The sequence below is a fragment of the Anser anser genome, assembly GCF_964211835.1.
Source record: "Anser anser genome assembly, chromosome: Z".
Classification (NCBI taxonomy): Eukaryota; Metazoa; Chordata; class Aves; order Anseriformes; family Anatidae; genus Anser; species Anser anser.
This window is the reverse complement of record NC_139723.1, coordinates 22,673,853-22,818,031: the sequence shown is the minus strand read 5'-3', so window position 1 is coordinate 22,818,031 and position 144,179 is coordinate 22,673,853. Positions and strand designations below refer to the sequence as shown.

General features: G+C 40.1%; 3 protein-coding genes and 1 long non-coding RNA gene across 5 annotated transcripts; 1 reads left to right on the top strand and 3 right to left on the bottom strand.

Moving 5' to 3' along the window:
- Positions 1–2,530: 2,530 nt before the first annotated feature.
- FEM1C (fem-1 homolog C) lies at positions 2,531–19,086 on the bottom strand. Its single transcript, XM_083816881.1, has 3 exons — positions 18,956–19,086; positions 18,040–18,721; positions 2,531–7,323 (listed from the first exon to the last, which is right to left on the bottom strand). The coding sequence occupies exons 2-3, from the start codon at positions 18,581–18,583 to the stop codon at positions 6,014–6,016; spliced, it is 1,854 nt and encodes a 617-aa protein (XP_083673007.1). The 5' UTR covers positions 18,584–18,721; positions 18,956–19,086; the 3' UTR covers positions 2,531–6,013.
- Positions 19,087–26,469: 7,383 nt separating this feature from the next.
- LOC310889430 lies at positions 26,470–32,430 on the bottom strand. Its single transcript, XR_014576558.1, has 3 exons — positions 31,884–32,430; positions 31,218–31,745; positions 26,470–28,796 (listed from the first exon to the last, which is right to left on the bottom strand). It is a non-coding gene; the product is annotated as an uncharacterized lncRNA (long non-coding RNA).
- A 7,598-nt stretch (positions 32,431–40,028) lies between these two features.
- Positions 40,029–56,493, top strand: ALDH7A1 (aldehyde dehydrogenase 7 family member A1). Its single transcript, XM_083816882.1, has 18 exons — positions 40,029–40,231; positions 40,346–40,399; positions 41,223–41,288; positions 42,956–43,036; positions 45,263–45,386; positions 45,990–46,122; positions 46,695–46,739; positions 47,756–47,833; positions 48,459–48,556; positions 49,557–49,598; positions 51,009–51,103; positions 51,965–52,049; positions 52,347–52,453; positions 53,203–53,319; positions 53,765–53,862; positions 54,027–54,100; positions 55,051–55,126; positions 55,981–56,493. Exons 1-18 carry the CDS (start codon positions 40,061–40,063, stop codon positions 56,033–56,035), a joined length of 1,599 nt encoding a protein of 532 aa, XP_083673008.1. The 5' UTR covers positions 40,029–40,060; the 3' UTR covers positions 56,036–56,493.
- A 21,248-nt stretch (positions 56,494–77,741) lies between these two features.
- GRAMD2B (GRAM domain containing 2B) lies at positions 77,742–110,378 on the bottom strand. Of its 2 annotated transcripts, none has more exons than XM_083816887.1 (14): positions 110,036–110,378; positions 96,539–96,661; positions 94,661–94,748; positions 94,299–94,365; positions 93,224–93,327; positions 89,295–89,390; positions 88,229–88,300; positions 88,027–88,107; positions 87,266–87,377; positions 85,480–85,602; positions 85,254–85,341; positions 84,685–84,786; positions 82,646–82,739; positions 77,742–78,974 (listed from the first exon to the last, which is right to left on the bottom strand). In XM_083816887.1, exons 1-14 carry the CDS (start codon positions 110,125–110,127, stop codon positions 78,933–78,935), a joined length of 1,284 nt encoding a protein of 427 aa, XP_083673013.1. In that variant the 5' UTR covers positions 110,128–110,378; the 3' UTR covers positions 77,742–78,932. The 2 variants fall into 2 exon arrangements, with proteins under 2 accessions (XP_083673013.1, XP_083673014.1); XM_083816888.1 differs by having other exon boundaries at positions 85,254–85,344; positions 110,036–110,359.
- Positions 110,379–144,179: the final 33,801 nt, after the last annotated feature.

The window sequence follows — 144,179 nt, the reverse complement described above, 5'->3', positions numbered from 1 at the left end:
GTCAACTGAATTATTTCCTGTTCTTTGGTCATCCCTCATCCTTACAGTTAAGAAAGCTTGGTTCTGTGTATGTGACTTTTCTCTTTGCCTTATCACCTGAAGGTTAAGAGGATAATTGTATATGTATGAAGGATAAAGAAGTGCTGAAACTATTAAAGGATCAAGCATACAAAGCTGAAAATATTGAACGGGAATTAAGTTCATCAGTATTGGAAGACTGGAGTTCCAAATAGACTTCTAAAGAGAAATTTGGCAAGGAACTTACAACTTGATAAATCTTCAGGAGATGTGACGGAAGGAACCCTTTGAACTTCAGAGAGGAACCAGCATTTCTTACAGCCTCGTGAGAGACATGGTTTCCATTAACATCACAGCCTTACACTTCTGGCAGGCACTTGCAGGGGTCAGAAAGTAATTCTCTTTTCCTCCTGTGTGCATAACAACATCTTCGTCCATAACTATGTCCACTCCCATCAACTCTGTCTCCCATTTCTTTTCTGAGTGTCAGAGAGCAACAGCAAGGTAAGTTTTTTGGGGGTGGTAGTGGTGGTAAGGGATTCTTGTTTTCCACTGTGCATGGTGTATGGCCCTCTGAATATTATGTGGGGGGAAAAAAAAACACAAATACATTGCTTTTGGCAGAGTAATATCCCATATGCTTGGCCTTTTTTGCCCTCTTTCTGTGCTGCTTTGTACTATGAATCTTGGTCTTTCACTGACAGCCAGCATATATTACTGACAACAAGCATTTTGTATGGGTATAGAGCTAGGGTGGCCAGCACCACTCCTAGACGAAACATTTAGGATCATCTGCAACTGCAGAGGGATGAATAACAACATGAATGATCCTTTCTGGTTTTCCCCTTTCCTAATGAAGAGAATCTATATTCAACTCATTAAGCCATCTGTGAAACAAGCGTGTTATTGTGAAAGCTCTGGATCAGCTTTTCTCATCCAGATCATCATTTTTGTGATGTTTGTTACTGACCAGGCCTAAAACTAAAGTTTCGGCTCTCTGAAATGAAGTGTACAATGTCTTTAAGGATACGATTACGACAACTGTGCCTATACAGACCTTTTGAAATTATGATGGCAATGCTCTTCAAAGTCCTCCATTCTTTATTTCCTCTTAAGAAGGATCTTCTCATAGAGTACTCCACGGCTGAGAACACAATTTCTCTACTTTTTTTTTTTTTTCAAATGGTGCAAGCAATAGGGAAGACACTTCACAAGCCTGAATAAAATCAGTTTGTTCAACTTTCTTGAAAAAGTGTGTCTGTTGTTCATTTATAACAAAATCTGGCAAGTTACTAATATGCTATAAGCTAATACTACCATTTTCATGGAGTTAATAGCATGACTAACTGCATTTTCTAGCAACTGGCTTAGATAATTTCTACAGATATACAGAAATTGTGTCATTCAATTTAAACCTTTTCCTCACCACTACCAATTACCAGAACTTCAAGGTTTGGGTGGATCACCATTTCACAGTAAGAAAGAGAATTAAACATTGAATTTTGCTTTAGGTATAATTCCTAATGATGTGACAACTGAAGTCTAAAGCTGCAGCATTGACATTTAATTATTCATACTCAACGCAAAAAGACTTACCAACCAGTATTGAGTAACCCTAAAGAAAACAGATGTATAGACTCAGACAGGTGTTCTCCAAAACATTTTAATATAATCTGCATTTGGAGCCTAAAGGGAGTATGAGCAGAGAAATATGGTTGTTACTCCTTTTTAACATTACTGTTAAAGTTAAATTACTTAACGTAAAAAATTAACTGCAATATTTCCATACATGGAGCTAGCCCTGCACAGGAAATTTGTGGTAGAATGGAACACAAACAAAATTAGTTAAAACCAAACGAACAGTAACTTTTCATTCTGCCCTCACTGAGGGTTCAACAATAAGGACAGTCTAGTAGGTCTCCCATTAATTTCCTCAAAATTATTTTGAAACATTAAATACCACTTGACTTTATTGCAGTCACAAAAGATTGAAATTAGTGTTAATTCTATGTAGTCATACTTGTGAACATTTTAGACCATAGCATGCATTTCACTCCGTATATTTCAAAGCGTGAGGAAGCTCTTTCAACAGTAGTTATATCTTGCCACTGTCACCTTGCAGTTGATATAAAAGTGAGGAGAGGCACGTTTTTCCTAGAAAGGTTTTTATCATTTTTTAAATACATTTGTAAGGATTTTGCTATGGCATCCTATTCCTTTTTTTAAAGTGACTGGGTTTTTTGTTTAGTGTTTTGTAAAAATGGAAAGAGTTAAATTTTAACCAGTTGCAAAACATTTGTTAAAAGAGAACTTTTTGAGAACTACAGAAATGTACAAAATTACTTCATATCCAGGGACTGCTGTGAAGTATATATGGAAAAAGAGCCACACTGTTGCCTTGCATTTCAGAAAGTGCCATTACCTCACACTTAACAAACAGAACAGATACAGCAGGCAACTCGAACCTTGTTACCAGAGTAAGTGATAAAAAAACAGAAAGAGAACTCTAGGATTTGGTAGGAACAGCATTTATTTTTTATTAGAGTACTCTTCATCTACCTGGCTGAAGTATTTCAGTTGAAGTCCAAGATGATTGGACAAAAAATGAGTATTTTTATCCCCATACCCTCCTTCCAATCCCCAAATGCACCTTAAGAGGTCTCAACAAGCAAGGAGGTATCATTGTATTTAGGGAACCACACTTGTAAACTGTTTAATCAATTTTAAAACCTGTTTCACCTCTGCAGGCCATACAATTTTTTCCACAGTGTTCTCATTGTGTTTATGTGTTGGTAGCTCAGAAAAAGCGCGTTTCATCACAGAAAAGCCCAAACACAAAGAAAAGAAAGTTAAAAATATGACAAAGATTATTTGTGTTCTGAGTGCTTTTTAGTTCCTTGTCCTGACCACAGTGAGTTCAGCTAACAGTACCTCTGTATTTAACATCAGCATGTTTCACTGGAAACATCTTAACGGCCACCTCTGAACAAGTAACAAGAGTAAAAGTAAAACAAACAAAAAAATCTGGTCCATCAAACTTATCTACTACTGAACTGGAGACAACACCGGGCTGAAACAAGGCCTGTGGGGGCAAATCTGTTACTACCCATTAGCACTGGCCACAGTGGCACAGGCATCTCAGACAGGCGCTGCTGTCCTGACCCACCCTCCCAAACAGCAAATCCTGAACTAATCCCCCAGCATATTACCCAACACAGGCTCTGTCCTGGTTTCTATTAAAATGAAGTAAAAAGTTAGAGAGTAACATAAGCATACGGGGCTATGGAAATGGAATTAAATGCATGAACTCATCCACCTGGAGACCTAAGTCTGAGCATCTGACAAAACCGCCACTTTCAAGAGTTCAGCAAACAGCCTCAACACTGTGAAAAAATAACTTCTGAATGGATGTGATACACCTCAAGATTGATGCATGCTGGTAGATACTTAGACAGAACTACATACAATAAATCAGTACTTCTATTATGTGTTAGTTGTTAGAAGAAAAGCAAAAAGTTAACAGAATAGGCCCTCCCCGTAAGACTTAACAATTTTCACTAGATTTATGTATTTTTAATAGTGATATGCTTTCTCCTGAAAATGTTTTCCATTCAAAGATTTGCTAACAATTAACAATTTTTAGGTTATATTTCTGGACTCAATGTCCAAGTAACTAATTTTAAAGAGGATATTAGACAGTGATAATGACAGAAATTTAAACTAAAACCACTAAGGAGCAAACAGATTCCAGAGTATAAAGCTCTGAATATCTAAAAATTCCTTTTTCTTTGACCTATAGAAAGAAGTATTTTTGTGAACTGCTTTAATGTGGGCCATTTCTACTGTGGCATGATTTCTTAATTACCCCTGCTTACAAAGTAATAGAGAAGCATAGGAAATTAGAAAACAAGGAATATAAAAATCAAACTACTGTTCTTACAAATGACAACATAGGTGGCATGTTTTAATTCTAAGGAATCAGAAAAATCCAGCCAATTGAATAGAAATTTATGGCTGCGTATTTGCAAGAGAAACAAACAGGATTTCCTCGTTCTCAGAATTTCTTACGATGTACACATGGCATGGGACACACATGTGAAAGATGCTTCAAAATACAGTCTGAAAGTGGCAATACAGCAACAGCACTTTCAACATAGCTTTGTTTAAAACCATCCCAGTATGTTCCTCAAGAACGGCTAAACTAATAGGAACACTAATCGGAACCCTGAAACAGCCAAAAAACAAGGAACAGCAAGAAACAATTCTCAGATGCACTCAAGATATATTCCTCCTCAACCTAATTCACAGAAGACAAAAATGTTCCAACATCAAATTAGAAATAAAAATTGAAAATGGCCCTCCTATAACAGCTTCACCTTTATCTAATTAATTTGGCTTTTAAATATATAAAACTGACAAAAGCCTAAACAAACTTGCTGAATTTCTGGAGCACGAAACCCATAGATACGCTTACTACCTACCATTGAGATGACACCTCAAGTCAACAATATCCAATATGCTAGGCCACTAACCTTGCAAGTAAACTGTATTCTACTCAACAGAACTGAATTTGACTTTAAGACATTTGCAGGGCTAATGTGCCATTATATATTCTGCTATTAATCAACAGTAAAGTGCTGAATTGTATGAATTACCTGAATCGCACTCACATTTATGATCTTCAGTTATAGATTTCTTATCAAGTCAAAAGAGCCCTTTCTGTTGTAAAAGCTAAGCTGTTGTGCAAATATTATAAAAATAGGTACTTTAATCAGGAGCTATATACACAACAGAACTTCAGGTTTTCTTTAAGTACAGCTGACACAGTAGAGACGTAAAATCCATGCAAATATTTATAAAGATATTTAAAAATGAAGAAAAAGGGACACTTCTATAGAACTTCCAATACCCTGGCGTACAGCCACTTACTATGTTATAATTATATTAGATGATGTCTAGATCTGGACTGAAAAGCATCATGCCACCAACATGCTTTAGTTTCTTTTGTAGCTAAAGTTGATTTGTAAATTCAAAATACAGCATACGTTTGATCTACTTCTCATTAAAGTGTATCATTAAGTTTGAGGTTTAACTCTGAGCAAACTTCACATCTAGTCACATAACCAGCACAAGCAAGACATTAGTGCATAGGGGAAGGTGTCAGTTGTACATAGCGAGGACTCTTCCCCTAACTGCACGATGCAACAGAATGATTTTCAGATTTAAAATTCAAGTGGATTACCAAGAGAAAAAGGGATTTTCTTCTCCCAAATTTAGTACAAATTTCCAGAGGATCAAGAGGAAAGCAACCTCAGTAACAGCACTCAAAAAAGTCAAACCCAAGTTTGGAGAACTGGTAAGTAGCTCCAAAATTTGTCATGCTATGAAGACAGCATTCTCAAAAAGAGGTCCAAACAAACTGCAAAACGAAACTGACATTTAGGTCAAAATTGGCCAACTGCTGCATAGAAATATGCTCACACACAACAGTCATGATTAAGCCAGTGCATAGAGAAGATAAAAGCACTTATGGTAGTTGCAAATGTTAACAAGTCCATCCAACTTCAACAGTTTAGCAATGAGTCCATAGAAAAAGAATAGAGTAGAGTAGAAATGCTCAAGCAAAACCAAAAAAAAATGACCTTCCAACTGTATAAAATCCACATAACAGTTATAGTATAAAGACATCAGTGGAAAATACTCAACTCAGTCCCAAACACCCAACAGGCAAATAAGACCAGAATAGACAAGCCTTTGGCAGACAATTTTAAGAGTCTAAATATGGCATTACATTTCTAATTAACCCACAAAATATATTATATGGCATATATTAAATACTGGGTAACCAACTCTGCAGATCTGATGCTAACAACACTTTAGCCAATGAAAGCAAGATGGAGCAAGCTAAGGGAACGCTGGTGTACCACAACAGTGCTCAAGGAAAACACAGTCACCAAATCGTGCTTCAAAAACAGTACTCTAGGGCTCCGTGCTATCATCTGTGGAGCAAAACAAAGTCCTCTAGTTTTTCAGGGATGTGGCCTGTGTAGTATATGTTATGATTTGCTATAACACGAGCAGCCAGACACTGCAACGTAGTATGATTTATGGGCTGGATTAAATTTTTTGCTATCTCCTTCTCATCCAGTAAATCACTGGCAGTTTGTTTATGTGAGTTTGTGGCATCGAAGTGTGAACCTGACTTGATGAGAATATTCATGATGTCTGGATGGTTGTTCAGTGCAGCAATGTGTAACGGACTGTTGTTATCAGAGTCTCTGACATTTACATCAGCACCACATTCCACCAGGATAGCAGTAACTTGTAGAGAAGGGAATTTACAGACTGGGTAGCGACCCACACATGTAGTATTATTGTCAACAGCAAGGTGAAGCGGACTGAAGTTATTTTTCCCTCTAGGCTGAAGCTTAAGAAACTTGTAAATAGTCTGTTTCTTAAAATACTCCTGTTCTGAGCTGCAAGGTACTTTCTCCAACAAGCAGATTAAATGCAAAATAATGGACAGGGCTTTGTTCAACTGTATTGGATCAGGAGGACACTGGGTTTGTTTCATGGCCCGCTCTATTTCTAGAACGCTTTTGCACAGTATGCCCATCAGATCATCAAATGTAACAGTAGTGCCCAGTAGGCCTTTTGCCCTATCCTGCAGCATGAAGGAGAAAAGCTCAGCAAATGACAGCAAACTGCTGGCCGTCATAGGGCTCAGCGGATCTAAATTGTTCTGCTGCATGTCCAAAGCGTATTTCCATAAGTTGATGCAACGCTTAAAGTTTCCAGAGTCTGCATAGACAGCACCTCTGTATCTAATATAGTAGGATGTATCTGGGTGAGAAGGGCCAAGAATACGTTCTCTAATCAATAGTGCCTGCATTCTCATTTCGTCAGGGTCTGCAATAAGATTTTCTAGCTCTTCTGAGCTATTCACCTCTTTAGCATAATCATAGGCCATAATTAGTGTTTGTGGCACAGGTTTGCTCAGGATATTAGTCCTGTCACTGTATCTCATCTCCATAGCTCGCTTCCAGTATTTCAAAGCACCAAGCAGATCTCTCTTTTTGTCCACAAACGTTGCTCCTAGAAGTTCCAGAGCATTTATGCATTCAGCCTTACTGGTCTGTACGTGCTGGGTCAGAAAGTCCACAATATTCGTGTGGCCTGTCACACTAGCTGACAGCAAGGGAGTCATTCCATAACCATCCTTTTCCATTTTAGCACAATACTTGAGAAGCATCTTCATTATCTCCAAACTTCCAGATTCTGCACAATCGTGTAATGCGGTGTTTCCTAGCAAGAGAAAAAAAATCAATTACACAAACAATTAAATTATAGCCTAAATCCAGCCACGTTAAGAGTTAAAAAAAAGTGCTTTGACATCTACAGACTATGAAAGGCTTAAATGAAAAGTTAAGATATTTAAGATTGACTAAAATACCAAGGCTACAAGGCAGTTAAACAGACAAAAATGTTTGATATTATTGCCTGAAAGATTTAAACAGCTCTTAAGATCCTTTTTGTCTCATTATTCCAAAAAAAAATAAAAAAAGAGTAAAAACAGAGTAAAAACAGAATCCTCCCTTACATATGAGATTTTTTTAATCTGCTTTCAAATATGAAACAGAAACCTAAGCTTGTTAATCTCCATGTTGTTGTATTTTCCCTTCTCCCCTCATCAAATTTCCTTCCTCCATATCTCCAGACATAATTAAAAATATGATCTGCATGAAAATTAAAGCTGGGCTAACTCAACAAGAAGAAAAAAAATGTCTTCAGCACAACATGCAGCCATCTATCTTGTGTCTTATCATTTACATTCAGATTACTCTTCGTAAGCCTGTCATTGCATATTCTCTAATTTAAAGGCACTCCAGTACTAACACTGTGTTGAGATTTCTTGCAAGCACTAAAGCCACTTCATTGAAAATCACGTACACAGCAAATTAGAAAGAAAACATCGGGCACAACAGTTAAATATTTAGCTATTATGATTCAAATAGATGAAAATTTTGCTCCGTTTCAAATATGAGCACTTCACTGGAAGAGAAGAGAAGAAGATGGATGACAAGCTCTCCCAGTCCTCTCCCAACATAAAGCCTCACGCCACTGATTGTTCTTGAACCACACAATTGAAACCCACCTTGTTCTTTATACATATTATATGTACTACAGATTCAGGCTTACGAACTTTTCAACCTCCCACTAAATCAACAAGAAATAATTAACAGAAGGCTTGTGTAACTACCCACCACCCCCTCCATTAATTTTTCTTATATCATCAGCACTGCAAAATCCCAGTTAACCGGTTATCAGACCATCCATTTCTGTTGCACTGCCAGCAAGTTTCTATATTCTCAAATGAGACCTTACCCAAAGGCTGTCTGTCCATTTATAGTCATCAGCTTTTGCCTTTAAAAACTGAAAGAAAGGTTTGCTAAAACTTCTGTATTTGCATTTTTGGCAGGCTTTTTTATGCCGACAGTGATTTGCAGTGAGCTTTGCTGTTTCTAGATCTACAACAGAACTATAGCAAGTTAGGAAATAAATTCTTGAAATCTTCAGCCAATGTTTGGGAAAGTTTGTAGTTGTAGATACATAACTTACTAATCTGAACAGCTTAGTTTACCTTCATAGATATCTTTTTCTTTTCCTGGGATCTGATCTCTACAATGTGCAATTCATTCTTCTTATTACCCAGCCAATGAAACAAATTAAAAGCATGTCTGAAATCTGTCTGAAGAGCTGAACGCTGTATGTAGACAAACTAAATGGAGTATTACCTCCATTCTGCTTTCCACTGGCACATCTTTCTGCTGTCTTAAATACAATAAATTCAAATACAGAACATTTGAAGTTGGTACATGTATGTCTCTATATATAAGAAAAAAGATTCATAGTTATGAAATACATTTCAGAAGTAGTTATCTTCCTTTCCCATTTCAATTCTAGGAACCTCCTGTAGATCTATACAAATAATGTTAACATCTTCTAGTTTTCTAGTATGTGACTTCGGAGGCCCCCCCCCCTTTTTTTTTTTTCCTAACAGGACACAGTAAGAGGATATGAAGTTGAAGTATGAAGAAAAATCCCACAAAAGCAAAATTGAGAAGTATCTGCTCAAGCCATGATGATTGTCCTCTAAATTCACAAGCAGAACCAGATACTTTAGATTCACAATGTGAACTTGTATTCTGTCTTTTGAGTTACAGCTTACTGTGTAGTAGTCCGCTTTTATCTGTTGATATGCCCCCAAGACAAGAAAATATTTACTGAACACTTTTTTGACAAGTCATGGATGGGTAAAAAGCAGGAGGGTGTGACTGAGGTCCTAGTGGGGGAACCGAGGCCAAGGTCTGTGTACCCATTAGAACACTTTAATCTAAACATACTTCTGCTATCCACAAAAACTTTCTCAAAGCTTTACATGTAAATCAGTCTGCTGCTTTTTCCTCTGACTGGTTTGTGTACCATCTGAGGAAGGACTAACAGCACATTTTAAGACCTCTTTGTTGCTCCCATTCGCAGTAACTATAACAGTGAAAAGGAGGAACAGTAGCTATTCAAGACAATCTTGATTCAAACACACCAGATACTTTACCTGCCACACTAATCAAACCCATACAAAAGATGTGCAAATTGCTATTTTCAAAAGCTGAAATTTAATAGTTTTTTTGCAGTTATAGCAGAAAGACAACTACAGACATATTTTATCAATCAACCAGTATTAACTGCTAGTTCCAAACAAAACAAACAAAAAACTCAACAAACAAAAGAAAATATCGTATTTCATACAGTGAACGTAACTTGCAAAATACTATTTTCCTGATAAATTTTGCAATAGCTGCCAATTATTTTACTATCACTTCTTAAAAAGTAAACAGAGGATGACACCCAACACAAAGTGGCACCTGAAATTATCTATTAGATCAAGACTCATGAAACTAAATTCAGGTCATACAGCGGCAAGTGATTTTCAAATGTTAATACCTTAGGCAATTATTGTCAGTAATGGAGAGTGTTAAGTCAGCACTGGTTTGCTCACACTACAGCCTCTACCAAGACTAATAAAGATTTCAACCACAAGAACAGATTTTTTCCAAATTCAGATAGATTAAAAGTTTGGCATGTGTAGTTTATCAAATGTAATCCCCTCTCTCTGTACCTCTATACCCCAATATTGACAGGCATGAGACCTTTAAATTCCCAAGATGGAATGAAGTCACAAGCAGACAAACACACAAGAGGAACTTGCCAAAATACACACGTTATGCAATTCTTCTTGCTGTGCTGGGGAAATCCAGTTAAAACGCAACTACAGCACCCAAACTGCTGCTCCCTGGGCTGTCGGCACTTCTGAGCTTTGTGATGGCAGCAAAACCAGACGGGTCTGGGTGCCAGCTGCGCCGCCAGCTAATACGGCCGTTTCAAGGTGTGTTCAAGTCCACATCCCATCCTTCACAGCAGAGCTCCAAAACACTGGAATTGGCACCCGTTTTCTACCTTCAGGTTAACATTTTTAGGAAATTAAAAAAAGTCGTAACACAGAAGTATGTTAAAGACTAATCAGGCAAAATGCCAGAGCATCACTGGAGTTCTTACAATTGCTTCAACTATTAATACACTTTGCTGGCTTTGACAATTGAATCCATGGTAGCTATTCATACCACACATTGCAGATCCATCACCATATAATGCTGCTCTTGAAACTCTTATCAGTTGCCAGGCTTATATGCTATGACACATTAATACTGCAAAAACCCACACACATTAAGCTTAGCCATTGTCTGGGTAAATTCAGGCCCAAACCAACAACTTAGTATGTCACTAACTTACAGCGCAGCCTTGCAGGACATGTGGGAGTATGCCTAGAACCCCAAGAACTTCATTACTCTTTCCAATCAGACTGTCCTTCATTAAAAAGATAAATTAATTTCTTAGTATTACAACTGACTTAAACAGTAGTTACTGACAGCGTTATCAGAATTAGGGTAATTTTTTCTAGCTACTTACACTGCAGTAGCCCTTGGAGACCTACTAGAGCTACTTCTAACAATGTGCAGACTGAAAAAGGAAGACCATCACCACTAATTTTTAGCCGCTGCACCTCACTTACTTTGACTGGATGGTGTAAATACAGCAGTAGGAAGGAAACACTGCAGTACTTGAGAGATGCTGCAGTGGCCTTAAAGATATTACTTCTGTGTTCCAGATACTGCCCAGGAGTTGAACAGTTCAAATAAATTAACCATTATTATGAATTTAAAAATTTCATCCATTTCAGAAGCCAATCGGTCTAACTTTTGTAATGTATCTACTGCTGTATTAAAAAGGAAAAAGATTGAAAATAAGAAAGTTATTTGAAAGTCATTCTCTGATAAGCATTTTTCTAAGGGACAAATAACTTGAATTTGACCATCATCTTTGTTATGTGGCTTTGTTGTGGGTTTTCTTTATTGTTGTTTGTTGCTTTTTAATTGTGCATGAATAATTCAAAAAAGAATTACTTAAATTTTGTTAAACTATTTTCCATTCTGAAATAATCTGCAGGAATTTGATCACATATAGAAGACTGAGCCTTTCATGCTGCTTAATAATCAGCATCATTCTTGCACAGGAATGAAATTGGACTGGCAATGTTACAGTAGGCATGGTACTTCTCTGCTAGGAATTGAATGCCAGGATACTGCATTGCTAATACTGCTTACAAGCTGTTTCTATCTGTATTAAAAAAAACACTATTCACATTACCTAATAACTTCCTCTAATTAAGAGGAGCAACAAAATGAAAAGGAATAACCATCACCTTCAGCTCTCCCAAATCTTGCAAGAGCAGATAAGGAAAAAAGTTACGGTCAGTTGACACCATAGCTGCACATTTCATTCCTTCGTTATAGTCCTTCTTTAAAAGTATTATGAACATTACACAATCATTACTATGTATCCCAGATTTAATTACCTAATTTTCCAGTATTACAAAAAGCTAATTGGGGTGGGGACTCAAATTTACAACGAGGTTGTGTCTTTGTTTCAAAACAAATAATTCCCCAAACAGACTGGTAGCTTGTGACACAGCAATTACACAAAGTGATTTGACTTGATTTGCAAACAATATCAAGTACCTCCACTTCTTTATTATGTTTTTAATATATATAATATTACTTCCTTATTTAATAAATAAATAAATAATGCCTGATCAGATTTCTGGGTAGTAAAAATTTATTATCAGTCTGATTTCATATCTGGGATCTGTTCCTGAAAATAAACACTGAGCTGTTCAACATCAAATAGAAGAGAAAAAAGATTTGATTTGAGTGACTGACCAGTGTGTAAAGCTAGTCAGATACATCTATTTTAGCAGCCTTGCAGATAAAATTAATCACTCTTTTAAAAGTGTAGCTGTTCACGTAACACTGATTTTCAACACAGTACTGGAAGCAATTAAATCCTTCAGCAGCTGTACTTTTGTTTTTTTCATATGTATTGATACATACATACAAATATGGACAGTGCACAAGAAATCCCTTATACATCTTTACATTCAGTAAGCATAACAAAGAAAAGCTAAAGGTATGTCTTCCCTTTATGAAGAAATCAAGTAAAAATTGCAAAGCACTGCTAACCTCAGCAAGCTTTAATCTACTTTCCATGTTCTGTAAAAGAATAATTGCTCCCCTTGCTCACAAAATTATTTCAGGATAACTTGTATTATTAAGATTAACAACACAAAGCTCATTTTTAACCATTTAATTTCAACATAATCTCCTTTTTAGTTGAAATAAAAAAGACTTTTGTTTAAACCGTTTCCTTATTTAATCTTATTTACAGACATTTTTACTGAAGTTATTTCACATACCATCACACACAAAATATCCACAAAATGCAGTGCACTGTGTCATGCAATATTAACCAAAAAAGGAAAAAAAAAACAACCAAAATAATAACGAAAAAAAAAGCACAGGACACTTTTAGAGCAAGGCTTTTACTCACAGGGGAAAAAAAAAAAAAGAGATCTCCTTGCTTAGCTTTTGTTTCCCCAAAAAATGAATCTTGGCAAGTATACAAGACAAAAAAAAACAAAACTCAGAAGAGAACAAACCTGTCAGACTCCTTAATGTTTACTGCAAGGGAAAATTAATTATTTTTAAGGCGTACTAAACCACTCTGATCGTAGAGCAAAAAGTGGGAATCTACCTAATCCCTGTATTTCTTAGCCTAATTCTGTAAAAGATTTTCTCCTTCTCAAGAGGTTTGAGCATTATGCTTTCCAGTCTCCCACACGAACAATAACATGGAAACAGCAGTAGCCCTTGTCACAGCACCGCTGCGTGTATAACCTTGATAAACTACCTGCAGTGACTGAGGTCCGTACGCTTCTGTAGTTCCCAAACTGAACAAGCAAAGCGAACAAGCCTCATCCTTCATGCTATGTTATAAAGCTATTCTAATATACGCTATATATGCTAATATGTGCTATATGTAGTATAACTTAGCAAGATTTTGAATTGCAGTGTTATTTTGCATTTTCAGAAGGCATGCTTTCCTCCAACTGCTACAGTACGGTAGTATGGAGGACCATAAATGACAAAGAAACTGTGCTTTCGACTGAGCATTCCTGTGCAGATCTCAAGAGGATCCTAAAGGAATGCCTCGTCCAGCAGTTCTTACAGCATTTTCTAATACTTTGGAGGGTCAAAAACTAGTCTTTTGGCTAGCAGATGTGTCTGCTAACAACAGGAGGGGGACTGGGTTAGCGAAGACCATCAGTAAAATACAGGAATATGATGCTGAAGACAGAGACCACATTCCAAGCGGCTGAGCAATGGAAAGAGTTACAAGCCATGTTCAGAAAAAAAACCACCTCCCTCCCTTTCAAGTAGATACTCTGGGAAAAGAGTCCTTATTCCCTGTGCCATTAAGACCATCCAGGCTATCGGTGCTTGTGTACCTATCTATTATTCAACTTGTTAATTGCAGAAAAGAAAGGAACAAATCTACATTATTGCAGCAGGCCTGGAAGAGGAGGATAAAGAATAATGCAGATTATCAAAACATGCATAGCCAACGTTCATAATGCAAGACCTATGTACTTTTGACTCCAGACAAAAAACACAAGATCTCTTTAAAATGGTCTGCAAGCAAAATAATTTTTTGGGGCAATTACAAAATACTTTGATTTAAATATAAAATCCAGTTCTGACAAACACAACCCCATGTATATCATCAAGAAAGCCCAAATCTGTTGTCTGAAGACATGGCCAAGACTGCTACCACCTGAATTACAACAGTAAGCATTTTTCTCCCTGTGCTGACCTGCTGGCCTCAAGACGACTGTGCGCAGAAACATCAGTGAAGCTCTGTACTGAGCAAACCAGAGGACTTTTCCTAACACGGTAAGCCAGCACTGAACTTACAGATTGCTGGCAAGATTTGCCATGCAGGCGAACAGAAAACCGCACGCAGCCAAAACGCAGAAGGTTCCCTCCTCACCCACGAGGGTCACCTCTAGGGTTCCACCTCCTCAGGAGAAAAACTTCAGGTTTCTGCTACTGTAGTATTTATTAGTCGTGTTGTCCCTCCTTTTAAGAGCAACTTAAGAGCTTTAAGAACTTTAGGATGTACTAGTTTTTTTTTTATTTCTTAATAATAATTAGCTGTTTTAGACATTATTTTATACCATTAAAACTTGTTAAGATTTGTTATTTTTAGTTTATAGCTTCTCCAAACAGGAATAACATCTCTGAGAAGCCTCTGAATTAGGAAGATTAAGCTGAATTAACTCACTTGGGAAGTGTTGCTTTGGCTGTTTTTGCTTTTACAAAAAATAAGAAAAATAAAAGATACCTGCATATATATTTATTATTTCCCACAGTGCTAATAGGAAAAAACTACCCTTCTTAACCCACTTATGACTTTTCCCCCCCTTGCTTATGTGGTTTGTGTAACCTATTTTTTTTTCTTAATCTTTAGTTTTCATTTTTGTTGCCTACATTCTTCACAGAACTTTCGGGCAACTGTGAGAGTCAGATCTGCACAAAAGCAGATCAAAGCCAACAAAATGCTCATATTTTAAATACCAAACTACAGCCCATTTTTCCCAGTACTGCACTTACATACCCCAAACAACCTGCTACCACCTTCTTCAACACCATCTCCTGAAAGACTGTGCCAGACCTACACCTCACCTCACTGTAGCCTGTTATCTGACTCAGACTCAAGTCTTTACGAAAACCCTAATCATACCCTAGACGTACTTGTGCACTTCCCCAACTCTCCTTCAAGAGCCTTTGCGTTCTGAATTTCAGTAGTCCTAAACACTGTTGCAGGATTTTACCCGTATTTTAGAATTAGAATTTCACTACGTTTTTCAACTGACCTTTTACACCCTGCCTCAGCAGTCATCCAGATTTTTAGCAATCTTTGACCATACCCATTTTTTCATCTGAATGTATTTTGAAGTTTCCCTGGAACTACTAACATAAACATCTTTATATCTTTCCCAGCCCTAGCACTTCCCCGTTCTGAAAATGTGAATAAAATCCTATCTTAGAATATCAAATTCCAGTGTAAAAAACACAATGGGTGGCTCAAACTCTTTCCTGGTTTTGAGAATAACTGTAAAACAATCTGTAATTATCTCCCACAACAGCACTTTTCCAAACCTACCTCTATGAAAGCTGCATAGCTTTGTTCCTATGAAGAGCTTTGTAATTCTAATTGCTGAAAAATTTCTACTACGTAAAACTTTTACTTCTTTCACAGAAAAAGGCTTCCCCCCGTGAATGGCCCAGGAAAGAGCCTGTCTAAAGTTCAGATACAGGGACTGCAACAAGTTTTCCTACTCTAAAACAGACCACTCAAGTTCTCTTTACCTCCCTACTACACCACCCCTATGCTTTGTCTATTCTTTAACGAACAGCCGGAAGAAGCAAAAAATGAAAATAACACAGAGACTTAGAGGTGGAATATGATAACGTAGAATAAATCCTGATGGAAATACTCATTTTGAAACTAACAGCTACTGAGCATTTTTTGCAAACCAAAGTTCAGAAGGTGAGCTGTTGAGCCTCAGCCACCACAACACCCATACTGCTGTAAAATTTAAGGCTACCCAGTTTGGCTCAGTTCTTTGTCTTTCCGCAGCTGACATTCACTTTCAGGTTTTACACTAGTTACTTTCTCTCTTCCTCTACATTGTCACTGCTTATTAAATAAGTTCAGAGATCAGACAGGCTTAAGATGTTGAAAAGAAGTATGCTCCTGTCACGTGAGAGAGGATTTCCAAACACAAAAAGGCAGACCATACCTGACCAATAGGTATTATTTACACACAACCATATGTGCGCTCTGCAGTTCAAAATATAAAATGAATTTTAATTATCTAAAACATATCCAATCCAACTTCTTTATTTTTAATCAGTAAGGATCGATTATACCATGGGAATTTTTGGTTATGGGCTCAAAATGTGAGTCACACCAGAAACTAAAAGAACCATAGAGAGGAAGGAATTAAGATAACAAAGAAACTGAGAGCAATAAGAAAATCCTTAGGAAAGCACAGCTGCCTTTCAGTTTTTAAGCAAAGAAGCAAAAAAAATTAATGCAGTAGAAAAGTAAATAAGAAGGACAAGTAAATTAAAGCCTACTCTACTGACACAAAATGAAGGGAAAAAAGAGCCACAGATTTTTTTTCCTGTTACATCAGACACTTAACAGCTCTGTTCTACCCATACCTATCATATGAAGGAATATATTTTAAAAAAGATGCACATTTTATGCTTAGCTTGTTATTCCACGAACCCTGTCTAGAAAAATGACATTTTTGTCCTATCACAAGTCCATGATTCATAAGCAAACTTAAATCCTTACAAAGGAAGATTTATTTTGCTCTGCCCACCTCTATGACAAATTGGTAGTTTATCTTGATTTACATTAACCCCGCATATCTGATGATTTGCTGAAAGAAAGCAGCTTTTTCAAAGAGATCACCCTCACATTTGGCATTTAACAGTATCATATAATAATTTAGACACAAAGTAAATTTTGATATAAATTAACTGTATATTATCCTGTTACACATATAATTTAGCCTTAAACAGACAAAGTATTATACTACAGTAAGGTGTATTAACAGATTAGTAACATATATAAAAAAAAATAAACTGCTGAAACACAATCCTGCCTCAGCGAGTTAAAAATTAACTGTAACCTGAAATACTTGGCATGTTTTTTAGGCCAGTATCACATTCACATAAGAGTCCGAGATGTTAAAAAAAAAAAAAAAGTGGTTAAACCAAGGAGCCCACATACTTACAATCACAACAAAGTGAGAGAAATTGTCACTTTGACAGTATAATTGCAAAACAGGGGCAGAGACACGTCCTTCGTGATCTGTGCAACCCTGGAAGTCCTTCTGTTGTAGTCATAGTCACCTGAAGCCTCATTTCTTTAATCCTAATACATGTTTTTGTTTTGACATGGAAGAAGGGCCCAAAAGGATTCAAGAATTTGAAGGGAGAGGTGGGTGAAGAGCAAACTAGTTATTCATTTCCAAAGTAGAAAATATTTTTTCTTTTTTATGCGTCTTTCCCCATTATAGCCTTAGTGGCATAGGCCAGTTTTAAATACAGCTTGTTTGTTTTAAGAAACCGCAAGAAAACAAGAATATATGCTTGTATATTGGACTGTATTACAACATAAACATACAAATGCTTACACAGCAAAAGTTTATTAGCTTTTCCCATGTTCGCATGACTTTTTAAGAATTTGAAGCCTAAAATTAATCAATTTAGAAAGAAGTTACAGTCAGTGTTAACAAGGAAGTATGCTGAAAAAAACAGTAAAAACATGGCTAAATACACTTCATCTCTTACTCATCCACATGATGAGACTAGAAGAATATTTTTGGGTCCTCACAGCCTCCTAAAGGAGGAGGAGGAGTTCTACCCCTTTTTGCCACAAAATATAACAATTAACTTACCTTACCTGAAAATAAAGCAATTAACTTACCTTTAACACTTTTTCTGTTAACATCAGCGCCTTTTTCAAGCAGATACTGAGCAATTTCTTTGTGGCCTTTGTAGCACGAAATCATCAAGCATGTATGCCCGTGGCGGTTCGACACCTCCAGGTCTGCTTTGTGCTCCACCAGGTACTTCACTATCTCCAGGTGGCCGTCGAAGCAGGCAGCTCGGAGCGGGGTCGAGTTCGTCAGGGTCGTGTTGTTGACAGAAGCACCGTGGTCTAGCAGGCACTGAACCACCTTCAGGTGGCCGGCAGCCGACGCTGCCCACAGCGGCGGGGCTCCCTCGATGGTCTCGCCATCGAAGTTGACCGACCCGCCGACCTCTATGGACGCGGCGCAGTGCTCCAGCAGGTACTCCACCATCTCAAGGTGACCGTAGCGGGCCGCCATCAGCAGCGGCGTGGCCCCGTTGGTCTTCTCCGACACCAGCACGGCCACCTCCTCCCTCGTTTTGCTCGCCAGCAGCTTGGAGAGGAGCCGCAGCTTGCCATCGCGAGCTGCGTTGAACACGGCGGTCTTCAGATCCATCTAGCCTGCGCCCCTCGGCTCCGAGCCCGGCGACCAAGGAGCCTACTGGCGGCACGCCCGCCGCCCGCCGCCTCCTCTCGGACGGGACATGGGGGGGGGGGGGGGCTCCGCGCCGGCCCCCAGCGGCCTGCCGACGACCTGCGGAGCACACAGACGAGTCGCGACGGCCGAGTCGCGACCACCAACGCCTCCCTCTCCCCCCCCCACGGCGGGACCCCCGCGATGCGCCCCTAGATGGCGGCGGGGAGACGCGGGACCTGCAACCTCCGGCTCCCCCCGGCTCCCGGCTGCCGCCCGCGCCCAGGATCCCTCCCCGCCTGGCCCCACCGGGTCCCGCCGAGCCTCGTGAGGAGCCCCCAGGGCCGCCGTTACCTCCCCGCGGCGCCGCCGCCCGCCTCACAGCCCAGCGCCCACCGCCCCCCGCCGGCCCGCCATGACAGCCCGACCGCCAGCCGCGGGTCTGCCAGCGGGCGCGCCGCAGCCCGGGGGAGGGGGGGAGCTAGGCCGCTGCAGCCAATGAGAGAGAGGCGCGGGCGCCCGCCAGCCAATGGAGAAGGGGAGGGGGCGGGACTACGCCGCCGCTCCAGCGCGGCGGGCGGGCGGGCTGCCCCGAATGGCGGCGGGCGGGGCAGGGCCGTGAGGGGAGGGGAAGGGAGCGGCGTGGGGGGGGGGGGGAGGCGCGGCTGGGAGGGAAGGGGTATCGCGGCTTGCGGCTCCTCGGGGACCGAGCTGCGGGCATCGACACGCCGGGCCTGCAGAGGGTCTGCCAGACCCGTGGGTGGCGGGTGCTGCCGCATCCTTCCCCCAAAGACCGCCCGATTTCGAAAAGGCTGCGGGTGGAGGAGGACGGACCAAGCGGGGCCGCCATGGCGGGGCGCTCACCTCAGGGCAGCGTCCGGGTGGGAGGCAGCAGGAGGGGTCCTCACCTCATGGCCATGGCATTAGTGGGCTGCCTGCCTGGTGTACAGCTCGGCATGGCTCTGACCTCCTGCCCCACTAGCTCATGCCACTCTGGCAGACATTTTACTGTTTTATCCACAGCCCTGGCTCCAATACTGTGAGGAAAAACACAGGGCACCACACAACACCTGATGGAGTGATAGGTCTGGACATTTTTTTTTTTTTGTACAGAGTTTGCACAAACTCCCATTGAAACCATTTTGGGACTCACATTCAGTTTCCAGCCAGAGTGCCTGTTGCAAAGCCCTGTATTATTTCACGTTGTCCATTCAGTTCTTTATGTCCCAAAGGGCAGAGGAGGATGAGCGCAGAACTGTAGGTTCCCTTCTCACATCAGGCAGTGCAAAGGAATACACCTAAGAAAAACCTAACCCACACCTCAGCTCTTAGCTTAGGCACTAAAAGCAACACATCTGTTTTAACATGGAAATTTCTGCAAATTTTTGATCTTGCTTTTCATCACGGCCCAGGGGGCACCCCCAGTGTGGCTATACTTCTGCTAGGCCTTGAGCTAACACACATCTCCATTATGCATTTTTGCATTTTGCAATTACACCTCTGCATACAGTGTGTAGCTCATGTCCTGCCTCTGCTGGTGCCCAGTCCCTTACACCAGCCTGGCCGAGGGTTAGATCGGGAAGCAGGTACAGGACCCTCTCCGGTGGCAGAAGATGCCCATGCTGCGTGAGCTGGCCAGGGGGTGCAAACCTGTGTCCCCAGGCTGGAGCGAGGGCTGATGTGGGTGGACACAAGCTGAGAAGGAGAGGTCTGGTCCCCAAGTACCTCATTTCAACAGAGAAACGAGCATCTCTGCCTGTGTGCCCAGGAGAGTAAGGATATCACTTTGTTTCCAGAGAATTCATCTGAGCTGAGATTTTACTTCCAGCATCTCCTTGAAAACCATTCCAGTATTTGGCTCACTGATTTTCTGTGGTCGTATTGAGAAATCAGAGAGACAAATAAGAAAATGATAATCCGTTTAGTTCTAATTCATAAAAAAATTTGCATAGATCATACCAATTTTCTATGCTATTAAACTATATATATGCACATATGCATGTATGTGTATACAATGGAGATGGTTTATAGGTTAACTTCCCTAAAATATGCACAGTGGTTTAGTGATGGAAATATACTACAGGGGACAGGTGCTGTTCCACGTGATGTGGGTATTTCTGAAAGGTGCAAACAAGGCAAGCTTGCAGATGTCCTCATATACGTGCTTTTTAACAGCCTGCTGATGCTCTCTCCTCTCTCTCCATGGTCTCTGGTGCTAATTCAAGTGGCTGAAAGTACATTTACAGAAGTTGCAGTTTCCAGGGATTCAGACATCTCTGCTGTTAAAATTGGTGGCAGATGTGCACCTAGCTTTAGGTCAGTATTTGCCAAGCTTGTCAAAACAGAATTTCCCTCTAAGAAGGCAAACTCAGTTTTATTCCTCTGCTGGCAACCTGTGAGGAGAGGCTGAAGGAGCTGGGACTGTGCAGCCTGGAGAAAAGAAGACTTGGGAGGTGCAAAGGAGATGCGGTGCTCTCTTCAGTGGTGCCCAGTGGCAGGACAAGAGGCACTGGGCACCAACTGCCACAGGAGGCTCCCTCTGAACACCAGGAGCGCCACTTTGTTGTGCAGGTGACCAAGCACAGGCACAGGCTACCAAGCGGCTGTGGGGTCTCCCTGCTTAGGGACCTCCAAAAGCCCCCTGGACGTGGTGCTGGGCACCCTGCTCTGGGTGGCCCTGCCTGAGCAGGGACTGGAGCAGTGCCCCCAGAGGTCCCCGCCAGCCTCTACCATGCTGTGACCGTGTGATTCTGTGTCCTCCTAGCATGCATTGTGAATGACATGCACGTCTGAATTCGTGCATCCATTCATACACTCCAGCTAGCCTGTGCGTGACCATATGTTGCCTCTCCAATGACAGTATTCTGGCTTTTTGGGAGAGGCTGCGGTAGGCTGCATAATAGATCTGAAGCAGTAAAACCTGTAAATTTGACACAGCAGAAGTTAAATGTAACAAAAGCAACTGCCAAAAAGAAATTATCTCCCAAAGCAACATTTGCCACTTACAAAATATTCTCATATTCATCAATATGGTTGTTTCAAGTCATCAGTTGACTAAGCTGTAGATAGCAAATGGGTTAAAAATTAACCTGCTGTACTCTAACCATGCCATTTTTAGACAGAGCCTGTGATGTTCATGCTGCTAGGCCAGGAGCAGATTGTGCTCTGCTGTGGTGGGATCCTCCACCAGAGCAATACAGGGCATGCACAGTGGCTTCACATACAGGCGACTGGTGAGACTAAGCCTTTGCTCTGTTAAAATCTGGGTCGTGCCCTTGTGATACCAAAGGCCTCTCGTGTCCTGCAGGCTGTACCTGTTCTGGTATGCTACACAAGTGAAACCCCAGAGGAGGCTGCTCACCGTCTCTACGCTGCTCTCCTTTACCCCATCCGTATTGTCCTCCTGCTCTTTTCCCTCCTTTGCGCCCAGGCTAAAGCAAGGACAGGCCTGACAGTGCTGGTGAAGACACACAGAACTGTAGTTAATAAACTCATGAGATTTCTACAGTGGGTGGAATAGAAAATACATAACATCCTCTGCTTTCTAAATATAGAACAGACATTTCACCCACCATGAAACCTCCCAGGCTAGAGGTGGCATTTGGCAATACGCATACTCAGCTCCCATACATCAGAGCAGCCCCCTCCACTGATTCCCCAGAATACATCCAGAAAAAGAAGGGAGCTGAGGCAGGCTCTGGGGAGTCCCAAGCGTTGGAAGCAAGCATCTCTGCGGTAAAGCTACTTCCCCACAAGTAGATGTCAGCAGAGGGGGTAAGCCAGAGAAATGCTGCCTTTACTGAAAGCAATGAGGGACAACAAAACAGCATGAGCACCAGGCAACAGCCACAATTGCGACACAGGCATGTGGTGGTTTCTGCAGGAGCTGCGGGGTGGCCGGGAGCACCTTGAGCACGCTGCAGTAATGCCAGCCCTGGGCCTTGGCAGCAAGTGCCGGTGGTGCCCCTGCCTTTTAGCCATCCCCAGCTGCCACCAGCAGTCCACAGCAGCAGCTTGCAGCTTGGACGAGGATGGTGGCAAGGGCCACCAGCCCACAGCAGTCTCTGGCCCTGTGGGTGCATGCAGGAGTGGGTTTCTGCTCTCGTTTTCTGCCTTCGGGCAGTGTACGCCAGCAGCTGGTCAGATGCAAGCCTGCAGCCTCTCAGCCCTGTGAGTTGCTTCCTTATTAGACCACGAATAGTGACTTTTCTGTGCATCTGCCTCTAACTGTAGGCTCAAGCTTGCTGCAGGAGAAGCAGAGGGCATGGGACTGTCAGAAAGGGACAGTCGGAAAGCTGTTTCTGAGCCCAGCCTTGCTCTAGGTTAGGAGGCAGTGGGTTTTTTTGTGACTTCGGGTCACCCATTGACTTTCTCAGTTCTCTTGTGCAGGGGCGTCTCCTCCGCCTGTCAGTCTAGTGGTTTTCTGCTAGGAAAGACCAGTGACATTTCCAGGGTGGTTCTTCTCTCGGAGCTGCTGCTGGCCATGGCCAGCCCTGGACACCCAACCTGCCTGACCTAAACCCTCAGGACCCTCAGCAGCATGCCAGAATGGTTGAGGTTGGAAGGGACCTCTGAGGATCATCTAGTCCAATCCCTTAGCCAGGAGTTTTGCATTTCTGAGCCGGTCTGCCCTGTAACTCGTTCCCTGCACATCTAGGCTGCATGTTCTATTCCTCCAGCATATGAGCATCAAATCTTTTTTCTTTTTTTTTTTTTCTCCTGCAGATTAGGTTACTAAAACACATTTTACTAGGGCTTCTTGCAAACATGCCTCGGAAGACGCACTTGGAGCAGATTGGAGCTGCTTGCTTGCTTTTTAACACTAACAGCACTGAGCTTATTAAACATGTTCTCCACAGATGGCCTTGGTTCATTTAGGAGTTATAGATTTCTTGGATTTAAGCCACTAGTACCTTGAGTACACAGCCACAGTCCTTTCCTTAGGTACCCCAAACTCTGGCTGTCAGCCAGGGAGCTCAGGCAAACCATCCCCAGCACTGAAAAATGAGGAGAAGGTGTGGGAAGGGTGAGGAGCTCTATCTCAGTGAGATTTTTTTCCCATTCTAGTGGTTATGCCAAATCAGAATGACAATTTGCCGAGAAGAAGAGTTTCTAGTTTTACCCTGCCCTTTCTCTACGGGAAGAATGCAGGGCTGGGTGACGTGACAGTCAGGTTTCACGTTTGCCACATGCCAAGTAGATTGGGAAGCATCTGAGACGTGCCAGAAATTTTGCAACATGAATGTACTTTTAAGAGAGAAAAAGCAGCAAATGGCTTATTCCACTTGATAAATCTTGGCAAATAAAACACAGGTGGCAACATAAGGATCTCTGTCCCTGCTTAACAGGTGCAGATAGCAAGACACAGAGGTTGCTGCTGAGCTTTCAGAGCTCTTCAAGCACCTAACCCACTGGGGCAGAAGGGATGCAGCACAGCAACTTTCCAATGTGCTTCCTGTGCTTTTCAGCACCTGGGCACTAAGCAAGGTGCTCCTCATGTGAGCCACCCAGTAAGAGGTGGGTCAAACTGGGGGGGGTATCTGTAGCCCCCCTGTCCCACACTGCAGTGTCAGGAGCCCTTTGTGATGCTCAGGATCCCCAGGATCCGTCCCAGTCTCTCACTTTTGCCAGGTCAGGACATACAGAGGGGACAGGTGGTGGTGGGGTGACATCTGGGACCTCCAGAGGGAGGAGGTGGTGCAGAGGCTGCCGACTGCAGCGTGCTCTGATGCAGGCGGGAGTCTGCAAACGCTATAGTCATGGCAACAGCGCTCCAGATTCTCCCAGAGAGAGGTAATTCAGCTTGAGGCTTAATTCCATATATCTGTTGTGTTGTGCAGTGCTGTTCACCCAGCAGCATGCTCACAACTCTTTTACCATACCGGAGGTGGGGTGGGGTGACCCAGCTAGTTTCTCCATCAGTCGCATCCACAAGAGAGAGACATGGGCAGGTCACAGCTGGGTGACACACGCATTCCTTCATCATTTTTAGTGCAGGATACAAATTTCCTCCTTTTGCCACAGTACCCCTGCATACCCTTTTAACACAGGGAATTAAATGCTCTGGGAACTTTGCAGGTAGCAGGAATGCAAACACCTGCAAGAGGCACAGACAAGCAGCAGTCTGCAGAGGGTACAGCCCAAAATGAGTGACAGGAGCTTCATCTGGCTGGAGTCTGTAACACCCTGGCAGGTTCTCAATGGCCAGGCAGTTGTCCCCCGAGCTGGGCAGAACACCCAGAGTCCTGGTAAGTCCACCAGAAGGGTTGGCTACAGGCACCCATCGGGCTATGGGAAAGGTAAAGGTTTCAGAAATTGAGGTTGGGTACGGCACCAGTAACGCAGTATGCAGTGGCAGCATGCTGTAGTGTGAGCAGACAGTAACACTTTGCAGGAACAGTTTTCATTTGAAATAGCTGCTGAAGGAGAACAGCATCAAAACATGAATGACCTGGGGACTTCTGCCCTGAAACATTGCATGGGAGCAACATGGTAGGATATTGCCTGCAAGTTTGGGCTTCTTACCGGCAAAGCAACTGGTATCTCCTGGGAGCAGCCTGAAGAGATGGTCTTACAGAGGTGGAATGGTTTCACAGAGGTGGAAACAACAGCTAACAGCAATGTACTGACTTGGTAGCTCAGGAACAGGAGTCTTGGGGTTGCTGAGGTTTGCTCTGAGCCAAAGAATGAGCTTCCCTTTTTGGAAACGTTTGGCTGCATAACAGCCCAGGGCAGACCACTCCTCCTCCCATTTCTCTGAGACTTTTTCCAATTCTCCTTTCCTTCTGCCTTCTATGCATAATCCTCCCACTAGTATGGTTTATATGCTGTACAGTATAGATATGCAGTCCTACATTTACCATTTCAAACATCACAGGAAAAAGTCAATTTACACCAGGGAAAAAAAAAATACCGTAAGCAGCACTTAAATGAATCAGCACTGACAGAGGAACTCAGAAACCCTCCCGCAGCTGAAACCCTCCTTGTGGCTTTGCTCCAGAAGTTCTGGTGGCTCTGCCAGTGCTGCTGTGATAGAGAGGCTTGGGAGCGCAGCACATCACGCCCCTGACCATGGCTTCTGCTTGCAGGCAGCTGCCTGTTACCAGTGGGCATTGCACCCAGCACCAGGGGCAGTAGGGGTGACTGCCTGAAAGCCCCCTCCCTGCTCAGGGCTTGGTGGGGCCAGGGGACTGCAGGCACCCAGTATCCCCCTGGATCCATGCATTTGCTTCCCTGCGGCACTGGGGTACGACCCGCAGGTGGAAGGAGCACGCGGTGCATCTGTAACTGATTCTCACCCTGAAGTTTTGAGGCAGAGATTCGCAGATGTTATTCTGCTCGCTTGCAAAATAGGGAACAGAGGCAGAATGCAAGACACCATGTCCAGTCATGCTGCATGCAAGCAGCGGCATAGCTACCATGCCAGCTGCCTTCCCACTGGTACGGCATTGACGCCAATCCTGACACCAGAGCCCCTTTCATTGTCTTTTCTCTTCAGCAAAGCACAAATTGTTTTAGTCAGAGCTGACTGTCCTCACATTCAGAACAGGCGTTTTTCAGTCACTCAGAAAAAAAACAAACTGCCGTGTTCTAATTGCATTTCCACCAGAAAAAAAAAAAAAAGGCAAAGATTTCCAATGCTCTTTTAGTAATTACATTCCACATCCACAACACAAAACTATACTTAAATCTATTGTAAGGTGGCTTAGTAAATCACAAGTAGCAGTTTTATCAAACATAGCAGGAAAAAAGCACCTTTGAAGATCCATCTTAAATCTATTCATACTGGCTTAAAAGCTAGGATATTTGGAAAGCAATTCAAAATGGAATTGATTCAAAAAGATGCAGTTTCTGCGGCTCTCCTCCTTTTCCAACTTGAGCTTAGAACAGTTACCTTGAAGAAAAACACAGTCTCCCTCATTATCTCCAATGTAATTGTCTATTTTTTCTTCTAAAAATGTACCAAAAAAAAGTTCAGTCAAAATCAGCCAAGATGTTTTTTATTGAAATTACAACACACAAAAAATGTGTTTTTCTATATAAATAACCACAAATGTAGCAAAACCAAAATATCTACATGCCTGTTTCTCAAAACAGCAGCATTCTTCAGGGAGTGCCCTTCATAATGTATAGTTTTTCTTAAAGGACTAATATTTCTTCTTTATTTACATGTTCCAGTAACAAATACAGGAAGTGAAGAACTGTAGACTTTTAATAGAAAACTATGCATTTCTGGCAGAGCACACAAGACAAAGAAAAAAATAGCTAGGGATTGGGATTGTCAGCCCTGTAAGAAGGTCCAGTGACAGTCATGCCTTGATATACAGCATGTGTTCAGTGGTACTTTATTAACATGCTGTTGCAGAGAATTTTACCATTAATTTTGTCAAAAGAAGAGTTTCCTTTGTTAAACAAGACAATAGAACACCACTTCTGCTTTATTCTGAACATGGTCTGCCTTCACAGTTATTTCACCATAAATGCTTTAGTTTCTCTCTCATCCTTTCCTGCCACCATCTCTCTCTCACGGTTGCCTACCTGTAGGCTCTTAGAAAAATTTCCCCACTTCTTTTGCAAAGCCTGGACCATCTCTTTCAGTGTATCAGTAGTCTGCAAGGCAAAAGGAGTCTTCTCACAGGATAGGAGGTTATTCAGCTGCCTTGTATGTATCAGAGAGTTGTAATTGATCCTGTTTGCTAAGAGCATTGACAAAGGAGGTGTAAGACTGAAATGCATACAGATGTCCACTCAGATTTTCTGCCAGTAACATAATAGTTATGCTTAGCCATTCATAGCATCACTTCAGTTTTCCAAGATTTGTTTACTACAAGGCATCCCTGCAAAGTTTGTTCCAGGTTTAACACTAAGTTTGTTCTGCAGCAGGTTCTGGATTCAGGTGGATTCTTCTACATCACCTCAGAGTGCAGAATCACAACAGAAATCAGCCTCAATATTCTCATTACCCCCACAAACTGTTGGAGCTGTGCTTGCAGGCTCCCAGATTTTGGCAGATTGGCCATGCAGTTCATTAATTAGCTTGAGGTCTCTGAGTTGTATTCAGGTTGATAGGCTCTTGCTGCTGCTGTTTGGGGTTAGTACTGCCTGTCACAACAAGCACACACACCTGGGACTGATTTGCTGACATGACTAGCATCTGTTTTCTCCTTTCTAAAAAAGGAAAAAATGAAAAGAGAAAGAAAAATAAAATAATAAAAAAAAAAACATCCTACAAGGTATTAAGACAATGTGAAAGAAGAAAACTTTTTGAAACACCACAAATTAGTTTGAATGGAAGAAGCTGTCATGCTAATGAGGGAAGGCAGAAACACTAAGAGAGAAGCTGCTGCTTCCAGTTCAATAGTTTCCAGCCATTTTCCCTGATGAATGGGACACAGGGCTCTCCTGATATGGCATCTATCCTGTGAAGGGACATTGATGGGCTTGGTGTTGGGACCACAGGCTGGAAGCTTGCCCACTCTGGTGTGGTCCACGCTCTTGCTCCAGCCAAAGTCAGTGAGGGGGCAGAATGTGGAAGTGTCACAAAAAGCATTTCATTCCTGTTTCATCCTTTAATAGTTGTTTGCTCAGCTCAAGCTAAACATAGAAGAGCATCCTCCCTTTGTGCAAAGAAGCTGGAGAAGCTGAGGTTTTTAATACTGGTAATACCCTTTACAGACCTGAGTAAATCCACAGGTCTGAGTGGGGCAGGACCGTGGGTGGGACCACAGGCATTTGGTCCTCTCTTGGTGGAGAGGCTTCTGTGCCAAAGCATCCCGGTGCTGAGGAGGGCTGGACCAGCCCTTCCTTCCCCAAGCAGTCCACCAAGGGTGCCCCCAGCCATGCCTTGGGCTGACCCACAGCTCTCCCTTCTTTGTACGCGGGGTTAGGCCCGTATGAACCCACTCATGTCTCAGCGTGGGGCCTGTGGCAAGAGTCACCGACAGCTTCCTGCTGTCCCCACAGTGTTAACACCTTTCAGCGCTGCACAGACTGGATGGGCCTTGTTTCTTCTTCTTCCATCATCAAATGTTGGCTCCGGCTTACCCCTGGATCCTCGGGTGCTCTCCAGTGGTGGGTGAAGCGCCAGCTTCTCTATGTGGAGATCTGCTCAAATAGTGATTTCATCTTTCAATGCCAATGGTTTGAGCAGGAGGTCCTGCTGCCCCCTGGGGCAGGGCCTGAAACACCGTAGCTCCTGTTGAGGTAGAAATAAATTCTGTATTAAAACCAACCAGATTACCTTTGTTTCTAAAACACGTTCAGCCCAGGTCCTGTCAATGGTTATTGGGATAAGCATATCTTTAAGGATATGCGATGATCTGGCCATGGAGCCCTGCGCAGGAAGATGATAGCTCTGGAAATCACAGGAACAGTAGATTTGAGAGACAATACTGTCTGCTGCACAGCAGGGTAATGGTTTATCAGTCACACAGTCTGCAGTAAGAAGGTGACAGCCTGAACAATGAAGATATCTACCATTTTGAAATAAAGCCGTAGCACAGCTTTACACACCTCTTTTGTTCATTACATGCTGTTAGTCCCTGGCAAGCTGCAGGAGTGGGAGTGCAGACAGAAGGGATCTGTGCCTTCCACAGAGTCCCTGGAGCAGCCTCTGGTGTTTGTTTGATCATGCTTGCATAGCACAGAGCTGGTTTTCTAATGAGTCAGCAAAACTTTGGGCCGATTTCTTTTGTTTGAAAGCATACACAAAGAAAAGAGAACAAACTGAAGGCTTGATTTTGTAGTGAGAATGAATTAGCAATAAGCTAAGTGCTTTGAGCAGTAATTACAGTACAACACAAACACAGTTCCTCTACTAATGACCCCTTGAAAAAAATCCCGTGTGACCTAGCATGGGGCAGGCATACGGTTACTGTGCTCGTTTGCTGCCCTCTCTTGGAAGCAAAGACCAACCTCCAGGAAAAGAAAAGCGGAATAAAGGTTGTCAAGAGAAGGACAAGCAGCATATACACTCACTCCAAGAGGGTGGAATAAAATAAATAAATAAATAAATATATACACTCACACACCAATATACTAAGTAAGTAAATATACCAAATAATACCAAATATACCAATAATACAAAAACAACAACAACAACAACAAAAACTTTTCCCTGCATTGGAAAGAATAATGAAATGCTTCTAAGCATCTGCTTTTTTTTTTCTAAGGCAAGATGTGTGACAGAGTTGATCTCAGTGATGAGGCTGTATGTCACAGATAAACATCACCCTTTTCTACCCATTATTTTATACACCTAATAAAATATATATCTTACCTCTCCTTCCCCATAAAAGTGATTTTCTAAAAAAAGAGTGATTTTTGCTTTTCAAACCCTACAGAAATATTTGCGCAGACCTCCAAGGCATTGCCTCACTTGCCTTCTGCAAAGATTTCTGTCTGTAATGTCATAAAGGCTGAAAGAAAACTGGATCCTGTGAGTAATGGCAATCATTTGCAAGAAATAAGAGTTCCACTTTTCAGAATAAGTTTCCTTCAGCTTTAACTTCAGGCAAGGGAGTCTGTATCACTGAGGATCCTGTATGCACAATAAAGATCCAGCTGGTGGGCCCACTGGTGCTGCTGACTCTTTGCTCCTTTGCCAAGTATAAAGCTCTTTCCCTGGACAAAATGCCCTGGACACAGTGGTGGCAACAGAGGTCTGTGTGTCCCACAGCATTTTGCAATTGGACTAATTTTATTGGAAAAGTTTTTATCATGATTAAACTTACCTCAAAAAAGAAATCTTAATTATCAAAACTAAAACAGGACTTGTGTCATCTCAGCAAATTCCTGAGACAGTTTTCTCCCTTTTCTGACCTTCTCAGCCTACAGCTTTGGAGAAGGTCAGCAAAACCTCAGTAAATTCTGTTGATAAGCACACGACTTGGTCCTGGAATATTGTTCCCCAGTTAGAAATCAAGATACTTCATATCCTATGAGAAGAATTTATTTTTATTTTTATTTTTAATTTTTTAATCTTTAACGGTATATGAAGCAAAATTTGAAATATATCATGTGACAAAACAACAACAAAACAAAAAAATATCCAGCCCTCTTTAAAGACTGTACCACCTTCCCCAAGGACATAAACTTTTGTACCCCACATGAAGCACATCACTATTTAAATTGTTCCATAAACATAGCCAAGCAGCCTGAACTCCACCTGGGTCTCAGTCCTTAAAAGAAAATATATAAAATAGCTGATACCCCATTTTAATTCTGATTGGAGATCAACTGCCAGGGATCTTTAATGAAACTTCCATGGAGGGCCATGGAAGTCCTCCCATGGAGGATCCATTCCTCATCATCTTTACGTATAGTGGAGGCTTCAACCTTAAGAACCACCTGTACCTACTCCAAAGTCTGTCTTGTGTAAGCAGGAAGCTGTGGCTGCTTGTCACTTTTGAATGAAGGGTATTTCCTTCACTGCCTAAGTGTGGAAATCCAAAAGCCTCATTTCAATCCATTTTTTAAATTTCAATCTCATCCCTCACCCAAGAACAGTGTTATCACCTATGGTACATATTTCCCCTCCCCTTTCCAACTCTCCACTCACGTTTTGTTCATGTGCTTGCTCATGGTGTGGAGGAGCACATGCAAACCCTCAGCTTACCTTTGGCTGCTGCAGGAAGGGCCTGTCCCCAGTGCTCAGCGCCCAGCTGTGAGCAGCTAACTCTCTTCTCCTTGATTCCCAGGTGATTACTGTGCACACATGCGCGTACAAGCACATTCATTTATCTCAGGGAGATTTGCCTAATTCAGCCCTGCGTTTGAGACAGAAACAACTGCATACCCATTAACCTCAGGCTGATGTAAACTCGGAATCCTAAGGACAACAATTCCACTGTCAAACAACTCTGTAAGTGAAACAACAAAAGGACCAAAAACGAGTTTAGTCCACTTTTCCCTCTAGTGAATGCCACTTAGAGAGACTTGTGCTTTTCTTCCCAGCCGGATTCTTCATTTGTCTGTAAATTACATTTGCGAACAGGCAATTTTTGGTAGACCACTGATACACGTGCAGGAGTAGAGCTGTCTGTGTTGTGCTATGCAGTTGCTACGTCTCGAGCGACCTCTGTTGCCAGAGAGATGGGATGACAGAGGTGGATACCTGATTTCCCCTGGCAGTCTGTAAAAAATGCTAGAAAAAATGGTAGAAAACAGCTTTAGAGCCTGCCTGGAAGAAGAGAGCTCTTCACCCTGCCTGTGTGCCCTCTGCTTTAGACCGGATGGCTCAGCGTTGCTGCCCTCCTTTGGGAAGACTGTTCCATAGACTTACCCGGGATATAAAGTGACGCTCCAGTGTTACAATGTCTATGCTGCCCTGCTGTCAGATTCTGTTGAACCGGATGAATAGTTTTACATGGGTAAAAAAAAAAAAAAAAAAAAAGTGAAATCACCAGATATCAGCAATAAAACTCACTGGAGGTACAGGAAGCTCCCATATGAGATGCACTTGGACAAATCTGGACTAGGAAAGTAGTAATGAAAGAGAAGAAGGAGGGACACAGAATAAAGACCCATTAATAAAGCAGAGGAAGCAGCTGCAGTTTTACCCTAATGGCTGAAGAAGGAAACAAACATTTCACCACTGGTGGTGCCCACCAGGTTCTTGTTTTGGGCTGGATTGACTTCTCCTACCTCTAAAATTTTTTTCACTGATGGAATTAGAGTGAGCATGGTCAATGTTTTCCCACACACCTAGTGTACTCATTTACCCAGTATACTCTTCCTGCTGGGCTATAGCTGCCCCCACTTCTAGATAAAGCCATACCTCAGGACACTCTGGCTGCTGATTTCCATTTCCATTCCCTTAACATTTCCCAGTCTGCTGAAACTGTGATGAAAATTTCTTCCCTAATAATTGTGCTGATGAGTCACTGTAGTATTATGGTGTGTTGGTTTACATCATACACTGATCAGTGGAATTTTACTAGGGACTTTGGTGCTGTATGTGCTTAAGCAAGCAAACTAAAGAACATCAGCTTCATTGCAAGGTCAGCCCCAGAGATATGGGCTCAGCTACTCGGATGGTCAGAGAAGTAGCCTTGCAGGCAAAACAACCAGTGTAATGCTCGCATCCTAGCCACTTCTAACATATCCTTGAAATCCAGCCCCCTCACCCCACAGTGTCTGGTGTCATAGACAAGTAACTGTTACAAAACTGAATGCAGGGATGCCTGAAGTAATAGGTAAGTTGCCTTGTTAAGTTTTACTGTGATTGGTAGTCAGTAGTATGTGTTAATTAGTGATTGGACAATTCATATTGTACCTGTAAGCCTGAAAGGTATAAAACCCCATGTATGAACACACTCATGTGCATGAAGAAAAACTTACCCTTGTAATTCTATACTTTGCATCCTAGCCACTCTCCTCAGTCAGCTGTGAATTTTCATGACAAAATAACATTGCAGACAACTTTATCAGACATTTATACTTCCTTCAGCCTTTTATTATTAAACTATGTTTTGCAGCCACAGAATGATAGCCAAGCATTTTAAGAGTATTGCTTACAAAGCCACATCTAGAGAACTGATCATGATCAATAAAGCATGACTTTTGGTCATCATACACAGTACTCTCTTGGGACAACTTGCACACAGCAAGGAGAACACCTTTTTAGCTGTGCTGCCTGCCAAGATACTGCACAAGCCTGCATGTTTTCTCCCTGTGCTGTATGCCTGTGCACCTGTCCATGCATGTGTCTGTTGTAACTTCACAGCACTGTTCGTGTCTGGCATCTTCCAGGTGGTTGCAACCTGCTTCTGGGCTGGCTGCAAAAGATCAGTTATTGACTTCTGATTTAAGTAAGTTTGTAACACATTTTCAGTGAATATGAGTCTGGGCTTTTCAGTGCCTACTGGCTGTCTGACCTTGGATCTACACCTAAAGGGTAGCTAGTCTGAAACAGCCCACCTGAGCTTTAGTCTCACTCAGATCAGCTGATCAGCACCTGAAAAGAATCAACATCTGAAACGAAAAGTGGTGGAAAAGGAAGGATGTGTATCCAGCAGGGTCCTCATAGGTCTTCTCTCTAATTGCTGTGTGCACATGCCAGCTCTTGGGCAAGGTGTGATCCACCTGAGGAAGCCATCTCCACAACTCCCTGACTCAATGGAAAGGGAAGTGGGAAGGTGCCCCAGGCTCTTGTGTGACTCCCTCATGGTGAGGGCTGTCATCCAGCATGTCCATGCTCCTCAGTGCTCACTGGTGAGTGGCCTGGGTCAGCAAGAAGTGGATGCAAATCCCCTTCACAGGTGTGTGTGCATACATATATTGAGCTGAAAGGAAGCAATTCTGGAAATCAATGGGATTTTTTGGAGCATTGTTTTTCCACACAGTTGGGAAGAGCTCTCCCAGATCTGGGGAGAGCAGACTTCAAACTGCTCAGGGAACCAGCTAGTAATGTGCTGTAGGAAACTGCTTTTAAAGGCATTGAGGTTGATCAATCAGGCTGGTCGGTTTTTAAGCACTCAGTTTGTGGATTCCATCGCGGGACCTCTCTCTATTATTTTTCAACAGTCCTGGGAATCTGGAGAGGTCCCAGTTGGCTGGAAGCTGGCAAATGCGGTCCCAATTTTCAAGAAGGGCAAGAAAGAAGATCCTGGCAACTACAGGCCTGTCTCACTTCAGTGCATGGTAAAATTACGGAGATTATTCTGGGGCTTATTGACAAACACCTAAAGGACAACACAGTTATTGGTCAGAGCCAACATGGGTTCCCTAGGGGGAGGTCATGTCTAACAAACTTAATTTCCTTCTATGATAAGATTACCCATCTAGATGACCAAAGGAAGCCAGGTGATATAATCTTTCTATATTTCAGTAAAGCTTTTGATACTGTCTCTCACAGTATTCTTCTGGACAAAATTACCAGAATACAGTTAGATAAAAGCATAACAAGAGGGGTGAACAATTGGCTGATGGGTCAGGCCCAGAGGGTTCTTTTAAAAGCAGTTACATCAGGTTGGCAACCTGTCACTGCTCTGGTTCCCCAGAGCTCCATTTTAGGACCAGTCCTCTTCAACGTTTCATAAACAATTTGGATGAAGGACTTGAAGGTTTTTTAAGCAAGTTTGCAGATGATACCAAACTGGGTGGAGCTGTTGAGTCTGTCGAGGGTGGTGAGGCCTTGCAGAGAGATCTTGACAAGTTAGGAAGCTGGGAAACCACCAACATTATGAAATTAAACAAGAGCAAGTGTTGGATTCTGGAGCTGGGAGGGGGCAACCCTGGGTATATATACAGACTGGGGGAAAAAATGCTGGAGAGCAGCCCCACAGAAAGGGATATGGGGGTTTTGATCAACAGCAAGCTGAACATGACCCAGCAGTGTTCAGGAGGGCCAACCATTTCCTGGGGTGCATCAAGAACAGCATTGACAGTCGGTCAAGGGAAGGGATTGTCCTGCTCTACTCTTCACTGGTGCAGTCTCACCTTGAGCACTGTCTGCAGTTTTGGGTGCCACAGTGTAAGAAAGATATAAAACAATTAGAGAGTATTCAAAGGAGGGCTACAAAGATGGTGAGGGTCTGGAGGGCAAGACATATTAGGAGCAGCTGAAGTGCCTTGGTTTGTTCAGCCCAGAGCAGAGCAGGCTGAGGGGAGGCCTCATGGCGGCCTGCAGCTCCCTCACGAGGGGAGCGGAGGGGCAGGCGCTGAGCTCTGCTCTCTGGGGACAGCGACAGGACCCGAGGGAACGGCATGGAGCTGGGACAGGGGAGGGTCAGGCTGGGGGTTAGGGAAAGGTTCTGCACCCAGAGGTGGTTGGGCACTGGGATGGGATCCCCAGGGAAGTAGACATAGCACCAAGCCTGCAGGAGTTCAAGAAGTGTTTGGACAGTGCTCTCAGATGCATGGTCTGTTTTTTGGGTGGTACTATGTAGAGTCAGGAGTTGGACTCAGTGATATTTGTGGGTCCCTTCCAACTCAGGATATTTTATAATTCTATGATTACTAACAGTTTATGCTTTTAAAATAAGCTATATATGTGTTTTTAATGCAGTTACAGACTGTATGAAAGCTGCACAGCTGTAACATAAGGGTGCATTGATAGCGATAAAGCAGCAAAGCCCCAGGACTGAAGCACTAGACTAAAACCCAAATTCTAAATTCCCCCATTAGCTTGTGAAGCGACTTCTGTGAATTTCCATTTCCACAGTGGTATAACATTTCCAATGATGGTTGTGTTATAAAGTGTTTTCTGCAGGTGGAACAGGCTGTGTAAGAGGTAGGTGACCTTGTGCCATGAGTCCTTAAACTGCATCCAAAGAAGCTTTTGATTATTTGCGTAGTCCAAAGAGGACTGTATATTAGCAGCTTTAAATCAGGAAAACTGTGTTTCTTTTGGGACGTTGTTTACTTTATAAGGTACCTGTTACCTGTGAACCAGTTCAATTCCATGGTCATCATTGTACGTAGAACATGGAAAAGACACATTACAGGGCAGAGGTTGTTGCTGAACAAGCTTCCTTTCTGGGCTCAGACCTCAGTGATCTGCTGTTCATTTCTTGTACTGTACCATTATGATTGAAGACAGTGCTTGATGGTTGTCAGTAAAAGACTGTTGCCTGTTGCATTATCGCTTGGAGCTAAATCTGTGAAGTTTTGGGGTTTTTTTGTGCATGCTAAAGCCCATATTGTATTGTTCGCGTGACAAACTATTTTCAGTTTGTTTTTCAATATCTCAAAGAACTTCTTTATGGTCTACACTATGTGCCTATTGTTTATCATTCATGTGATTCATAAATAATATTACTTTCTGCGTAGAATAAATAGTAAACTTTAAAATATAACTGACAAAATACAAAAGTGAAAGTCACTGACTTGAAATATATCAGAAGAAAAACACTGTGGATCAGTTTTTCCCTTGTAGCTTTAGCTCAGTGCTTAGTAAACAAGAATTGCCATAAGTTCTTCCATTTCCTAATATATTACCACAAAGCAAAATACATAGTTTCTTCTGAGAAAGAACTGAGAAAACTGTCATGACCAAGTGGTCTGCAGTTTTGGGTGAGGCTGTGTCCTGTTGCAAACGTGTGAAAGGGAGGAAAGATTCTGGTGTGTTTTTGGAAGCTTTACCCCTTTCCATTTTCCTCCCCGCTCTGTCTGAACTCCTTGTACCAGGTTGAAGCAGCTCTAGCTTCACATAACTGTAAAAGCTCTGGTATCTCCTCATTTTAACATAGACACTCAACCTTCATTCTCATCTTATCCAAGCAGGTAACGCTCCGCAGGTAACGCTCCGCAGGTAACTCCTATAAAGTGGGAACGATCTTGTACCTGTTTCAACAGATGACAAAATGAAACAAAAAGCAAGGAAGGGCTACATCTGAAAAACACTGTAGTGAATCCAGAACCCAAGAGCATGTTTTCACAGAATCCCTAGTTTGACCTATGACTGAGGTAGTGCCTGCCAAACTGCCTCCCTTCCAGCCGTCTTCCACTACCATGCTGCTTTCCTTCAGCCAGAGCCAAGTACTTCTCTGAGTGTGCTCAGCTGATTCAACTCATGAATTGATCTGCAAATGAGGGAACTTTGATGGACAAGAGGAGGACACATTCTTACTGACTTTCCACAAGCATCCCTGAAATGGATCATTTCATATCCATTTGACAGCTTTGGCAGCAGTGATTATTTTATCAACCCTAATTACATCCTTACAGCAGAATAATGTTTCATGGCCACTTTTAAATGTCACATACTCTAAGTTAGGCCCTTATAAGTGGACACAACACATCCAAATCAAGGGGGCTGCAAGTTGTGTTAGCATGATCACACTACAAATTCGGCTTATCATAGACAGGTAATTCTGTACTGAAATTCACTTTAAAGATTTTAAGTATCAAGCTCAATATGATCATGTAGAACAAGTAGAAAAATATATACTGTGATCAGAGAGAGCCTTCTTCTGTCTCATACAGCTCCCTGCTGCAAAGTCTTTATATATCCTCTAAACACTCCTGCTATTCTTACTTTGCAGGTGTGGAACAGTAGCACATGGTGTGTCTGTGCTGTATTTCAGGTAATGGCCTGAATTCACACTTCTATTGCACTTGTAGCTTATAGAGGCATACCTGGCTTTAGATGTGGATTTCAGCATGATCAGAAAAAAATCTTGGGACCTACATTAAAATTTCATCCAGGTCTAATCACATCTTCAGTACATCAGATAGTTCAAAAACATGACTCACACAGCTAGCATTACATATCTCTTCACTGACCAATATGATACAGACAAGTTAGCTCTGTATCCCTCCTAGAAGGACTTTGGCACCAACTGTTACACTGACAGTTTGAACTGCTTGGACACCCTTTAGCAAGAAAGGTGAACAAAGCCAAGAGAGGCACAGTGCCAGGGTTTCAATTTTCTTTCTTGCTTGACCAATAGCTACTTTACCAACAGTCATGGCTTGGAGAAACCACTTACTTATGGTGACAGAGAAAGCAGAGGAGCTAGAAACTGAAACCATGTTGCTTGAAACCTCAGCGACTGAGGCTAGATACTTAAGTCCCATTTTTATTTTATTTTATTTTATTTTATTTTATTTTATTTTATTTTATTTTATTTTATTTTATTTTATTTTATTTTATTTTATTTTTTTCTAGAATCCAATCCATGGCCTAGAGACATCTCGCAGCTAGGTTGTTTTGAAATATCCCTTTAAGCACATGATATGCCAAAAAAAGGTGAAAGTCTGCAAAAGATTACAAAATGCATTAGAAATTTCCACCTCTCAGAGACCTTAGTACAAAACCAGTCCTCACTCAGCAAGGGCCCATGGCTCCCTTGTGGGCAGAGAGCCAGAGGCAACAGTGCAGCCAGCTGGACTGGGACTTACCACTCAAAGTCATGGTGAATACCATATTGCAGGGGCAATGCAGGTCTGAGGTCAAGCCAGCCTGCTGTTCAGGACCAAGCCAGCAGCTGACAGTCAGACCCACAATGATAGGCTGAGGTCAGCAGCCTCCAGGTCAGAGTCTGTCTCACCAAATCCATAGTGGGACCATGACTCCTCCAGTATAGCTCAGACAGGAAGGTACCAAAGGCTGATTGAAATAAGTGCCTGCTCCCATGGTCTGCGTGTGGTAGTGAGGGCTGGAGGCCTCAGATGGCACTGGTTATCAAGGCTTATTAATGCCTTTGGGACCCTGACTGTGGTGAGGTGGTGTGTTTGCAATGTTGTTATTTAATACTAAAAGAAAGTTTGTGTCCTTGTGGTAGTCTCTCTCTCCAGTCTCTTTATTGTTGTCCCTTTGGGAGGCATCAAAGCCAGAATTTGTGAGGGTCATCTCTGGGAAGTTTCAGTAGCAAAACCAGAATTTGTGGTTTCCACAAGGCTTCTTGCCAACTTCAAACACAAAGCTGAGGGCTTCTGTTCTGTTGGTGATTTATCGTGCTGGGTGAACAATATGCAAGGACAGTTATGGCCACAAAGGCCTCTCAATTAAAGGAATCAGGTACTCTTTCAAAAGCCTGTTCTTCCCTGTGGCACATGAGGCTGCTGAAGTTCTAGCTTCACCAGGTGCTTCATGCTGTTCAGACAGTTGGAACCCATTTCATCTATGTATTTGATCTATACTAAATCAACCTTCTGAGAAGAAGCTTTGCTCTATGACTAACAGCCATCAGGAGACAGAACAGCTCAAGGGATGCTTTACACCTCTGGGTCACTGGATCAAAATAAACTCACTCCAGGTCAGGTATGAAACTGAAACTTATCTGTCAGGTTTTGGTGGGCCATGTGAAAAGAGTGGATAGTGTTGTTGCAGCTCCAGCCAGAGCCTCTCAATAGGCTCTGCAGGCAAGACAATGAACAAACAGCTCTGGGGACTGATCTACTGTACCATCCATAGGATAGTTCCTGGAGGTCAAGTTTTTAAAAGAATGATGTCAAGGCAGCCGAAGAGAGCAGGTACTGCTGTTCTCTTGGCTGTGCTCCTTCTCCGGACAGATGTAAGAGAAGAGAAGAAGAAAACTCTACTGGAGAAGAGTTTTATCTTTCAGATATACCGATTTCCCTTTCAAGCTGCTTTGTTCAGGATTCTTTGTATATTCCCTTCAGAGGTGAACGGACTACTGACTGTTTGCTACAAGTTTTATAGTATCCAAATCCAGTTTCTGAGTGAAAATTTGATCTTGTATGCAGTGCAGACAATGACATGTACTGATTTTGAACTGTGCCAGACTACTTTATAGTAGTGTATATTTGTTTACATCATCCAAATATGCTTTTCACTTGAAAACAACTGAATCAAACAGCTCCCAGAAGAGCCCCGCGGGCCGGGCCGAGTGCTCCAGCTCCCCGGGCAGGCCGTGGCGGGCCGGGGGCAGGCCGGGGGCCGGCAGAGGGCGCGGGTGGTGCCGGGGGGCGCCGCCGGTCCCCGCCAATAGTCGTCGGGAGCCGGAGGGGCGGCCCGGAGGCGGGGCGGGCCGGGGCCCCATTGCAGCGGCGATGCTGGGCTTGCGCCACGCTGCGGTCTCCCTGCCGCTGCTCCCGCTGCGGGCGGCGGCCGCCATGTCTACCCTGCTGGTGAGCCAGCCGCGGTACGGCTGGCTGCGGGAGCTGGGCCTGCAGGAGGAGAACCCGGGCGTCTACAACGGGCGCTGGGGAGGCAGCGGGCAGGTGCGGCGGCGCTCGGGGCCGGGGGGAGCGGGCGTGGAGGGAGGAGAAGGGGGGAGGCGGCGGTGCCGTGCCCGCGGCCGTGCCGGTGACCGCCCGTCCTGCGCTCCGCTCTAGGTGGTGACGACCTACTGCCCCGCCAACAACGAGCCCATCGCCAGCGTCAGACAGGTAGGCCAGCCCCGCTCCTGGCCGGCTGCATGCTCGCAAACCTCCCCAGGGTCGTGGGCTGAGGGGCTCGCCCCCAGCCTGCCTGCCCGCCTGCCATGAACCGGCCCCTTCCTCTGCCGAGCTGCTGGCTGCTGGCCTTTTTGCGCTTCGCTGTCCTGCAAGCCCTGCTGGGAGGAGAGGGGGCTCTCCCCCCGCTTCCATTTGCCTTGGAGGGAGTTGCGGGATGGGGGTGGGTTGCATCCTCCCAGTGGAGCTGTGTGGCCGTGAGAGGTGTAGTCTTAAGCTGGGGGGTGGAGAACAGAAGGTGTGTGGCATTTGCATGGTAAACGTGTGAAAAATTGTGGTGTGAGAGTAGTGCGGTGGTGCTAACCTACTATTTTACATAGGAGGGTTCCTTTAGCTGTTGGTATCCCGTGAGGCTGGAGGAATAGGGCAGTTCCCATGGTCTTCAATTAATATCTTTCATAGAAGTAGTATCTAAGATAAAATATGGTACGTGAATGTATCATGAATGCTTCCATTATAAGTACTATTTGTGGAGCATCCTTTGCCATCTGAAAGAAAATTTCGGCTTAAGATCTTTTTGTTAGGCAGTACATGTTTTTATCTAGGTTGCTTTTCTTTGACAGCAACTTGAAACAGCTCAGTGTGCCATTTGGGAATCAAACTGTGACAGGATATAAATTTCCTGAGAAAGTGGTATTTTTTAGTGCAGCATTATCCACTAGAAATATCCAGTGCTTGAGTTGGGGGCTCAATCTTTTCTGTGCATTTTTGGGGGGATGTATCACTAACTTTTTCTTTGACATGCTTCTTCACGTAGGCTAGCTTGGAGGACTATGAAGAAACAGTAAAGAAGGCTAAAGAGGCATGGAAAGTCTGGGCTGATGTAAGTTAACAGAATTATCTTTTATAGTGTTTATCTTTTATAGTGTATCTCTGGCATTTAAAGACCATTAAGTTGCCCTGTTGGTTGGAGGTGTAAAAACACATTCATGTTCTATATGTTGCATTGAAGCAAAAATCTGTAGCGAGGACCAAGAAACAAAGCCAGACAACTTGCATTCATTACATTAAGGTACAAAGATGAGGACATTGAGTTTGCAAAATGTTTGTTCTGAAAAACCTGGCACCTTTACACAGGTTTGTGCCTGTAAGCCATCGCCAGCAGGTCTGCTGAAGTTCAGGAACCTTGTAAGCAAGCACATTATCACTCCGGGCATATTTAACTTCATGTTGCAGCATGCTTTCTCCTGTGAGAGTTTCGCAGAATATTTGGATATCTAACTCCTGGTGATAATCTTGCTTTCAAGGGGTAAGGAAGTCTAATAGTTTTGACTGTACTTTTTTGACCACCAGTCGAATCTTGATATTTCACAGAAGAGCTATGTTACTCCAAAGCTTTAGTGTTATGTTGCTGTATCAGACAACAGCTAAGCTCTTTCTCCTTAGGAAGCTGTAGTTCTCAATGTCCCTGTACAAGCTATTTCCAGGCATCATCCATTCTCTTGCTGGCCATACAAGGCTTGCTTCTACAGATACCTGGCATTTCTTTGATACAACTGAATTTCGTAAGATATCAGGCATTCATTCTGTACTTGATCCAGCAAAGTAGGCTGCCTGACCTGAAGAGAACAAAGTTTAAGGCAAATTCAACAGCTGTCTCAGGATATGTTAAAACATGTTCTTTTGTTACAGTTTGTGAATATGTTAGTGAGTGGATGCCTGCTCATAATGTCTTTGGAGATAATCTGAAAGAGGTCTAACACAAGAAAGAATCAACAGGTCTAATGCTTTAAAATCTCATCTTAAAGCTGTTTGTTTTTAGTTTGTGAATTTTGTTGGTTTTAATGAGCTCATCCAAAAGATTTTGACTGTGAAGATGTATGCTTGCTTCATTTATGAATTCTTCTCTTCTCTCTCCAGCTACCTGCTCTTTAGCAGATTTTAATCCTGTAAATGTTGTTTTAGGAAAATGGCTTATTATTGATCCTAGCCATTGATTATTATTTAACATACTGGTACCACATCTTAAAAATATATTAATATTTGTTATGTGGGTTTAATTTTTCTAGGATTGAAGCTTCTATCTGTCTCAGCATCTGCTAACAAAATAAGTGTCGATAGCCATTGTTATATTGAAAAGAAAGTTTGAAAATGTATTAAGTACACTGCAGAAGCTCAGAAACTTTTAAGAATGCTTTAAAAAAAATGCTTGTTTCTTGAGGTCCAGCTGATTCTTCTGGGGCCTTGTGAGTGGTGTAGCTGAACGCAAGTATTAGAACTAAGAACTAGAAATCTGCCTGCTTCTGTCAGTATTCAGTGGAATTGAAGTTTTGAACAGGCATAAATGTGTGCAGTGTTACTAGTCTCTGCAAGGTAGGAGTTTATTGTAAAGCAGATAAAAATGAATGCATAATTATGAGAAGATGAAGAAGAATTACAGCAACCAGTGATCTCTTGCTACTGGGGTAGCAAATGAGCATAATGTATGCAGCAGAAGTCACAGATGTTCTATCTCAAATGCATTCTTATGTTTTCTTTTGTTTTGACTAGATCCCTGCACCTAAGCGTGGAGAAATAGTACGACAGATCGGTGATGCCCTGAGACAAAAAATCAAAGTTCTAGGAAGCTTGGTAAGGTGTTTTAAGAAGCAGCTTGACTTTAGAGGGGGAAAAAAAAGGTCAAAACTGTTTTGCTCTTGTTTTAATGTACTACTCTGCAATACTAACCTTAATAACCGTTAAAGTGCTGTTGGTTCTGTTAACTTGCGTAAAGAACTTTAGATTTAAAAAAAAAAAAAGTATTATAGCGTTATGACATCCTACACTGAAAATGGTATTTCTTGTGGGAGAAGCAAGTGTAATTTGTTCTGATCCTGTAAGCTGGCTAGGAAGAGTTACAACTGCTGCCATGCTGTTTTCCCACTTGACCTGCCAGATAGAGCACCATCATATACTCAAGATATCCTGAAAAAGATCTTTCTCTAACACAGAGCTTTTAACCTTGAGCCCTTTTCTGGTGTTCTGCAGGGTTTTGAGAATTGACATGTGGAGGTATAAGGCTTCAGAAGGTGAGATGATCTTAATGAGATCTTCTTGCAGTGCTGTGTAGGATGTAAAGGTTGAAGGACCATTCCTTTAAAACACTCACTAGTTGCTAGGGAAGAAAAGGGGACAAGTGGGGAGCTTGCCACTTTCCTTTTACAAGGCTTGCCAGTATGTGCTGCTATTCAGAAACAGCTATCCTTGAATAACTCCACATGTAGTCAAGCCCATACTGTTAACCTACAAAACTTTGCTCTGCTAGTTCCGTAGATGCTGGCTCCCTGTGATAGTTTCTGTGGTACAGACGCACATTTGTATTCAAAAACATTATAGCTTCCCAGTGTGCGGACAGACAGCAGTTTGTATGTACCTCAGAGAAACCTTGTTGTCTGTTTGTAGTTTTCCTGAACAGATAATGAGCCCATTCAGCTCTTCCAGGATAGGGGATGAAGCTTGGGGTGAAAGCTGTGTGGTAGGTGTTCAGGTATTCAGACTTCTCTTGGCTGTAGATTATGAAACTGGCATACGTAAAAGGGAACAGTATGGCAACTCACCTTTACATATTCAATTGAAACTTTCCAGCCTACCCTCAGAATGTACTTGCCAATTGTTCAGATGTATTTCTAATACTTTCACATGCTCACCAATTTGTTTCTTAGTGAATACATCTGGTGCCTCTCAATAGCAGTCTACAGGGTTTTTTCCTTCTGTCTTGAGGTGGCCAGGCATCCTGTTTGCTGAGTATGATGCTCAGATTCTAAATGGTTTGTGCCCAATAAATAATGTGTTACATAAAATCTTGTGGTCTCTCCCTTGTCAAATGTCTCCCCTTTCTTTAGGATGAAGCAGAAATCAGGTACGCGGTTTTCCTGTGAGCAGAGTAGCCTAGCAAGGCTTTGGAACCACAGGCATCATAGCTGTACCTAGAAATGTGCTTAGTCAGTTTTATTTTAATCTTTGCATGGAGGATAAAATCATTGAACCTGACTTCTTGCTTAACAGCTTTTTAAAAGTACAATCCTCAGCCTAAAGTGGTGGGTGATATTTGCATAAAGTTACCTGTAGATATCATAGCATCACTGCAAAATTAAGTAGGAGTAAATGGGTAACTTTCCAGTTCCTAGGTAAGTGAATTTCCTTACTTATGGAGGAAAATATCTTCAAATATCAACTTACTCTCATTGGCAAACAATATGTCTGCTGTGTATGCATACATGCTTTTAATAGAATAGAAGGCTGTAGCTTAGGACTGACTTCTGAAGAAAAGGGAAAAAAAACCTTGATACTAAACACCTCACCTGGGTCACTAAAAGACTAAAAATGAGCAGTTATTTTCAGCAATGTTTGAAAATTGGATCTCTCAAACTCAATTTGAGATGCTATGAGTAGTTTTCTTAAGAAAAAATCTAAATGACTATTTTTTTTTTCTGGAGCAGAGAAGTCCCTCCTTTCCGATTTATTTCACACCTGATCCAGAGTGTATGCAAATGACCTGAAAAAATGTTCTTTGATCCAAAGCTATGATTCTCATTGCTGTTGGATACTTCTTTAAATATATTCATTTCTTCTGCTGATTAATCTCCTCTATTAATTTCCTCCTATTGTATGGGAATGTGACTCTTAATCTGGTTGTCTGTTGTGTTTTTTCTTTAAGCCGTGAATATCTTAGGAATATGTGAATCTCTTCTAGTGAAAAAATCTGCATTGAATCTTACTTGGTGTACAGATAAACCTGATAATAGTAGGAGACAAAATGTATTGGAAATGAATATGAATAAAAAAAAAAAAGAATTGTCTTGTACTTAATGTTTTCAGGTCTCATTGGAAATGGGAAAGATTTATGTTGAGGGTGTTGGGGAAGTACAGGAGTATGTTGATGTCTGTGATTATGCTGTTGGTTTGTCCCGAATGATTGGTGGACCTATTTTGCCTTCAGAAAGTAAGTATGTGTGCAATTTTCTTCCTTTTTTTTTTTTTTTTTGGTATTACTGAAGGGGTGGTGTTGTAATATCCTAAATATATAGTGACATACGTCAACAAAATCTCTGTGCTGTGAGTTATTTATGGAGCACATTGTCTAGGAACAGATGTGCTGTTAGGCAGTAACACCACTGCCAGAAGTATCTGTCCTATGGCTTGTATCAAGTGAGGCAAGAGATTTTTCCTCTGCTCTGTGAAGCATTAGATTCTCTTAGCCATCTCTGTAGTGAAGGTGCTAGAGGAAGGTATGTAAAAAGTTTGTCAGTGTACTTAGATCTAAGAGGCCTTTTGTTAGTTACTAATTAATAAGCAATCAGCATTCTGTTACACTGAAGAGTTAAAATAGCAAAAGTTCATGCTGCCACGTTACTAGTTTTTTTTCACAGTCTAGTTAATCTTGTTCCAGTAAGCTGATTCAAGCTTGTAATACAGCTATCCACAAGTTAACGCTCTGGTGAACAGAGGAGTGCTGCAAAGTCCCTTGTTCACAGGGCTTTGTGATTTCCTTTCTGAAAAACATTCAGCGGTTGCAAATTGCGGTATGTTATGTCTTTGCCTTCAGGACCTGGCCATGCTCTTATAGAGCAGTGGAATCCTGTTGGCTTAGTGGGAATCATCACGGCCTTCAATTTCCCCGTTGCAGTTTATGGGTGGAACAGTGCAATTGCAATGATCTGTGGAAACGCTTGCCTCTGGTAAGATACAGCTCTCCAATGTACTAACAGTATTTTCAAACTGCAGAGCTATTATCTCAGGCATGTGCTTGTTATCGGATGTCACTTGTATCTGTGTATTTGATTCCAATTTATGTAGGCTTAATTTATTTTTATTTTTAAGGTTCACTTGTAGTCAAAAAAAAATTCTTTGCTGATAACCTTGGTAACTTCTTTATGAAATGTTGAGATCCAGACCTGCACAGGGCTCAGCCAGGTGGCAAGTTAGTGAAGAAACAAGGTTTAGGTCTTGCAACACTGATACTAACAAAAAAATATATATATATTTTCAGAATTGATACAGCTCAAATTAAGAATTTAGATAAGTGACTTTACTTTCTTTCTCCACTCCAGCTTCACTTCTATTTAACTGCTTCACTCTAATATCTGACGTAGCTCTTGTTCACGCTGAGCTTAGCAGAAGGTCTGAATGCTCAGCTGTGGACGGAAACACATTAATTGTCTTAACATATATCTGATAACCAGTCTAAGTTTGCTGTATTTGACATACCATGAAACTGCATATTTAAATAATTATTTTTTTCCCCTTTCAGGAAAGGTGCTCCTACAACATCCCTCATTAGCGTTGCTGTTACAAAGTGAGTTCTGGTTTCTTTGCTTTCTGTCTAACTTTTTAAATAACTTTTTTTTTTTTTTTGTCTGAGACAGTGCTCAGTGGTGAGAAATGCTTTCCCCTTGTTACATAAAATGTAACAGTATACAGTATATATAGCATGTTACCTGTACCATTGCCAGTTTTTTCCTGGGACCAGTTCTGTGCTTCAGCTGAAAAAGGAAGCTCTGTGGCTTGCTTCTCTGTAAAAGATGAATTGCTCATGAAATTCACCTACCCATAATCACACACTCATGTTTCAGAATAGTCTGTTTATTTGGGAGTCTCAGCCCCACATCAGCAGTATTTTTGTTTTTCGTTTGTTTTTGGCAAATTCTGTCTGGCTGAGAAGACGTATCTCTGGATGTGTTCACACAGTCCTTATTATCCAAAACTACTAACATCACAACATACCTTTCCAGGGTTCAAAACTCGTTCCTGATGAGGAGAATTCTGAAATGTAATGTCATAGTGGTACTTACTCTAGGTTTATTGCTACATTGTTTTACTGTATTAGCATTTTAATTACGTATCTATTGCAAGCTACAAGTAAGATTTATTTTTATATGCTAAATATCAAAGGTTCCCTTTAAAATAACTAACTAGGATGTCTTGTAGCTTTAAAATGGGCCTCAGAACACTGCCGCAAGCTACCTGTAAGTATTTTAAGTAACTTCATTAAGTTATATAAATGTCTCTTTCTAATGGTGAAAGACTATATGGCCAAAGTTTTTACACATGATCTAATGTTTCTCTGTGCCAGTTGTGTGGATACATATGGAATATAATTTTGAGTCTTACTTCTGCCTGAGCAGTGACTGTAACACCAAGGTCCTTGAATGGAGAAGTGTGTGGGTTTTTTAAAAACTTATTAACGGCAAGACTTTTTTTTTCAAAATCTGATATTCTTCTTCATGTGCATGGTCAGATAGTTTTAATGGCTCTTTGCCTTTTATATGCACCTGTCAGAAATCTCTGAAATTTTTGCATCTTTGATTCTAGAATAATTGCCAAAGTCTTGGAGGATAACAAAATACCTGGAGCAATTTGTTCTCTGGTCTGTGGTGGAGCAGACATTGGGTAGGTAACATTTCTTGTGTTTTGCGAATATGGATAGAGGACAAAGAATATTATTTGGAGGGATTCCTGGTTTTAAAATTAATCTGATCTCCAGGAGTTGCCTGTACAGGCAAGTACAATATAAAATTCCACTAATCATATACTTTTTTCACTTTTTAGCCCATTAGCCTTTCAGATCACTTGTAGAGGAGAATACTTCCCCATTTGCCATGCTCACGTAGGGACTGTGCACTTGCATATAAATGCAAAATGGATAAAAGTGTTCCATGTGATTATTACAATGTGGAAATTCCTAATACAAATACATACTTGAGAGTTTCAGGAGGATAGGTGAAAACAAAATATATGGTAACCATGAAAAATCATGGGTGTGCTTATCTTCTTAGGTAACACAACAATGGGAACTGGTCTCACTGTGTAGCTTGGACTGAATTGCGAAATGAATACAGGCAATGAACGTATGGTTTGGCGTGAAACGGGGGACGGAAGCAGTTGTTCCTCTTTCCTGAATGAGAAGCTTGCCTGATGTCTGCTCAGTCACTTAATTATGTTTGGTGTACATGAAAGGTGTGAGCATCTTTTCTAGCTGTTTGCTCTTCGAATAAATGTATGTCTTGTTGTGCAGGACAGCAATGGCAAGAGACGAGAGAATGGACCTGTTGTCCTTCACTGGCAGCACAAAAGTGGGCAAACAAGTAGCGCTTATGGTTCAGGAGAGATTTGGTGAGTGTCAGGGGTCTTTTCTTCTTTTGTTTCCATAGTTGCAAAAGATAGGGCAGCCCCATAGTATTTTAAAATTACAACTTACTTCACTTACCTCCTTTGTTACCTTTTTTTCAGCTTGATGGAAGTAGGATGAGGAAATGGCTCAGAACTAGCTACTACATCTTTCATTTAGTTCAGTCACAGTTCAGGATTTTTTCCCCAAGATGTTCACAAATCTATGGTCCTGCAGTTAATTTGGAGGTTTCTATAGCTGTATTGTATGGAGATTTATAAATGAACAGATGGGGCCTATGGTCTTCTGGCAACTCCATTCATGGAAAAATACACCTTTGCCTTCTACTCCTTATAAATATGGAAGAAAAATTAGGACCTTTGAGGTACCAGATTTGTTTTAGATATTCAGAGATGCATAGCTGTGAGTCCATGAACAGCTGCGGGATTCTAACTTTTTAGTTATAAACAGAAAGCATTGTGAACAGGACTTTCTTATTTTGCATATTTGAAGTTTGTTAGTGTCAAAAAAATTCAGAACATGTTGCAAAGGTTCACCCAGAAGTAGACTGTGATTCTTTCTCTCAGGTTTGAGATAAAACAGTTGCCAGAGAAATAAACAAGTCTGCTTAAGTGTTATTTTCTTCGTTTATACATTTTGGTCTGAATAGTAACTCCTCCTCTTCTTCATCTGCCTCATACTATTTATCCTGCAGTTTGTTTTGCTTTCTTCTTTTCCTTTCCAGTGCTATTTTTACCTATTTTTTTAAAAACCTTTTCTTTTTTTTCTGCTCTAGCTGTTCTCCAGGTATCTTTCTTCACATTATGTGATAGATGTATATTTTTCTACAGTATATTTTTCTACTTTAACTAGTGCAATTAGTTGACTACACTGTCTATCCAGAAAAATACATGTAATGAAACGTAGCTTTAATTAGAGATGATTTTGCTGAAATGCGCAATAAACACATGTGCAATTGATGTAATTTTTGTGTGTTTTTATTAGGCCGAAGTCTGCTGGAACTGGGAGGAAACAATGCCATTATTGGTAATATGCAATGTAGAAATATAGTCCCATAGATGTTATTTGAAAGTTAGTATATAAATGTTCATAATTTTTTTTTTTTTTTTTAAACACTGGGGGTTTAAAAAGTCCGTAGTGGAATGTGTTGTTTTTTTTTTTCTTTCTGTCTTCTGTGTTGTTGAGGGGTAGTGCTTTCAGATAAAAATGAGAATTCAAATTAACGTTATTACTTTTGAATTGAAGAATGGAATAGGTGAAGCAGTAGGCATTAGTAATGGGATGTGGACAATGCTGCTAATGAAATTTAGATCTACTCTGAACGTGACATTTTTAGCATTTTAGAATATAGGTACATCTACGTATATATGTAGACATATATATGACACCTAAGATAGTATTTTACTTGAAAGTAACGCATGTAGGTATTCATTTCAATAGCCTGTTTTACAGGTTTATGTAGTTAAGGGCATGTTCTAATTCCCAGATAAATATGACATAAAGTTCTATAAAACTGAGCGATGTGACAGAAAGAAAATATAAACAAACTAAATACCTAAGCTGCTATTCTAAGAAGGCTGTGTTACAACCTTCTTTTTCACCTTTGCTGTGAATTGAACAAATGTTGCCTATCTAGAATATTAAGTGCTTTTGAAAATCTGGTATAATCAGTGTCTTTTTTTTTTTCTTGCCTCTGCTGTTTGGCACAGAGTAGCATAAACTTGCTTTGTAGTTAGAGAAATGTTTTCTTTTTCATATAAAAGTCCTGCTTTTTCTGAAGTTGACTTTGAATGATTACATGAAAATTGCTTGCTTGGACTTTGTTCCAGATTTAATAATAGTTTTGGACACTTAGAGAATTCTGTGGGACTGGTTAAGCTGAATGATATTTTGGGGGTCTTCTGAGGCTTATACATACAGGCTTTGATATAACATTCTCATGTCTTCTAGCCACACAAATTTGTTCAGCTCATTTGTATTTTACACTCATGTGTACCTGTGCCTTTCAGCTACTTTTTTTTTTTTCATGCTATCAAGATATACTTTACCATTGTTTTTTTATGCAACTAGACTTCTTCTCATGAAGAAGTGGCAAGAAATTGCTTGTAATTTTTTGGATTAAAATGAAGCTGAGCTTCTTTGCAAACTTTATCGTGATAGGCTCTTTAGTTCAAACTCTTAGGTTCGAAGCTGTGTTTATGTCCAATTCCATGTGTCTAATTCCAGGTGCAATGGGAGTTTTGAGGTGTTTTTGCCTATCTTAGTGTACTATGCTAGTGCTGCTATTCCTAATGCTTCCTGAGCAGCCTATCAGAGTTTATTATGTTCTGTTTAGTGTTTTAGGTTTTGTGAGTTTAGAGAACCTTCAGCACATAAACACCAGTTTGCAACTTGTCTGTTTATTTAAGTAACACAGTGATGTTTTTAACTTTTAAGTGTTTGAAGATGCAGATCTGAACCTTGTCATCCCGTCTGCTCTGTTTGCTGCTGTGGGAACAGCGGGTCAGAGGTGCACAACTGCCAGAAGACTGGTAAGTAACAGTGTATGAACTTGTTTGGGTAGCTATGACTTTAAAATTAATTCCAAATTAGTTCAGAAAATGCCTATCAATTACTAATATTGTGGAGAACAACAAACAGTATTTGTTAGACATTTTTATTCTGACTAAAATCAATATGATAGGAAAATATGATGGCAGTTTGTCTGGCAGATGAATTATAGTTTGTTACTACAATTCTAGTTCCAGAGAGTTTTTTGCATTTATTTCTTACATGGTCCTAAAACTTTCAAAAATAAAACTCATAATAATTCCTGTATTTCTCTTCTGTTGCATTGCAAGAACTCATTTGTGCGTGCCTGCTTCAAATTATGGTTTGTGGAGTTTAAATTTCAGCAGTGCAAGGGTGCATGTGTTGCTTGCATGTTTTTTCCTTCTTTGATTTTTTTACCAATCACTTTGAGCAAATGTAAATGTATCACATGTGTTTGTGTAATTTTTTCCAGAATTGGGTTGATTCGGTAAATTTTTGTAAAGAAAGATGTGGTTTAACCTTGTGCAGATAGGAGGGGTGGTGATTCCTCAAATTACAACAATAAAAATCACTTGAGTGTTTGTACTAAAATGCTTAGCTGAAGAGTTTACAAAATATGTGGTTATTATTTATCTGTAATGGGGTTAAATTAAAATGTATTTTTTTCTTTGATTCTTTTAAATCTTCATGATTTGCTTTCATGGTGATGCTGCTGCTCTCAGGCTTTGCTCTTGTGTTTAGTTTTAAATATGGTATTTGCTGAATGTGAGCAATACTTTTGCACTTCCTTCATCATTACATCAGGCTTAGTGGCATAGCCTTCATTGTCTTTCAGCCTTCTTACCATGTTTTGTTTTTAGTTCCTCCATGAAAGCATCCATGATGTGGTCGTGGAAAAGCTTGCGAAGGCCTATGCCCAGGTCCGCATTGGTGATCCATGGGATTGTAAGTAGCTGTTTCCAACTCATGGCTTTAGGAGACACATTTCTGATACATTTTTTCATTTAAATTCCAAGGTGATTATAGATCAAAGATACCTAATTTTAGCAGTTTACCAGGGAATGGATATAGCTAGTTTTATTTGGAATACGAACCCTGAAAGGGAGATGGAGAATCCAGCTACTACTGTTACTGTTCATCTTGGACAGGTTAAATAGTTACTTTCAAAATGTTGTGATAAAGGATGTTATAAAAAGTTGTCCTGAAAGAATCTTGTGTGTCTGTCCTTTTTTTTTTTTTTAGCTGACACTCTGTATGGGCCTCTTCATACCAAAGAAGCAGTGAAAATGTTTCTTGATGCAGTAGAACAAGCAAAACAACAAGGTGGCTCTGTGGTCTGTGGTGGAAAGGTGACTTACTTTTATTTTCCCTGTTACAGTTAGTTTTCTAGGAAAAAAATACAGTAACATGGTAGCTTAGGCCAAGATTGCATTTCGGTTTGTCATGTCATCCATTACAGAATGTTATGTTAATCAGTCAAAGAATGTCCAAATTGCAATCCTGTGCTTAGGGTAAAGATAGCTCTACTTAGAACTTCTCCAAGAAATGGCAATGAGCCTTTGTCCATTCCTTGCTTTACTCTTCAGTCACGTAATGAAAATACAGACAGCAATGTAAATAGTGCCTAACAAACACATAATAAAGAAAAACTACTGTTCTGTGCCTGGATTCACAATATCAAACTTCAAGAAATGTTAGAGATTTAAAAAGTCACTTCCTCGTCTTCATCATATGTGATGTTTAATTCTCCTGGACGTAATGATCTGAGAAATCTTGTTTTTACAGGCATCTTTATTCCCAGTGCCTTTAAAATTCTCATCAGCTTACAAGTAGGAGAAAGGAACTTTTTTTTTGTCAGCTGGTAGACTTTGAGATTTGGTTACCTGTTTAGTAGACTAAGTAATGCCTCTATATATTAAACATGTAAGCAAGAGTAAAATTCAAGTTATCTGCTCAGATGATCTGACCTTCAATTTCTGATTGATAGGTACAGCTGTAGTAACCAAACTATGAACGATTCCCTTCCTGCAATGGTACTAAGCAGGATACTGGTTTGGCTGAAGTTAGTCAATTGTTTCTTCTTTTATACATTTTGAAGGTTATAAATCGCCCTGGAAACTACGTTGAACCAACCATTGTGACTGGCCTTCCACATAATGCACCCATTGTGCACACTGAGACATTTGCTCCCATACTGTATGTGCTGAAATTTAAGGTAAAATAGCAATGTGAAAATAGTCTGGTGTCAGGGGTCAGGGATTTCAGGAGAGCAATTTCTGATATGTGTCATGTTCATGCAATTGTGCTGACAGTTCAAGAAGCACTAACCATAGTTCTGTACTGTGGGACATGGACTGTAATAGCTTACCTCACTGTGTAGCTGTATTTATATATTTTCTGTGAAGAACACTGCTGTTAAGATGAGAGTCTGTACAGGAGTAGATCTTTGTTGCTCATGTCTGCCTGCTCTAGAATAGGTTGTTTTTCTGTGCAGTCAGGGGGAATATTCTCTCTCTGACTTGCTGCATGTGTATTTGCCAAGTGGTACTTAGTGTATTTGCATTCTGGTTGTAGCATATTGGAGTTTTCCTGACAGAGCTTCTTTTTAACTGCTTTCCTTTTAAAAGGTGTGGTTTAACTACTGACATGCTTCTTTCCAGGAGGAAGAGGAGGCTTTTGCATGGAATAATGAAGTAAAACAAGGTCTCTCCAGCAGCATCTTTACCAAGGATTTGGGAAGGATTTTCCGATGGCTTGGGTATAATTAAAATTATTTTTCTACATTCTTAAGATATAAGATTGCCATATTTTGTGTCTTTTCATATCTATACATACTGCTAGTTGAACATTTTACAGCCCTCATTTTAGGGAAGGAGCCTTTCCTGATCCTGAGCAGTAATTGTGTCCTATCTCTTTTCATAGGCCAAAGGGATCTGACTGTGGCATTGTGAATGTCAATATCCCAACCAGTGGGGCAGAGATTGGTGGTGCTTTTGGTATGTTACTTGCACAGTATGTTTTTTTTTTTCCCTTTAAACAATGAAATTCTCTGGGACCATTTCTGCAGAGTTGGTATTATTCTTAAGGTTTCTTTTTTAATGCTGAGTGGATTTTTTAACTAATGACTGCATTAGCTTTTCATGCAAAGAAAAGCTTCAGGTGGAAGTAAAAATAAAGCATCGTTACTGTGAAGTTAGTGTATCTTAGATCTCATCTTATTTTTCGAGACTTTAATCAGTCCATTTAAATGACTAAATCTGAAGAAATGAACAAAGTTAATTTTGAATTACACTGCTGTAGCAGAAAACAGAAAAATGACTAGTGGTAGTTGGGTTTCATCTTTTAAAAATATATGGAATACTTAAAAATCAAAGACTGGTATCATTTTGGTTCCTCCATCAAGGTAATATAACTCAGAACTATGTTCTGAACTTGTTTAGAAATATGTCTGAGTGGAAAGCTGTTTAAAATGGAATTTTAGTTAAAGCAATCTTGAACATGTTTGTTGTATATGTTTTCATGTGTTTACAAAAACTACAGCATAAAGTACTTTTGTGAGAGTCTCACAAGATTTTTGCCTTTTTTATATGCAAAAGAAAATGGGATAGGAAAGAAGAAATATTTATCTGATCATTTAAACAGTATAAGAACTAGCACATTCTTGTACAGTTGTCTCATGTTAAAATATGTTTAAAACAGCATTCTCTGGTGCCAGCATGGTGAGACTTTCAACTTTGGACAGATGGTTTTTGGATTGAGAACAGGGAGAGAGCTAGCTGTGGGAGCTGTACGTAGTGGTGTTCTGGTAATTATTTCAGGTTTAGAACAAGGGAGAGGGAATAGTTTACCCCAAGAGTTTTTACAAATGTCTCACCTCCTGGAGTTAGTCCAGATTTCCATGCTCCAGAAAATTTTCCCATTTTTATTTATAACCTTTCTCCTACAGGTGGTGAAAAGCACACTGGTGGGGGAAGAGAATCTGGAAGTGATTCATGGAAACTTTATATGAGACGGTCAACGTGGTAAGACAGATATTTTTAATTCCATATAAATGTAAATTACAGATAGAATTGCTAAAGTCCAAAACATATAAATCTGTGACTACAGGAGGTTATTACACTAAATGTGAGATAAACATGTAAAAGTGTAGTTTTTCTTTTTCATCATGTAAGAATTTACATCTGTGTTCCTAACAGAAGATGATTTCTTTGAAGACCTACCTTTACTCACTGTTCCTCAAAAGGAAAACCTCTTTTTACAGAATAGGGCAGTTTGTAAGAGCTGGAAAAAGAGTTCATTCTTTAAGCATGGTTTATCTGTTTCATAATTTATTTATTTTTTGTTTCCCCTCTTGCCTGATCTTAAACCAAGCTAAAAATTAGATTACTGAAAATTTTCGGGAAATATTTGAAGTGGCACCCACGGAGAGGGGGCCATTATTGCCAATGAGTGAGTAATTTATTGAAGTGTTGGGTATCTTTCAATGAGTCTGATGATGGTTAGCCTCTAGCAGTTATCTTTCCCATTCCCTCCCTGGCATTTTCCTTTGCTAACTTGGTTACCATGTGAAGACACATGAATGTGAGAAATCACACTTTGATTTTCCTATATGGACATTTTGTTCTTAAGAGATGAAATACGGGATTATACTTTGATCTACCAAGGAAGAGAGCACAGGGAACGTGGTCTTTCCCTGTACATGGTTACTATTCTGAAAACTGAACTAAAGACAGCTCATGTCTTTGAACAGACAAACCACTCCCAGAAGTCTTTCTTATCCATGTAACAGTGGTCAGAAGCAATGTACCTGGGAAGTGGGCTGCATAATCTGTCTCAGTGATCAAGTCTGGTCTCTAAATACTTGTTTCTCTTCCAGTACGATCAACTACAGCAAGGATTTACCTTTGGCTCAAGGAATCAAGTTTCAGTAACAACATTTTGAATGGTCATGCCATGAACTCCTAACATTTCAGAACCATGCACCTTCTAAGCCCCATGGCGAAGAAAATTAATTGCCTAAAACTTGGCTGCATCAATGGTAATTCTGTCAGAAATCAGATACTCTAAAATTGCTTAACTTTTAATGTATGAAATTACTACTTCTATCTTCAACTGAGAAATCCATGGTCTTTGGAAAGAAGGGAAGGTGACTGAAATTAACAAACTTGGACTGAGGTGGCCTGGATGGTCTTCTGTTGCCTTATCACTGTACTTCAATATCATCACTGTCTGTATCTCTTGCCTCCTTACAATTTGCTAGTTATTTCCATCTAGTGGGTCTATGCTTCAAACTACATGTTGAGTTTCCTACGGTTACCTGGTGCTATGGGGGGTGAGCAGTGCAGGACTATTTTTCAATGCATAAATAAACGTACATTTTGTGAAATTCGTTGGGCTTGTAGGCTTTCTTTCCTCGCTGTTTTGGAGCAGGATGAGCAGTCTGTCCGTTTCCTCTTGCTGGGCTGACAGCTGGGAGGAATGTCATTCGTCTAAATGAACCACTTTAGTTTTCCGCATCTTCTTTGGAAAGGAGACTTTTGCTCCATGTGTTGGGAGATAATGGGAAAGATCAAGGGATAGTGCAGACTTGCATAACAATCTCTTAGGCTAGAAGGATCGAGAGTTGATTGAGGTTACCATGATCCTTTTGACATCCTTCAGCAAATGAGCTGAAGAACCAGATGCGCAGCCAGGAGGGAATACTTTTCTAGCAGGGATTTGCTGTGGAAAGGCAAGTTGTTTATGTGCAGTTTCAAATTAGGTGGCATTTTCTCATGGAGGCTGAAGACTACAGACACTGGGAGGTCATTTGGGAGTCTTGCTTAGAATGCAAGACAAGAAAAGGCACAGTGCTCTTATGCTGATTCTTTCCACTGAGTAACTTCAGAGACTTTTTTTTTATGCATTACTTTTGGTAAAAATTTCTTTCCACTAGGTCTTACATACATGCCATGTTTTCACAATCTCTGAACATGGCAGAACCATTCATTTTGAGCTCAGATTATAGGACTCAGATCTAGCTTTATCTTGATTCTAAGATTTGACGTACAACAATGTTGTCCAAACTGTGTTAGAGGTCCAGCATACTGCAACGCTAGCTGGTCTTTCATCATAAATTCTAGTTTTAAAAGAGTGTTTCAAATTTGCATCTGTATTATAGAAAGTATTTTGAGTGGCACTTCCCAAAGAGCAAACAGTAGGCAGTTAAGTTTTTTTTGTACTGGAGATCATGAGTCTTACATTCAGATGAACTCTCCTGAAGTTCTTTGTGCTTGGCCATTTAACTAGGAAACAGATTTCTTGAAAGAAATTTGCACATAGAAATATATTTGCACATAGGAAGAACTGAAATTCCTGAAGCAGACAAATAAATCATTAGCAGATAGACCACAAAGAAACAATCTAATTTCCATTTTTTTTCTTTTCTGAAAATAGCACCAGTTATAGAAGTTCTATTCTTTAACACCATTCTGTGTCATGGAGTGTCTTCATAAAACGGTCTTAACAATGAAAAATAAGCAAAACTTTTCCTTTTCCTATTTTTACTGCTTATTAATAGTTTTTGGGTAACCTCATTATGTCACATCTGTTTTTCTAGAACATAAAAGGCATCTTTACTTTTTTGGATAAAATGATTTCACAAATCCAGTGGTTTCTGTGTGCAGGAATAAAGTTAGCTCTGCAATCTGGCTTAAAATACATGAACTCAGGTCATGGTGGAATAGAACAAAAACGGATGATGACAAGTATGAATGGAAAAAAACATACAGGAATGTTATTATGAGGGTGACTGAGCTTTACAGCAAATCTGCTAAGTTATTTTTGAAGTTTATTTTGAAATTTTTAAATATAAAAATCCCTTCAACACAAACTTGAATAGTCTTGCAGAGGACTCTCAGCTTCAAATACTTTTGTAACTACCTCTGTGAATAGGCACATCAGATGCACTTTGATTACAATTTGATCCTGACTTTTGTTGAGTGTATGAAATACTATTGCAAAGACAATGTTACCTGCGTTGTCATTTGATTTCTAGTATGGCATTGCAGCTGATAATCATCACATTTCATCTGATTTCCAGACAACTCTGGATTCCTTAAATGATATTTCCAATCTTGCTTCTCTCCACCCCTTTATTTAGTCACCTGTTCTTGAAGAATGTTACCTGAATTGACTAGCTGTCTTCCAGTGAAGGAGGTCTAGGGAAACTGCCTTAAAGACAGGCTCCAGTTGCAGAGAGTAATAGGTTTGGGATGGGATTTAGATGCTTATGAACTGTCATGATTATGACGAAGTAATAAAGTCAAGTAAGCTTACAAATAATGTAAACACCCTGTTTCTGAATTTTTGCTTTAGTTAGGAAAGTCCATTCAGGAGATTGTAAGCTGCATTATCTCATTGGCTTATCTCACTGAAGAAAAACATTTTGAGTGTTCATAAATACATTTTGGAGCTTCTGGTATATGCAGCTTAGTGGAACTTGCAGTTACAATACAAATTCTATCAGCAGCTTCCATTGTTGCATAAACTTAATTACCCTTGACTGTCTAACACCAGTGAATAACAAGTGTTAAATGACACATGATCAATAATTCATTTATTAGCACGGTATTGCTTACTGTGAAATGACCTTGATGGGAACAGTCTTGCAAGTAACTTACTTTCTTTTGGCCATGTTAATTTTAACCAAAGTAAAATGCTAATTCTGCTATTTTCATTTTTACTTATAAACAAACACACCAGTTAATTTTTTAATGAATGGTGAAAAATCAAAACTGCAGGATGTGAACTGCTGCTACTCTTCCATTTTACTGCATTCTATCACAGTTTCTAATAGCACAGAAAATAGCAGGCTGTTGGTACTGGAGCTGTTTTCAGGAGCCAGGTAATACTGCTTGTCAATAGCAGGATTCAACTTGGATTTTTGCAAATAGCAGCCCTGCAGTGCTGTATTTAAAACAAATGGGAAAGTGCTCATTGTTGTCTTTCAGTATTTTCAATTTTCTGCTCGACGAGGGAATCTTCCATCCAGGGCAGACAGGCAGTGGAGAAGCATTTGTTTTATTATGCAAGACTCTGGATCCTTGTTTCACTCAGCAACATCTGCTAGTAATGAAAAACAAAACGAGTTAGTGCAATTATTTCAGGGGTCTCTTGGCACAAAATGGATGACACAAGCTTAAACCTGCAGAAACCCTAACAACAGAATTGCATTACTCATATTCTCAGTGGTCACTTTTATTCCTTTTGCAGGGCCAAGGAAAATCAAACTGAACTTCAGGTATGAGGCAGTAGAAAGAAACACATTACTCCAGCATCCCATGAGGATGGTTATAAACCGACTTCCCCCGCAGGGCTAGTGCAACATTGCAGAACTGTTCTCCAAACCTTATTCCATGTAACTCACGCTTTGCTGTCTCTTTATGGCAACATCCATATCATGTGCACCAAACTTCTGACCCAAGAATTCCCCTGCTAAATCCAGAGAAGAACCGAGGCCACTGTTTTGGATAGCCCTAATAGCCCCAGTTGCCTAAACTGGTTTCTGTGCCACCTCTTCTCTGTGCTAGGGATCTTTCCTCTTGCGTTAGCACCACGAAGCCTAATTGCGTCTGGGGTCCTGTGTCCAGTTTGGTCTCCCCAGAGCAGGACAGCCATTGACTCCATGGAAAAGGATGCAACAGAGATGGACAATCTACTGTAATACAGCACATCTGAAATGGAGAGAAAGGCTTTTGTTCACCCTGGAGACTAGAAGGGAAAGGATAGCTCTTGTGAATGTCCTCAGCTCCTTTGGGGTGGGGGAACAGAAAGGATGGATCCAGGCTCTTCAGAGGTACACAGGAACAGCACCAAAGGCACTAGAGATCAAAGAAGTCTGAAGTTCAAAGTTCTTTCCTAGGAGAATACTTAGCCTAGGAAGAGAGACCCCCCCCCCGGAGGTCCTCACCTTGCGGGAGAGATACGGGCAAGAGATTATTTGTTGCAAGACTACTTCTCACTGAAGCTGTAGCATTGATGACAATCATCCTGGTCTCAGGTCTACCAAAGATATGTCTGTTAGTCATTCATTGTAAAACTAGGCTCCACAGATCTACCCTGATCTCAGAAGTTAGGAAGAGACTCTTAATGTGTTCTATTCAATCCAGTTGGCAGCCAGTCATTACTGGTGTTCCCCAAAGCTCAGTCTTGGGTCCAATTTCTTTTAAAGTTTTTGTCAGTGATCTGAATAAGGGGATGCACCCTCTGTGAGTTTGCAGATGATATCAAATGAGGCAGGAATGTCAATCTGCTTGAGGATAGGAAGACTTTGCAGAGGTATCTGGATGGGCTAGATCAGTGAGCCGAGTCCAATCAAATGGCATTCAACAAGGCTAAGTGCCAGGTCCTGGACCTGGGTCATAACCCCATTCAGCTGTATACGCCTGGGGAAAAGTGGCTGGAGAGCTGCCCAGCAGAAAAGTACCTGGGGGTGCTGGTTGACAGCTGGCTGAACAGTAAGCCCAGGTGGCCATGAAGGCCGAGGTCATCCTGGCCTGCATCAGAAATAGTGTGGCCAGCAGGACCAGGGAGGTGACTGTCCCCTTCTATGCAGTACTGGTGAGACCTCAAATACAAGGAAAGGAAGTTGTAGTGAGGAGGGTGTTCTCTTTTCTCAGGTGACAAGTGATAGGATGTGAGACAATGTCCTGTAGCTGTGCTAGGGGAAGTTTATATTGGATATCAGGAAGAATTTCTTCATGGAGAGTGTGGTTAAGCATTGGAAGGGGCTGCCCAGGGAAGTGGTGGAGTCCTCATCCCTGGAGGTGTTTAAGACGTGTGTGAATGAAGCACTAAGGGATGTTATTTAGTGATGGGACTCCATAGGTCAGGTTGATGGTTGGACTTAATGACCTGGAAGGTCTTTTCCAACCTAGAGGATTCTGCGATGCTATAATTTTAACAGAACAACGTATTTATATTATGTCATACTGTTTTCTCATGGTACTTCCATCATTCAAGTCTGTGTTGTTACTGAGGTGTTCAAAGCCATGTGGCTACCAGAACTCTTAATTTGTAGCTGCTGCCGATGTTATTGTATGAGATATTAAACATTATAGGGGTGGTTCTCAGTTACCCTGTAACTAATCCATTCAAGTCTCTGCATTAATCTTAGCTATGTAAAGGTGTGTAAATTACAGGAGAGCTTTTTGCCTGGATTGTCTTCTGAATATGTTATCTGCACCAATGTGATGTGCACATGTTGCACATGTGTATATTCTTATTTCTCTATGTGGAAGAGGACACAATTTTTTAAGACTTGTATACGGGACTTATATGGAATAAAATTCTTGATTTAACAAAATGGCGTGGCAGGGACTTCTGCAATGCATTATTTCAGTGTTATGAAATAGATATTTCATATTGGGCAGACCCGGGGAACTATAGGCCTGTCAGTTTGACCTCAGTGCCGGGGAAGCTCATGGAGCAGATTATCTTGAGGGTCATCACGCGGCACTTGCAGGGCAACCAGGCGATCGGGCCCAGTCAGCATGGGTTTATGAAAGGCAGGTCCTGCTTGACGAACCTGATCTCCTTCTATGACCAAGTGACGCGCTTGGTGGATGAGGGAAAGGCTGTGGACGTGGTCTACCTTGACCTCAGTAAGGCTTTTGACACCGTTCCCCACAACATTCTCCTCAAGAAACTGGCTGCTCGGGGCTTGGACTGGCGTACGCTTCGCTGGGTTAGAAACTGGCTGGATGGCCGGGCCCAGAGAGTTGTGGTGAATGGAGTCAAATCTGGTTGGAGGCCGGTCACTAGTGGAGTCCCCCAGGGCTCGGTACTGGGGCCGGTCCTCTTTAATATCTTTATTGATGATCTGGATGAGGGCGTCCAGTGCACCCTCAGTAAGTTTGCAGATGACACCAAGCTAAGTGCGTGTGTCGATCTGCTCGAGGGCAGGAAGGCTCTGCAGGAGGATCTGGATAGGCTGGAGCGATGGGCTGAGGTCAACTGCATGAAGTTCAACAAGGCCAAGTGCCGGGTCCTGCACCTGGGCTGCAACAACCCCAAGCAGAGCTACAGGCTGGGAGATGAGTGGCTGGAAAGCTGCCTGGCCGAGAAGGACCTGGGAGTATTGGTGGATAGTCAGCTGAATATGAGCCAGCAGTGTGCCCAGGTGGCCAAGAAGGCCAATGGCATCCTGGCCTGTATAAGAAGCAGTGTGGCCAGCAGGTCGAGGGAAGTGATTGTGCCCCTGTACTCGGCTCTGGTGAGGCCGCACCTCGAGTACTGTGTTCAGTTTTGGGCCCCTCGCTACAGGAAGGACATGGACGTGCTCGAGCGAGTCCAGAGAAGGGCGACCAAGCTTGTGAGGGGTCTGGAGAACAAGTCTTACGAGGAGCGGCTGAGGGAGCTGGGCTTGTTCAGCCTGGAGAAGAGGAGGCTCAGGGGCGACCTCATCGCTCTCTACAGTTACCTGAAAGGAAGCTGTAGAGAGGTGGGGGTTGGGCTATTCTCCCACGTGCCTGGTGACAGGACGAGGGGGAATGGGCTAAAGTTGCGACAGGGGAGTTTTAGGTTGGATGTTAGGAAGTACTTCTTTACCGAAAGGGTTATTAAGCATTGGAACGGGCTGCCCAGGGAGGTGGTTGAGTCACCATCCCTGGAGGTCTTTAAAAGACGTTTAGATGTAGAGCTTAGGGATATGGTTTAGTGGAGTACTTAGTGTTAGGTCGGAGGTTGGACTCGATGATCTTGAGGTCTCTTCCAACCTAGAGAAATCTGTGAATCTGTGAATCTGTGAATATCCCTGGATGAGCAAAACGTGCAGTCATATGCTATATACCTAGTGTTTGTAAACTGCTGGATTAATTGCATTTGTTTGTTTGCAAACTTTTGTTGCCAATGAAGTGTTTTTTACAGTGTGGATCATTAAGTCTAACCTTGCATTTTGAACAGGGTTGCCTGCAGGTACGTGTTACACTTGTTTGCAGTCTCTATTCCTTCTGCTGAAATTATCAGCATCGATATCTCATATGGCTTGTTGCTTTCTGCCAGATAACAGGGACACACTTTAGTATTTCGGAGCAGGGACTTTGCCCGGTAAGGCATCGCGGAGCATTTTTTTGAGCGTCGTGTTCCTCTTGGTGTCGCTGTTGGCCTGCTGGTGTGCAGCCGAGGGCGTGTGCTCTTCAGTTCTCCCTCTCGTGCCTGAGGTCACCGCAGAAGACTTTCCATTCATTAGGCAGATGTGTAAAACACCAACCTATTCTTCTGAATGCTTCTTATATTCCAGCACAGCTGGGAACGTTACTTCTTTTCTGGTAATTAAACCCACTTTATTCTGCAAAAGCCTCAGCTGGTTAATGCAATTCTTATATAAAACATTATCTCCAAAATCCAAAAGATAAATTCTATTTCAACCAGGTACTCATTGCTGGGAAACTACAAACAAACTGTTTAATACACACTTTGCCCAGTATGTTCTCTGGCATTATGGCTCTGTTTTCCTGCAATCTGATTCCAAAGTTGGGTTCAAGGGAAAAGACAATGCAAGCTGGATTTCTGAACTTTAGAGGAAGACACATCCTTTTATTGTATTAAGTCTGGAAAACTGATAGTAATTCAGTAGTAATTGCAATAACAGAGAATAAATGCAAGCTATTTTACTTCTAAGGCTTTTGTTTAATGCCTAAAGTATTACTGAGTGGTTATGGTCTTTTGCCTTATGTGGGTTTTAAGAGATTACTCACTCATTCACCTATGATTTACAGTGGGCTACAATGATAGAAACCCCTCAGTCCAGTGTGGCAGCTGCATTTGAACAGTGTCTTAAGAAGTGCAGCACATACTCTTCTCTGTGTTGTATTTTGTCCACACTAATTCAAGGAGCCTGTTTACAAATGACACTTAGGTATGCATATACCACAGGTGAAATACTGTGTTGTTTTTTCTTTTTTTTCTTTTTTTTAAATTTTAATGCATTTGTTTAGCACCAAAAGTATGCAGAATACTCATAAACTCAAGGGTATAAACTCAAGGGTATAAACCTTTCTCTACCTCATATGTGCCTGTATTCACTTAAGACTGTACATGTTCACAATTATGGATTTGAGGTACTGCTTGTTAAGTGTAAGTAGGGGATTCCTGTTTGCCCCGTAAGGAGTAAATACATACATCAATTCAACCATGACAGCACCTAATTTATGGTAGTGGTTTAAGGCAGAAAAAGCAATAGAGTAAGGTTAAAGTGATGTTTCTCAAAATAGTACAAGTCACTCTATCCTCCCAGGTTTTGTTATTGGTATTATATATTTGTAGCTTGAAAAAAAAAAAAAAAACAAACAAAAAATGTGGGGATCTTAGCTGAAGGTATGTAGTAACAAGGACTGACAGCAGAGGAGACAGACTTATGGTGATAAGGAAAAAGTCAGGGATGGAGCACACAATAGAAAATAAAACAATAACGTAGTCAATCATTGCTGTTCTGTGGCATTTGTAACCATACTGCTTCTGTGATCCTGCTAATTTCCTACTCCTTTTGATATTTTAAGTTAGTTAGGTTTTTTTTGTTTGTTTTGTTTTTGTTTGGTTTGGTTTGGTTTGGTTTTCCTGCCAATTTAGTGCCGAAGTGGCATCCTACAAAGTCTGACAAGCACCAGAGATGTGCAGGGAAACCTTTAGGAAGGCAGCAACCAGCTGTTGGCTGCAGAAAAAGGAGAGGCCTTGAAAGTGAGAATGAGAAATTCAAAACCAGCAGCAAAGAAGCTGGTAAAGCCATGGTGAAAGACACAGGCAGTATTGAAGAGGAGAAAGAGGACCCAGTACCAGGCTTTTAGATGCTGGCTATTACTTTGGGAGCACTGAGGAAGACAACATCAGAGTTGCAGATAGGAGATGGGGAAAAGTGCACAAAATAGAATAGGTTGAAAGGGCATGGTTTTACAGTATAAAGGAAAAAAAAGGATGAGAGAATTACTGGGTAGGGAGAATAGGGAAAGGAGACAGAAGGAATTTTAGTTAACACATAAGGCTGCAATTAGGGCACATAAAGCACAGACACATATTCACGACAGAACAATATCAAAACCTTCAAATCTGCTAGAATTCATTGGTTGGAGTGTGAATCTGGCAGTAGGCCAGGCTGTCAAAACTGCCTATTATGATTAAAAACAACAAACAACAACAAAGGAAAGGAAAGGATCTGAGAACAGAATAAACTTTCGTGTTTTGATATTTGTGTTTCTTTTAATTATTTTTTTTGACTATAAAAATGGTCCCAATCTCATTCAGAACATTTTATGTAAATTGAAATAAACTGTACCAATCCCTTTGTTCTCTGTCTGTTGTTTTAATCCATACATTTCATATCTAGCTACATCTATATATTTGTTAGCTTTATGCTAGACAGTATTTGCCTTAGTACTCTAGTTTGCATGTTGCTTGTATCATTTACTTTTCTGGCTGCTCATTTCCTTCTTATTTCTGAACAATAAATACTGAGAGTTCAAGAAAAGGCTATCCTTACTGGTGGTTTATTACTCCATGTTGCGTTGTTCCAACAGGAAATAGTAAATATGAAGCATAGTTTGCGCAACTCTTCAAGCCACAGATTTGCCTCTTACTGTAAATGAGAAGTTTTTCATTCTTTGGTATTAGCTGGTTTCTTTGTGGGTTTTGAAACCAGGATAAGATTGGCATTTTAAAGTCTGCTGGGTCTGCAAAAATTATGTGATTTGTTTGTCTTACAATGGTCCTCAGCTAACCAGAAAACAAGTTTTTTAAGTTCTGTATTTACACTACTAAGTAAACCTTTTGCAATGTTGGTTAAAACACCAGGAAACAATGCTCTTTCATTTTTTCTTACAAGAGAGCAAAATCAAAATGAGTTCTGACATAGAATTACAGTGAATATGACCCAAGTTAAAACAATTTATTTTTCCTCTAAATACCTTCAAGTATATTTTCTGTAGCGTCTTCTTGACCTTGTGTTTGTTTTAGTTATTTACCTGATCATCATTCTGCAGCTTCTCATTCTCCAGCTGAGGTGAGATTATTTGACCTTTGCTTGTGGTTCAGTAAATCAGCAGAGCAGAGCAGAAAATAATTATTCTCTTCTCATTATACTGGTTTAGCACCATTACTGTCTCATTTCTGCATAGTTACTCCAGCTGGGAGCGGAGAATCTGGAGCTGTGTGTGTGTCTCTAACAGGCTGTTTCATTAATTAGGACTGGAGGTGTAAATCTTTGCTTTCTTCCCACAGAGATGGGACCAGTACACTGAGCACAGCCACGCATCGAACCTGTATTTCATGTGTAATATATGGCCTCACCTAAATGTGTAGATGCACCTGTGGGACTGGTTGAGCATGGGCTGCTCTTTGTTTAGGTAAGAGCAGGTATGTGGGCACACAGTTCAGAGCTGAGGTTCACAGCTGCCGGAGAGCTGCCCCCCTCAAGGAGATACTCGGCAGGCCTTGGAGGGGCAGGGAGGTGAGGTTGCGAGCCTCAGGAAGCCAGCGTAGTGGGTGGAGGGAGTAAAGTGTCTGTTTTGCCTCCAGCGAGCATGCAAGCACGGCCGCCACCCATTTCCTCCGAACTTTCCATCCGCAGAGCCAGATGCCAGGGGTCAGAGGTAGCTGAAGGCCTCGAGCCAGATGAAGCAGGCATGTGGCGGCCTGGTGCAGAGTGTCCTCCGGGGAACGGCAGCATGTGTTTGCGGCACGGTGGGGCCTGACCGACTGAGGGAGGTCTGCCCTCCTCTACAAAGCCTCCAGGGTGTTGTGGTTCAGCCCCAGCAGGCGGCTCAGCACCACCCAGCCGCTCGCTCACTGTCCCCAGGTGGGATGGGGGAGAGAATCAGAAAGGTAAAAGTGCAAGAACCCGTGGGTTGGGACAAAGACAGCTCACTGGGTAAAGTAAAAGCTGCACACAAGTGAAGCAAAGCAAGGAATCCATTCGCTGCTTCCCATCGGCAGGCAGGTGTTCAGCCACTCCCAGGGAAGCAGGGCTCAGCATGCAGAACGATTTCTCAAGTAGACAAACACCATTGCTCCGAACGTGCCCCCCTTCCTCCTTCTTTACCACAGCTTTTATTGCTGACCGTGGAACCACATAGTACGGGACATCCCTCTGGCCAGCCTGTGCCAGGTGTCCTGGCTGTGTCCCCTCCCAGCTCCTTGTGCACCCCCAGTCTCCTTGCTGGCAGGGCAGCACCAGAAACTGAAATGTCCCTGGCTCTGCGTGAGCACTGCTCTGCAACAACTGACACATCCGTGTGTTATCAGCATTATTTTTCTCCTGAATCCAAAACAGCATCATAAAGGCCTCCCTCCACAAAGAAAATTACCCCAGCCAAAACCATGACACAGGGAAATTGTTTCTCTACAGTTACCCTTTTGCATTTTACTACAAGGTGAAAAAACAGAGGTTGTGATATTAAGACAACTTTTATGACAGGTCATTATGAAACAGGATTTAGGCTTGTGCGTTGAATCTGGGTCTGAACAAAATCTTGGTTAGACTGCTGCCCAGTCCTGGTAATTTTCCTGGTGATTTTCTCTGGGACCAGCCCAACCCTCTGGCCTTTAACCAGCCTCTGTCCTGCAGCCTCTTGGTGCTTGGTTCAGTAGGTTTCCTCAGAGCCAGGCTGAGGAATCTCGCAAAATCCAGTTGTCACTGTTGTATTTTATGACCAAGCGTGTGTATGTGAGTGTGATAGTTGGATTCAAGTTCACTCCTAAATACAGATAAGTGCTGCCAAAAAGAAGTTTGATGCCCAAAGCAGTATCTTCCACCTCCACCCCTGGAAGATACATGCGTTTTTACCCTTGACACTCCTTCCTCTACCAAACTGCTTACCCAGCTGATCTAATCCCTTTCAGCTGGGCAACAGAGTGCTTTTTGCTCTGGGACCTTTGCGCTCTGGGAGCTGTGCACAAAATAACCCTGAGCAAATCAGGAGGTGGATGGGAACCGCACCACAGGCATATGGGTGGGGATGTTAAGCAGGAGCAGGGGGCCAGGGAGAGAGGTAGCAGCAGGGAGGCAGTGTTCATGGTCTTCAGTCCTGCTGAAGACAACGGTACAACTACTGGAAGGTTGGACCACTGTCAAGGCCTGCCTCATTCAAAGGCTTAAGGGTGGCGGGCTGGAAATGTGCATATGGCTGTAGTGATTTCGGCAGCAACCGTATGATGAAACACATAGCAATCAGGAAAAGATAATTTCTTTATACTCGTTTTTAACCCCAGGTAAGACCCGAACCACTCAAACCTGCATGGGATACAGTAAATAATAACTGAAGCAGCCAGCCACAAATGTCTTATGAGGGGTTGCTCATTGCAAGTGCTAGAGAGGTGGAGGAAAGACAAGTGGTGTGGGTTATTTGAAAGGTCCAGCACTCCTGTGGCGCAGCGTGTGATGCATGTTATTGCCAATAAAATCCTAGGTTAGCAGCTTCCTTTTCTCATTAACTGTCCCCAGCAGAGAAATTGGTTGGTTGCATGTGACTGAGGAGAGCAAGAAGAACTACTGATTCTGCAGCAGAGGCGTGAATGGACATTTTATTTTGTTTCATTCATTTGTATCCTTTGAAATGTGTTCTCACTAGGCCAATTAGATTTTGGTAATAAAATTAGTGACTTTTTTTTTTGTTTGTTTGTTTACATCAAGAAACTTATACTGAGAGTAGCAGCTTGGCAGCAACTCGCACAGAGCTTCTTCTCCAGTGTTGTCATTTGTGCTGCTGCCAAGAGGCCCTGAGCCAGAAGCCACAGTTTGCTTGGACCTCTGAGCCAGTGCGCACCCACCCACTGCAGCAAGTCATGCTTAAATTGCATTATTGTATGTGTTAATATGATTGTATGCAAGGCAAAGCAGAGAGGGTGTGCCCTGGGAATCCCAACAAAGACCCTCACAATAGAGAGACTTTTGTACTTTGGACAATTCTTGATTATAAATAGATTAGAGAATCCAGGCTGATGCTATCTACTTATTACTGTGGTAGGTTTTCTGGCTACTTCCTTAACAAGGCTGCCAAAATTTCTTCTAGACTGATGACAGTTATGAGGACAAATATGTTGGAGGAAACATCAAGACTACTTCAACTCACAAAAGATCTTCCTTTCATTTGGTCAAATTGCATATCCTCATTACCCTGCAATGATGCCAAAACTTTTGCAGCACTGTACACTTCTAATCCTGATACTACTGGTAAGAATGCTGTAGTCTCCTGTCATTAGGCTCTGGTGGCTATCCAGTGCATGAGCTTATTCACTTAGGAAATTTCTGTGTCTGGTTCAACCTGAGGAGAATCTAGGTCTCCCACAGCCTCTGTTGGACCAGTGTGGGATGAGCACCCAGTGGAAGTGCATCCCCTTACCCATCAACAGTGGCACATAGCTTTCAGTGGTGGTGACGCCAGGAGAAATAACTACCAGAGGTGGTGAAATTACTGGAGATTTAAAATTTTCCCAGTCAAGGGAAGGGCTGTGCCTGAGGGCGATGGGAATGCAACTGGGGGCTGTCTCCCCAAGCAGAGCCAGGAAAGGGCTGGCTATGCAGTAGGGAAAGTCCTGTACAGCTCATAATGTTCCAATTTCAGGCTTCCAAGCATGGTTTTTGGATGGTCCAGGACACCATGCAATAGCAATGTAGTGGCTAGACCAGCGTAGCTGTTACACGAGTTGCTCATCCATTGAAGTTCTTGAGCTGTATCATAAAAGTTTTTATTAGAAAGCAGTCCAAGGAGTTGAAAATGTTTTGGGTCCCTCTCTACAGGAAGAATATTAAGTTGCTGGAACACAGTCAGAGAAGAGCAGTGAAGCTGGTGAAGGGACTAGAGAACAAGACCAGGAAACAGTGTAATAAAGATTGTTAATTAAACAATTAATTGTTGTGAATTATGCTGTTTAAGAATATAAAAATGGTCAAGAGCTAACCTTTGGCTTTGCTAATAACATCAATCTTCAATATCTAATGCCATAGTCAGGTAAATTAAAAAAAAAATCAAATATATTTACTTGTGTCATTTCTGTGAACATTTTGCATTGATCTTATTTAAAGTCATGAAAATGTTAACACTACAATGCTGTATTAAAAATTAAATACACTGTAGGACACTAGGTAGTTCACAGTATAGTTGTTATACATTACACCAACATAAAAAGAACCACTTTTTTTTCACAAATTGAGATGCATAAATGGAATTTCTAAAATTAGCTTAAAGAGCTTTTTATAAACAATCAAACAGACACATGATTGGGTAGATCTGTTACTTACAGTATAGTGTTTGCTAATTCATGAAACGAGTGAATGAAAAAAGAAGACTGGTCAATACAAAAAGTGAGAGATGAAAGAGAGAATTTGTGTTTGGTGTTGGTGCCTAGACACTAATTTCACTATTAAAAACATGGAGGAAAAACAATAAAGTGTGCCAGCATGTAATCTTGCTTTTACAGAAGAAAAAAATAATATTGCACTTAGCTTACAGTCTACCTTCTCCTGAAGTGTGTTTGCTATGGCAGACATGCTTCCAACTTTAATATTAAGGGCTGTCACAACTTTTAAAAAGTGTCAGATTTCAGTAGATTGGAAATAGTAATACAGCACTCATTGTTACAGGTCACTCTGCTGCCTGAGGGAGCACAAACAAAACAAAAAAACCCATCACAGGATGCATACATTATGCTTCAATAATCTTTGATTGCCATACATTGAGGAGTTTTCCCTGATGCTTACAGCTGAGGTGAGCAGCCCTCTCAGCTTGTGTAGAAGCCTAAGGAATCACTGCTGATGTTTTTGGCCCATCTCACCCATCTGTGGCAATGGCTTTTGGGGAAGCAAAATGGTGTAGGACAGAGATACTGCCTCAGACTATTCTTGTAGTTTCCAATGTTTTTTTTCACTTTGCATGGAGTGCAATTACAGAAAGAACTAGAATGGAAAAGGAAAAAGTAATGGCAGCAAATCTGGAATATTATTTTCAGCATTGTTCAACAGGCATTTCTTTGATACTGTGCTGTCTTAGAAGATCTTTCTCTTCACATATCTGTTGGAAAGTTAACTATTTTTGTATGTCATCAAGCAGCTCAAGAACGAAAACGGAGGTAGAGAACGGACAAAAGGCACAGGGAAGGAATAACCACATATGTGATTTCTGAATAGCCAGCTCTGAACATTCTAATTTCTTTAATCTTAATCTCAACCCAACACTCTTGTTTTCATTAGTTCAATTAGACCACAAACTACAGATTGCTTTCATGGGAGGTGTCACTGTGATGGCCAAGGATTGGTTATAGAACCAGAGGGACTTGGAAAGTCAGGGGACTTGGTAGAGAAGCCTGGAAGATGTGTTCCCACAGTCAAGAATTTAAAAATCTTTCAGATCCACAGCTATCTTCCAAATTGCAATTACCGTTGACGAGAAAGAGTATTTAGAAGTCTGTGTATCTGTGCATTTCCAAATCAACTGATGTAGGTGTGGTTGTTTTGGTTGTTGTTTTTCTTTTTTTTTTTCCATGCATGTTACTTGCCTCACTTAGAACTGTTTTATGGGAAAATATAAACAGGTGTATTTTCACACGCATATCATAAACCAATGTCACAAAGCACTTATTTCTCACATGATTCATCTGTGAGCGAAGGTTCATGGTTTATTACATACGTAGTGGAAAAAGGTCTTAGTACAAGCTGACTTTTTTCTCACCGTGCTCCTGCTCCAGTAGGCGGCCCCATGTGCATATTGTCAAGCTAGCAAGATGAAAGGGCTGGAAAGATTTAGAGCTGTGTTTTGCCCTGCACGCCAGGTCCAGTATCTAAAGTTATAATTGAGTTACTCATTACCTTTTCTTCTTGGAAGGAACCCTTATCTATTTATCCATAGATAGTGTGAAGAGCTGGTTTTTAATTTTGTACTTGACAGCACATTTGAATGATTTTCCTTTAATCTCCTGCTAAGTACTGCTAACATGCCTACTCAGTGGAAAATTACCTAATCAATATCATTAAGTGAGAGCAGCAGTTGAAGAGGCCTTTATTGTAAAGTCCAACCTACTTGCATTGCTGAAGACTAATAAATAATTGTTATGAAGTTCAATATAGAATATCACCCTTCCAGAATAGGATGCACTTCCTACATCATCATGTGTCTTGACACAAGCTTGCTGTTTGTTATATAAAGTCTGGAAAAAGATATCTTTTCAACTATAAGAACATAATGAGCTTTTAAGTGGTAGCCAAATGAACTCAATGCAGAAATTGGCAAGGCAAGCAGGTTGTGCACATATAATAAAAATATATTGGCACAGACTCTGCACACAATGGACTAAAAGAAAAAAGCTGGGGGGGAAAAAAGCTGTCTAGACTGAGTTCAGAGGCTGGCAGCTAGCAAGCCTAGTCAGCATGACATGTATTTGGCGGGCAATAATTTCTAGGACACTCTCTTCAAGAAGCTAATTCTTTCTAACTCTTTTAACAGAGATGTAAACAGACATCCAACTCAAATGGTGGTTACCCCTTCCACCAACAGTTACACTGTTGGAAAGGTGTTTGGATCTTCCAAGGGAGGTAAGTTTTTTTGGCAAAAATACTGTGCTTTGTGGGAAAAAGGGTAAAGTGATTTATGCTGACCATATGCCACTTTATGCTAAGCATATGCCACTTCAGTAGTGGATACCTGAAATATTTTTCTGCTTTTTGTATTAGACACACATGCTTAGGGAAGACTTCACTAACATACAGCTGCCTTGAATTCCTGCTCAAAATCTACTTGGTAAGATACTGCCACCTGACCACTTGTAAGTAGATTATAATAGAGACCATGCTAGGTATGGAAGAAAGAGAAAAGCTTCTAGTTATTGTAACTATCCTGATGATAACCCCTGAGGGCATGGCTGCAATCCTGCCATGAGCATGGAAGCCTGGTCATCCAAATAATTTCAGATTCAAGCTAAGCTGAGGAGGCACAGTATTACTGGCCAGTTTGACTGAACTTAGTGCACCTTCTTAAGTGTGCAGATGACACCAAGTTGGGCAGCAGTGTTGATCTGCTTGAGGGTAGGAAGGCTCCGCAGGAGCATCTGGATAGGCTGGAGTGGTGGGCTGGTCCTGCAAGGTCCTGCACTTGGGGCACAACAACCCCATGCAATGCTACAGGCTGGGGGAAAGGTGGCTGGAAAGCTGTTTGGTGGAAAGGAACTGGGGTTATTGGTTGATAGCTGGCTGAACATGAGCCAGCAGTGTGCCCAGGTGGCCAAGAAGGCCAACAGCATCCTGGCCTGCATCAGAAATAGTGTGGCCAGCAGGAGCAGGGAGGTGATCGTCCCCTTGTAGGTGGCACTGGTGAGAACACAACTCAAACACTGTGTTCACTTTTGGGCTCTTTGCTACAAGAAGGCCATGGAATATTTATTGTCAAAACACCTACATTTTTGGGTAGGAATAGTTATCATCAAAATAGGAACAGTTAGCATCATAATACTGTGTGAATCTCAGGGGTTAAATGCTCATAAGTGCTGCTGAGTTAGTACGCACTGTGTATATTATTTTATTGCATACATTTGACTGATTTTTAGTTGAAATCCAAGAATGCTACTGGTAAACAGAGAATAAATTAAGAGACAATTAAATTAGATTTATTGGCATATATTTTGTTGTGGCTGTTCTCTGAACAACAGGCTATCATGAAACTTTACAATTATAAGCTTGGATCATACTGAATTTATAACTCAAGACAGCAAAAAACACCCTCCTTTTGTGAAGTCTCCATTACATGCAGCAATATTTAACAAAAATCTCCACTGAGTTCAAACCGTAAACCTAGATGTGTCAAAAAAGGTTAGTTGATTTTCCCACTGGGGCAAATTTGTATGTCAGACTGATAGTCTCACCAGGCAAATTGAAAGCACGTGCTGGCAAAACCCTTTCAAATGATATTTCTCTGCTGTTTACAAACGCATACGCACAGGTACTGAGCACAAAAGAAACTGTTTGCTTAGTTTTCTGTATAAATAACCAGCTTTGTCGTCATCTTTACTGCATGTCACACCTGCTCTGTAAATGAAAAAACTCCTGTGTTCTTGGGACTAACACCTCACCAGCAGCTGCAGCTGAAACAGCTGAGCAATGGCCCTGAGAGGTCTGGGCAGTCTGAAGGTTTATTTAGCGTTCACCAGCTGACTGTGAGCTGGAAGCTTGGAAATGAAGGTGCAGGCGTAGCAGGAAGCTGGGAGCATTAGTATACAGCTGCATGAATATTCAGGTGAAAGTGATAGCATTAAAATCAAACACACACACACACAACCATCTGCAAATGCTAGTGTGAACTACCACCTTTCATGTTCTGCTGAGAGGGGTTTTATAATGTTTGCTTTCCTTGGACTACGGACTACTTCCTTCACACCAGTAGTAGCATGCATTTTATACCCCTTAACCTAAGCCAGATCAGGCCAGTAATTTGGCAGAAAACTAATTCTACAACCCCTCAACCCTCCATCCCCTCCAAACTCATGCTACTATATTTCCTTTCTGTGAAAATGTACAGTAAAAGATCCGGGAATATGAAAAAGTGAAGAAAGAAAAGGAAGGACTCTTCCTCTTGACAGTAGCCTGAAGTTAAATGAATTCAAAAATACCAGAGAACCATGCCCATAACATATTCCATTCCTACACCCTGCCACCTCCAGGGACTCTCAGCTCTTTGGTCTAAGTTCATACCAGTGAAGCAGAGAAAATGATCTTTAAGTATTCTTACCACTATGCAAGGACTCTATTTGCTGCATATTGACAGAATGTACTGTGGAAAAGGCAGGCCATGTCTAGGATTCCCACCCGCAACCACCAAAATGTCTTGGCACTTTCTTCAAAAGTAATTTTCTGAGAAATAAATTCAAACAAAGTGTTTTGAAGTTTTTGGTTTGTTTGTTTCCCTCTCTTAGAATAAGAACTTGCATGAAGGTTGGGTTAAGATTGTTAAAATAACTGGATCACCAGCTTAAACTAGGAAAAACATTACTGATGTACTCCTGTTGCCTTCCACACATCTCCACTTTCACAGCATCTTGCCAGAACCTAGTACTACTACTATAAAAACCCAAAGTCAGAAGGATCCTGAGGCCCCACTTTCACAGTCTGTATTCATACTGAAAATCAAGATCAAGTGAGCTTTTGCCCTTCTGCTCCAACATGCTTCAGAACTGGTGGAATCTAGTTCTCATTTTTAACCTCCTCTAAGCTCTGAGGGAGCTTATGATAACAGACAACAGAATTATGTGTCTGACAACAGACACATATAATGTGGACCACCTCTCCTATGAGGTGGAGCACCTCTCACATGAAGAAAGGCTGAGGGAACTGGGGATGTTCAGCCTGGAGAAGGGAAGGCTCCGGGGAGACCTCATTGTGACCTTTCAGTACTTAAAGGGGTCTTATAAAAAGGATGAAGAAAGACTAGATAATGATAGGACAAGGGGGAATGATCTTAAACTAAAAAAGGATAGATTTAGACTAGACATTCAGAAAAAGTTCTTCACTGTAAGGATAGTGAGGCACTGGCACAGGCTGCGCAGAGAAGCTGTGGAAGCCCCATCCCTGGAGGTGTTCAAGGCCAGGCTGGATGGGGCCTTGGCTAACCTGATCTAGAGGCATCCCTGCCTATGGCAGAGGGGTTGTAGTTAGATGATCTTTAAGGTCCCTTCCAACCCAAGCCATTCTGTGATAAATGATAATTAAAAAAGAAGAAAGGAAGGACGGAAGGAAGCTTTTTTTTTTTTTTTTTAAATCAGATTCTCAGGAAACCTCTGCAACAAATTATTAGTTATCAGTATTAACACTGTCTGCTAAACATTTGGTGTATACTTCTGACTTTCTTGAAGCCACCTATTGCTGCACAACTAGTGTTTCATTTTTGCAGACCAGCAAAACCCCACCACTTGGCCCATTATCTCAAACCTGGGAGGAGAATCCCCCTTACTCTTTGCCCTATTTCTACCCTCTTTGGAAGCCACTTTTCCTTGCTCATCCCTGCTGTTGTTACTTTCCTCCCAAATAGGATTAAGGCAAACCACTCTTCTTCACGAGACTGACCCATGGAACTGAATCACCAGACTGAGTCACAGGACAAAAGCCAGCCCGCTTCAAACACACTTGTAGACTTGCATATCCGCCAAGGCCTTGTCTGTGCTCTGTCCCCCCATTTGGAAGTACAACAGTAATACATACTGCCCAAATGGGCAGCATGAACAGCATGAAATCCTTGAGACATCTTCCTCATCCTACCACTAGGAAAGTGAGGAGTGAGGGTACAAACCGAAAAGCTGAGAAAAGACAGCATCATGCAATGACTCAGTGAGCTGAGGTGACCACAGAACCAAAAGCTCTCAGTGCTGCTTCTTTCTTTGGAGTGCAGTTGCCTTCTCCCTCATTTGAGGCACTGCCACACCTTTGTCCAGACTCACCTCCCCTGGCACGCAGCCACACGGGCTAAAGGGCACTCGTCCACCTCTGACTGATTACTCTTTCACTCCTATAATTATTCTGTTCGCTTATGGCTAGTGATAAAGCCTGCCCAAAGGCTTAGCTAACCTGCTTTACGTAAGGTAAATGTCAAATATTACCTCTCTCCCCTCTGTTTTCCTACAGAAAGGCACATCCTTGCTGATGTAATGGAGTAAAAGGCTAATTCAGCTCTGCTGATGGACGATCAAGTTTCCATGAAGTTCCTTTGACAAGGTGACATGTGGCTTTGTTTTAAAGCACCATAAATGGAATGACAGCCTTGTTACTCAAACTGACATTAAAGGTAAGTAAGCAGAGAAGGGAAAGAGGTAAGAGTCCAGGATATTGCATAAGCTGCAGAACTGTGGAGAAGAGGAGGGGGCAGGGAAAAAGAAGGAGGAGGGGAAGAAAATAAAACAAAGATCCAAAACCCTTTTACAACAGTTTTCTTATGAAAACAAGTTTTACAATAAGCCCATGTTGACTAAGGAAGGAAAGGCAGAGGTTGCAACAAGCAGAACAGTCAAATCTCACAGATTTCTGACCAAACATACTCAGATGTAAATTTGAGCCAGGCAGGCACACATTACAGGTTACATAACACTGTCAGCTGCCTCAGCATTACGTTATTCATCCGTCATCACTCAACAAGGAACCATTTGAGAAAATTATTAACAATTCCTCACAAGAAGTAACTGAAATGCAAGAGGTTTCATCTGAACAACAGGAAGCTCTTCTTTACTGCACAGGTGACAGCACTGGTACAGGTTGCCTACAGATGTTGTGGTCTCCTTCCTTGAAGATATTTAAAAGCCACCTGGACATGGTCCAGGGCAACCTGCTTGAGCATGGAGCTTGGATGAGATGACCTCCAGAGGTCCATGCCGACCACTCTATGCTACTGTAATTCCTAAAAACGCTGGGGGTCAAATTTTCTTCTGCTTGTTTTGTTTTCCCACACTGAGAAGACCTTGAGTAAGACTGAGTAAGTGGAAGCACACAGGCAGGATACAATTCCTTTGTATTTGGTACTACATTCTGCATGAACTTTGTGTGGTGAGGTATGAGCCTACTCAGATCATAAGCATCATGTTTGACTAATAAGCATCATATTTGATGGATGGAATTGGGATGATCCAAATTATAGTACTGACGCATTTGTTTTTAAAAAAATTTATTTAAACAAAGTAAGGTACATTTCACAGAAATGGTCATAAAATGCATAGCATATATAAACAGTACTGTTACTTTACATATACTAGTTGTTATTATTTTAAGTATTGCTTTTCCAAAACCAACCAGCCTGCTTGATGAATCAGAAAGCTAAAAAAAACAGTTATCCCATCTTAGGGCACTGAAAAAAATAATGATATGACAAAGCAGATGTTCACTTCTTCATTCAGTCTACTGGAATTATTATTATTGCTGCTTTACTAATTTGTCAGTTTCTATTTTGTGGAAACATCACATCCCTGGAGTCACATACCGAGACAAGACTTCTATCAACTAGAACATGAATTGGACTTGCTCAGACAACCAAGATTCCATGCAACCACAAGGAAAGGTGACTGAAGTCTTCACGTTGATTAACTTAATGGACAGAGACTTTATGTGTGGACAAAAAAATCATCATTTTTTCCAAGTTATGCAGACTTGTCACACCCATACTGCTGTTCATAAGCAACTTGATTGTAAGTTGGCAAGTCCATACATATTTCAAGCTTTACTTTGATGTAAAATTAATGCCTGGTAGAAACAGACCTTACCCTCAGCATTGATGCAATGTGGAATTGAGCCTACTTAGAGCACCTTAGAGCCTGAGCACACATCAAACATTCAGAACTTCATAAAATCAAATCCAGAGTTGTCTGTTTTTTGATCTTTGGGATGCAAGGCCAGAAGGAAAAAAAGCACAGCACTGATTCATAACCACAGCTGCAAGTCAGATACCAACTCATTCACACAACACTTCAGAACATGAATTATAACTGAAATTCTTCCCATTCATACTTACATGACAATAGACAGAAAATAAATGCTGAGGTAAGAGGAGTTGCACCAGATTTGCACTGGTATAAGGAAGTCTAAAATCAAACAAGCTGTAAAAGTCATTAATTGCTTCACACAGAATAGAGAAGGAAAAAAACCTCTTATTTTCAAAACATACAGATACATGTATTTGCTCAAGAATAGAATGACTTTCTGTATTGTGACATAAGCTTTACAGTAGCTTAACCTTGGCTTGGACTGAAAATAAAGAAGTTTGAACTCTGGCCAGCGGAGCTCCTTTAGAACTGTTTGTCAAGCAAAACGAATGAAGGCTCAAGCAGTCCAAGAACATCGACATTTCATTCACCTTCTTCAAGTAGTTTTTGTAAGTTGTTCTGTATCTAAGAAAGAGAGAAAAATTAACTGGGCAACAAGAAGTGTTATACTGTATTTTTAAGAAAAATCAAGACATTCTTCAATATACTTTCTGTGTGCCTGTTAATTCTGTCACAGCTATTTATACCACAGGTATTCATGTTAAGTGTTTTCTGCACTAGTCAAAGGAACATCTAGATATGATCAGCCAGCAGCAAACCTAGCTGATCAACTGAAATCAGGCTGATAAAATCATCTCCTCCTCCCATGGATTCTCTTCTTCATTAGGTCTGAGAAAACAAGAGAACAAAACCAGAGCTAGAAAGAATGGAAAAGAAACGCAAATATTTTGAACTTGATCAAAATCTACTAAAAGCCTCAAACTTACAAGTCACAGCTTCTAGGTTTCAGTGGGTAATTGAAAGTTTTATAACAGCTTCAGCTACATAGACTGCTGACATGTGCACAGAAAAAGAAAGTCTTCCAAACAAAAACAGTTATGTCCTGTGTTCCAGACTTAAGTGTACTGATTGTGGGACACATTCTGTCAATTACACTGAAGGCAATTAAAGTCAGTCACATCCTCAAGATTATTTATGCAGACCAATTTTACACAGCCTGTTTATCTATCTTCCATCTCACTGTCCTTAAAAGCAGCAAAGGGGGAATACACTGAGACACACCCCATCCACATGCGTCCTATACATCTTAGTAGCTAGTAGTCACCAGCCACATTTAGTCACAGCTGCTTTCAGACTTCAATTTGAGGATCAGTTTGAGGAGACTGAGGAGACATCGTACTTCCTGTTCTAGATACCACTTCTTAATCCTACCTCGTGATCTTCTGGCCCAGAAGCACACCTTTTCCAAGAACAGTAAGAAGCAGGTAGCTTTATAAGAGTCTTACACATGAATTTCCATTCATCAAGCTACATTAGAATAAGGGAGTGAGTAACATCAAGACACATTTTCCCTCCCCTTTTATCCTAATAGACATGGTGCATTTTTTAATAACTTGTTAAAAACATTAAAGAAAAACAAAGCAAAATTCTGCTAGGCCATGGAAATTTTGTGACTCCAGGTATGAAGTGGAACTGGTAAAAATCATAAGGTCACATTGAAAAAGTCATTGCAACATAGTTTTGTATGGAACATTTGCTAACTGAAGAGTAATTCTTGTTTTTTAACCTAGTTTCTGCAATGTATCTTACAATGCTGCAGTCCCACAGGAAGGGAGGGGAAGAGATGACAATTTGCATGGAAATTTTTATGCTAGTTTTGATTCTGAAGCGAGCTGCAGTCAATTATTAGCACTTTTCACCAAGACATAATACAAACAAGCAAACAAACAAACCCCAGTTGAATAGTTACAGTAACTTTGCTAAGAGAACATACAGGTATTAGACTTCTACCAGTTTTGCAGTACATGAGTAGGGTCAAACACTGTTCTAACAACTCCTGATCTAGATTAGGGACGTGGCAATACGCAGCTGCAGGCAATACTCAACTTGTATGAGAAGAAAGTAATAGTGTCTTGAGTATTTTCCAATACAACGTAAGGCTTCAATTCTGCAGGCAGTAACTGAAAAAAGCACATGACTTAAGACTCTAATTCAGGACAGAGGGTCACTTCTCTGGGAATAGCTGAATGCTCTGACCATCCGGCTGCCTTTTACTGTGGCTCCTAGCTCAGACTATATAAGGGACTGTGAAAGTGCCTAGGCCTGCTACAAAAGAGTGGCTGGCTTCCCACTGAAATGAAATGAGGTCTCCCATGGACCATCTCACCAGCTGAAAGCCTGCCCCAGACAGCTGGAAGGCTGTAACCTCTTAAATGGCCTAATATGGCTAAAGATTGTAACTAGTAATCATCTGGTAAGCATTTTTCTCTTGTATTCATAAAGCTATCATCCAGAGCATACAAAGGGGTTATGCTGGCATTATTCTAGATTTCTACATACAAGGGGGTGGCTGTGTGTGGGGAAAGATCTGATATTGGCAGAGGCTCTATAAATCCTATGCCACACAGTTAACAGTGATATTATATAAACGTAGCTTTAGGCTATTTGGGAAACCTATTTTGGGGGTAAAAAGGCATTGAAAGACCTTGGCAAACACCCAGTTTTAGAAACAGAGGCAAAAGTATTCCATGTGACTTAAGCATGTAGGAATTCCAAAAACTGTTTTCACTAGTCCTTTTTTTCCATATTTGGTGAGTGATGCTGACTTCTTCCCAATATACATGTTTCATATGCTTATACTAGGCATAGGTGTCAACATTTTGGTGGTGGTGGTGTGTACTGCAGGGTGACCTCTGTGAAGAGAGGCTGGGGCTGTCCCATGTTAAATGCAGCCATTCCAGCTGGCTCCAATGGACCCACCTCAGGACACAGCTGAGCCCAGCAGAAAAGTTGTTTGCATCTCTGGGAAAGCACATTTAATACATGGCAAAGACACCAGACAGAGAGAGAAGGAGAGAAAAAGAGTCCGAAACAACACAGAGAACATCAAGGCTGGAGGAGGGGGAGGAGGAGAAAGGAGAAGAGGAAGGGTGGAAGTGCCCCAGTGGCAGAGCAGATATCCACACTGCAGCTCTGCTGTGGGCTTTCCATGAGCAAGTAGATATTTCCTGAAGGTACAGCTGCCCTTGGACGAGCCTACTCTGGAGCAGGGGAAAAATGAAAGGAAGGAGTGGCAGAGACAAAACTGTCTATGCACCACCGTAACCCCCCCACTGATCCCCAAAAACAGCTCAGGGGCAGGGAGGGAGAAGAGGAATCAGCAGTGAAGGAGTGAAGATAAGCCTGGGATAGAGGGGAGAAAAAGTGTTGTTCTAACATTTGTCTTGGTTTCTTGCTACCCAAATCTATTTTAAATGGCAATAAGTTACACTGATTTTCCCCAAGTTTCTGTTTTGCCTGCAGTAGTAACTGTTTTGCAGTTTCCCTGTCTTTATTTTGATCCATAGACTTCCTCATCCTATTTTCTTCCCCTGTCCTGCTGAGGAGGGAGAGTGAGAGAGCAGCTGAAATGGTGGGTCTGACTGCTGCCCAAAGTTAACCCACCACAACACCTAAAGCAGAAATAAGGTCTCCCCACCCACTCTTGTTTTGCATAGGATTCCAATTTCAGCACGGGCATTTAGTCTTGCAATTAGAGAATGGTGAAGTGTAAAGGTCAGGTATAGGGAATTACACAGCTGGTGAAACAACATTTGTGTTACTGAAGAGAAACAGGCAGATTCTAACCATTCAGTATAAGGAGGATGACTATGAATGCCAGCATGTTTTTTGTTTATTTGTTTTTTAAATCAAAAATACAAAAACACAAACAAAAGCTACAGACAAGGAAATCCTGTTAAGGAAATTGCCTGCTAAGTTCAAAATCCCTAGCCCCAATGGACAAAGGAAAAAAAAATAAATCAAGATCCATATATGTAATAATCACCTCCTGAAGTGTCTGGTTTACTAGTGTTCTTTATCTTGAGCCTCAAGTGAAGGCAAAACACTTACATATACTAATGCATGTACTTGGGCTAACTTATGATAGACAAAACCTCAGTATTTTGTCTAGTAAGAATGCCAGTTCTGTGTACCAAATACAGGAGTGACTTGACACTTTCAAAATAACAGACTATAGAAATTCAGCAAGAACCTGATTAATGTATTGGCATTTACATCATATCATACGAATTTACCTTTTCCAATTTTATAAGATTGGCAGTTAATTCATCACAGAGGGCATCAGCATTAATTTGCAGATGAGATCCCAAACCTTGGCGCACTGGATGGCTGTCAAACAGAATGAAGAATTCAGTATGATGGAAGTGAAAAAGTAGAAAGCAGAACTGAAAGACACGTAGATAGAAATACTTTGAATGGTAACATTGTGAACAGTACTTGTTTACTGAAGCAAAGGCCTAAGTCACTTTTGTACTCTTGACTGCATTCTTTGTATTGTCTCATTCCTCAGAAGCTTGGATGAAAACTTTACAGCTATTTCCACTAGAAGTTAAAGAGTTGCATAAGTTCCGTGTCTTGTGACTTACAGGAAACCAAAAAGCCCAGCCTGTTGACACGGCTGAAGTGCACATTAGGTCATCCCATATGTTGTACTGTTTAGTATCAGAATGACAGAAAACAGGACCTTCCTGTTTAAGAGTGCTTCTGAAGAGGGAAAAGTATCCTGCTAATCAAAACATGCCAGAAGTGGGAATATATATATATATATATATTTTAAACATTGCCTACTATATGGTAAATTTACCCTTCTCCTTGTATTGTTGGTGAAATATAGATGTAAGCCTTTTTAAGATAAAGAACTGTTTCCTTCATATTCTTTTTTTTCAAGAACCTAAATCTATCTTCTAACACAAGTATGCCCGTCATGCTGCTTTCCACAGAACACATATGAAAGCAGCTGGATCCTAAGCAGCAGTCATTGTTCAGTATGACCAAGATTGCATTGTCAGAGTGACGTATTTTTCATGGAGGGGTTGTCAAAGTAAGCTGAGTTAACAAGCAACTGCACTCAAGGATTTGCTACAAGTCTGAAACACTTTGCAGACAGTTCCATCCAGCCTGGTACAGCTGTCTTGAATTTTATTTTCTTCTGTTTTTCAGGTGGTGCTTCTCTAGCTGTCAGCATTTCTAACTGTGTGTCACTGCAGGCATTGCAGTGAGATTTACACATGATTTTAAGTCATGTTTTTCAGGGAAGCTCAGAAAAAAAAAATCCATTGTTAAGCAGGGGAGAAGAGTTAATGCAAAATGTAATACTAAATAAGTTCATAGCATTCTCAGCATACAGCTGAACTGCCTTCTGTCCTAAGAGAAGAATAGGAAACTGATATGACCTACAATGGCATACTGCCATGGTGCATGCCCCTGAACTGCCTCTCCATTTGCTGTCTGCAGATTTCCTGTCCATTCAACATGGATAAAAAAATAACATCAGGGGTAGATCACATCCATGATCTGGGTTCTTCCACAGCTATGGAATAAAATTACTGAAGAATTGCTAGGAGAATTCTAATAAAAGATCAGCAGTCCTGCACTGGTCCTTCCCTAGACTTATCATGCACTAACAGCATGTTTTCTATTTTTTTTTATAGCTTGAGTATTTCTTACATGCTACCAGGAAACATGATTTGATAACTATCTTTCTACTTTATATAGAGAGCAGTCCTTGAACCCTTTTCCTATGGCCTATCTTTTTGCCATTCCCCTTCAAATAAACAAAGAATGCTTCCTGGTTGCAGTTTTTACTATTACTACTATTATTTATTTTAGAAGGACAGGACATCAGTTTCTAAAGAAGATCTGGGCAGCCCAAAGCTTTGGAAAACATCCCACAAACAAATCAGATGTATTAGTCCAAAGACTATGAAATACCTTCTATCATCTTAGGCTAATAAAATGACATTAAGACCTAAGACTAAAGTCATAGCTTTTTAAGAGAATCATTATCTGGAAAAAATTTCTCTTTAGCAGTTTACACTGAAGTTACTCACAGCTATCTTTACATGCTGGAAGTAATATTACATCATGACATATTACACTTGCATTAAAACTCTCGAACAGAAACCTGTGAGATGAGGTTTGTGCAAATACAAGAACTACAGAACACAAAGAATCCCGAGGGCACTACAGTATTACAGGAGTTTCAGAAGAAAACAGATTGGAGCACTGGAAAAATAGATACTTTTTAAATTAAAGTAGCTACAGAGTATCTTACTCTTTAACATGTGAATCAAAGGATGTGATGGAAATAAGACGTTCCTCCAGGACATTGATTTTGTATCTCATGTAGAAGGTAGAAAATATTAAAACACAGACACTGTAAGAGAGCAAAATAAGGTACATCAGTTAAGTTTGTATGGACACGGAAACTTCAGAAGTACCTGAAAAATTTAACATTAAAAGGCCATTAAATCATTATTTGTACATGTTGAATAATAATGGGATCTTTTAAAAATCGTTTAAGTTTCTAAAACTCAGGAATACCCAACCAATGGCATTCAGACAGTTCTGAAAGTCTATTCCTTGAGTATGGCTTTGATAAATGCCCCATAAAATGAACTTGCAAGTTGTTAAACTCCAGCATCTCCTGAATCAAAACATCCTTTACTTTTATAAGTAAAAGGCCATTAAATAGGTCTGCCCTGGCATTTCTGTTTCTGAAAAGGATAAAGGCCAAAATTCACAACAATTTCCTCTTTCAAGCAAAGCTTAGAAGATACTAATCTATGTATATGTAAGAAAATCCAAGTATTTTGACAATCTTTATATTAATTGTTTACTTACAGAACTGCATAAAATACAAGTATGTGGTTCAGTGATAAGGGCTTTTGGGACTTCATTTTGTGGAAGAATCTGAAAGCTTCAGAATGACCTGCTAGGAAAAGAACAAAGTGTTATTTTGATCAAAACACAGCAGGGTACACAAATGGTGTTTTGAAGCATGCAACAGATAGTATAAATTATATGAACTTAACTAACTCCAACTGAAGATCTGCCCTTAATTCCTTACCATTTCGAAGACTGTTTCTGGCTTTTCCTTCGGGTACGTGTTTACTGTGTGCATCTGAACGGGCAGACTTTGCTTCGGTCTTTGAAACTTTCAAGTGAGTCTGTGTCTCGACGACATGATAATCTGTCAAAAGCAGGATTTTGAATAAGGCCAAAATATGAAGTCAAAGGAAACTATTAGTAGCTTAAGTTTGTCAAGAAACAGGAGGAGTTTAACAAGCATTTCTGGACATGGATAGAAAGCAGCAGTTGGTTTACTGTCCTTAAAATAGTTTGCATGATAATTCAACATAATGACAATGCAGAAAGAAGCACCTGGACAGGAAGAGGATTGTGTATGGTAAATTTACATTTCCAGATCCTTTGAGATATGGCAGCCCATGCAAGCTCCACAGATTATCAATGAATTTCCAGTCAGAAGATTAAACAGACCCAGAAGTAATCTCTCAAAAGGACTGAATATGCTATAGTGATGATTCCAGAGTACTTTAATAGCAATTTCAAATGGAGATAAAACATTGTTACTTTGAAAGGGAAGACTATAGCTCCTTCTCCTGCCCCCCCCCCAACCTTTTTTTTTTTTTTCCTAATTGCAGATGATATCTTGAGTGAGATAGGACAGAAAAATCCTGTCTCACACAGATTTGCTCATGTTTTACTTGTACATTCTGGACTGATCTAATGATACCAAGAAACAGAATCACAAGGGACATCTGCCCCTCAAATGATTTTCCTTTAATTCCTAGCAATTCTTTAACTGGGTATTGCTTTTTTTCTGCTGTGTAAAAGAAAATTGAAAGGTTTGAAGTAGTTATCAGCCTTAAGGAAGAAAGACAGCAAGTTAGATCATTATTCAGAAGCATTCACACTGCAAGTAATGACACTAAAATTTAGGTACTGCTCCACAAACACTAAACAATTAAAAACACACACACAGTAAATATGAAAGCAAATAACCTCCAATTGTACTACTGAACAAAATTGACATCGGAAGAAAGAAGAGTTAAATAAAACTAACCCAACTGAAAACTGCTATTAAAATATTTATAATGTTTCATTTGAAAGTAAAGGTAAAAATGTCTAATTATACAAATTCACTGAAGTCCAGATGGAACCAGGAATAAAAATGGAACAAAACCACATTAATATGCTAATATATAGTAATTGCATAGCAGACTAATACCCTAGATTTTGCTGTTAATAACATTCAGCATGTGCCACATTAAATGAATTCTGCAATATTTATGAACTTACGTGCAGTGTGTTTCTTTATGACTGCAAAGAATAAAACCAGGGTTTTAAAAAAAAAAAGGAAAACCATTTCAAAAATAATCTTTTTTTGATGACCAAAAGCCTGTGAATGACAGAGCACATAATCTTTATTCGTATAGATTAGAAGACGTTACTGTGTAACTTGAACAACTTCAAAATAGTTCACTAAAAAAAAAACAACAACAACAGAGAAGAATAAAGGACAAACACCTCCTAAGTTGTATGTCTGGTAGCATAACTGACAGGGAGTGTAGGGAGCAGACAGTGCATGCAACTGGAGGCAGTAGTGATAAATCAAACCTGATGCTTACAAAGTCATTTCTTAACTCTGGATGACAAAGGGATATAATAATGGAAACCCAGTTATTGTGACTTGGAGGAAGATCTTAGATAAAAAGAAAGGACTCCACAGGACTGTGGAGAACAGATACACCTCCACATGAGAAGGGGATTGCAGAAGCAAAACTGAGAACTAAGCTCTACCCATTTTCTTGCGGCCCCATGATCCCACTCACCTTGAAAGCATTCAAGCTCTGGGGTCTGTGAGCCTGTGCTACTGGACTCCTCCATCTCTTGTCTTCGTTGCTGCACTATTCTATCCAGATCAGAATAGTCCTCATTGAAATCCTGATGGAAAAATAATCACAGCAACATTCAGCCCTGTTCTAAGTCTAACCAGTCTTACTTCCTCTGATCTCCCTTTAGAAACCGAACAAGCAATTACAGATTTAAAACTGTCTGACCAGGAATAATTTTTGATATCAAGATGTTAAGATCAATGTCAGCAAAATAAGCCCCTTATCACCAGAATTTAAGCCCCATTTCGTGCCCTCATTTAAGCAAAGAGATTAAGCCTGCCAGCAAAAGAAATGCTATTAGACAAACACAGAAGTCTAGAACAGGCATTACTAGTTAGAATCTGGTCATTACATGTGGCTAACACAGCTCTTTCAGTTGTCTGAGCTGGTTCACAAGGAAGAATTGCAACAAGAAACACTTCAAAAATAGTTAATGGCAGAGGAAGTGGCAACTGTAAGTTAGTGCCAAGAGTTGTGAAATCTGTCAGCTAGAGAGAAATATGTAGGGCATATGCACCTAATCAGATCAAACTACACCTTTGCTAATCATTTCCACTGCTTCTTAATGTTAAATAGCTCATAGAAGCTTCAGAAACAGATGTCACAAATCCCTTTGGTTTCCTTCCCTCAGAATTTGTAAGTGGGACTTGCAATGAACAGCGCCATGCAACAAAAGAACAAACACTGAAGCTGTTTACCAGGGTCAGAGTTGTAGGACGATCAGCCCTGAAGCTGTTTTCAGCAGAAGATGGATTGGAACTGTTGCCCATACTTGTATCCTGAAAAAAAGCAGCAGTTTTAAGAAGGAACACATTTAGCAACTGCCTAGCATTTAAAAGCAGTAAAGCAGTAATAATGAACACAAAGCTACATACCGTTTTCATTCCCATTAGTACTTACCCCAAGATGTCTACAGATAGATTTTAATAGCTTGTAGGTGGTATCTCTGGAGAGCAGGGAGACAAACATGTACTGAAAAACAAAATTTCCAAAACTGTTTGGAGAAAAGACACACAGTACAAGCTTCCTTTTATCTAACTAAAAGTGGTAGGTGGTTTTGCTGATCACATAACTATTTTAAAGAACCTTCATATAGCAGGGAAAACGTCTGCTCTTTCTAAACCTATGAACTGAGGTTAATCACATGGAACACGGAACAGGCACAGAAAATTCAACATGTTCTGCTGCAGGAACCAGAGTATAGCACAGATCTATTATTCAAAACAATTTTTCTTGTTTGTTTTAAAGACTTTGCATACTGTGTTTTCCCTAACTTAAAAAAGAAAAAACTAATTCTTTGTACATTCTCCCATGTCCACAAAACTATTCTGCCGTGAAAATGGGTCATTCCTAAAGCTGCTTATAAGATGGATAATCACATTTTCTACAGATTGATGCAATTACTACAGAGAATTACTGGGAGAAACTGTATTTTGTTGCAGCTAGGGTGTTGCTGATCAGATGAGTCAGCCAAATAAATGTAAGAATACTGTAAAGGGCTGCCAACAATGTAGATAACCCTCCCTGCATGCACTTTCTGACCCAATTGTTTTAGCTCCCCCAGTGCCCCTACATAGCATTCTTGGAGAATGAGGAATGACAGATTACAAGCAATAAGTTGCAACCAGAGATTCCTTTTCTCTTCTCCTCATCAAGCTAAATATAACTTTGTTTGCTGCAGGTCCAAAGAAAAAAAGACAGGAAGTTAGCAGGAGGGAAAAAATGGTCCTTGCCTGTCACCAGAGATGAGGCAGAAGCTCAAATTATCCCCTAAGAAACCAGATCCTCCAGGGTCAAAATCTAAATGATGACAGGTTACCAATTCTTCTAGCTGTTTAAATGACCACCTGGCACCTTCAAGAATCCCTCATGATTACTGCCTGTAAATAGTGACGGCAAGAAAGCAGGAAAAAAATGAAAAAGAAAGCAGTGGGGTATGGAAGTGTTGTCCTCTACCAGTACTTACTCTATCTGTGACTGTTGCTATGATCAGAGCATTTGGCACAAGAAGGGCAGTTTTGGTTTTCTTCAGAAGTGTCACTGAGAGCACAGGTATGCTAATCTGAAACAAGACCATTGTAGTGTTAGTCCCAATACATGCACACAAATCTGCATACACAAGGAGCCAGTCTACCAATTGCTATAAATCAGATCTTCAGTGCTCTACACACAAAGATTTATCTGCTATGTCCCTGATTACTAACAACTCATTTGTGTAGGTATGGTTTCAGAACAACGCTATTTCTTAACTATTTTTATTTCTATTTTGATCAGATGCCAGTCCAGGCTTTTGCTTATGTTTTCCTTTTCTTACTCCTTCCAGCTCTTAAAAGACTACGGGCTTAGTTCACAGTAGATCTGCAGAACAAACTAGTCTTAAAGTTAGGCTTCCTGTTTAGGAAAAAAAAAAACAATAACAAACATTTCAGAACACATCAGACAAGAGGCTTGTTGAAGAATGAACCTGTAACTCTTTACCACTTTACAGACCCCTTAATTTGCAACAAGCAGCTGAGTAAACAGCTTGTCCTTCAGTATCACTGAATGATCCAATACCCACATATCTACTGTCTCATTTAAATTGACTCTTGTGTGTGCCATCCGAACTTCAACATTTATGTTGAGAAGTTCTCAATTTTGCCTCCTTTGCATTTATATGCAGATATTCTTTATGGGGTCTTGTAAACCTCACATAACAAAGGACTGAATAATTGGTTTGACTTACTGTTGGAAAGCCCAGAGCTTAGGAACTTAGACAAATATATCAATCCAGGATACACATGGATAGACGCCAGCTTCTATTAAGTATTCCTTTGCTTCAACTACCTGAGAAATTCAGAATTAAAAGTGTCCAAAGATTGACCAATGAGTGATTAGAACACTGAAATGAGTTCTCCTGAACTGATGTGTTTTAAGTTAACTCCGTTCTGTTTCATAAAACCTTGTTATTATTCTGAAAAAAAGCTAAGTGCGAAGCAACATCAAGTTATGAAATGAAAAATTATCATTTGCTTCAGGTAACAAAAAATTTGTTTGTGTACGTTTGTCTGGATGCAAGATTTCCAGCCACTGTTTAAGCATGGCTAATCACTTCACTGATTGTCATCTAAAGGCCAGAAGGTCACTCAATTACTCAGTGCTTAGTTTCATTTAAAAAATCTGTGCTAGAGGGGAAGGGGGTGCATCTGGAGTGGGGTTAGGGGTGTAAGACAACCAAAACAAAACCCAATGCCTGTAATTTTATATTATCTTTAGGCCTAGGCCTGTAAGTCTGGACACCATTTTTCTATCAGTTCTTGATATGTCAAGTCTATTTGTCCTGCTTCAGATGTCAAGTCTTTTGAAAACAAGTTATTAAACAGGCACTCCGCTATACTTTTTCTTGAAGTGGATTATTTTCTTGTTCCACAAAGTTTTTGTAACACTTTCATTCCAAAAACTTTTTTTTCTGGGTGGAAAGAAGGGAGCAACTGTGATGGGTGTTTGACTGGAGAAAAACAGAACTGTCATGCAGTCAGAAAAGAATTTGCATCACTTTTAAAAAGCAAATAAACAAAGACAAAACAAATAAAAACCAAAAACAACACAGATTTTTCAGCAGAAATTCTAACAGTAATAATAAAAAAAACGCGTTTTAGAAGTTTTGAATCGGTTCAGTCCACCTCAAAGAACTTTAAATAAGAGATGTTAATGGCATTCTGCTGCATACAATTTTGATGGATAACGTTACTGTAATCAAGACTAAAGAGTACTTAAGTGGGATTAAGTACTTGCTTACTGCACTCTTTCTTCAACATTAGATTAAAATGGGAAAATCACTGCAAAGTATTTTATTTCTGTCTGGAGTAATAATTCTTTCACAAAACAAAGTTTTCCTGCAGGTATCTTGGAAAGCAACTAAAACACTATGACAATGCTTAGCTCCAGGAAAGACCGCAGGCCAACATGCATAGCCAAAACAGAATGACATGGAAAGAGTGAAGTCTTTCAAAGCCAATTAAGTCCTGCAGAAGGAATCTTGTTTTCGAACGTGCAAAGTGTTTGCATTGCAGATTCAAGTCTCCTGACTTGCATAGCTATTTCACCTACCAAAGGTTTTAACAAAGATTCTGTAGGTAGAAAACTTGTGTTGAAAAATTAAATAGAACGTGTAGACCAGCTGCTTCTCAAAACAGATGGGTTCTGAATAAGTTTAGATTGTTCCAAGTAATACAGATTTTGCATCTTGGCAACTTTGTCAATATACGTGACTGCTGTGAAGGTGGTTTTTCCTGTTAGGCTTGATTTCCTCCTCCCTCTTTTACATTATTCTTTATTATATCCCTGATTTCCCTGTTGTTTTGTTGATGGTATTACTAAAAGTCAGTGCATGCTCTATGTGACTGAACCTAGCTTTAAAGTGTGTGTTGTAGGGGCTGAGGAAGACAGACGGAAGTAAAAGACCAGGCCAATCTTTCACTCTTCATTTTTTCCCCTCAATGTTTTCTAAAAAATATTCTACAAACATTATTTTCTAGAACTACATGATTATCATTTTGCATTCTTTTTTTAATGTCTTTCTATTCTACTTGGCAGACTCTTACTGGATTTTAGTAATATACATTTAGCTTAGCTTGAATTTTAGAAAGCTGTCCCTCAGCTTGGAATAGACCCATGCACATTTCATTTGTGCTGAACAGGAGATTACTTACACGGCAACTTTAATTTTAATGACAGGATAGGTGTTACAAACTATGAATGAAAAGAGTAAATGATGAACTACTCTCCAACCCTTTGTTAATTTTGATTTCCTTGTTGTGCTACATAGCTTTCACTGACATGCACACCATCCACATTAACATACTACCTGTAACTAGTACAATCCATCAACTAGGAAATAACCATAGCTCAGTTTCTTGGCCAAGCAGTAATATGCAATAAGCCATTAAGTCACTCTCAGCAGTGTGTTGTTAATCATTTTAATCATTTTTTTAAACCTATTCTACCTTCCTAAAAGCCATTTCAAAGACATACTGTGTTCCATCACAACATTTGACAGAAGACAAATAAGATATTGCAAGTACTAAACTGGTTTCAGCACCTAAATTCACTGAGAAGGGTCTTGATCTGAACAGGAAATCATTCAAGGAAGTACTTGATAAAGAAGGAAGCAAAAATCAAGCTGTTTCCCAATAAAAGCTCAAAGACAACAGAGATTACATAAACAAAGAAAAAGACTCCCAAACCTCCAAACCAATAAAAACAGAACACACTTCTTCTTGGACACAGTTTTTAATCTGTATAAATAATATTTGCCACAGGGGCCGGCCTAAAACCGTATGTGGGTCATATCTATATTGAGAAAAGAGTAAATGATGAACTAGTAAATTAGGATCTTCCCAATTGTTCATGTCCTATTTCTGTTCTTCACATTAGACTCACAAGTAAAAACCTTGCAGGCTGTTTTTTCTTTCCCACTCGTCTGTTCATGCAAAACCAGAAGGATCAGCTAGAAGAGCCCCTTTGCCACTCCACTCTGAAGACTGGTTTAGTTTCTTCTTTAATTGTCTGTTACTCAGCATGCTTGATCCTTCCCTTCATTTCCCCAACATAGTCCTTAAACTTTTCAACCCTGCCTCCTCCTCCTCTTTTTCAAACCCAAAAGACACATTTTTGTACAGTTTCTGTTAAGTGGGCTCGACATCATTACATTTCATATCCTTTCCTTTCACTTTTTTTTTTCAGACAGGAAATACTTAATGAACACTCAATTCTAGAATGATTTTTGGCTTAGATTCTGAACAGTCCATGTATTCAGTGCGTGTTTTCTAGCCTTGCACAATAGATTGAACTTCTAGTGATGACCTAATTCCTAAGGAACAGCATTACTATTTCATACACAATGATTTTACAAACCTTAGTGTCTTTACCAAAAACCTTGGAATGGAAGCAAATCCAGTTTTCAGAAAGGAATAACTTTCCTTGGTACAGAATTTCTTTCTGCAGGGCACAGGTAAAACCTAAAACACAAAGATATTCTATAATATTTAAGGTAACCATAACCCACAATAAAAATTTGGCATCTTTTTTTGCTCTTTTTTTTTTTAAAGCCATAATTTGTTTGGGTATATGCCTTTTGATAAACATTGTCAAACCCTGAAATATTCAAAAAGTTTTAAGAATACATAGAGAAGCTCAGAAGATTTCACAAGCCTAAGTTTAATTCAAAACATCTGAAAAAGACTGAAATGCATAACTTGGCTCCCATAAGCTATGAATTTTTTCTGAAGGAGTACCACCTAGGCTCCTACAAAGTTTTAGACTAGCTTTCTGGTAACTGTATTATGTAAATATAAAAAACATACATTAAATGTTTTAACTTTAAAACTTTTAGGTCTTAAGCAGTTGTCTGGACCAGATGACCAACAGAGGTAGAACACATGTAAAATAATCCTGCTTTTACTTCACAACCACTGAGCAAAAGCAATTCTCATTCATGAACTGCTATCCTTGTATTCATTTCAAGAAACATTTGCCCTTCATCTCTATGTAGAATTCACTTGTTAAAACTATCACAGGAAACAGTAGAATCTTTTAAGTCCTCCTTCTACCAGTGCTTTTAAGTTTCAGAGCACCATCAACAACAAGAAAAGCCCAAGCTAGTCACCTGACTGGTGCTGTCTCAATTAAGCAGTGCCTTTAGTGAGGGAGCTTCAGTACTAAAAAATGTTGCACTGGGTTACTCTGTGAAGAAGTGCAAAGTAAACTACAACTCCAAAACATGCCCAACACCTGAAGAATAAAGAAATCTGTGTTTTGCAAGATTACAATGGAAACACCCACTGCATGCAGGTGAAGGCCTCGCAGCTACAGGCAGCTGTAGTTTAAGGATTTTAAAATGTACGTGGTGCCTTTTATATGCTGCCACAGTTGGCAGGTAACAACAGTATTTTGGTCCACAGCCAGCAGTGACAAGGGTCTTAATACTTACTTTGTTTCAGTGGCTCATCAATGGGAACATCCAGAAACAGCTTATGAAAGTGTGCATTTGCCTTCAGCTAAAAAACAAAAAGCCCCACCACCAAAGATACATGCCTTATTAGATATTCTTATGATCAAGTGACCCATTCCACTGCATATTCTCCCAGTACCTTCTCATTTTGCCCACTTGCTTTATAGTAAATCCTCACTTTCGCTATGTGGTTATAAAGTCATTACCCTACACAGATGAATAAAGGAACCTGTATTCTTATATAACCATGAACTATAATACTAGTAAACAAGGGTGCTCTTGTGGCAGTTTTGTTTGTTTATGTCTAGTAAGAGTAAATACAAGTCCATCCTCTGCCCTACCTGATTTGAGACACGTTTTTTCCTTTCAATCTTGGAATCATTCTTGATATCTGTTGTCAGGAGTGTACTGTCTGCACTGCTTTTCGTCCTGAAAATAAAAAAGATATACTATGTGAGATGCTTGATCTCATTTCATGTATCTTTATAAGTTACCAACAGGATATGCTTTTCTACAAAACACATTAACCCTCCAGTAACAATTATCCAATTCTTCAAGGACTGTACAGCAATGAGGAAGAGTCTGTCTTAGTCTTAAACCATGCTAGTCCTCACTGAAGGTCTTTTTTAATTTGGAAGGAGTATTCTAAATTACTAATTGTAAGGAAGAAAAAAAATAATAATCAAGGCATTTTTACAAACAATGTATCATCAGAGTGCTTAGCTTCACATTTGTTTGTTTCTGGTCCACACATAAAACACTAAGCATGTTACTTACCAATGTAAGAAAAGTAAGGCAAAACATAGTAGTAGAGAGTGCAAGGTAGCATACTTGAAGCTATGAACTTGTACTACAAAAGGCTGTCCCATTTGGAAAGTGCAACAAAGAAACACAGATGCACAAATCAAAGACTGGCTATGAACTGTGCAGAGTAGTGTATGGAAATCATGAAGATAGCCAGCAATCCTAGAAGTGAGGTCTCCAATAAATGAAGGGGAGTTATGATTGACAGTTGGGTAGGAAATTGTTCCTGTACAGCTTTAGCCACTCATACTGGAAAAAGAGAAACAACTACTTCTGAGTTGTTGGGTTTTTAGAATGAGTATAGAGGAAAACCTCTGAGGACGATGGGAAAATAAGTTCTGTTTGTTTTATACAGGAGAAACTCATGACATGAACTGTTTAGAAAAACAAAAACAGAGGTGGGATAACACTGCAGAAATGAGAAAGAGAACATTATCCCTGAGCTTACACTGCACACAGAAGAAAAATGTATAAACAGGCTACAAAAGAAGTTAGTTCTTTTTAGAGGCCTTCAGATGCAGACTGGTGAAGATCAGCAGGAAGGATAAAACACAATACAGCAACTCTGCTGAATGACTGGAAGAACGTGTTGTGCTGAGCAGTGCTAATACCATGGGGAAAAAAAGGTGCTACAAGCTTCCATTACTGCATCGTATCTTGCATGGTAAGTCTTCTCCATTTCCTAAACTTGTGAGGTTTGGGGTTTCCAGTCAAAACTGCAATGCTTATGCAAAACTGTAATGCCTTATAGCAGAAACCTCCCATACACATGGATAGCCCCATATATTTCCATGCAGTGTACCAGTCAAACTGAACAGCCAGCCTTACACAAAACCTATGCCAGCCCCTCTGCAGCACACAGTTAAGTTGTATGAGAGAGATAAAACTAAGGAAGGTTTACATAAGCAAGTACTCATTAATTTTTTCATATTACTTCAAATACCTTCTCCTTAAAGATGCTTGAGGAAATTAAGTGATGCTTTGCAACTGTCTGACTTGTGACCAGAACCACAGTGTCAGGTTGACTGCTGACTTTTGCATTGGCTGCTCAGTTGAAAGTGAAAGGGATGCAAAACCTGTATTTAAGTCCACCGTGTGGTGGACTTCTGCTTGTCAAACTGACTGTGAAAGAGATGTAACCAGCAGAGGCACTGAACAGTGCAACGTATTTTTCCCTAGAACAGGAAAACTAAGACAGCCCAAAAGTTCATATTCCCACTATGCTGGCTGCTTCTGGGGAATGACATATCAGCTCCTGGATGTAGGCTCTGATCCCTGTTTACTCATATCGTGTGCAAGGCAACCCACAACTGCGATGTCTGTTAAATCTCGCCTTTCAGTTTAGCTTCTTGAATAGATGGTAAACATTCTGATTATCTCACTAGCAGAAACGTGACAATGCTCCTGACCATTACCTAGCAACATCAACTTTCTTCCGGTCATCAAAATGTTCCACTTCACCAGTAGGAGTCTGCAGCAACAGAGTAGGTGATTTTCCTGGCTTTCTTCTTTCATCTGTTCCATTTTCTCCATCTGAACTGCAGAGGGGAAAAAAAAAAAGAAAGCAATGTATTTTGCAGGATTCATAACAATGTCAAATACCACTTCAACATGTTGACATTATTGCATATACTAAAGAACAAAATTATGACATATTTTACGCTAAGGTCCTGAAAAGTGTTCATCTACTGACTTGACAGTATTATACATCTGAACAGGTATGAGCTCCAGTACTGGAATTTCAGCAATGAGTACAGGAAAACTGAAATACTGCCAAGGATATTTCAGTGCTTATAACATTTGCAGCTCTAGCTTCCTTTCCAAAGATAATGTGCTGCTTCGGAAAAATGCATTCCACATTCAGTACTTAGACTCGATGACTAATGGAAATTAATTTGATTGGCACGTTGGGAGAAAAACATCCTGCATAACAATACGCAGTGCTTAACAGAGAATTGTTGGTTCAATGTTCCAAGAGGAAGCTGGATACTATTTTGTCTCTACCTTTTCCACAAGAATTGACTGGCATGGTTTTCACAAATGAAGGGTGCTCTCAAAGCGTCAAAAGCACTGATTTTACAAAAGCAAAACTTCTGTCACAATGTGCTGTCCTTTCAGAGCACATGGCACTGCCTCAGAAATATAGACTAAGCTACCAGAGTCTGAGCGCCAAGAGATGTGTCATCAAAACACAAAGCACTTTCTCAGAATCCCCTTCTAAATCATTTTCAGATACAACATTATTTCAAGAAAATTTAGAGGAAAAGAACGTCATTAATAGCAGAGTATGAAGAATGGCAATACTTTAAAATAAGAATGACATGTATGGACATACATACACATACACTCTTTTGGCAGACAAAAGCCTCAGCAAGATTATAGGATGATATTCACATTAAAGAAAGACAAACTATGTTGCCCATTAACTAAATGCCTGGTCTGAATGAGCACATTTACAGAAGTCTTCCATTGCAGTATTGAATTTCTGCAATTTTACAGCAACAACACAGCCACTGCCATTAAGGGACAGTGTCGTGACAATAAACAATTTATTTTTCCTACTAAGACAAAAGTTTTGCTGACAGAGGTTTCCAGAGTAATTTAATTTGCTTTTAGTAAGGGCATAATAAAATCCACTGCTTTGATTATGCTTTGGTAAAAAAGATCAGAAGATAGTCCTCACAATGTCTTAGTGGAGATCTAGCGAGTTCAGTAATACCCTACTTCACAGCTAAACTGAGGTTAAAGTAACAGGACCAAAGCCAGGCAAGTTTTGCCTTACTGGTCCTGGGATTGGTTCTCAAGGGGTCTTAAGCTTACATACAGCAATTATTCCCCTTTCTGATCCTTCCCCACCACTTAACCCTCCCCACAACAGGGGCACTGAATTGACACATGCTAAGTCACATTTTTTATATACTTGAAAAGGTTACAGCATTAATAAAAATCTATGAGGAAAAAAAAGAAATAGATTCCCTGTTGCTTCATTGGACTGGCCCTGCCTGACCACCAGACACCAGCTTTAGTCTCAGCCAACATCACTAGAATTAAATGGGGTGATTTTAAGTGGAACGCAGTCTTTTGCCTGAAAAACCCAAATAAAAGAGATTTTACGTCATTTGAGATTTTAAGTGGATGGACCCGTCAAGCCTATATTCCAAAAGCTTGCAAATCCTACAAATGTCTTAGCTAAGGTGTTGCTATCTGCTATTTTTCTGTTCCCCAAATTTGTAGGATTCAAGGAAGGCCAGAGAATACCAGGCATTAGTGCTATGAGGAACGAGATGAGGCAAATTTGTCAGGTTCAATCCCACCTGTGTTTGAAAAGAGCAGTGCAGCATTGAAAATCCCATGTGAATAAGGCTATGACACAGCGATATTCTTAAGAGGTAGCTGCTTGAGCCTAGAGCCTGACCAGCATCCTTCATCACTGCTGTGGACAGCTGGCCATTCTAACCTGACAATGCTCCTGGCAGATCAAAGCAGCCTGTGTCACACCCACACTTCTGTACCAGAAATTTGTTTCAAAAAATACCTGTGCCATGGGGTTTGGTGTTCACTTACACCCACCAGCATGGTTAGATGTTTTGTTACCCCTAATTGTATAATTACCTACAACTTGATAAGTAATAATTGCTTGTATTCACATTTACATATATGATAATTACTTGTATAAAAGTAAAGAAATGACTTTTCCACCACCTGTAAATTAATCCCTACTTTGCAGTTAAACCTAAGAATCTTTCTATTCTGTCTCTGATGGTAAGCCCCTTACCTTCCCTCTTAACCACTGCTATTCCTGAATTGCTACTGTCTGAAACTCATGCCCTCCAGCTGCTTTCAGATGCCAGAGAGACGGGGAATAAAGCCAGGGCATCTCACCACACTAATCCTACTGAGTGTTCTGTGTGGAAAAGCTGAGCTCTACCATGTCAGTCTAGTCACCTCTCCAGGACGGTCTTCTGCAGCCAAGGACAGAGAGAACATACCCAAACAAGAGCTGCCTCCAAAACATCTCAAAGATGAGGAGACTCACCCTCCTAAACACATTCGGCTGATAGTAGCAATTGGGTACATTCCTACCAGCTGACAGTCTTGCTGTATCTATCCTTCACTCCTCTCCTGTGTGCCCACTTCGAAAACTACATAAGGATTTGTCCTTACATTTCTGATATTTGTAGCTCCACATTGCAGCTGATTTCCTAATAGATATTTTTAAAATATCAGAAGAATCTTATTTTAGTTGACCTTCTGGAGAAGTCGAGATCAGAGGTATGACCTAAAAAACAGCACACTATCTTTTGTCAAGCCACAAGGTAATTAAATCACTCCTTACATTTTTCACGTGTAAGTATGAATTCATAAATGCTTTCTAAAAAGAACACAAAAGTCAGAAGTCCATGCAAAAACAAAGATCAAGGGCACTTAAGAAATCACATGGTGCTTAATACAACTGTTAACAATAGTTGCATGTAAATGAATATTTGCAAATATCAGAGAAAAGCATGTAAAGTTTGAAACATCAGGACTTTGCTGATACGAAAATAAACATTTTTCAAACTGAATATGTATCATAGACTTGATACTACTATTAAGCCTATTTAAAATAATAGCCAAAAGAAAAAAGTTGTCTCCAGCATAAAGGAAGTTTGTCACAGGGAGTATTTTCTAACCCAAGGGCTTGTGCTTACTATGGGATCACAACTTCACTTAGATACAAGGATAAAATAAACATTAGTTATAAGCAGTGTAGTTAAACTCCTTGTAAAAACGTCTCTTTTAAAAACATACACCAGTAACTGACATAGGTAATTTAAGATTAAATCACATAAAAGGGAAAATGCAAAGAAATAAATTAACCAAGGCAAACAAACAAAGTTTCATTCTACTGAAGTGTTCAGAGGTACATTATCAGTTGACGCATTTCAAAAGTCAGAGGAACTTCATCTTGTCTGATTTGAATTGTTTCTGTGGAATAAAAGCTTTCTGACAGACTGGTGTATCAAGCTCTTGGCACTACAGAAAGCTTTCTGAACTTCAAATGTTTTTCTTGTTTGGAGCTAATCTTCTACAGCACCTGGAAAATTCAGAACTCCTATGAAAATATGCTATGTCCCATTAATTCAGTGGGAATTTTTCAAGAAATCAAAAATTAAAGATAGAATTATAAAATGTGTATTTTTTCCTTGTCCTTTTCAAAACTCATTTGAATAAGAAACACCTAACGAAGTAATATAAAAGAGATGTGGTAATAGGCCACAGTTTGGAAAGGAAGCCTTAAAGAATAACCAAGAATAACTGCTGCTTTTAAAAGCCAGATACAGTCTTACCAAACACTTCTCAGGCATACGTAAAAGACCTCAAAAACCTGAGGACTGTTTAGTGGTTACTGTCTTCCAATTGCCCACATCCACACACACCTGTGCACAAAGCTTCTTCAGATCCATCACACAGACAACCCAGGCTACTTGGTCTGGTGATAACAGGTCTAAAAGAAGTTTGAAAGCCAAAGAAAGTTGTTACAAACCAGTCCCACAGTCCACAGATTATGCAGCAGCTATGTAAAAAGAAAAAGGCATCTTGAATACCCAGAGGTTGCAATTTTGATTGTTTGCAAAACCACAGACAAAACAGTATTTTCCTACAGTTTAAGAGGAGTCAGTCAGCATTGCTCAACCTTCCCTCTGTGGACAAGGCATACATATTGGATTGTCATGTCACCTTAGAAGCCCTGTTACCCTTCTTCATCTCTTTTATACGAAAAGGATTAATTTTGCAGCAGCAGCTAGACTGCTGAATTGTTGCAAAAGGTGGACCAAAAGAGCATGGAGCAACTTCACCTCTATTGTCTACAGCCAGGCTTGGTACAACATACATGGAAATATTTACCATGAATACAAAGATATTCTGTATATTTCAGCTCATTTAGGTATCTACTGGATTTACTGAGTAGATGTTAACAAATCAAAGGGACTTGTCAAAGAAATTGAAGCCGTGAAAAAGGCCAAAATAATAACAATAGTGTTACTTAAGCTATTCTTACTAGCAGACATGAGTCTGTTCAGATAAAGGAACTGCTTACTCTTTCCGAAGCTAAAAATTAAAGGGAGAGGCTAAAAATGTCCCAGCAGCCTGCTTCTAGTAGAGGTGACTGCAAGGGGGCAGGGCAAAGCATGCTGATGTCTGGAAGGACATTGCTAAACATGTCTCAGGCTGCTACCACTGCCTCAGCACAGACATCCCTAAAGGAGCAATCATCTCAGCCTTCCCTTCACCAGGCCTACCCATGCTGAAGTCTTAAATTTTCCTTCAGAAGCTATGTCCTGACATTCCACTAAACCTCTTTTCCACCCCAAACAAGCCTGAACAAACCTTTTTTGGTCATGTAATCAGACTCTGGAGTGCTTCATCTGATAAATTTGCATTCATACCTTTTATAGTTGAATTATTTCACCCCTGGACAGAAGAAAATACCTTTTTTTTTCCTTTGTAAACTCTCCTATTGTCCTCTTCATAGCAGATTAGAACTGTACTGTACAAACCATCAACAGAGCTCAAGTCAAGGATTTTAGAGCCGTCTGTTCAGCCATGCTCCAGCTCTACATGGCACAAGGCACTGTTTATGGAGGAAAGTACATCTCCTAGAGAAATATGGCTCACAGTAATAAGTTTTAACCTCTTTCTAAGACAAAGTGTCACAGATCATCAAAACAGGAAGAAAATGAGCTACAGTTACCTTACTCACAAAGGAATAGCAATCTGCTTTAACAGTGCTGTAATAGATGTTAAGGATAGCCATAACGTATCCCAGCAGAGTATCTTTGGTATTTGTGTAATTTGACATCATACTTAGTATATAGCCTGTACTCAAGGCTGAAAAGTAAATGGGTAAAGCGGCTGTATGGCATTTCTTACTCAAGTATTTTGTATGACAGATATACAGCCAGCAGAGGTATTTGCACCCAAGATGGAAGAGAGCAGGAAAGCATTAATGAAGAAACAGAGGTGTGAAATCCTCCATGAGGGAAAGGGTCAATTTATTAATACAAATAAGTACGAACCAGGCTGAGATTCAGCTGCTTCAGGTTGTTCGAGGTGCAGGCTAATTCTCTTCTCATTAGATCATAGTCAAATATGGCATAATGGTGGCTGGTCTGTGTACACAGGTGGAATCCTGATGTCAGCTAGCATTGATTGTCAATGGCTAAAGCCTTTATTATTATTATTGTCTTATTTTTTATATAAGTACTGAATTTCAGAATTATTATTTCAGAACAATTTACTGTGTTCTATTCACACTTATTTCTAAGAATAGAACTACCTGTGAGTGTTACAGGTGTCTATGCAACTATAAGTTTATTAAAAGGATGAATGAAATTTTTGAGTTAATACTGAGCAAAAAACCTTCCAACACTGTTAAGGATAGAGGAAATCATTTTTTTTTCCCTCCACTGACCAGCCATTTCACATAATGACCAGATCAGGTTTCACACCACCTTACTACTTGGACATCAGCAAGATCACTGTGACACCACAGACGTCACTAGCAAGTATGTAAATTCTCTGCTCTAAATACCATCTATTATTAACTGGCTGTATTCCCTGTCTAATCAAAACCAGACTGCTATCAAGTTCCCTAGAAAGAAAAAAAAAAAAGAATTCCCTGTGCTCTGAAACGTGATACACTATAACAAGATATTTTATTAGGTTAACACTAGCACAGGAACACAAGCCATTTAGCTCTCTTGTCTTGTCAGGAGTTTCCGTTTCAGATATCCACTTCGAAAAGCAAAAGCCCACTCATACACATCTTTGCTCAACCCCACAAGATCCCCATGATGCAGTTTTCATGGGAGTCTCAGCAGGGCGCTCAACAAATATTCATCTGAATGTAGGCATAGACAAGTCAAACACATGACACAAATCTTAATAGACACATTTCTAGGGAAAAAAATAAATAAATAAAAGGTCTCAGGGGAAGATACTCCTTCATTTCTACTTAGGACAGGAGCATGTGCTTTTTTCCTTCTCCAGCTGGCTGGCAGCCTTTAGTTGGGAAATTTTTCCTATTTCCTAGTTCTAGCCTACCTTATCTTCTAACCCAGAACAAGATAAAAAAGCAGAACTATAATTCCTATTGAAGAAGAAATGTGCAGCCTTTCATTAAACCACATTTTTATCTTTAGCTGCCACAGGTGACAGGAAAAAGGGAAGAGAAAGAAGAAAGAATTCCTGATCTGTGGTTTGTTCAGGGTGCAGAAAAAAGAGGACAAAGGCACTTACGTGCCTGGGCTACCAACTGTTCTATACCATATTAAATTAAAATAAATACTGCAATTGTACACAATCCATGTGTTCAGTATGACCTCGCAGGGCTATATCAATTAGATCTGCTACGTCACTCAGGCAAAGGTGATACAGATCTCTCTCTGTATCTGCACAATTGAGGCACGATCACCAGAGCATACGTACAAAGGTCTGGCCTCACTACCTGAAGCTACATCTCTGTTTTGGAGGAAGAACTCTGGAGCGGCATGCCTCCACATGATAAAAGACTTGGCTGCCAGCATTAACTGTGTTTCTGAAAAAAAAATAATAATAAAAATTAAGTAGTTATATCAGACTGCATTAGGATTTAAGAAAAAGAAAAAAGAAAAAAAAGCAGCAGACACCATCAGTTATATTAGTGACTGCTATTAAGAATGCAGAACAGTTAGAGATAATAGGAGAGGTTTGGGAGTAATCCTACCAACACCTTTCTTTTTCTTAAGTGGCAGGGGAAGGAATAAAGCCATAAAACAGGAATCACTTGCTCAGAACACTGTTTCATGGCTCTTTTAGAACTATGGACTCAATATGCTGCATGCAAACTGTCTGAATCAATGTATGGTGAAAAAAATCATTTTCTTTCTTTAATCAGGGTACTAACAAAAAGAAGAATGACTTGGTTTGATCATGTAGCAGTTTCTTTCATACCTGGAATTGACAACAGATAATCCACAATCATCAATGAGATTTCTCTGTGGAAAAGGCAACACTATATTAGCACAGAAAATGTAAAAAAGTTATGTCAAGGGATGCCCAACTACAACTTTTGTTGCTGCAGGATTCCCAGCAAGAACAGTACACATCAAGGCTTAATGTCTAATTGAGATGAAAATGATTATCTAATTGTGTCCATCTACCCTGTTTCACCACGCTTTGATCAGTTTCCACCCTCGATGGAAAGTAAAATAACTACTGGAGGCTCCCTGCTCACCAAGGGTCTGGCAATGCTGAATTTCCCATAATTATCTCTGCAATCTATGATGATGATGATCATTATCATAATTAATTTTTTACTTCTATTTCTTTTACAGACTTGCCTATGTGTTAATGGAACAGGCCCAAAGAATGTAAATACACATAATACAAAATATATTATTTCATAGTAGGAAATACTAGCCAAAGATGACACAATGGGCCTAACCAGCATTAATCACAACAGTGCCTTGGATTGTGACACTGCATATAAACAACCATTTTTCTTCCACAGTCTTGGAAAAAGATATTCTTCTTAGAACCAGATGTAACACATGGTGACCAAACCCCTGTGAGGCCAGCCTGCCTTTCTGTTTTCTGTGTCACAGGACACAGAGTCTGAATGCCTTGTAAATCTCTTCCTCTACATTGTGGAGCATTTCCACAGTCCACATGCTGTCCTCCACCACCTGGCCTACAGCAAATTTACATGGATTCTAAAATTCCCCACAGTCGAATGGACTTACAATTTCATTATACACTGGACTTTTGTACTATAAAATTCCTTCTTGTCCAGAAAAAGGTTGAGCAAACCTAAATGGCTCTTCTTGAACTACTGTAACATAAACGGTAACTGCAAAACTACTATCAAGATTGTAGGTGGTCTATCTTTAGAAATAGCCTAAACTAGAAAGAAAACAAAACAAAAACACATTATCTACCAGTAAGGAGAAAGGGTGTATTAGGAAACCTAGCAAGGGGGAGGGAAGCAGAAGGTAGACAGCCACTAGACAGTCTGATGGGGCACACATTAATAGTCTGCAGGATTACCTTTTAAAGGGAGTTAAAATCATCCTTTAACGAAGAAAAAAAAATGCCAGAGTTAATGCAGCTCATTTTTCTGGGAAAAGACTGCATCATTTTACCAGGGTACCTAACTGTAGCATTTTATCTGCCAGTATTTGCCCAGCACTCTCAAACTTTGAGTTTCTTCTATGGCAAGATTCCCAGAAGGCTATATCACTGAAGTGCCCACAAGAACAGATCTTTGCAGTGGACACACCTAGACAGGACTGATTCCTGTGGGGCCTCAGGAACTGCTGTTTCATAGTGAAGTAACTAGAAGGCTTCGCCCATCCATCCACAGAGGAGGAAGGTGTCAGCTTGCCTCTACCTCCCCTATCCTGCTGAGTTTCTCTGCTGCCTATCTGCAACTTGCACGTTATTTCTTGCCACTCTTTCAGGGAAGTTTATTAACCTTTCTCACCTTGGCATGCGTGATATTTTTCAAGGATGGAGGCAGAAGCCTGTCAGTGCCAGGTAGAAGATTTAGTTAAAGGAAGCAAGTATTTTGGTATAGAACTGATGGTCAGTTACCGGGTAATTAAGAAGAGGAAAACGTGTTCTCTTCGTACATACGCTACAATCCTGGTTCTCCCTTTTATTCAGGTGTCCCACCTACCTGCACTTAATTCCATTACTGTAACAGGCACCCCAGCATGAGGCAGCACACTACACTGTTTTACAAAGAGGCAAGGGCTCTGTGCAGTGGCCTGTCCAGGAACAGCAGCCCATGTCCTCCTCGAGTCTCCCACTGACTCTCCTTCCACTGTCAGGAAGGAAAAACAGATGTTTTAAATATTTGTTTGCAACTTTCTGGCAAGAAAACATGAAAATGTCTCTAATTTTGGGTAACTCGGAGATGATCTAGAAAAAGCAAGATACTTATTTTAAAATAAAAGTGGAGGAACAGGCACGAACAGCTTGTCCCACTCTCCTGTTATGTTCAGAGAAGGAACTTTCTGCATTAGGACAGTATTTGAAGAGACCGCTGCTAAGCATCCTAGCTGGATCCAGACCTACCTATCAATTTTGGTTAGAATAAAGAATATCTGCAAAGACTGACAGACCAAACACAACGTGTCTCAGGTGTAACAGTAACACAAGTCTAAAAAGGTATGCCAGTTATATCTGTCCTAGCCAAAGGGTTTGACACCTCCTTCAGCCACAAAGGAAACAGAGGTTAGGGAAAGCTCTAGCTCTAACACTGCCACTAGTTGAACTGCTTTGTGAGTTTTCTTCTTTTTTTCTCAGTTTGGCTTAGGTCACATGGGTGAAAGCTTTCCAGTGGATCAGCGTAGTAGATGGACCAGGCAACAGCAACATACGGGGCATGAAGACCACTGGTCTCAGCAGCAACACCACTAAGTGAGTACATGATTTCAAACCACTTGACTGCAACATTTATGGGGATGGTTTTAAGGTGAAAATACTTTGATACCATCTTTGTGCATCACCTGTCAAACACCAGCAACAAATCCCACTGGCCAAAGCTTATCTGAAAATAGTATTATATTGCCAACAAGCAGTTCTGGTAGACCACGAATAACCAGTAAGGGCAGCAGATCTGGGAGTATTTCAGGCTAGCCAATGTGAAGGACTTCAGTACAAAGAAAATGTCTGTTCAGATTCATGAGGTATGCATTTACACATGGCACAATTTTTTATTTTTATTTTTTTTAACTTAGAGCATGTATATAATTTAACTAAAGTATGAAAAAAAAAGAAAAAAGTAGGAGCAATTAAAAACAATTATCATGAACAAATGGAGGTTGTCCAGATCAGAAGTCTCATTTCTCGCACACCTCAAATTTAAATGTTCCACGTTGCAATCCTAGCCTTCTTTTCAGATCACACAGTACAATTGCCCCTTAAAGAATAACAAAGAACTAAGAGGGAAGAATTAAAAAATACGATACTTAAAATGCATTAACAGGACAGAATGTGAATGTAAGCACACATGTACATCTTCTTCCTCCTCAAAAACAAACAGCAGCAAAAACAAACAGCAGAAATTTAGCTGCTGGAAAGGGGTTGATCTGTATCAGATGATACAGCTTTTAATGAGTAATAAATAACCTCCACTTACCTCTGTGCATATTCTATTTCTCTCAAGTAATATCATTAAAGACAAAAGTTAGTGTGCTGTGATTACATGCAGGTCAGCCAAATAATTATCTTTTAACTTATCAGTTGACAAATAATTATGAGTTAACATCTGTTATTACAGCATAATACAGAGAAAAACACCATAAAAGTCGCTTTCTGTCTTTTCCCAGAAGTACATAATTTGCTTGTAAGCATTTTCTACTGCTTTCAGTAGCGCATTTTCCCCAGGATCTACAACCTATTTTAGCTCAAAAAAAAAAAAAAATCTAAAAGATTCTACATCTTTCAAAGCCTCAGCTCTTCATTTCTTTAAATTAACTGGACATTACCTTGTGCCGGCAACTGTAAGAGGACAGAACATGCCACTTAATGTTAGCAATATCTTACCATTCAGTCACTCAGTACCCTGCCCTCACATAGACAGACTTAATGGTCTCAGGACAAATACTGCCTGTAGTGGAAACCAGAAAATATTACCCTAACTGACCAGAAACAAGTATGTGTGAGATGAGAAGGATGCTGACACTGAATATGAAGTGCTCCTTATTACACCTCTGCCACTTCTCTTTAATACACTGCCTTTTGTTTTCAGAGATACAACTTCTGTTCCACCAGCAGTCCCTGCAGTACGGCTAACAGCTCCTTAGACAAGCTGAGCACCACCACAAATGTCCCAAATAACACACCACAAGTCAGAGAAATAAATGTCTTCTGAAGACAACACAATGGTTAACTCTCTTTTGGTGCCAGGCCATCCTAGAACATAGTGGTCATTGAAGACCACCTGGAAGGTGTTTTCTGATCATGAACTTTTGGCTCACTTGGGAAGAACTCCATTTAATGATGAACTTTCCATGCACCACTATTTTGGATGTGGATAATGACAGCACACATCTTCCGTTCAGTGATACCTCTGGGGTTGTTCAAGCCCCAGAGATGAGCTGCATGCTTTGCAAAGAAGACATGCGTGTCACCAAATATGCTAGAGAAGTCCATTTTCTACATCTATACGAATGTATTTAACTCTGTGTAAAGTTTCCTGAGTCACTAGCAGATAATCTTCTCAGATTTAACCTTGAAACAAAATAAATAAATAAATAAATAAATAAATGGATACTTGTACAGCTTCAATCTGTCACAGGAACCTATCCTCCAGGGAACTGTTATGCTGGAGGAAGCTTATGGAGCCACAAAGTCCATCTCTAAACTGAACAACATTTTAGGCATTCCTTTGGGAAGTGCATATTAGCATATACATAAATCTCTCTCCCCTGTGCATTGGAAAATGCTAAAAGATTCCATGAGCCTCCACAATTCTGCAAGGATTTTTTTTTTTCAAGCAGAAGCCAGCACGAGCCCTGTTGGTTGCACACTGTTTCCTGGAAGTACATGAAGGGAAAGAACACCCCACCCTCCCACCCTGACATGCACACGCTTATTTAAGATATTTCAAAAAAAAAAAATCTTCAGTGATTTAACTTTTGCTAGCTCAGCTCCGAGTGAAACAAAACCAAGTCACGGCCCTTGTTCTTCATCTGAACAATCCCACCTGCAGATTAACTTCAAACAAACCAAAGTTACTTAGTTTCTGACGTTAAGTCACCATCAAATAAACACAATGCTTCTTCAGGGATCCACTTCTCAGTTAAAGTAGGATTGGCAAATAAATTCTAACTTTGTTTCCAGCTGTGAAATGTTTAAGTGATTCTCTAGTTTATGACAAAACATTTCAACATCTTCCACTGTATTCCACAACGCCGGGTGTTTTTACCCTCCTGCTGCCCAGGTTAGAATTGCTGAAAACTTTGTAGCCAAAGACCACCATGCTGCCCCCCACACGACACCTACATTCTTCTGAACAGCAGAAGCTGAGGGCTAGGAAAAGGGCTGTAGTTAGGGAGACTTCTCCATTTATGACACTGGTTAAGACTAACCTCACTTCTCAAAGCACACTAGATCCAACTCTGAAAGATTAAATGCTTGAGGACAAAGAAGAGCATCATGTAAAAAATCTGATGATAAATTCTCTCTAAATCATCAGATTCCTGGCCCCATTCTTAAGCACGGAATCAGATATGGATCTTGTATACCTGAAAAGCTTTGTTAGGTTCATTGGCACAGTTCTGTGGTGGGGATCAGGACCCAAGGCTCGAAGTAAGAGGGCTCTGAAGTTTGGGGAGCTACACCTCCCTTGTTACGTGAAGTCTCTGATGTGGCTACACCACATGGGACAAAGGACATTCAGAAGAAACCTGGGTTATTGCTGCTCTCCAACCAGAAAGTTATTTCTGGCAACAGATTTCACCGTGATATGTATTTTGGGGATACAGCTGCTTGGGGATCAGGGACACAACGCAAAAAAGAACCAAACCCACAGACCTCTGCAGACTTTCTTTCCAGAAAAGGCGCCAGTTGCTGGTAAGTTGCTCTCTTGGAGTCTGTTTAAGATTAAATCTTTGTGCAGAGTTTTCTTCCGGGAGGAAAACCCCCAAAGAAAGGGAGAAAGCGACTCCCCGCCCTACGCCCCCTTCTTGGCGAAAAGCTGCGGGTTTTCCAGCGCCTTCTTTCCCCGGTGCCAAACTCCTCGCACATCGACGGCCATCACCGCGGGGTGGCAAGTGGCCGGGGGCACTCGCCACCTCCCTCCCGGGCTAGCCAGGGACCCGTCCCGCCTCCCCTACATCTCCCGTCCCGAGCAGAGGCCGGGGCTCCCCGCTACTCACAGCCGCAGGGCGCCCCTGCCTTCCCGCCTGCCGCCGGCCCGCCCAGCCTTCGGCTCCTCCGCCTCGCAGCGCTGCTCTGTCATGAGCACCATGGGCACGGCTCTGCCCGCTGCCTCTCGGCGATCAGCCGCCGCTTGCCGGTCGGGCTGGGCCGGGCCTGGCAGGGCCGGGCCGTGCTGCCCCCGCCCCGGGGCGGGCGGTGAGGAGGCGGATACGGTGTTACGGAGGCTGAACGAGCAAATGGCCTCCGCGGGGCTTTGTACGCGTGTGGAGGCGTTGAGGGGAGGCGCTGAGGGGCGGCCCGGGACCGGGCTAGCCGGCCTCCCCCCGGTTGGATATTCCTTCCACCTGCCAGCTTCCCCTGGGATTTTCGCTTTCCTTTCTTTTACGGCTGGTTTGTCAGCCCCGGTAAATCACCGAGTGTTGTGTAAAATCAGACAAAAAGTAACAGCTTCCACCCCCCACCCGGTGCTCGTCAGGTCGAGGGGGCACTTGCTTGCAGCCCGGCAGAGTTTGGTGCAAGCCATCTTGCGTGGCAGGCACGAAATATGAGCACACACGTATGGGGGAAAATGCTTTCCTTATCTGGTTAAAACCTGACAAATAGTTCAGTTTGAGGAACTAGTGTTTCCACGAAGCACTGCAACGCAGAAGGACAGAGTCTGTGGTTTTAGGGACGTAATCTAAAAAAGGCCAACCTTGGAATGAAAGTTCAAAATAACATCTCTAGGAAAAGGTCAATTTTCATGGCTTAATGCATTAGAATATATCAATGGAATTAATAATAGGTTTATCACATTTTCTTCACCTACACCCATCTCAGCCACCAGATTCGCGGGAGGTAAGGGCAAAACACATACAGAACTGTGGTCTCTTTGTGGATATCAGAGTAGGATATAGATGCTAATGTATCATCCAGTGGCATTAATAAGATTCATAGATGGTTGACACTTGCACAGTATTTTGAAAAGTGAAAGAACTAAGCATTATGTAATGTTGCAATATATTCAGGAAATGGCTAAAGAAAAACAAGCGTCAAAGGTTAAAAGGATCAGGACTGCCAAAACTGGTTGGACATCCTGCAGAAAATGTGAGATTAATTTCTGGTCTTAACTAGACTAGATGAGTTTTGCTAGCTCCAGTCCTATAAAATGTAAACTCTATGCACCAAGCTGTGTGGAAAGTAAGAATTTTTAAATAGTTGTATTTCTGGGAGAAACCGTTAACTAATATTTATGTATAACAATGTGAAAATGAAGGCATGTGTAGAAAAACAAATGAGCTGTAGTTATAGGAAACATTACCCTAACCTGTTAGGTTCTGTATCTGTGAAACTTTGCTGCCTTATCCTCCCCTGTGCAGCACCTGAGCTGGTTTGGCATTCCCTCTGTCACCACTGCATGCCAGACACTACCTGTGGCTGTATAGCGGTGTCCTGTTTATGGAAAGGAAAACAGAATAGGCCCCACTTCAGCTGTATGGGCTGTGAGTAGACCTGGAGCTGAAAGGCAGGGTTGTCTTCCTGTGTCTGATAGGATCCAGGACCCTGTGCTGGGATGCAGCAACCCATGTGAGGCTTCGGGTTCCCTGGGAATTATTGTGTCAGTGAGCACTACCACAGCATGCACTAGCAAAAACCCAAGCACACTTACTGCAATCCTTGATGTCTAAAACCAGCAGAAAAAATGGCTACTTTCCCTTTGTCTTGTTTTTGAAGGCCTTTCATTACTGGGATGCACTGAAAATGTATCAATTACTATTTTAGTTTTCTTGTGTAGCTCTGCTCCCTCCAGCAGAATAATGCTGATTTACAGTAGGTGAGAGTCTAGCATTTAGATATTTGAACAGATAAAATCATTTGCCTTTTGAATACTTTGGCTTTCAATCTCTGACAGATTCAGCTACAGCAGAGAAATGCTACTGCTGCCTGTTTTGCTCACTCCTCTCCAGAGATTTCTGCCTCGACCACGGTGGTTAAAAAACTGGGAAGAAGCTGCTTGGCCCCTGCAGCTTAGTCTCTGCCGTTGTAGTTTCAGCCAGCTCCGTTCTCAAGGTATGCAAAACATTCTGCACTGAATAGTCAAGGTATTTACTGTAAAAAGAAAGTGGCATTCAAATTGATGCCTGCAGCATAGACACTAAAAGTGAATCCTTACTAGATACTTTATCCCATATCATGGTATCTTAACCCTTGTCAGAGACTTGGTTCTGGCAAGTTTTCATACATGCCTCTCTAGTGATTCTTCCATAGTTTGTTATTCTCCTTTAATATCAGTGGAAGTAATAAGCAATGGTTCTAGCTTGTTGTTTTTGGAGGATTTGAAAAAGAAACTCTGTGGCCAACCTTTGCCAAAATGTGCACAGTGCAGTAACTCCAGAGCAAAGCGACATATTCCAGAGTGATAAAAATCGTGAATGCCAGAATTCTCAGTAGTAGAGAGTGAGAGTAGTAGTACGAGAGGTGTTATATTAAACTATCAAATGTGCAGCTGGTCATGTGCGTGCAATATTCTCAAAAGCTTTGTGCTTTTACTTTTATATGCTACAGCAAGTCTTAAATATGCAAAAAATCACAAAGGAGCCTTTACTGTACAGGTATAATTGCTGGTGTATAATAGATATGGTAAAGTGAATATGTTAAGATGAAGCCATCAGCAACAGAGACCTGTTGTGTGAAAATCTGAACTATTATTCTAGCTGGTGAAGTTCAGATTGGGGAGAGAAAAAGAAATTAGTGTGTTAAAATTTCTGATTACTGTTTAATACCTGCAGCACTAGTGATGCCAGGTAGGCAAAAATTGACATGCTTTTGCTCTGAAGAGTCTAAACTAAAGGGTCAAAGTTTCAAAGGAGGTCAGGAATACCTTTTTCAATAAGTAGGACCTTAAAATTATGTATAACACAGCGAATGAAGAAAAACTAGAGCTGAAATACTAGGAAAAGCTTTTGTTAAAAAAAAAAAAGATACATATGAAAAAGGTAAAATTGAACTGGGAGAGACTCACCAAGTCATCAAGTTCATTCCCTATCCCTATTACAGTGTGTACTATCATCATCCATAGGAAGTCCTCCTTAATCTCCGCTTGTCTTGAATGACATGAGGAAGGGAAGGGTAAAGGGGCCCAATGAGACACACCAGGAAGGTCAGTATATAACAGCAGTAGGACTACCACCCATGCCTAGGGATTCTTGGATAGGATATTGCCAATGAAAGATTAAAAAAAAAAAAAAAGACAATCTAGCTGGAAATAAACTGGGTCAGAGATTGTGATAATCAGCATTATTTAACTTGTGTTTTTATTTCAGTACGGTAATTACGGATATTCATAAAGTATTTCTCAGTTTTTATGGTGGATATCAGCATGCCTAATGTGAGCAAACTTCCTTGGGACAGAACAAAGCAGCAAACGACTACAGTGACATACAGGGATATATATACATGACTACAGTATATATTGAGCACATATCTATCTACTCAGTAGAGAATTATTCTGTACTTGTTTGTGCCATTCCTCCTCCTAAGTCCACAAGTTTTGCTCTGAAAGGTAAAAGCCAGAAGTACTCTTCTATCTGTTCCTCTCAGTGTTACAGTTGATTTCCATGTTAAGAAAATTTTGAGTTTAAGACTGCGTAAAACAACTTTCTAGGAGATGGATGTCCCCATGTTGAAGATGAATTTGAGTACCTAAAGCTTGGTCTGGTGTCTTCTGCATAATTAATGAAGTGTGCTATCTGAAAGACTGTACTTTAATGTTTCATTTGCAATACTAGATGCAGAACAAAAGCTTTTCTACTTTAAGCTGAAAGCAAATCTGATCTAAAAGAGAAGCCTGTACTTCAGTAAGTGATGATTAAAATAACATGGAATTTATCTCTCACAGCATATATTATTCTTTCATATCCTTTGTCTGTTACAATTTTCAGTACAAAGTCAAATAGTAGAGAACTTGTAGGTAAATTTGGCTATTATATTCAGTGCAATGAATTTCCAAACCGTAGTGTTACAGTCTAAATGCTTTCCATGAATGGTGATTTTTATCAGAAATGTCAATTGGAAAAGTTTCTCAAAAATGACAAAATCAGGTGCAATAAAAAAAAAAAAAGATATAAAAAGATACAGCCTTTATAGTACGTCAATACTGGTACTTTTGAACGGCAGACCACATCTCAAGTTAAGTCTTTTCTTCAGTTTTCTATATAATACTCTGCATTGTTAGGATTCTGTAAAAGATACTCAAATGTCTTGGGAGCCATTAAGTGATGAAAGAATCATTAAATAAATCCTTATATTGCTCTGTGGAAATACAATAGGAAAGTAGATGTATGATAAATAGCATATGACTAGGAGCTGTGGTAGTATGAGACACAAGTTAGACACATTTGAGAAGATGTTGAAACAGTAAGAAAAATTCATTTCCAGAATGTATGTAAACCACCTGCAGGCCACAGTGAAATGACTTACAGCTTGGGAGGGGCAGACTGCAAAAGAGAAAAAAAAAAAAATATGCTAAAAGAGTGGTGCAGCACTGGAGGTTACCCAAATAAGCTGTAGACTGTCTATCTTTGGAGGTTTTGAGTCTCAGCTATACAAAACCACACCTGACCTGATTTAGTGTTGGTGATACTCCTGCCTCAAGCAGGAATGCTCAGAAACATCTGCAAATCACTCAGCATACTTGAAGTGTGCTCAAAATGAATGGAATAAACCAACATTGTAAACAGTCAGTAGAAGACAACTAGTGCCAGAACAGAGTGAGAGTTTTGTAAAGGCTAAAAGGCAGTTTTGGCCAGCTGATCCCCATTCCCTGCCTGGATTAAGATTTTCATAATTTATTCATTTTTAAAAGTGTGAGCTTGCTTTATAGAGACCTCTGGCAAGTGATAGGTTTCATCTGATCATTTTGCTACAAGTCATATCAACTTATACATCTCTGTTTTTGTTTAAAGGAGCCTGTGTTGGTTGTACTGCCCTTCAGATAGGGAAGCACCTGGGGCACGTGAACTAGGCTGGCTTTACAGCTAGCTGGAGCATTTCTCACCACAGACAGTGAGGCATGCTGAGGCTGTTCGTTGTGGCTGAATACTGAAGGAAGTGGATGCAGCAGACTACACTGCAAGTATGCATTGTAGCGGCCAGCAGGAAAAAGCAGAAACATTTTCACAGAAAATTTATGGGGTATTAGTAATATGATGTCAGCCTGCCTCGTAGTGAATGTATAATAATATTGCATATGTACTACTTCAGCACATTCGCTGTTATTTCAATACCAATGCCCTTCACACAACTTCCTGCGTAAAGTCATTGAAGACGCGCTGCACACTTACACAATGCATCAAAAGAAAAATATGGAAAAGGGGGGTTAATGGCTATATGCAGCCTCAGAAAAGCACAGTGGAAGTGGTAAAGCAAAGGAACATTCCTCTCTCCCCAAATCATTCATGGCAACTTTCTCATATTCTGAACACAGCAGCCTTGGTACATGTAGTAGTTCATTCTTGCTCTCTACGAGATGGCATTCAGCCAGCTGGCACTGCTGAAAAGCACAAGTCACTGTCTCCTCATATTTCATGAGAAAAAAAGCAGTCATAGCATATTTCCCAAGCAATACATTGCCCTGGATGCTTCATGGATGGCACTGTTAGAATGCGGTGATGCCTAGATCTTGACACTTGTAACGAAAGTACCAAATCCCATGGCAGTAAAATTCATTTATTTTCTGCATTTATGACCATCATTTAATGCTTTGGCCAGCTAGGCAGGAAGAGCTAAGTAAAAATATCGCTTCTTCTACTGTGGTGGATCAGCTTAGCTTGATTTGTTTGTAAATATCCAAAGGAAATCCAGGGTGTCATCCACGTGTCACTTTTCTTTGTGTAAATTATGTGGACAAAATTTTCAATCCAGGTGCACCAGTACGTTACGGCATCAAACAGATTACGTGTCTAATGAATAATGTGCATGCATGTATGCGGTTTTTATATCTGTGTGTCATACAGGAGTGTATATATACATACACCTTCTTGGACCACATATACATGCATTTACACATTCAATGTACATCTAAATTTGGTGATCACTTTGTGAAGAGAATCATTCAGTCATCTGGCAGTCTCTGAAGAACAGCAGTATGTTAAGTATGTAAGAAAGTGAAAGCTAGCACAGCTTCCTTGAGGATACACTGAATCTTCCAAAAAAAAAAAATAATAAAAAATATATATATATAGTAATATATATATTGTCCAGACTTTCCAGGAGCTTAGAAAGGTATTGCTCTTATCCTGAGGACAGCAAGCTTAAAGTGAGGGGAACAAGAGAACAAGATGACACAAAAAAATTCACGATGCTATGGGTTCTCACAGTCTACATTGGAGGTGGTTGTGAATAATAAGCTGAATGATAATAGTTACTGGATGGACTTGTGAGTTATAAACTGGATGAATTTACTGTTTCATCTCACTCAGAACCAGGAGTTATATTATTCTGAGGAAAATATTACCTAGGTACATCCTGCGTAGGAAGGCCATACAGGGTGAGCACCAAACCCCAGATACAAACCGTTGAACTTTGAAGTGTTTGCTGGTGTTTCAAGTGCTCGTAGTTAAGCTATAAAGACCATGTAATATGCCTTTTGGAGTGTGGTAGGTATGTGCTTATCTCTTTAACTTTACTGCTTGAACTTGTCTGAACTAAGCCTCAGCCTCACAACAGTACATTGAATATGTTTCTGAGGTCTGTAATTTCAACATGGAAGAAATTTTGTTAAAAAAAGTTCACAATCCTATACAAAAATCTTCAGAGAGAAAGCCCAAATATAAGGATCCTTTGTTGTACCCAAACAAAAATGCAACTGCAATAAAACAGTCATTACAGTTTATGTTACAAATTGTGTTACAAATATGTATATATATTTCTCTTATTCTGCTGTAGGAAAAATATTAATGGCAGATCACAGATGGAAAACACTAATATTTAATTAACTGATTTTTGGTGCATCACATTGAGAAATTTCTGAAGATGACAGGTCAAGAGGACCCTTTTGACTTCCATTCCCATGACTATGCCTTTAGAAAACATAATTCTTCCATATTATACTTTTTTTTTTTCTGATTTTTTAATGTTACCTAGTATCAATGAATGCCAATGGCCAATGCCGAACCCCCGCTCCCCCGCACTCCCCCCCCCCTTTTTTTTTTTAAAGTATCTGATATACTTAGATCTTTTATGCCTGCATGCCTGCAGTTGATTGCTGCTAAGGTTGATCTTAACATATTTAGCAGTATGACATTCACAGAGTTCTTGGTCACTAGTTCTGATGTAAATTGCTGAAAAATCATATGTCCTTGTGTTCAAAGTATTTTATTTTTTCAGATTTGTTCTGGAGGTCGGCCAAAAACCAGAAGGCTTGAAGTTTATCTAAAGCTTAGGAGATCTGGATGCAGAATATTGACTCACGTTATAGAGATAGGTTCCAATGGGGAGGTTGAAATCCCCATTTTTTGGCCAATATTTTGTTTGAGACTACTGGAAAATGTTTCATTCTAATGTCAGAGTAATTCAATACATTCATACTGATAAAATGCTTCATATACATGTGTCCACATCTCTTTCTGATCTATTATGCATGGGTGACACCTCAGCTATAGCTTCAGAATCATAATTTGCTTCTGAAATCAGTTCTGCTCTGTGTCAGGAATAACATGCTGCCATGGTGATAAACTGTGAGTTCCCTAGTCTGAAATGTTAATAACCCCATGGATGCTGGAAAATTTGTGCTCATCTGCATGGTGCCAATTACAGTGAGGTGCAAACGGAAGTGTATAATAACTTGGCTATATTGGCAGTTTTGGGCCTGAGGCATGAATAATTAGGATGAACAGGAGCAATCATTAATACAGTTAAATTGCCTCTGTGGATACATCTTCATTTATGGGAGATATCCTTTCAGAAAACAGGATGGTATTGAAAACAGCATGTAAAACCACAGAGTCTGCATTTCTTTTTCCCAAGAGTTGTTCCCTTGATTTTTCGTGTGCCTCATTTTAGATAAGCATATAATGACTGCATCAAACACATGAAAAGCAAGTTCAGTGAGAACAAGCCCAGTCCAGCTGCTAAGCTCACAGTGTGCAATCATGCATGCTTCTTATTAGATTGCCTTGTATTTACAGCCTGTTATTCTGTATTTTCTGCTGATGGAGGTATAGTTTCACGCAGAGCTTTATGATCATAAGATTCCTTCTTACTGGAGAAGCAGCTGAATAAACTGGATTTCTGGAAGGCCTGCCCCCTGCCACTTGGTACTTGGCAGACAGGTCAGTTATTGAGAAACACAAGGCAAAGGACTCTGTTCTTTGTAAGGGTTGGTCATGTTGCTATCAGAGTGTATATGGTAGCTTTTTGTGTACCAGTTATCTAGCGGTAAATAAAAAGTGGGTAAATCTGTCTGCTCAGAGTTCCAGGCTGGAGAGAGAAAAGAGGGCAAACTTCTTATTGCCCAAACTACAAGTGGTTAAACATAACCTACTTGTGTTGAACCCTCTGTCCACCACTGTATTTATTCTGTACTTACTTGCCTAACTGGAAAATAAGAATAAGAGACGCATAGAAATACGTATGTGGATGTTGTTTTAAAAAGCAAGCGCTAACTAAATACTTCTAGGTAAGAGCCCCTGAGAGCTCTAATTAAAACTTCAAATTTATGGTTCCTTATTGTGTGTTCAGACTATTGGGCATTATCTCTCTGACATTTGAATTGGAAGAAAATACATTATACAGGTATAGTATTAAAAAGCCCAAATAACATTTCACAAGGGGAAAAATGAGGCCAGCAGATTTATTTATACTCGTGACCCAATTAGTGATACAAGCCATCACCCAGCTACAAAGAAATTTAATTTAGTCACACAAAGAATAAATAGAGGTGTTCCCTGCAAATCAGTCTTCAAGGTGGACATGAACAGATACGAAAGACAGAGCTTACTAACGAATTTTCATGTTGGTTAAGGAACAATAAATATTTAATGGTACTTTGAATAGCTTTTTAAAGATAATTTATTCATAATGGGTTGACATAGATAGTGGTGATGTTTACCTGTCCCTCTCCTGCAGTAGATGGGAAGGAATGAATGCAGAGTGCGAGCAACCCTCTGACTCTGCATTTCCTCATTTATCTGTGCTGTCTAAAATGTGCATGATTTGTCCAGAAATCTTCCTTACAATGAACTCTACCTCATTATAAGTTCACAATCCAACAAGTCCACACTTCTAAAGTAAGAAAAGAGATTCCACCTTGAAAATCATTTGTGATTGTTCTATCAGAAAACCCATTAGCAATCTCAACTTACATGAATACTCCTTTTTCTGATGATATCATTTCTCTTGAAACATAATTTAAAAAACATTGTAAAGTTTCCTATAGGCCAAAACATACATCAAAATATTTTGTCAAATTCCGTGTTCTAACCCAGTTTAAATTTGTTTTGTACAGAGACAGTAGATAGTATTTGATAACCTTGCAGAGGTCATTTAAAGACTTGAGTTTATATAGTACTATACACACTCAAAGCCCTGCTTCAGTGTAAAAGTTACACAAAGAGAGAACAACACCCTCCTATCCCCCCCGACAAAATTCTTCTTTACACTCTCCCCTTCCCAGCGCAATCAGTAATGCAAGATAAATTATCAGCTCTGTGTGCATTGCCTTCAAAAATTAAGTTTCCCCATCAGGGTATTTCCACTAGTGTTTGTCCCAGTGCCCTCCTGTGTTGCTGCCCTATCCCTCCTGGCATCAAGTATGTAAAGAGCACCCAAACGCCCCTGAATTTACCTTATAAATACTGATCCAGAACTCTCTGTAGGGCTGACTGGAGGAGGGTCATTACTTGACTTTCGGAAGCTGCTCTGACTTTCAAAATGAAAAACCGAGTCTTCCAAGGAATTCCCTTTTCTCATCATGTTAATGGTGCTAACTGCAGAGTTAGGTAAGTTTGGGTCTAGAGGGATCCTTCAAGCACACGGCCTTTCACTGCTGTAGGAAATGCATTCTTGGTGTGACTCCAGCTTGGACCGGCTTTAAAATCAGTTAATCAGTAACACATTGATGTGACATCACGAGGTTTTTTTCTTTTATACCTGCAGCACTTCATAGATATACTTTGAAACAAATCTCATCAAATTTAGGTGTAGTATGTCTTTGGAAAGTCGATACTAATAACAATAAACTGTTTGGATAAATTTAAGAAAAAAAAAAAAAGACAAGAACTCTTAATTCAAATGATGTTGCATTGCCAGGCTCGTACTAAATGTAGTAATATGATCTGTCAGAAATTCTACTTTGTGAATTACCTGCAGGTCTCTAATTTTCCAAGTTTGAACAACATAAGAGTGTATGTTTCAGAAGTGACTATATCCACCTGTTTTGACATGCCAAAGTCATTATATTGCACTTCTGCAGTAACATATTTGTGCACATGCATGCAGGTAGTTGCCATGAAATAAAGTCATTGCAGTTCTTCTTAAACACAGAAAATCTTTTTAAATCTCAGCGCACCAAACACCAACTGAACAAGGCCAGTTTGCCTAATCATTTTTATTTATTTATTTTCCATAGGAATTGGCAAACATTAACTACAGAATTGCATGGTTTACTGTTTGTTGAAGATGACTATAATGATTAGGTTGGTCAAAGAAATGATAAACAACATTTCTTTAAATTGTGAGCCATCCCATACAACTGAAGTAACACCCCAAGATCTCCAGAACTTCTGCTAATCTTCATTTAGGCTCTGCATGATAATAAGCCCTAGTCTGTGAGACTGAATAAACATGTGGAGTGTAGCTCTCTCTTTCTATTGTCAGCATCTATAAATAGATTATGAAACAATACAAATGCATTTGGACTGTTCTCAAATTTTGCTACTAAGCTGAATGAAATCTAGTCAAAGTATTCTGTCTTTCTGAATGTGTCATTCCCTGTTCACCCCCCTTCCCCCAAGCCCTACCTTCCTAATGACTTAAAACCTGGTTGTTGCATTTTTGAAGATAAAATTCACTTTGAAGTCAGTATTAGCCAAACTGTAATGGACTCTGTAAAGGACGGAAACAACAGGAAGAACAGTAACTATTAAAATACAGGATTAGCATAACAGTCAAGAAGTAAAGGTAAAGATGAAACAGTCGTTTTCTTGGAAGTGAAAATTCCAAATAAATGTGACTCTTTCTTTTCTTGAAAGGAAAAAAAAAAGGAATAATGTACACACTCTTGATCCTCTTAGATATTCCCTGTAAAATGGAACAAATGAAACAGCCTGTATTTAGGAGTGGTGTTCAAGCTGCTCAAAATTTTCCTGAGTTAATTTTTCAGAATGAATGCATCTTTCAGTAGCTATGCTATACATCTTTGCTTCTTGCCATCAGAGCCTTTTTTTTTACTTTGGTTCTGCTTGGTTCTGTATGATCATAGACTACAGGCACAGGGCTGGTGAGCTATGCAGTGTTTCTTTATTCCTATTCCATAAAATAAGTGATATAACCTTCAACACATACAGCAAAGAAAAGCTGTTTTCCTCCTCTAGTCACAAGGAGAATTTGCCTTGGCTCTCTTATTTTGTTGGCATCTACCCACTTGTGATAGCAAGTCCTTATTCTTTTTAAAGAAACAAAAGTCCTTATAACTGAATAGAAAACTTAAGTGACATGGGAGCGGCTGAGGGAGCTGGGGTTTAGTCTGGAGAAGAGGAGGCTCAGGGGTAACCTTATTGCTCTCTGCAACTACCTGAAAGGAAGGTGTGGGGAGATGGGGGTCGGCCTCTTCTCACAGGTAACTAGTGATAGAACTAGAGGGAATGGCTTCAAGTTGTGCCAAGGGAGGTTTAGGTTGGAAGTTAGGAGACATTTCTTCTCAGAAAGAGCAGTCAGGCATTGGAACGGGTTGCGCAGGGAGGTGGTGGAGTCACCGTCCCTGGGGGTGTTCAAGGAGAGGTTGGACATGGTGCTTAGGGACGTGGTTTAGTGGGTGATGTTGGTAGCAGGGGGATGGTTGGACCAGAAGATCTTGGAGGTCCTTAATGATTCTATGATTCTTTGATAGTGAGCTCATAAATTACTAATATGAAATGTTTATCTTAGAAAACACACTATTTGTATATGAAAAAGTAACGAAAACCTTTAATGACAACTGTGTTCACTCTGGACATTAAAGAGCAAGTATAGAGAAAGGGCAATTGAATTTTTTCCTGAATGGATAAGAGCAGGAATGTTTTCAGCAAAGAGCAACCATGACACAGTTTCCTTCCTTAAAGTTTATGTATCCATGTTATTGTCCACAAAACAGTTAAGTACTCTTACTGAACACCCTGACCCTCTCTAAATTACTGTTTTCTGTCATACGCTAACACAGGCTAAGTGTATGCTTTCCAGCCTGCTATAACATGACCACGTTGAGTATGCTTACAGAATCACATAGCATGGTTAGAATGAACCTTACAGACCATCCAGTTCCAATTCTCCTGCCATGGGCGGGGACACCTCCCACCACACCAGGCTGCCCAAGGCCCCATCCAGCCTGGCCTTGAACACCTCCAGGGATGGGGCACCCACAGCTTCTCTGGGCAACCTAGCCAGTGCCTCACCACCCTCTGAGTGAAGAATTTCTTCCTGTGCTTGTACTGAAGAGCTTACATGTTTCCCGATGCTGGTGCTAAACTAGCCAGATCAGGTACTTGCCTGGTGAGTTAAATGCTCTTGTGGCCACACAGCTGATGTTATCTGACTATGCAAACTTTGTTGCAGCAACACTGGCATTATCCACAGCCATGAGAAGCAAAACAGGAGAGTGGGATGGTGCCTTCAGATGTGCTGCTGCTGCTTGTTAAGAAAGCTCAGTTTTCTTGGGTGTTGGCAGCAGTAGCATTAGCTGCCACTAGAAGGAAGGGAAGCAGGCCCTAAAGAATTTTTTTTTTTTTTTTTTTTTTTCTGGTGGGAACAGTGAAGGTGCAATGGTGGCACCGGTGCTGTTATATGCCCAAGACATGGAGCTTTCCTCTCCTTACTATTAGTGTCAGACAAACTGAGTTTATGATGGATTTCTCATGCCTCTGCACAACTGTGAGTGTGATATATTTTGGAGATTGTTTTGGGGCTGGAAAAGAAGGAGATGGTAGTTTATAGTTAGGAGTCCACAAAGCTGTATAAGAGGCTTGAATGGCTTGAATTTATGCCATTTTTTACTGGAAGGGATTCTCAACTGTATGATCTGCCTGGGAATAGTCCTATTCTGATGCATGTATGTGCAAGCATTTTAGTTTGTGATTACTGTGCCAATTTTTAAGACAGCCACTCTCTCTCTCTTTTGGATATTGGTATCCATAAAATTTTCTATGGAAATTTTAGACGCTCACAGAAACTTCATCTATAGAGGCATGTGGAAGAGACAGTGCTTACTTTTCTTGCTGCTTGTTTCAGATCTCTTAGCAGTAGTTAACGGAAACCAATTTTGTCAGTATATCTTTTCTCGTTCTGATGTGATGGATCAGGTGTGGAGAGAAGTTGATACTCCTGATGGTGTAGCTATCTGCTGTACACTGACTTCTCCCCAGAGAATTGTTCATCATGTTCTGCAGAAATTGGTAGCTCAGTGATGTGTAAGCTTAAATGTATTTTTCTGACTGTTTCTAGGTGGCCATTATGACAAAAACAGGTTTCCCCCTTTTACTTACTGTTTCTCTTCCTCTCTTCTATTTTTCTTCAACACCATATTCATATTTGGCTGCTTATTTTCCTCAATTATCAAACTACACCCTTTAATTCTTACCTTTGACACTGACATTTTATCGCTCACCTGCTAGGCTATATCTTCTGAAGTCTAGCGCTGTTGCAACTGTTTCTGATAGGCAGGCAGAGGAAAATAAAGAAGTGGTTGGTGCCCTTGAACTTCATACAGTTTTATTCTCAGGCACAGCCACCACTGAGGGGTTAGAATTTATTTTGAAAAAAATTACAATTCTCTCTCTCTCTCTTTTTTTTTTTTTTTTTTAATCCTCATGACTGCTGGGAATTTTTTTCAAAGCAAGTTACTCCAGGAAAAGAAATGGTGGTTTGTTGTTACTTTCTCCTGAAGAATTTGTTCTGGGGAAAGAGACACCATGACATATATTAGCAACACATGGAATTGTGTTGCATTTATTTTAACTCACTGTATCTTGATGAAGTGATCCCATGTTATCAGATAAGAAGAAAAAAAGTGGCAAATTCTGGGTATCAGAGTAAGATACTTGGTTCATGCCGAGAAATCATTTGTGCCTTGCAATAGGTGGCTGATAAACTGCATAAAGACTGTAAGTTGAAGTGATGATAAAGGGAGACTACTAAACAAAAAAAGTAAAGAGATGGCTGGAAATACATTCTGAAGAAAACATTCAGTCTTGTTACACACCCAAGAATGAATCCAATCAACACTAAACCAGCTGTTGTACTCATGGCAGAATGTAATACTTATGATTTGAGATTGCAGTGAATTTTTTACAGACAGCTTTAAAACAGTTTACATCTTGTCTGGAATGTAGCCACAAAACCTTATAGAGTTTATAAAAAAGAGCAGGGAGGTACATGAGTGAGTGTTTCATCAGGTTGTTCTGAGTCTAAGTTACAGTCTGAGTCTGAAGTTACAGTCTTGTAAGATCATGGAATAAGCCTGTGCATAATTACTATGTTGTGATCCCTAGAATAACAGGGAATGAGGACAGAGCAACATTTATCAAATAGCCTAAAGCACTGGGTTCTTGCTTTGTTGATTTGGCTCAGATCATTTTCATTTTCTGTGTTACCTAAAACAGCAACTGCTCTGATTCAGACCTGACATTGTCCTTCATGGTTAGGATTGCCTTTATTTATTTATTTATTTTTCTTTCACTGCCTTGTCCAAGCCTGTGCAAGAACTATTTATTTTTTCTCCATTGTTTTCTGTTCAGAAAGTGCACCTTTCTTGTTTTTCTGTGGTCACTGTGAGGATTACAGCCAAGGCATGCAGTAAAATGTTGCTAAGAATGAGAATTGGCATTACCTTACCATGCTGGTGATGTGAAAGGCAGTATAAGTTCAGTAAGCAGCACTGTGAAATGCTGAAAAATTCTGCTTGCTTGTAGAATTGTCATCATCTCTGAGGTAAGCTTGTGCTAGCTGTCTTCCATTTAGATTCTACTGTATCAAACACTTCACTTTGTAAATGAGGTACTGGTTTGCACAGCGTGGAGGACCAACACTGGCTATGCTTTGGCACCCCCTCTCGAGGGTAGTGTGGCCGAAGACATTAGTGAATAAAATATGAAATTCCAGCAGTATTTATCTAGTGTAACAGTGCCAGAAAGACATGTGAGCCAATAATAACATGTGGGACATACAGCAAGATAACAGCTAGTAATGCAGTTATCAGAAAAATCAGCAACAAGGTCAAAATAGGAATAAAAGTCCAGCAAGGCCAGCTGTAATGTGTCAGCACAGTAAATCGTTAAACGGGATGGGCGTTTGAGGTATTATGTAAAACCCCACTGAAATGAATAAAAGCGTCATATACTTTGTCAGACTTACAGTCAGATCACTGTCAGACAACCCTGTGCTGCAACACTGACCTTAATTTATAGATAAGAGTTATGGAAAAAACTCACTTGTTAGAAGCTTGCTGACGGTAATCAATAAACACACTCTGAACAAATCATGGATGTGATTGCTCTGACTTTCTCAGAAAGTTATTAGACTAGCCCATGAGGAAAATAAACATGTCCAGGAAACGTAACCATATTTTCAAACCTGATTTTCTGTTCTTTATCAGAAAGGTGGCAAGTTACTGCTCTGATGCCTAGCAGTTCTGTCAGAATATGGGTCCAACTGTTACATTCCCATCCTACCTCCTATCGTATATATTTTACTATGCTTAAAACAAACCTTATGAGGAAGAATCAGACAGACTGATTTAATCTTACATGATTGTACAGGAGGTAGTTTCCTGAAAGCAAAATAAAAGTACATTTGAAAAACAAAACATACCTTTTCCTTTTGACTGCCTTTCCAGAAATAAATTGCAGTCCCTGCATATGTAAAAATCTATTTTAATCTGCTGTATTTCTCTGCACACATGTGTTAAAAGCAAAGCTTTATTTATTTATCTGTTTATTTATTTACTTTACCAGAGTAGGTTAATCAGAAAGAGACATGTTGGGGCAAAGAGAAACTAAAGTTCAGGTGTGGCTCTTTGTCCTTGAAGATTACATTATGTTTAGCTATGTACAGGATTTAAATTATATAAGCCTATAGTCCTTTTTTTCTTGAGGGGCAAAGGAGATAGAAATTATATTGCTCAGAAGCACAATATTTTAGAGGCAAACGTTGTGTTTGCAAACAGGCTATTGTTTCATTTGTGTTCCATCCATCCATTTGCTTAACCTCTGGGGCTGCTTCTCTTGTAGTGTGCAAGGAAGGGACTGAGTGCAAAGGCTGAGGAGGTTCCTGAAGGCTGCTGCTGGCAGGTGCAGGGGGGTGCCTCGGCTGGAGCCCACCATGGCAGATGCAGAGCCCCCCCTGCTGCTGTGCTTTGCCAGCAGATTGGGCTTTGCTCTGGGGCTGTAGGGAAGGAAGACGCTAGAGCAACCTTCTGCAGGAGGGTGAGGTGTGGGTCGATTTTATTTTATTTTATTTTATTTTATTTTATTTTATTTTATTTTATTTTATTTTATTTTATTTTATTTTATTTTATTTATTTTATTTTATTTTTATTTTATTTTTATTTTATTTTATTTTATTTTATTTTATTTTATTTTAATTTTATTTTATTTTATTTTATTTTATTACTTTTATTTATTTTTGCACCTAATGGTAAGTACTTCTATAACACTTATCTATGAAAATTTATTGTAGTACCCATATTTACCACTTAAGAGAATTTGCCCCACTTTAGCTGCTAGTAAAGAAACTGGAATTATGCAGTGATAGGTTATAACAACAGGGCCTCATTGGTCAAAAATACCTCTGTGGGTGTTCTAATGAGGAGGTTAAACCATTGTACAAACACCACCCTTAAAAGCTGAATAACATTAGACCTGTTTTTACAATTACATTAAATGAAACTTGAAGATGTGAAGGTATTTGGGGAAGGCTAAGGGCTAAAGCTGAGGCTAAAGGCTGATTTTGATCTAGTCTCTGTTACCAATTAATGCTGAGTGAAAAGCCTATTCAAGCTACCCACATCAGTCAGATAAATAAGGTGGAGGGAATCTTCAAAATTTCTGCTCTTCACTTTGACCAGTAGTACAGGATCGTGCCCTTGGGACAATACTTCAGATAAATTACTTAAAGCTATTGTTTGCAGTAGATAACGTTACTTAAAGGAGCTGACCCGTGGTAATTCTGGTTTGTTTGTCTCTGCATGAATTCCTCCAGTGGTGGTGACTCGGGTCAGTTTTTTAGCAACCTCTTTTACATCTGTTTTAATGTTCTAGTAGCATTTTTTTTTTTAACCCATTGGATGAGACTAAACAAAGCATATGTATAAAAAAGAACAAAACAAAGCTGGCAAGACCTGCAAGAAAAATCTTAACATAAATCTTTATTAAATTTAAAAAATGTGTTTGAAAGTACAAGGAAAAGCTTCAAAAATCTCTGTACAAAGATCTGGCTTTATGCTTCAAGCTTTCTGTACTTTCCAGGGGTTACATAGGTTATAACTTAAAATTATATGACTTAGAATTTCAGTACAGACCATTACTCTGTGTGGAAAAATACCTTCTATGGTGAACAAAACACATAAGAAACTATCTAGTAAGATAATAGCAGAAGAAGCACCATAAGAAGACTATAGCCTTACAAACACTGTTCAAACTTACCATTTTATACGTGTTTTTTTTGGTGTGGTGGTAATTTTGCATGTGCAATAGCAGTTTTCATCAACATATTTCTTTCAGAATAACACAGGATTTGTTCTCTGCCTAATATATGTTCAACCTAACTTTGGTTTCAGCCTTGTTTCTGAACTTTCTGTTTGGAACTAGGAAAGATAGATGGTAATGTGCTTCTTGTGACTACCTGCAATCACTGTCTTGAATTCTCTTCTGCAGGCCTTCAGCAATAAGGTGCCTATTTTCTGAATTCTATTGAAAGTAAAACTGGATAAATCTCCACTTTTTGTTATGACTTTGTTGTTTTGTTATGACTTTTATCTTTTCTGCTTGTTTAATGGCTTAGTATTTTTCACACCTTTCTTCCCATCCCCTTTAGAAAAGTTTCCCTACAGCTCTACACAATACCCTTTGTAATCCTCTGTGTATGTAACTTTTTTCCTCAACAAAGTTATTAACTTGTGTTGCTCAAGTCACACTTTTACACCATTTTTTTTTTCCCTGAAAATTCTATATTTTATCATTTACTCTTTTCTCCATCTGGCCAGGACATCATTTACTCCCTCTGATCAGGGAATTTATTTTCCTGGTATGCCCTCAGGAGGTATGGAAGGCCATAGACTATTACTTTGAAATGAAGACAAAATGAAATAGGTAATCTAGAAAAAATAGTCTTTGTTTGCAGTGAACGTGTGACATATACACACCAGTATAAAACTGCAAAAAGTCAGGTTTATTACCTGCAATTTAAATTAAACTGTTTTACTTGCAAAGGAAATTTGTACTTTCCACATAAATTATTTTCTATTTTTTTTCTATTTTATTTTCCACATAAATTATTTTCTACATTGACTATTTCTTTGAGTTAGTAAAGTAAGAAGACTCCCTCATGGTATAATTTAGGATTTGATTGAATAATAGAAATTATCACCAGAGTAGTCTGAGTAATAAATTATTGTAGACCACAACAGTTAAAAAAAAAATAGGACAAAAGAAAACACTTCCTAACAGCAGGGCAAATTGTAATTTTCTGATCTAACTTTGCCTCAGGCAAAAGATGTGATATAGCTACATTCACAGAGAAAGCTGATAAAATATTCTTCTGGAGCTTTCTCCATTTTTTTCCTTAAAAATAAACAAACAAATACCACCCCCCAATTAAAACAAAAAACAAAACAAAGAATCCCACAGCACGCCCCCTAGTGAATATTTTCCTATTCTTGCTTTTGCCTTGAAACGCAAAGTTCCTAAATCTGTGGGAGAACAGCCCCATCTACTGGATCCTGGCACCGCGAGGGCTGTCAGGAGGCGTTTGCTCTTCTCCTCCTCTCCCTGAGCCATGGTCAGGGGCCACCGTGGACGGTACCGTGCTAACAGCAGTGAGACAAAGTGCAGGTCCTGAAGTTAACATGGAACAGTACTGCAAAATTTTTTTACCTGTTTTTTTTTTTTTTTTTTTTTTTTTCACGGACTGGGGGGCATTTAGCATATTCCATTTATCGTGCAAAAACTATTATCACATCATTTCAGTTAAAGAGCATCCCCTACAAATATTCCCTGCTTGACAACACAACGGTCTAGGAACTTCTTGATTATCTCAGCAGTGCACTTATTAAAAGTTAATCTAGCTCTTCATTGGTAGCCTTTCTTCCAAAGTAAACTTTTTGCAGTATGATACATGAGCCCTTCTGACTCTCACAAAATGATGTGCAAGGGATGTTCATTTTTGCAAGAAGATAAATTAAAGCTACTTTAAGGGGTTGATTCAAGAATCATAGAACAAAAGAGGAAGTTGTGATCTGAAAGCAGCCAGATATCAAGACAAGTGCTTAGTATTTTTTTGTTGTGATTTATTTGCTACTTTTAATGACAGAAAGTAAAAAATTCACAAATAGAAGGTCACATATATTTTTTCTATAGAAAAAAAGTGTATTTTTAAGCTATTTTTTTTCTTTCTCAATATTGTCTAAACTCCATGACAATATTGCATTTTATGCACCTGAGATTACTGAAGAACGGAGTAGAAGGTGTCCACCTGATATGACCGAGTACCAGTGAGATCCTGCTGCCTCATCTGTATCTCATTTGTGATGTGGATGTTTGTAGTTTGTTAATTATAAGGGAAGCTATAAAAATTATGGTGAATAAATCAAGCATTGCAGAGTGATTGTGATGAATGATAACTAGCTTTTGTGAATTAATATTTCGAGCCTTCAAGAAAAGAAGAGAAAAAGGGAGGCTGTGTGTAGTTTTGAGAAGGCTAGTTGGCTGCAGAAATGCTGAGTCTGTTCTCTTCATTAGGTTCATCATCTGTTTAGTATTGTTTGTTGCTGGATTTTTTATTTTTTTTTTTTGTTTGTTTGTTTTCTCCACTGACCTCCAGGTGGGTATTTCTCAGCATCTAATTTTTATGCAAGAGCTTTAAAATACCAGGTCTTAGGTATTTTAAATCATATATCTGAAATGAGTTATGGAGAGTGACAAATACCAGATCCTAATCGATCTGACTGTCAAATGCAAACCTTGAATATATCCTGAAAATGATGGGGAAAAATATAATCCGAGGAGGTTTAGCTATGTAATCTAGATTTAGAAAGATGAATTGTTCTTATGTTTGCCAGTAAATTTATGCTCAGTCAGAAACCCTTGGTGATAACTGTGTAATCCATAGCTTGTCTGCTTTAAGGAATACACTTGTTAAAATGATGAACACTAACCCAGGCTGCCTATTGTACAGTATAAGCTTGCAGATGCGGATAATGCAGGAATCTGACAGGGGATCAAAGCTGGTGTGAAAGTTGTTGCCAAACTAGTGCTGGAGAGGTTGTATTGATGACAGTGCTTCATTTGGTAGGACAGGGCACAGAAACGTGAACAGGACATGGTACTTCTTTAGCTGAGAGGTCTCTGGGAACAGTTCAGCGATCTTCTGACTTGTGCTGCTTTTTTCCCTATAGCAATATACCTGTCTATATGAAGCTCTTCATCTGTTTCACATGGAATGTCCACCTCATATGTCTTCTTATCCACAGATGCATTCATTGTGGTTATTGCTTATTTCCTTCCTTGTTCCCCACACTGCTAAAAGATACGGGAGTGCCATGTTGTTAGAACATGCTCACAGACTGAATTTTTGTCTCTAAGTCTGCATGGCAATCTTGCAGCAATATTCTGATGGAAGTAGCTTGCTAGGCTGAATATAGTCCCATTATAAGCTGGAGAAATATGAGAGGTAGTACAGTCCTTAACCTTATGTAGAAGTGCATGCAGTGCTGGTTGGCATTTGTGATGAGGGCTCACCATTGAAATTATTTGTGGAATTGAGTATTCATCTTCAGTTCTAAAAAAAACAGTGGAAAGTTGAACTGGAATTATTTATGGGGGAAAAAAGAAGTCTTTGTGATTTGCTTGTTTGGTATCTGTGTTTGTAAATCACAACCTCCCACCCTGGAGAAAAAAAAAAAAAAAAGCAACACAAATTTGTTTTTGTCACCTTTGGACAAAAAGGTACCTGAAAAAACATCTTGTACATTACACTCTCTAAAAGAAGATGGGTAGAAGATAGATCAGGAATATCAACTTTACCATGAAACGTGCTGACATATTTTAGCTCACCTTTAATTCATCTACATCTATTTATGAATCCGAGGCGTTTGAAGACTTTTGCAGTGTCTGGTTTTCCTGATCTGGCATACTGATTTTTTCTACCCAACAGTGAGTATCTCTGCCTGTTGCACACAGGTATCTGCACAGTCTGTAGGCAGTGGTCTAGATAGCTAGAATTGCTAACCCCCTGTATCTGTTTTATTGTTTTATATTATTAACCCCCTGTATTTTTGTTTTTAATTGCTACCCCCTTGTATTTTGTATTATATTTACATTAAACCTTTTATAGTTTTGCTCTTACTGCACAAGCTACACTATATACTTGAGTTCTATTACATCATAAGCACTAAATTTCCTAGTTAGTTGCACAGATATGGGACCAAACATCACTGTAGACACATTAAGTGTGTCCTAGCATTATTCATTTGACTGCATTCACAGCAAGAGGCTTGAGGCTGCAGGAACCTTTGCTAAATATTTTCCTAATGTATATTCCTAATTCATTAATATATTTTTTCTCTTGGTTAAATGGAATCCTCATTCTTGTAGGTTTCTTTCTCTGAGGTTTGTTTTGTTTTGTTTTGTTTTCCCATAGGTTGTGTTGGAAAGCATAATGTGTTGGGAGACCAGTACTTACGAATGTGTTTAAAGTATTGAGACAAGCAAGTGCTGTGCTGATCACGAAAAACATACATGTATGTCAGTGAATTATAACAGCAATTTGAAACAGTAAAAAGGAGCATTTTTCAGTCCTCAGCATGTCTATATATAACTTCTGTGGAAGGTGAAGAAGCTCTAAAATCATTCTAAACTGCTTCTGTGGACATTTTTTCTTTTAAACTATCTAGTTCATGAAATATTCTATCAGCCTGATACTCATCCTGGTTTGCTTTGGAAATCGACTTGGTCTTGAGTGTTACATTACGGATAAAAGTCATGTGTTTTGTTTTTTAATGCACTTAAAGGAATATCTGGAATTCCTGGCTTGCACTTTGGCTAAGCTTTAATAACAAATTAATTTTCTGGTTGGATTACATTGAAAAAAGTGTTTATTTAATAGTTTGCCCCCTGAAAGCATGTACAGCACTTAATTTGACAGCTGTTTCTTACAAGTGCCTGAGGAAAAAACAAACAGACAAAAAAAACAAGCGAAGAACAATTCAGGTGTTGTATCAAGTAAACTTAGACAGCTTTAATTGCTTTAATTTTTTAGGATTATGATTTATTTACTTATTGTCTTTTTGTCTGAGCTAGCTAAAACTACACAGGAACACTCTGAAAGCTTGTTTTTAGCTTGCAGGAGCTTGTCATCCTTATACAATTGAAGAAGAGAGTATTTAGTGCCTTTTGATTATTTTCCTGAAGAAAGCAGTTCTTCAGATATTCCATGTTGAGAATAACTTCTCATCCACTGCATCTTTTGTTGTTGTTATGGTAACAAGTGAATGAGCTGATGCACACTAAGAAAGATCCAGGGGTGTTTTGATTTCATAGTATGCTTGATTTTATTGTACAAAGACTCTGTGTGCAGGAAAGCAGAAGAGTGTCAGCACACTCCACAACAATCAACATCCCTGGCAAGAAGGGACTATTGATTTGGTAATGCTTCCCATGTTACTTATTGAACCGACTTCATTCTAATAAATACAAAGCTCTTCCCTCAGCTGGTTGTCAATCAAAATGCAGGCATTTGTATACTATTGGAAAATTAGCCTTTCATCTCATCCCAAACCATGGGAAGTAAATCTGAAGTGTGCAGGTGGTGATATGTAATCTCCAAGGCCTGTTATAAAGCCAGATAAAGCTGCTAGCTGAACATGTCTGTATGTATTTCTTCTCAGAGGAACTTCAGCTGGATATTAAATTCGCTGTACCTTGTTTTCCTTCCAGGACTACCCAGTTTCTAAAAAGATAAAGAGGCTGTTGATGAAATGACATAGAGTACAGCAACCCAAGAAAAGTCATCCTGACCAGCCCTGCTTTTACTGAGAGTACATGGTGGAAATTGCATTGGGTCCCATGTTGCCTTTTGGGGCTGCATCATCAGAATGCATGCCTACTCTGTGGGCCTTCATCTTTTATGCTTAACATCTCATTCAGACTCTGCATAGTTGTTTTAGTTCCTTTGAGAAAAAAATCTCTTGCTTTTGCTGTGTTTCTCAGAACAACTGTCTTTGCAGCTTCACTTGAATAGCTTCAAATAACGCCCTAAACATACATAAACCAATCAAACAAATTGAGAGTTATTTGGCACTTCTTTGATGCAGGAGTGGAAAATGTCAAATGAAACAAAAGCTATTGCTGGGTAGATTAAAATTTAGGGCTGACGTGTGAGCAGACAGTGATGGTATCAGGATTTAATTAATCTCTGCTTTTCATTGGTAATTGTTGATTTCTGAAATCAGCTCAGCCTCTAGGTGAAGTACTAGGAGCTCCCAAAATGCAGATCATTTGTGAACAGGTGTTAGGGCGTAGAGCAAGGGAATGGATGATTTGGGTACCTGGAACCTGACTGCAGCTAATGCTCATTGAAACAAAAGCTAGAGGAGTAATGGCCCATGTGAAGCAAATTCTTGATTCTGCTCAAGAATTCTGCTCTGTCTTACCCGGCTCTTTTAGTGTTATAGCCTGAAAGCAGTAAGAGCTCTTTTTTACAGTGTGAATGTGGTCCATAATGAAAGACAGATGCACTTTGAATTAGCGGGCAGAAAGTGGTCTGTTCATCAGCTGGGGTTACTTTGCTCTGTCCACCCTTCCTGCATCCTGCCCCCGTGTGCAGGGTCCCAGGCACTGACACTAAGCTGAGGAGTTGGATGTTGATAATGGTAGTGCCAGGACTTGGCTATGCATGCTGTTTTTTCAGTGTATGCTGTTAAAGGATTTCAGCTGTAGCACTGGTAATTAGTAGCTGTAGCTAAGATTATGTTTGTTTATTAAGTAGTTACATACCCCCAGTATTTGAAATCTTTGGGTTGGACTGTTGCTCTTTTCTGAACTTCTGACATTTTTTTAACCCCTTTCCTTGCTGCAACTTTCTTCAGGATCATGATCCAATTGCACTGAAAACACTCATGTCTGTCACTTTTAACTGTTTGACCTCCACTTACAATACTACTGTGAATTTAAGTAGACAGATTTATGAAAAATGAGTTGCCTGCTGAGGTAAACAAATTTTTTCTTTTGAAAAGCAATTACTTTCTTATTCATTGTTAAAAGGTCACCTTCACTTCGAAGGGATACCTTAAATCTGTTTATTTTTCTGAGAATGTCTGGTATGCACCATACTACTGGTGTTCATTTGACCTCACAGTGCAAGTCAGTAAAATTGGAAGGCTCTTCTTTTTGGAAAAGAAAAATGCATAATTCCTCTTTAATTTTGATGTTTTGTTAAAGCCTTTTGCCATGAGGTAACCAGCAAATCTCTGAGGAACAAAGATTTTCATGGTCATTCCCCATCTCATTACAGAGCATTGTGAAGGTTCTGCTATTTAAAGGTCTTGTTTTTAAAAAATGAACTACGTCAATGACATCTTGTAGCACTCCTGGCTCCAGCTTCCTTGCTGCCGTAGGTTGCCTATGGACAATGCAGTGAATGTGAATGCAGTAATGACCAGTGTTAAACCTGGCAACCCTGTAGATCTCTTTTGATACCAGTCGATGTAGCTGCTTGAGCGGTGGTTATGCTGACAGAGTTTTGCCATAATATATATATATGTATGTATATATATTTATTAACAAAATCATGTACTGTTAAGAGTATATCTATTCCAGTACCCATTTCCTGTAGTGACTCAGAAAAAAAGGTAGTTCCTTATCATTTTCAATGTGTAACCTAGCAAACACCATAAGCTGAGATGTGTTAGAAACTGGGCTGGCTAATCATGCCCTTTAGAAGCTCGTAGAGCTCATTAGATATCTTTAGAGCTTCCTTGGGCCCACACCCTACCCATCTTCCCTATGTTTGTCTTTGCCTAACAGCAGCAGGCAAACTTATATTCCTCAGAGGGCTGCTAGGCATTCCCCAGTGCTCCCGGACATTGATGCCAGAAGGTCCTGAAGTTTCCCAAAGCAAAGCTATTGTGAAAACTGCTACATCTGTTGGCTGCTTCTGTTAGCTGTGCTGTAGATATAAACATATATAGATAGATACAAACAAAACATATATATATATATACAAAACATATATATACAGATAGAAACAAACAAAAAAAATCATTGCAAAAATAGAATGGTTACATAGAACCAGGAAGAGATTTTCAAGCCTGGAGTCCTTCCTGGCAAAGTCTTACATAAGTAAATCCATCCCTTTCCTCCTGTAGAAGAAAGATCTAGAGATTATGAGAATGGGGAGGAGGTAGTTATGTTTCTCTCTGCCTGACCTTACTATGAGAACATCATAGTGTCCCAAGGTCTTCAGAACTTAAGCTTGAATTATAGAAAAGTTTCTAGACAAAATCTCCACATCCTTTCTCTAAATGAGGAAATGCAGCAGTAAAGATGGCTGGAGAGAGATGGAGACATGATGATCTGGGATTCTAAAGGGATTGGTTTTATTTGATAGAGACACCGATATCCCTAGATGCTATGTCACGTTATAGGATTTTGAGGATATCTTCCTTGTTCCTTTACTTTTACTTGTCAAAGCCTGCAGTACAATTCAGTGAACAAGAATCATTTGAACAAGTAATGCTGATGTATGTTGGAGAGTTTATTCTGCAGTCTATCAAGATCAAAGTATATTGCAAGACAGCATGCTTCTCGAAACATTCTTATGTACAAAGGAAAAAAGCACCAGGCAATTCAGTTTTCTGTAAGGTATTGCTGACACCTGCTGGTAGTGGAAGCTTAGTTTTACTGCTGCCTGTACTTCTGAAGTTGCTATATTAAAATGTTTATGGTGATTTATTTATTTATTTATTTTACAATTAAATGCTGTAATATCCACTCATCACTTTGACATCATTGTCTGAAAGGCACTGAGGTCTTTTACTGGTAATTTAAAACAACTTCAGTTGAAATTTCTGAAGATCTATGATAGCTGAGATAGTAAAGTGAAAAATTCTGATATACACTTATTTATAATTATGACATTAATTCCTTAAAACAACAACAGAAAAACAAATCAAAGGCAAAACTACAGTGTTTAAGTAAATCAACCTTACAGAATCACAGAATGGGCGGGTTGGAAGGGACCTCTGAAGATCAGCCAGTCCAACCCCCCTGCTGAGCAGGATCACCTAGAGCACATTGCGCAGGATGGCATCCAGGCAGGGTTTGAATATCTCCAGAGAAGGAGACTCCACAACCTCTCTGGGCAACCTTTCTCAGTGCTCTGTCACCCTCACAGTAGAGAAGTGCCCCCTCATATTGAGCCGGAACCTCAGTTTGTGCCTGTTTGTTTCAGTTTGTGTGCGTTGCCTTTCATCCTGTTGCTGGGTGGAACCGAAAAGAGACCGGCTCCATCCTATCGACACCCTCCCCTCAGATATTTATACACATTGATGAAGTCTCCCCTCAGCCTTCTCTTTTCTAGGCTAAACAGACCCAGCTCTCTCAGCCTGGCCTCATACGACAGGTGCTGCAGTCCTCTAATTGTATTAGTAGCCCTCCTCTGGACTCGCTTCAGAAGCTCTGTGTCCCTCTTGTACTGGGGAGCCCGGAACTGGACACAATACTCCAGGTGTGGCCTCACCAGGGCTGAGCAGAGGGGGAGGATCACCTCCCTTGATCTGCTGCCAGCACTCTTCCGAATGCAGCCCAGGATACCGTTGGCCTTCTTGGCCACAAGGGCACATTGCTGGCTCATGGTCAGCCTGCTGTCCACCAGCACTCCCAGGTCCCTCTATGCAGAGCTGCTCTCTAGCAGGTCAACTCCCAGCCTGTACTGGTGGCTTGGGGTTATTCCTCCCTAGGTGCAGGACCCTGCACTTGCCCTTGTTGAACTTCATGAGGTTCATCACGGCCCAACCCTCCAGCCTGTTGAGGTCCCTCTGAATGGCAGCACGGCCCTCTGGGGTATCAGCCACTCCTCCCAGTTTTGTGTCATCAGCAAACTTGCTAAGGGTGCACTCTGTTCCATTATCCAGGTTGTTGATAAGTAAGTTGAACACTGGACCCAGTACTGATGCCAGGGGGACACCGCTAGCTACCAGCCTCCAACTAGACTGCACCACACCGAATTTACCTTAAAATCTGCATGGAAAAAAAATTTCTAAAGCAATGGTTAGTAACATTAATGATATTATCTATATATCTGCATAAGAACATGATGAGTATCTTTTCTGAAAGTTTTGTTACTTAAAATTGCAAGTAGTAAATTTAAACACTAAATTCCAGCTTGATTCTGACTACTGTTACAAAAAACTGGGGCTAGAACACAACTTTCTTTAACAAGAAAACAGATACATATTTTCCCTTGCATTGTTTCTGCTTTTACAGTTCAACAGCGAGCTTCATCCTTCCTTAGTTTTGAAGAAAATGTTAGATAGAGGCACTTACTTATTTATTTATTTTTTAAATTAATGATTTAAGCAAAAGAGATTTTTGAGAAAAGCGGACTTGAAATTTCCAGTAGATCACAGTGTAATTATGCCATCTACTGCTGTATTTCTGGTATCACATTTGAGTTGTCTGCCCAAGTAACAAATACCACAGTGGGCAATATATAATCTCACCAGACATAATGGCTTGGTGTGAGAAAGTGTTCTATGGTTTAAGTGATGAATACCTTTAAATGAGACACATCAATCAGTTGTTTTTTGTTTCTTTAATCCCGTGATTAAATCCCATGATTTAATCCCATGACCTTTCCATTTGCAAAGTTTACAGATACTAATGTAGAATGAGATCATTATTTTCTACCTTTTCATGATTCAGCTCCTGAAGTAATATCAGATTTGCAAATAATATGTATCATAAATTGACAATCTAGAGGTATTTAAAGGCAATACAATGTGAAGTTTGGATGCAGAAGTCACTGATAATTGGAAGAAAAGGAAAGGGATACCTACTTGAAGTACAACATCCTTAATGTAATTCAAATAATTCAGATGTATACTTTCTATAGGACAGTCACTCACCTCTTTCTCCAACTCCAGCCTTTTTTACTCGAATATTTGAATTCATTTTGAAGTTCATTAGAGATTTAGTATGTTTCTACTGTCTGTCATAGTGACTTGTCTAGTCTGATCTCAAAAAAGAGTAATGGTAAGCACTCTCTTCCATTTCTAAAAGACTTGGATGTTAAGATTATTTATTTATTTATTTATTTATTTATTTTTTCATTGGGATATAGTGTAAAACTTTCAACCTTTAAGATCACTGAGATTTACAGGGGACGTTAAGAATTTATTCCAATATATGTTTTTCAGCTAACTCTTCCATAATGGAAGATTTTTACCACATCCCTCAAGACTGAATAACCCTTCTTCTTTCAGCCTTTCCAGTTTTCCAAACCCCTGATTATTCTTATTGCTCTTTCCAGATTGCTCACATCTTTTTTTGAATTAGTGCCCAAAACCAGGCATAACAATCAAGCTGAGGGCAATGTGTGAAGAAATTCTCATGGGCGATAAAACCTGTTCTATTATGCTTTTTCCATTGGATCACAAACTCACCAGTTAACTCCTGGATCTCTTTCTACAGCACAGCTGCATGTGCAGTCATCTGTTACCCTCTGACTGTGCAACTGATTGTCTCTAACCATGGAAATTTGCATTTGCTCTTATTGAGTACTGCCTAACCTCTGCTGTAGTGAGTTAGAATTCAGTTAATCGGGATTTTCATACTAAAACATTCTTTCAGCTTGGTCCCTTCCAGGTTGGTATTGTCTATAAATTTACTGAACATACCTCTTATTTCTTTCATCCAAGCTAGCAATGGAGTACCGAATAGTTCTGGACATGGGAAAGACTTCTGTAAAATGTCAGTCTGTATCCTGTTATAATTTGTCACTAAACTGCTGATAAATTTGCTATTTAGCTTGTCTTACATGTTTCTTTCTCTTGATCTCATATTTCTTACAAGAATGTAATCTGAAACAGCTTTATAATCAAGGCTTAAAGTTGAGCTACTAATGCTTCCTATTTCTCTCCTGTCTGGAAGGGCCTATACCCTGTTAGAGGAACGGAGGAAGTGTGGTTAACTTCCTCACTTTCTCACTTCCTTTCTACCTTTGTGGTGCAGAAACTTCCTTGTTCTACTGTTTTTTTTTTTTTATGAAGTGGAGGTAAGCTGACAGGCCTCTGATTCCCAAGTTTTTTTTCCTTTTTCAAGGGCAGACACCATTATTGTTATTGTTGTTGTACTCTTCTCAGTTGTCTGGACTCCTCCAGGTCATTTGTGAATTGTGAGAGATAGCTGCTAACAGTTCTGGAGTTGCTTCCTTTGGCCCTTTGAAGGCACTGTCCTCTACCCCTGCTTAGCCCTAGAGCCCTGTTAGACTGTCTCCATTGTTCATGGAGACTCTGGTCTCAGTATATTCAAAGATGAGTTTCAAAACACTGCCAGCTTGAAAACATCCAACATGCTCTTTAACCTGTGATAGCTGGAGATCTTACCTCTCTGTCACTAGGGCTGTCACATTAACTGTCTGATGATACACTGGGTAAAGAAAGAGGCAAATTGCTACTGAATGTGCCAGTCACTGAGAACTGCAAAGCAGCACTTCCTCTCCATTGTGTACCAAACCAACTTGTTTGGTGGTTGTCTTCTCATTAAGTTATTTACAAAATAACTTTAATTTCTCCTTAACTCTTCAAAAATTGGTCTTTCTAGACTTAGTTCTCTTGTATGTTTAAATTACTGATGGCATTAAAAAATAATCTAACTTAATTTCTACATATAACTTTCTTTTTGAATTCATGGAAAAAATGAATTAAGCAAGTTGGTGTCTTCCAAGTCTTCCTTATCTTTTCATTGCACTGTGATAACTTGCACTTCTGCCCTTACCATTGTTCCCTTTAAAGGTTACAAGATCTTATTCCCTTCTCTTCTTCTAGACATTCATCTCGTGAGACCTCTGTGACCATGTCTGTAAGGTTATAAAAGTCTATTTCCTGAAAGCTATTGATTTTTTCCTCTGTCCCCCCAACTCCCTCAGTTTCCTTCCTAAGAACCAGAAGCGTAATTTTTTATTGCTGTTCTCACCTCAGTTACTTTCTGCCTTTACTTTCTATCACTTCCAAATTGTGCTGCTGTCTTGTATATGTGATTAAAAGATGCCACTATGTGTAGAAGAACTAGTTCATATCCTGTGCTGTTTCAGTGTTAAACATGCCCATTACCTTAAAATTCTGGTGCCTAGATGACCCTGGTGCCCAGTGCCCCACAGAAAGGAACTTGCAGACTGATCTTGCCATCTGAATTTATATTAGATTTGTGCTCTACCACCTTTCTTGCTTTCCTCTTCTGTTATTTTGCAGTTTCCATTTGCCTGATGCCTCCTACAATTCGGATGTAACAGCAAGTATGCTTGAGAAAACATTTTTTCTTGGTTGACTTTCTGCAACAGGATGTATTGTTCTAGATTTCATGTTAAATTTATATGAACTATTCTCCAGCAAGTAAGAAATCATAAATTAAGAATAATATACTCTATGTCGTTGTGCTTATTCCCCGTTGTTCTTGCAACATAACATTGTGAGTAGAGTTGCCCTTTCATTCTTTCAGGGCCCAACAGATTTTTTTTTTTTTCTTTTGTAATAGTGATACATGAATGTGAACAAATATTGCACTAAAAAAATGGAAATATATTACTGAATTATTTCTTTGTGTTTGCAAAAAGTGTTATAAGTGCTGTCTGTCCTGTACTGATTAAACATGTAGAAATGGTGATGATTAGAAGGGCAAAAAATAAATATTCACGTTCCTTGCAAATTCCACTGGAGAAATAAGGAAGAAATAATGGAATTTTCAACTCTCACACTTCCTTTGTAGTTTTAACTTAAGCTAATTCTATGAGAAAAGTACGATTTTTAGAAAGAATTTGGAAATCTCAGTGCATTGCCAGAACAAAAATGAAGTAAACCAAGCTCTATGGGTGCCAAAGTCACAATGAAGATATAGGGATGAAAAAAGTATTAAAACATGATAATTACATAAGACCTCCAATTATGCTATGTAATATATGATAAATCAGCAGATATGAATCAAAGTCAGTACTACCCTTTTGTGCGTTTGTGTTTATGTCAAATGCTTCTGTAGATGCTGGGACTTGTCATCACAGAATTCCTAAGATACAGGAAGAAATCTGCTGTCTTAGGAGTGGAGAGGTATGTTCTTATTTTAATATGTTAAATTCATATTAATTTTAAATATAACTCCTGTAAAGGCATAACTGTAGAACACCATCAAGACACATACATACAGGAAAAAGTAAAACCACCTTCATTTCAAAGAGATATATCAGAAAGCATACATAGAATCACAGAATCACAGAATCATTTTAGGTTGGAAGAGACCTCCAAGATCACCGAGTCCAACCTCTGACCTAACACTAACAAGTCCTCCACTAAACCATATCACTAAGCTCTAAATCTAATCATCTTTTAAAGACCTCCAGGGATGGTGACTTAACCAGTTCCCTGGGCAATGTCACTGTGCTTTTCCACTAAGAGTTCTTGTAACTTGCCTGGACCCTTGCACTTTCAAAATAGTGAGGAATGTACCTATTTCCCATCTCTCCTTTTCAAATGAGTATTGAGTGGGTTTGCACATGCATGTGTATATATATGTTTCTGGGTGCAGCTTTCAGTGAGAATTGAATTCCACAGTTTATAAAACTCTCCAGGCAGCTACCGGTACTAGTAGTTACTACTAATAGCTACTAGTACTGGGTACAATTAGTACCTACTAGTAGCTACTAGTACTGTTAATACTCAGGTATAGAGAATCTGTTGCTCTTGAATGGTTTTGATAAATACAGTCCGTGCTTCTGTTGCATGGGAGTTTAATTTGGTGTATCTAGCTAATCTTCATTAGCTTTCATTAGCTAGACAATCTAGCATTGTCTTCAGTTCAGTCCCATGCTAAGGAGACATTCTCTTAGAACACAAAACAGTTACTAACTAGCTTTTATGAAGCAACTGACATAGCATGAAGAGCAGGTCACTGACTTCAAGATACAGTAAGATCAAGATACAAGAACTTCGATAAATACAGTAAGGTAGTAGATGTGTGCCTGAAGACAATGTACTTTTCTTTTGTTTAAGCAATAGTTTCTTACACCATCAGCCTAGTGCTGGAAGGCTAGGAATTGAGAAATGTTTTGTCTGATCTGTTGGTCAAGCTGCCCTCCAATCATGTGGGAATTAATCTAGATGGTCTATGGTCTGAAAGCAGTTTACAAGTCCAAAGACAAGTGGTACTGTGATATAAACCTTAAACCACTTAAAGTTATTACCTTTTTTTTTTTTTTGAGTTTCATATGTTAAAATTTTAAAATCCAACTTGTCACTTACCTATAAGCAAATCTTTTCAGCTGCCCTAAAGAATTTTTGTTGGTCTTTGTTGATGCAGCAGGATTCACAGCAGTATGAACAGCCCTGGCCTAAGAGAAATTTTCAGAACTGGTCTCCAGTAAGCTGTTTTGGGATCTGTTTCATGGGAGAGGTTGGTTTTGAAGGGAAAGGCACTGTTTCTTTGCATTTTCAAAGAATTCAGATGAAATTTTGCTCTCATTTACACTGTGCAGGAAACTTTGAAAGTAAAATAGTCAGACAGTTGTGTTTTGCATCTCTTGTTTGTAACAAAATGCATCTTATTAGAAAGTGGAGAAGTGTCAGATAAAAGTGGCAGAAGACTGGGGTGGTAGGGTTGAGTGCTTTAAAGAACAGAGGAGGAGAGCTTGTGTGTAAGGAATAGGAGAAGATGAGAAACATTGATAATGGTCTCCTGTGAACTGAGGGGCTGTACCTAGCCCACTCTGAGGGGCAGTGACACTGTCACTTCATCACAGTAGTGCTGCTTAAATTGAGCCAGTGAGTGCAGGTCATGGCAGAAGGGGAAAGAATCTAACTCACTGAGCCAGTACCTCCCCAAGGAGAAGACTACAAATGCAATTCTTGCATAGTTCAATAATTAGTTATCTACCATGTTAGAGCTTTCTTTTTTATGCTGATAGATATTGTTAAGCCAGTTGATTGCCGTTTGTGGGTGTTAGGGGAAATGTAGCAACAGAAGACATTAGCACAGCTTTCCTTGTTTTCTGGATGTACAACTGACCTAATTATTTTATTCTTAGATGCTGGTTATTTTTATATCTGAGTCGGGCTTCTGTTGCTGATGGTCAAAGACTGACAGGATCAAATCCTGAGTTATTAAACCAAATGTTCTGTCAAAGCTGGTAGACCTCTGAGCAGGGTATGAGTGCTGTCCACTTACTGTCTGTTTACTTGTCTGATCTGTCTCCAATTCAGTTAAAAAGCAGCTTAGCTGAATACCTGTATATCAGCTAGTCGTTCACATAATCCTCTTCTGATCATGCCTGGAGATGAAACCAATGTAGAGATGGAGAAAGTCATATGTATTAAAGGCACCATAATAACTAACTGAAGTTGTCTGAGCTTAGAAGAAAGTACTCTTTTAATTAAAGTAATTATATTGGCTTTTTTAAACAGTCAGTTTAAATAAAACTCCCCTTTTACCTACCCAATAG

Coding starts and splice junctions, on each gene's coding strand:
- FEM1C (XM_083816881.1), bottom strand. CDS start 18,583: ATGGATCTGAAGACCGCCGTGTTCAACGCAGCTCGCGATGGCAAGCTG. Junction 7,324..18,039: donor TAACAGAAAAAGTGTTAAAG/GTAAGTTAATTG, acceptor TTCTCTTGCTAG/GAAACACCGCATTACACGAT.
- ALDH7A1 (XM_083816882.1), top strand. CDS start 40,061: ATGCTGGGCTTGCGCCACGCTGCGGTCTCCCTGCCGCTGCTCCCGCTG. Junction 43,037..45,262: donor TCAAAGTTCTAGGAAGCTTG/GTAAGGTGTTTT, acceptor TAATGTTTTCAG/GTCTCATTGGAAATGGGAAA. Junction 51,104..51,964: donor GCACAACTGCCAGAAGACTG/GTAAGTAACAGT, acceptor TTTTGTTTTTAG/TTCCTCCATGAAAGCATCCA.
- GRAMD2B (XM_083816888.1), bottom strand. CDS start 110,127: ATGGTGCTCATGACAGAGCAGCGCTGCGAGGCGGAGGAGCCGAAGGCT. Junction 88,108..88,228: donor CTATCTGTAGACATCTTGGG/GTAAGTACTAAT, acceptor GCTTTTTTTCAG/GATACAAGTATGGGCAACAG. Junction 82,740..84,684: donor TTTGATTCACATGTTAAAGA/GTAAGATACTCT, acceptor TCTGTTTGACAG/CCATCCAGTGCGCCAAGGTT.